At 32.2% G+C, this 140,799-nt stretch overlaps 18 protein-coding genes, 1 long non-coding RNA gene and 1 other non-coding gene across 36 annotated transcripts in view; 11 read left to right on the plus strand and 9 right to left on the minus strand.

Moving 5' to 3' along the window:
- The first annotated feature begins 10,249 nt into the window (after nt 1–10,249).
- On the plus strand, nt 10,250–16,098 carry LOC107898003 (WAT1-related protein At1g25270). 3 transcript variants are annotated; one of them, XM_041091005.1, is made up of 10 exons: nt 10,254–10,506; nt 10,601–10,668; nt 13,707–13,788; nt 14,222–14,352; nt 14,444–14,506; nt 14,583–14,699; nt 15,068–15,317; nt 15,410–15,568; nt 15,649–15,800; nt 15,903–16,098. In XM_041091005.1, exons 4-10 carry the CDS (start codon nt 14,246–14,248, stop codon nt 16,051–16,053), a joined length of 999 nt encoding a protein of 332 aa, XP_040946939.1. In that variant the 5' UTR covers nt 10,254–10,506; nt 10,601–10,668; nt 13,707–13,788; nt 14,222–14,245; the 3' UTR covers nt 16,054–16,098. The 3 variants fall into 3 exon arrangements, with proteins under 3 accessions (XP_016679053.2, XP_040946939.1, XP_040946940.1); XM_041091006.1 differs by having other exon boundaries at nt 10,255–10,506; nt 14,302–14,352; XM_016823564.2 differs by having other exon boundaries at nt 10,250–10,506; nt 13,707–14,352.
- A 2,725-nt stretch (nt 16,099–18,823) lies between these two features.
- Nucleotides 18,824–21,194, plus strand: LOC107898528 (uncharacterized). The gene is made up of 3 exons (XR_001684441.2): nt 18,824–19,199; nt 19,311–19,361; nt 21,071–21,194. It is a non-coding gene; the product is annotated as an uncharacterized lncRNA (long non-coding RNA).
- Nucleotides 21,195–21,232: 38 nt separating this feature from the next.
- On the minus strand, nt 21,233–24,470 carry LOC107898527 (ribonuclease P protein subunit p25-like protein). Its single transcript, XM_016824010.2, has 8 exons — nt 24,268–24,470; nt 24,021–24,157; nt 23,848–23,928; nt 23,596–23,684; nt 23,142–23,216; nt 22,946–23,010; nt 21,652–21,858; nt 21,233–21,571 (listed from the first exon to the last, which is right to left on the minus strand). The coding sequence occupies exons 2-8, from the start codon at nt 24,141–24,143 to the stop codon at nt 21,486–21,488; spliced, it is 726 nt and encodes a 241-aa protein (XP_016679499.2). The 5' UTR covers nt 24,144–24,157; nt 24,268–24,470; the 3' UTR covers nt 21,233–21,485.
- A 988-nt stretch (nt 24,471–25,458) lies between these two features.
- LOC107898525 (uncharacterized) lies at nt 25,459–28,135 on the minus strand. Its single transcript, XR_005911949.1, has 4 exons — nt 27,968–28,135; nt 27,761–27,831; nt 26,860–26,913; nt 25,459–26,756 (listed from the first exon to the last, which is right to left on the minus strand). It is a non-coding gene; the product is annotated as an uncharacterized protein (transcript).
- Nucleotides 28,136–31,700: 3,565 nt separating this feature from the next.
- LOC107898524 (basic blue protein) lies at nt 31,701–34,050 on the plus strand. The gene is made up of 2 exons (XM_016824003.2): nt 31,701–32,066; nt 33,643–34,050. The coding sequence occupies exons 1-2, from the start codon at nt 31,886–31,888 to the stop codon at nt 33,840–33,842; spliced, it is 381 nt and encodes a 126-aa protein (XP_016679492.1). The 5' UTR covers nt 31,701–31,885; the 3' UTR covers nt 33,843–34,050.
- A 2,419-nt stretch (nt 34,051–36,469) lies between these two features.
- On the minus strand, nt 36,470–38,355 carry LOC107898523 (probable plastid-lipid-associated protein 4, chloroplastic). Its single transcript, XM_016824001.2, is given in 7 exon segments — nt 36,470–36,662; nt 36,759–36,826; nt 37,012–37,086; nt 37,559–37,657; nt 37,754–37,867; nt 37,955–38,109; nt 38,112–38,355. Coding segments are annotated over 7 exon segments (762 nt in total). The 5' UTR covers nt 38,290–38,355; the 3' UTR covers nt 36,470–36,589.
- Nucleotides 38,356–39,718: 1,363 nt separating this feature from the next.
- Nucleotides 39,719–41,569, plus strand: LOC107898002 (E3 ubiquitin-protein ligase RZF1). The gene is made up of 2 exons (XM_016823563.2): nt 39,719–40,313; nt 40,406–41,569. The coding sequence occupies exons 1-2, from the start codon at nt 39,740–39,742 to the stop codon at nt 40,438–40,440; spliced, it is 609 nt and encodes a 202-aa protein (XP_016679052.2). The 5' UTR covers nt 39,719–39,739; the 3' UTR covers nt 40,441–41,569.
- Nucleotides 41,570–41,701: 132 nt separating this feature from the next.
- LOC107898522 (leucine-rich repeat extensin-like protein 3) lies at nt 41,702–45,405 on the minus strand. 2 transcript variants are annotated; one of them, XM_016824000.2, is made up of 6 exons: nt 44,663–45,168; nt 44,055–44,124; nt 43,757–43,866; nt 43,294–43,665; nt 42,435–43,098; nt 41,702–42,306 (listed from the first exon to the last, which is right to left on the minus strand). In XM_016824000.2, the coding sequence occupies exons 1-6, from the start codon at nt 44,687–44,689 to the stop codon at nt 42,227–42,229; spliced, it is 1,323 nt and encodes a 440-aa protein (XP_016679489.2). In that variant the 5' UTR covers nt 44,690–45,168; the 3' UTR covers nt 41,702–42,226. The 2 variants fall into 2 exon arrangements, with proteins under 2 accessions (XP_016679489.2, XP_016679488.2); XM_016823999.2 differs by lacking the exon at nt 44,055–44,124 and having other exon boundaries at nt 44,663–45,405.
- A 3,389-nt stretch (nt 45,406–48,794) lies between these two features.
- Nucleotides 48,795–51,076, minus strand: LOC107898521 (transmembrane emp24 domain-containing protein p24delta3). The gene is made up of 4 exons (XM_016823997.2): nt 50,628–51,076; nt 49,737–49,949; nt 49,199–49,275; nt 48,795–49,098 (listed from the first exon to the last, which is right to left on the minus strand). The coding sequence occupies exons 1-4, from the start codon at nt 50,853–50,855 to the stop codon at nt 48,954–48,956; spliced, it is 663 nt and encodes a 220-aa protein (XP_016679486.1). The 5' UTR covers nt 50,856–51,076; the 3' UTR covers nt 48,795–48,953.
- A 6,337-nt stretch (nt 51,077–57,413) lies between these two features.
- LOC107898519 (uncharacterized protein At1g10890) lies at nt 57,414–61,532 on the plus strand. Of its 9 annotated transcripts, none has more exons than XM_016823992.2 (8): nt 57,426–57,542; nt 57,699–57,745; nt 57,820–57,929; nt 58,023–58,226; nt 59,172–59,390; nt 60,515–60,734; nt 60,814–60,876; nt 60,976–61,532. In XM_016823992.2, the coding sequence occupies exons 4-8, from the start codon at nt 58,084–58,086 to the stop codon at nt 61,240–61,242; spliced, it is 912 nt and encodes a 303-aa protein (XP_016679481.1). In that variant the 5' UTR covers nt 57,426–57,542; nt 57,699–57,745; nt 57,820–57,929; nt 58,023–58,083; the 3' UTR covers nt 61,243–61,532. The 9 variants fall into 9 exon arrangements, with proteins under 9 accessions (XP_016679479.1, XP_016679484.1, XP_016679481.1 ...); XM_016823991.2 differs by having other exon boundaries at nt 57,841–57,929; XM_041091008.1 differs by lacking the exon at nt 60,814–60,876 and having other exon boundaries at nt 57,841–57,929.
- Nucleotides 61,533–61,604: 72 nt separating this feature from the next.
- Nucleotides 61,605–67,077, minus strand: LOC107898518 (phosphatidylinositol 4-phosphate 5-kinase 7). 2 transcript variants are annotated; one of them, XM_016823988.2, is made up of 10 exons: nt 66,608–67,077; nt 66,189–66,337; nt 65,027–66,103; nt 64,731–64,898; nt 64,444–64,609; nt 64,140–64,250; nt 63,496–63,683; nt 63,228–63,382; nt 62,161–62,329; nt 61,605–62,062 (listed from the first exon to the last, which is right to left on the minus strand). In XM_016823988.2, exons 2-10 carry the CDS (start codon nt 66,281–66,283, stop codon nt 61,780–61,782), a joined length of 2,412 nt encoding a protein of 803 aa, XP_016679477.1. In that variant the 5' UTR covers nt 66,284–66,337; nt 66,608–67,077; the 3' UTR covers nt 61,605–61,779. The 2 variants fall into 2 exon arrangements, with proteins under 2 accessions (XP_016679477.1, XP_016679478.1); XM_016823989.2 differs by having other exon boundaries at nt 62,161–62,317; nt 66,608–67,065.
- Nucleotides 67,078–70,588: 3,511 nt separating this feature from the next.
- LOC107898517 (RNA demethylase ALKBH9B) lies at nt 70,589–72,797 on the minus strand. 2 transcript variants are annotated; one of them, XM_041091009.1, is made up of 6 exons: nt 72,508–72,797; nt 71,943–72,317; nt 71,719–71,789; nt 71,329–71,639; nt 71,176–71,247; nt 70,589–71,106 (listed from the first exon to the last, which is right to left on the minus strand). In XM_041091009.1, exons 1-6 carry the CDS (start codon nt 72,677–72,679, stop codon nt 70,794–70,796), a joined length of 1,314 nt encoding a protein of 437 aa, XP_040946943.1. In that variant the 5' UTR covers nt 72,680–72,797; the 3' UTR covers nt 70,589–70,793. The 2 variants fall into 2 exon arrangements, with proteins under 2 accessions (XP_040946943.1, XP_016679476.1); XM_016823987.2 differs by having other exon boundaries at nt 71,719–71,804; nt 72,508–72,796.
- A 1,815-nt stretch (nt 72,798–74,612) lies between these two features.
- On the minus strand, nt 74,613–77,049 carry LOC107898001 (soluble inorganic pyrophosphatase 6, chloroplastic). Its single transcript, XM_041091454.1, has 5 exons — nt 77,040–77,049; nt 75,758–75,910; nt 75,461–75,642; nt 75,021–75,119; nt 74,613–74,936 (listed from the first exon to the last, which is right to left on the minus strand). Exons 1-5 carry the CDS (start codon nt 77,047–77,049, stop codon nt 74,844–74,846), a joined length of 537 nt encoding a protein of 178 aa, XP_040947388.1. The 3' UTR covers nt 74,613–74,843.
- Nucleotides 77,050–77,535: 486 nt separating this feature from the next.
- Nucleotides 77,536–79,722, plus strand: LOC107898515 (eugenol synthase 1). Its single transcript, XM_016823984.2, has 5 exons — nt 77,536–77,781; nt 77,850–77,984; nt 78,722–78,950; nt 79,044–79,247; nt 79,343–79,722. Exons 1-5 carry the CDS (start codon nt 77,590–77,592, stop codon nt 79,537–79,539), a joined length of 957 nt encoding a protein of 318 aa, XP_016679473.1. The 5' UTR covers nt 77,536–77,589; the 3' UTR covers nt 79,540–79,722.
- On the minus strand, nt 79,698–82,621 carry LOC107898516 (soluble inorganic pyrophosphatase 6, chloroplastic). Its single transcript, XM_016823986.2, has 6 exons — nt 82,185–82,621; nt 81,948–82,108; nt 80,840–80,940; nt 80,543–80,724; nt 80,106–80,204; nt 79,698–80,021 (listed from the first exon to the last, which is right to left on the minus strand). Exons 1-6 carry the CDS (start codon nt 82,434–82,436, stop codon nt 79,929–79,931), a joined length of 888 nt encoding a protein of 295 aa, XP_016679475.1. The 5' UTR covers nt 82,437–82,621; the 3' UTR covers nt 79,698–79,928.
- Nucleotides 82,622–84,634: 2,013 nt separating this feature from the next.
- On the plus strand, nt 84,635–85,414 carry LOC107898311 (transcription factor bHLH25). The gene is made up of 3 exons (XM_041091455.1): nt 84,635–84,852; nt 84,961–85,012; nt 85,340–85,414. The coding sequence occupies exons 1-3, from the start codon at nt 84,635–84,637 to the stop codon at nt 85,412–85,414; spliced, it is 345 nt and encodes a 114-aa protein (XP_040947389.1).
- Nucleotides 85,415–90,178: 4,764 nt separating this feature from the next.
- Nucleotides 90,179–90,937, plus strand: LOC121216144 (secreted RxLR effector protein 161-like). Its single transcript, XM_041091456.1, has one exon. The coding sequence runs from the start codon at nt 90,179–90,181 to the stop codon at nt 90,935–90,937; it is 759 nt and encodes a 252-aa protein (XP_040947390.1).
- An 18,191-nt stretch (nt 90,938–109,128) lies between these two features.
- On the plus strand, nt 109,129–111,245 carry LOC107898514 (transcription factor bHLH25). 2 transcript variants are annotated; one of them, XM_016823982.2, is made up of 5 exons: nt 109,129–109,159; nt 109,339–109,401; nt 109,476–109,895; nt 109,976–110,353; nt 110,929–111,245. In XM_016823982.2, exons 2-5 carry the CDS (start codon nt 109,366–109,368, stop codon nt 111,001–111,003), a joined length of 909 nt encoding a protein of 302 aa, XP_016679471.1. In that variant the 5' UTR covers nt 109,129–109,159; nt 109,339–109,365; the 3' UTR covers nt 111,004–111,245. The 2 variants fall into 2 exon arrangements, with proteins under 2 accessions (XP_016679471.1, XP_016679472.1); XM_016823983.2 differs by lacking the exon at nt 109,129–109,159 and having other exon boundaries at nt 109,193–109,401.
- Nucleotides 111,246–129,569: 18,324 nt separating this feature from the next.
- On the plus strand, nt 129,570–133,098 carry LOC107898513 (receptor-like protein kinase 7). 2 transcript variants are annotated; one of them, XM_016823981.2, is made up of 3 exons: nt 129,570–129,848; nt 129,967–132,543; nt 132,622–133,098. In XM_016823981.2, the coding sequence occupies exons 2-3, from the start codon at nt 129,993–129,995 to the stop codon at nt 132,960–132,962; spliced, it is 2,892 nt and encodes a 963-aa protein (XP_016679470.2). In that variant the 5' UTR covers nt 129,570–129,848; nt 129,967–129,992; the 3' UTR covers nt 132,963–133,098. The 2 variants fall into 2 exon arrangements, with proteins under 2 accessions (XP_016679470.2, XP_016679469.2); XM_016823980.2 differs by having other exon boundaries at nt 129,570–132,543.
- Nucleotides 133,099–135,592: 2,494 nt separating this feature from the next.
- Nucleotides 135,593–140,799, plus strand: part of LOC107898512 (squalene monooxygenase SE2-like) — a 15,222-nt gene continuing 10,015 nt past the window's right edge. Inside the window, exons 1-6 of one of the 2 annotated variants that reach the window (XM_041091010.1) lie at nt 135,593–135,941; nt 136,314–136,425; nt 136,513–136,548; nt 136,624–136,687; nt 136,840–137,008; nt 137,465–137,683. In XM_041091010.1, coding sequence (XP_040946944.1) covers nt 135,681–135,941; nt 136,314–136,425; nt 136,513–136,548; nt 136,624–136,687; nt 136,840–137,008; nt 137,465–137,683 — 861 coding nt within the window. In that variant the 5' untranslated portion in view covers nt 135,593–135,680. Of the gene's footprint in view, nt 135,942–136,313; nt 136,426–136,512; nt 136,688–136,839; nt 137,009–137,464; nt 137,684–140,799 lie in introns of both variants that reach the window. The other variant, XM_016823979.1, reaches the window with a different exon arrangement.

Below are 140,799 nucleotides of genomic sequence, written 5' to 3' on the forward strand. Positions count from 1 at the left end.
TTTTATAATAATTTGGTAAAAAACCCGTTGGTATTAGGTTATTATATGATAAAATAAACAAAAACAAATAAAAATATCATTTTTATTTCTTTGCTCATCTTCTTCCACCATTTTTCACCAAGAGAATAGCCATTGGAGAACTCAAATTTTCAGCAAACTTAAACCCTTGCATGCGAGTGAAATTTATGTTTGTTTTTGTTGATTTATATGTTTTTGGAACCTTTGAAGCTTAAGCTAGCTAAATAGGGGACTAATTTGCAAGATGATTGAAAGGCTACGGTTTTGGGCCATGAAAGCATGATAGTTGATTGTGAAGTTTAATGGAGGAAAATGAAACCTTGTTGGGTGTTGAACATTTCTTGTTAAGTGATTTTTGTTGTAAAATGCTATTAGGGGTTAATTTGTAAAGTATGAAGATTTTGAGCTATATGAGTGAAATTGGGGATTATATGGGCTTCTGTGAGCACCTAAATAATTTGGTTAGGCTTTGATGTGGATAAAATTCCATAAATTTCATTTTACGAGCCTAGGGACTAATTTGTAAATATGTAAAAGTTTAGGGGCAAAACTATAATTTTTCCAAAGTATGAATTGTGGACTGATTTGAATAATGTGACTAATAATTAGGCTAAATGTGATATTATAGATCAAAGAAAACGAGGTTCGGACCTAGAACGGAGGGAAAACGAGAATTAACGGTTATGTCCCTTTTTGCCCTTTTGGTGTCGAGGTAAGTTTTTATGTAAATAATGCATCGTTTTTACTTACGTTATTGTACAAGCCCAAATTAGCCTGGGCCCCCAAACTAAACCTAACCCAAACAGACCAAAAAAAAACCCAATTCAGAACAAGCCCAAATCAGAAAAAAAAAACAAACCCAATACCCAAAAACAAAAAGAACATGAAAAAAACCTAGCCCTAACCCTAGCTGCCGCACCCTATGTCTGCCACCGCACCTAGCTACTGCCGCCTGTCAACACCACCTGCTCCATTGCCCACTTGCCTGCAACAGAAGTGACAGCATATAAAATAGATTAAAATTTTGTAAAATGACTATATAAAGCATGATAAATCTGTAATGGAGATTTTTTTTTGGTTACGAAAAAATAGAAATAAAAAAATAGAGGTGATTTTTTATTTCGAATCTTTTTATTTTTCTATTTTATTTTCATTTTTTACTAAATATTAATAAAAAAGAAGGAAAGTATTACCGAAGACGCCCCGTGACCACGCCGCCGGAGGGCGGTCCTCCATTGTTGGGACCAGATCCAAGGAGGCCGAGGGTTTCCTCTTTTAAAAAAAAAATTAGAGGGTGTTTTTAGGGTTTTGGGCTTTGGATCGAGGTTTAACTCGGAAAAACAAAAAAAATGGCTTTTGATTTTTCTCCGGCGGCAGTCGCGGTGGTCCGGCGTTGGAGCAATGGCCAGAGCCTGTAGAGGGGAGGAAAAGTTGAGAGAGAGTTGGGAGTTTTTTTTTAAAGAAGGGATAAAATGATTTTTTTTTGTTTCAAAAAAGAAGTTATATAGGCCTCCAAAACGACGTCGTTTTGAAGTTGGCTTTAAGCACCCAAAATGACACCGTTTTGCCTTAAACCCGATCCGCCCGACCTGCTCCGCTTAAGATCCGCGTGTTTTTTCTGTCATGGGTTATTTTTGCCTTTGGCCCCTCCGTACTTTTGATTTGTTTCGATTTTGTCCTTTTGCTTATTTATTTATTTTATAAATTTGGCCCCATAATTTTTTCCAGTTTTCGATCTCGTCCCTGGCTCACTGATGCGCTGAAATAATGGACACATGTCCAGATTTTGGTTTTATTCCCATTTGGTCCTCGTTAGTTGTTGCGCCTTTCATTTTGGTCTTTTATTTGTTTACTTTATTATAATTTGTCCTTTAACTTTGATTTGAATCACGATTAAGTCCCTAAATCAATTTAACTTTTTTTTTATTTAATTTTTTTGTTCTCTTTGTTTTCTTTTTTATTTATTTATTTGGCTTGTTTTATTATTATTTTTTCGCTCTTATTATTGTTACTTATTTTTATTTATCTTTTTTATGTACTATCAAAACTTAGATTATTATTATGATTGTTATTATTGTCATTATTATAATCATTATTATTATGTTTTTATTTATTAATATTAATATTTATTATTACTATTATTATTATCTTTATTATTACTATTAGTATTATATTTAATCTTATCATGCATTTATATCCTTTTGTATAAGTTGAAAATAGTATATTACTACCAATATCATCATTGTCATTTATTCCATATTTATTTATGCAATGTTAGGTCTTAACTCAAATTTTCTACATTTCATCTCAAAACTGTTTTATATTTCACTTAATGCATAAAAAATTGTTTCGTTAAAATGAATGTTGCTCATATTTTGAGATTCGAGAAATCGTACCCTAACTTACGGGGTCTCGATTTCCTCAATAAATTTGAATAAATGAACGTTTTAAAGTAAAATTTTTAATAATCTCGAAAATTAAGAAAATATCGTGTTCTAACTTATGGAATATGATTATTTTATAAAATCGAGATGATCAAATGTCTTTTAAAAATAATAAAACTTTTGGTGTTTATTCTTCTTTTGAGGATATAAATATATTGTGTCCTAACTTACGGGATATAATTCTTTTTTCTCGATTAACATGAAATACGCCCATTTCTATTTTTTTTAAATTAAGCGATATTTTAACAAAGGATCGTATTTTCAATCTCTTCGAAGTTCTCAATTTCCGACACAAAGACATTAAGTAATCAACTAGGTACAAATTTTGGGCGCATCGAGGGTGCTAATCCTTCCTCTCCGTAACCGACTCCCGAACCCTTTTTCTGGATTTTGCAGACAAAAAATTATCGTTTTAGTAAATTTAAACTTTTATTAAAATGATTAAAATAAAAGTCGACCCCCTTTTAGCAAAAAAATAGTTTCGACAGTTATCATATTTTATTATGTTTGATGAAATGTGGCTAAATATTGAATGAAATTGACAAGTATCGAAAATAGAGAAATTTCCCGGTTGAACATTAGGATTAGAATAGGATACAAGTGACATGTCACTAGTGACTAAAGTGTGGTACTATGTGAAGGCCACTTTGAGAAGAGATAGTTTTGGTCACAATTGTGGTACTATGTGAAGGCCACTCTGTGAAGAAGGTAGCTTTGGCTACAAGGGTGGTACTATGTGCAGGCCACCGGGTATCTGTTATTATTCCGATGTGTTCAACTGGAAATGACTAAGTGTAAACGAATATGACTATGTGATGAATAAGTGTAGGTATTTGTGCGTAAACATATGAGCAATGTACTTGTTATATGATTGAACTTTGGTAAGATTGATACGGAGTAAGTGTTACAAGGAAAGTTACTATAAAGAAAACATGAAAGAGTGAAATTTAGAAATAAAGCAGTTTTGAACAGCAGCTGTTGTTCAAATACATTGACATTCCGATTTTAAAAAGAAAAAGGATTATATAATAATTAAACGAAAATACTCGTTTCATTTTTAATATTAGGTGAATTGTGTTGACACTATTTTTTTGATAAAAGGAGGTCGACTTGGATTTTAAAAATGAAAACGAATATCGGAGTCGCCACCAATCTTTTTTGATGAGGTGTGATCGGGTCACCTCATAAAACAGTTGTTTTTAATAAACGGTTCGAATTTATTAAAACAATACTTTTGGTCCACGAAATTCAGAAAACATGTTCTCGTGTCGATTATGTACGAGGAAGGATTAGCACCCTCGTAACACCCAAAATTGGTACCTAGTTGATTAATTATTGCCCTAGTGTTGAGAATTGAAAATTTTGAAGAGATTCAAAATACGATGCTTTGTTAAAATGCTAAAAAATTTTGAGGAAAAAGCATATTTTACTTTAATCGAGAAGGAGAATTATATCCCGTAAGTTAGGACACAATGTCTTTAAATTCCCGATTCGAGAATAAATGCCGAAAGATTTATTTATTTGAAAGATATTCGACTATCTCGAATTTAAAAAAATCATGTCCCGTAAGTTAAAACATGATCTTTTGTTAATTCCCGAGATCGAAAAAATATGCTTGAAAACATTGGTATATTTAGATTTATCGGGAGATCGAAACCCCGTAAGTTAGGGTGCAACTTTTCCGAATCTCAAGATACGAAATGCTATTTATTTGAAACAAATTTTGATATATAGAGTAAAAAATAAAACATGAGGTAGGGGTGAGAAAAACTCAATTCGATTCGAAAAAATCGAAAAAAAAATTCAAATTTCGAGTTAAACAAATCGAGTTATTCGAGTTATTCGAATCAACTCGAATTTTTTTTCAAATTTCGAGTTCGAATCGAGTTGAGTTTTCGAATTCGAATAATTCGAATATCAAACTATAATATTTTACATTTTTACCCTAAACTCCCAAACCTTTTTACTTTTCCTTCAAAACTTTTACTCCTTCCCACTTTTCCCCCAAAACTTTTACTCCCCTCCCCTCCCCTCTCAGCCCCCCAATCTACCCAAAATCCATTTCCCACCAAAATTTTACTCTCCCATTTACTTTTTCTCAAAATTTTACTCCAAAAAACCCTCAAAACCTTTTATTTTTCCCCACAATTTTTACTTCCTCCCACTTTTCCCCTAAAACTTTTATTCCCTTCCCATCCCACCTCCCACCTCCCATCTACCCCAAACCCTCCCCCCTCCAATTTTTTTTAATAATTTCCCTCCAAAATTTTACTCCCCCTATTTACTTTCCCTCAAACTTTTATTTCCCAAAACTTTTTATTTTCCCCCTAAACTTTTACTTCTCACCCTTTACTCTCAAATAAAAAATCAAAATTATCCAAAAAAAACACTAAGCATAAATAGTAATAATTTTATTTATATCTACTATATATATTATTAAATTAAATTTCACATTTTATATTATTTATATTATTGAATTGTTTAGTCATATTGAATATTTATATTAAAATTGAATTATTAATTATGCCATAAAATATTCGTGTTAAAATTTTATATTGGTATCAATTTCACATTTTATTTTTAAAATAACTTTTATTAAAAAATCATATTTTTACATTTAATATATTATTTAATTCCAAAATATATAGTGACAAGAGTCTAAAGATAATTGAAACAACTAAGCAAGCAAAGAAGCTAACCAGTATATAAAAAATTAATAAATAAATTATGAGATGATGTGTAACAACCCAAAATTCACGAGCATCGAAAAAGTTTAATATTAGGCCTCCGTCTTAGTAAATTGAGTTTGGAAATAATTATTAGAAATATCTACTAGACTAGTTGTGCGTTTAATTAAGTTTTGGATAGGTGAATTTAGCTTAATTATGAGTAATTAGCAAAAAGGATTAAATTGCAATGGAAGTGAGAGTTTAATTATAGATTAAAAGAAAATAGTAGGGACTAAATAGGCACTTATGCCAATTGCCAAAGTTGAGGCGGCATAAGTATAAAAATCTGAGATTTTTATGTGTTAAAAAAATATTATTTTATTATATTATATTATTAAAATATTACATATATTAAATAATAAACAAAACATAAAATAAAATAAAGTAAAAGAAAGAAACAGAGAAGGAAATAAAAAACAAAGCAAAAGAAAGGAAAGAAACAGAATAGAAGAGACGAAACAGAGAAGAAACAAGGGAGAAAGAAAGAAAGAAAATAAAAAGGAAAAACTAAAGGTTTAAGGTTCAAAGCTTTGATTGGTAAGTCAATCAAGCCGTTTTCTTTTAATTTTGATGTTTTAGAAGCTTTAGAGTAGAGTTTTGATGAAATTAAGTTGAGGTTTTGGAAGTTTATAGGTTTTTTAAGCATGGTTCATGTTGAATAAATTGTTGAATTAGGGATTTAATTAAGTGAATTTTAAGTTAGAATTGATAAAGGGATTAAATCGCAAAAGAAACTATAAGTTTTATGTTTTAGGGACTAAATTGGGGGAAATTCGAAATTAGGAAAATATGCTGAAATTTTAATAGGTACAATTGAGTTTGGATGAAACTTGAATAGAAATAGAGTGTGAATTGAATTAGGAAAGTAAGTAAACATAGTTAAGATTAAATTGGGAATAATGTAAAAATTGATTAGAAATTTAATTATTTATTTTAATTAGTGCTGTAATTAATAGTATAAATTATTATTATTTTCATAGCTAACAAAGAACCCGAGGCATTAGCATCAAAAGGAAAGGAGAAAGCTATCGAGGACTAAAACGGGAGATTTACAGTTTGTATTACTATAATTCAAGTTATTTATTATTAAATGTTAAATTCAAATTTATGAGTTTAGTAAATGAAATGTGAGGTAAGTATTAATATTAGTATTAGTATTATTATTATTATTAGTGGGAATTATATTGAATAGTTGATATGAATTAATATTTGAATTGTTTGTTGATTGAAAGTGGGAAGTGAATTTGAATCAAATTGTGAATGGTATTGAACTGAATAGAAATGTATTGAGTTGTGAAAGTGTGTGAATTTGTGGATTAATTATTGATTGAAAGGTAGAAAAATGATTGAATTGAAAATGTGAGAAATTGTGATTGAATTGAGGATTATATGTGATTTAAATACCCTATTAACTAGTCGGGCTGAGTCGGATATAGTTGGCATGCCATAGGATTGGAATAGTTTAGGGATACTTTGACCTCGAGTCGATGAGACACTGGGTGTCACTATATTTCTTCGGATAGATTCGATGAGGTACTAGGTACCAACTTTCTTCGGCTTTGCCGATGAGACACTCGGTGTCAACTATTACTTCGAACTATCCGATAAGGCACTGGGTGCCATACTGGTGTGTTTGGTTGGATCCGTGTATCCGCCAAAGTCCGAGTTTTGTTAATAGGGTAATTAATGAAATGATAAACCGAATGAGTTGATCGAAGAGCTACTGAAATGAAATGAAAAAGTTGAATTGTGAATTGGAATGTGAAATGAGATTGAGAAATGAACCTAAAGTTCATGATATGTTCAAATTCAAATTGTGGATATGTGATATTGATTGATGGATTGCTATTGTTGAGATATTGAATTTAAATTGTATATACGATTTATGCATTACATGTACATTATTGTTATAATTTGAATTATGGTAATACCACTGAGTATGAATTACTCAGCGTACGGTTGTTTCCGTGCGCAGGTCGATAGAAGTCAAAGGTCCCGGTTCAGCATCCAGATCAATCCCGACTTCAGCATAATTTTGGTGATGTATATTTTCTTTTGGTAATGTGGCATGTACATAGGTTGTGTATAAATGTTATTATGTTTTAATATGAATGGTTATTAAAATGGTTAAGTATGAAGGTGTTTGTTGTTATAAAAGTTTAGGTGATAAATTATGCATGGAAATCATGAAAGGGTAAAATTTTACAAAGAAACAGAATTCAGGCAGCACAGTGACGTGACTTTGAAAAATCACCTAGGATAGTATATAATGAGTTAGAAGGTGAATGATATATAGAATGAAAGCTTGTTGAGTTTATTTTTATGGAAAAATAACGGTCTAGAAAAAGGAAATTTATATTTTAAGATATGTGAATTTTAGTGAGACGGGGTCAAAACTGTTTTTGGAGTCCCCTGTTATGAGTTTAGAAGATCACTAAAAATTGTAAAAAAAATAGTTATGAATTGAAATTTACATGCTTAGATTCTTTAATGAGTCTATTTTCTGTAGGAACAAGTGGGAACACCATATAAAAATCCTATAATGAGAAAATTTATTTTTAGTAACAAGAGGTCAGAACAGTCGAATGGCGAAACAGGGGAAACTTTAACTAATAAACTGTACTAATTGGCTAAACCAAAAATTCTAAAGATTTTATGGCAAATAGATATGAGTCTAGTTTCAGGAAAAATTTACGGAGTTAAATTTCGAGTTCTGTATCTTGATTTATAATTAATTTAGTAACTGCTGCGCGATTGGACAGGTTTGCTTTAAATAGTGAAATTAATTTTCAAAGTAAATTTTTATGTTTCGAATTAGTAAGATAGGTTAAGTAATGCCTTGTGCTCGACTCCGGCAACGGTCTTGGGTATGGGGTGTTACAGTTGTTGGTATCAGAGCTATCAGGTTTAGCCGATTCTTGGCCTAAATCGAGCTCAGAATTGAGTCTAGATGTACATGCCACCGTCGAGTCAAACTGAGTCGGGATTTTTGGATGCTGACCTATTTGTTTGCTTTGTTTTATAGATTAAAGATGTCTGATGAAAGAATAAATATAACTGATGAAGAAATGTATCCTGGAGATAGAGAATTAGATGAAACAGAATCAGTTGCACCGAGTGTGAATCCGTTAGGCAACCATCCTTCTAATGTAGAACGGGAAAATGTCAGAGATAGAGATGAATCTCAATTACTGAGAATTATAGCTGATGCATTACAAAGAGTAGCGGGGACTACTCCTGCTACGACTTCAGTACCTACTGTTAGACGGGCCCCGATAAAAGAACTGAGGAAATATGGTGCTACTGAATTTATGGGTCTAAAAGGAGTTGATCCATCCACAACTGAAAATTGGATGGAGTCAACTAAAAGAATTTTGCAACACTTGGACTGTACCCCCCGTGAGTGTTTAATCTGTGATGTATCGTTGTTACAAGGGGAGGCTTATTTATGGTGGGAATCAATGGTTTGACATCTACCAGAGAATCAGATAACGCAGGATCTATTTCAAAAGGAATTTCAAAAGAAATATATCGGAGAGTTGTATATTTAAGACAAGAAACAAGAATTTTTAATGCTACAGCAGGGGGATATGTCAGTAATAGATTATGAGAGGGAATTCTCGAGACTCAGCAAATATGCCTCCGAGTTTATTCCGACAAAAGCTAATAGTTGCAAAAGATTTCTACGGGGTTTGCGAGATGAGATCAAGGTACAGTTAGTATCTCATCGGATTACTGAGTTAGTAGATTTGATTGAGCGGGCTAAAATGGTGGAACAAGTTCTGGGCCTCGATAAAAAAACTGAAGTTGTTAGACCAACCGGGAAACGTACAGGAACTACCAGTTCGAATCCTCAGCCGAAAAGACCAAAGGAATTCCAAAGTGGTTGGAGATCCAGTTTCAAGTCAGACAGAGGTGGTAGAAGTAGGGGAAAACAGACGGTGATATCTACTAGTAGATGGACCTCTCACCGTCTGTTTTCCCCTGCTTCTACCACCTCTGTCTGACCTGAAACTGGATCTCCAACCACTTTGGAATTCCTTTGGTCTTTTCGGCTGAGGATTCGAACTGGTAGTTCCTGTACGTTTCCCGGTTGGTCTAACAACTTCAGTCTTTTTATCGAGGCCCAGAACTTGTTCCACCATTTTAGCCCGCTCAATCAAATCTACTAACTCAGTAATCCGATGAGATAAATTTAAGTTAAACATACCCAAATAATCCACAAAGAAACGCTTGAAGCAGTACTTTTCTATTAATTTTTTTCAAGCTCTTCCTATAAAAAAAAAGAAAAAAAGAAAAAGACTCAGATAAAAAAAACTAATAAAAGAACAACTGAAACAAAAAAAGATTAAGCTTTAACCTTTCAAAAAGAAGAGCAAGCGGAACCATGACAGCGGTGGCAAACATGAATCTATAAACCACAATAATTCTTGAACTCATCCCATCATTAGAAGCTAACTTATACATGACATTAATACCAGCAAATATAATCTATACTAATACCATTAACAATGGTACCTTTATACACTGAAAAATATTTGCAAGACCCATTTTATGTATAAAAACTCAGTAATATGAAAACCAAACAAAGAAAAAAAACTCAGAAATAGTAGCTGCAAATGGTGTTTTAGTTTCTAATTCTTTCTATTTTTTTCCTGGGAATCAACAGTATCATAAGGGGATTAATGATAATATGTGGAGTATATATAGTGCTATGGGGCAGAGCCAAAGAGATGAAGCAACAAACACAGGTTGATGAAGAATCAAATGAAATAGTATAAGATGAACAAGAGCATGAAGGAACTGAAACTAATTTTTAATAGTAAAAAATGGATGAAATTTTTAATAGAAGGATCAATTTGTTGTTTGATTTAACGTATAGAGATTAATTTGCTTATTTTGTGTAGAATGGACAAAATGCAATCCAACTTCTAGTACAAAAGCTTTTACGATCTTAACTCAAAAATAGAACGTAACCAGTGGTATCACTAACTAAATTTCTATTAACTTGGTTTTTGGGATGTAACATTAAATAATTTACCCTAAATGATAATAAATATATGAGAATAAGTTAAGAGCTTCCATTTGTTTAGGGTGAAAATGTTTTCTAAAAAATACTTTCCTTATTTTCTGGTGTTTGTTTGTTGGAAAATGAATTACTATAGTAAAACATTCTCCAAAACACGGGTAAAATGAGTATTGAGTTTACGGTAAATGTCTTACCGATTTTATTTTTGTAAGACATTTTCCAAGTCTCACCAGGTTACTTTCTCCTTCTTCCTTCCGTTCTTCATCCCTTCTCCTTCTTCATCCAGGTAACTTTCCTCTGTCTACTTCTTCCTTTCTTCATCTTTTATAATCTCTTCCGTTTTTCCTTAGCTGTGTCCGTCTCATATCTTCTATTCTCAGGCAAATTACACACTGCTGTTTCGTTTCGTTTCGCTCAAATCTTCCTCTTCGCAGGGTCTTGGCTTAAGGTATGGCATCTTCTCTATCATTTTCGTTTCTTCTTGTTCTTGAAAAACTGCTTAAGATATTGAAAAACCGTTCTTGAAAAAATTAAATTAGTTACTATAAATTAATTATTTTGTAGAAAAATTTATTTAATTTTACTGTTAATATCAGCACCAATGAATAAAATTTTTAACTGAAATGATTAATTTATTATTTAATTTAATATATACAATTTAATTTATAATTTTTTTAAATAAAAAAGTATATGATATAAGTTACTCTATGATATTTTTCCCATTGGGAAAGAAAGAACTTTTTGGGGTATTAGAGAAAGAACCACCCGTGGCAGGTAGGGTCCACTTAAAAGTAAAGAAAGAAAAAAAATCCTGTTTTAAAGGTAGTTTAGTCACGAATTAGTAGGGAAGGGATATTTCTGTTAATAGTCACATCATTTGTTTGTATTTAACAAAAATGAACTTTAATTTTTAATCTAAGCTTTAAAAAATAAAAGGATATTAAAGATTTTCTTTATATATTTTAATTTTGTAAAATTTAGACATAAATCACACTGTGAAACTTTTTATCCCTCTAATTTTAAAAAGAAAAAGGATTATATAATAATTAAACGAAAATACTCATTTCATTTTTAATATTGGGTGAATTGATCTCTTTAAAAAAATAATTTAATTCCTAACCATTTAAAAAATGTGTAACTAAAATCAATTAATCACATTGTTTATTTTCCGTCAATTTTATCATATTTTTATTAGTTGTATTTAAAATATTTAGATAATAAAGAAAAAGAAATATAATAAAAAACTAATTAATTTAATAAAAAAGTAATAATAATAAGTAAATAAATAAAAGGAAAATAATAATGTTAATAATAGTTAATTAATTAATTCATTAAATAATAACATAGCAAAAATAACGAAAAGGACAAAATTGAACTTTAAAACAAATTTTTGGGGCAAATCAGAAATAAATAAAAGAAAAGGGACCAAGTTGAACGTGCAGATAACAAGAAGGGACTAAACGGAAAATAATCCCCATTGTATTTAAAACATTTACATATTTTATGGTTAAAATATTTAATATCTATGAGCAAATTGATTCTTCTTAAAAAAATTAGAACAACTTAATCTTTCAATTTTAAAAATAAACAACTAATTAAAGACAACTAATCATGGTTTTCCGTTAATTATATATAATTTTGATTAGTATAATAATAAATTTAGTGCTTATTGTTTATATATATTTTGTGTTGTTAGAGAGAATATGTAAATGTTACGAGCTAAATTTGTTAAATCAAGATCAAATTGATATAATATGTAAATGTTTGTGGGTTAAATTTGTTAAACAATACCAATTTGACATAATGTGTAAAATTTTAAGGACTAAATTTGTTATTATACCAATAGAATAGAGGGTAAACTACCTAGTTGGTCACTTAACTTTTAGGGGGCTTTTATTTTGGGCCCTTGCAAATTTGTCACTCAACTATAAGATGTTTTCATTTTAATTACCCAATCATTAAATTTCTAGCGGTAGTTAATTTTATAAACTAAATTATGTTCTCACTTTCATTTTGGTCAAAAAAAATATTTTTTTTAAGTATTGATTGTGGTAAAAAAAAACTAAGGATTAAGTAAAAAAAGGGTAGAAACTAAAATATTGTGTTAAAAAATTATCGAATTGTACTTGTTTATCACATTGCTGACAATTTTAAATTTCTTTTTTTTTTCAATATGGAAATTTTAAATTTTAAAACATAAAAATCAATGAAATAAATTGTAGAAAAAAATTTTATCGCTTGATAATGTTAATCAATTCGTTACTGTAATATTGAATTTAATTAAATGCAATTAATTAAATTAATTGTAATAATTTTTCTTTACTTTTAGTTTAGTATAAAAGAAGATCATATAATAAAAAAATTGGGTTGACAAGTGTCCTATAGGGGTATAGTAAAATATTAAAAAATAGACACATTTTAACTTTTCAAAGTTACCTGTAGAGTAAAAATACACTGCTAGTGTACCAAATACTAACCTCAAATTTAAACCTAAACTACATCCACCTCGATTTGACAATAAAAAGTCTATAATCTAAACTAGTTCAATTCAATCTAAATTTAAATTTACTCGAACTTGATATAATCTAATGTAATAATAAAAAGTCAAAAATTTAAACTCGTTTAGCTTAGGCAGAAACAACCCAAACTTTAAACAAGAATCCAAATCTAAATTCAAAAAATTATTTGAATTGGAACGATTAACAAATTTTAAAATCTCAATTGTCTAATCCATATTGTTCCAACTTAAAATCACAGAGTTGAGCTGCTATATTATATGGTAGTACGTAGTTATGTTGAGGGGGTTAATTTTTTTTAGATAAGTCTTCGAAGTGTTGTCCGTTGAATATCCGATCAACTATATGAATCAAACCTCCTCAAGCAACTTCTTAAGGCATGCTTGCTCTTTATAGAGCACGAGGGAAAAAACCCTTATCGGGAACCATACCTTTCATTGTTAAGGGTTCAATCAATTGCTCGATGAATAACACTTAAAAAACTTCTCCCGAAAGAATTCACCCTCAATAAATTATTATTTGAGCTTTTTAAAACTAATTTTATGTGTGTTTTTTTTATGAAATTTGTCCAGATTCCAAGGAGAATTTGAGTTATTTCGTAGAAAGATAAAAACCTATTTACAACATAATTTCTTGATATTTGCCACCCACTGTATTGTGTTGAATAAAAGCATATAGCTTCTATCCATTGTATTTATCTTAAGCATTGAAAAAATAAACAAGTTCAATCTTTGCTGATTTTTTCTTGTTAGTCCATACTTATTTAATTTAATGTATTTGTTTTTTATTCTGTTTAAAATTTATTTTTCTGTTATTTTTAGATATATTGTTTTCAAAATCTAACCTTCTTTTTATGTTTAAGTTTAATATATTTTAATATATTGTTTTCAAAACCGTCTTCCCTTCTCCAGAACAAAGAGAAAGGGGTAAGTTTCTTGGTTTTGACATTATTTTTTTGGGTATGTTGCAGGGAATTGGGGACCATTGTATGCAGCCAGCCATATTCAATCGATTTGGATTTCTGCTTGTTACTCAGATGAAAAGCTGGGAAGGTATCTCATGCCATATTTGCTTCACTATAACAGAGTACTTAAAATCTTATACATAAGGAAAATTTTACGTCTCCTAACGTTAGAATATTGCTATCTTTTTTTAAAATTTAATTTAATTAATGTAATTAATTACTATATATATATTTCTATAAATATTCTTGCAACTAAGGACAGTTTTACAAATGATACTACTTCATAGAATTTATTACATTAGAATATTACTATCTTTTTTTATTTTATTTTAATTAATTAATTTAATTTTTCTATTTAGTTTTCAGTTGAGTTCTCCCATTAAGCAGAGAAAGCAAGAAAAAAGATTTCTGGGTTTCTTTTCTTTGTTTGGTTTTCATATTACTGAGTTTTTATACATAAAATGGGTCTTGCAAATATTTTTCAGTGTATAAAGGCACCATTGTTAATGGTATTGGTACAGATTATATTTGCTGGTATTAATGTCATGTATAAGTTAGCTTCTAATGATGGGATGAGTTCAAGAATTATTGTGGTTTATAGATTCATGTTTGCCACCGCTGTCATGGTTCCGCTTGCTCTTCTTTTTGAAAGGTTAAAGCTTAATCTTTTTTTGTTTCAGTTGTTCTTTTATTAGTTTTTTTTTTATCTGAGTCTTTTTCTTTTTTTCTTTTTTTTTTTATAGGAAGAGCTTGAAAAAAATTAATAGAAAAGTACTGCTTCAAGCGTTTCTTCGTGGATTATTTGGGTATGTTTAACTTAAATTTATATATGTATATACAAAAATCTGTTTGTTTTAAGCTAATTGTAAATGTATTTTACAGAGGATCATTGGTTCAAAACTTGTACCTGCAAAGCTTGGTGCATACATCTGCAACATTTGTTGCAGCCATCGTCAACCTTGCTCCAGCCTTTACTTTTATTTTGGCCATTTGTTTCAAGTACGCTTCGTAAACCTCGGTTGATTTTGATTTTTTGTGTCCGTTGGATACTTCAATGGGTGTGATATTGGGTCCCTGGTGTTTATGTTGGATTTTATCTCTAGTTTCTGTTGAGAGTTCTAGTGGATTCAGTGACTCTGCTAAGAGCTCGAGGAGTTGACAGGCAGCAGGAGCACCCTCACCCACTAAGGGCGTTGGTGAGTGAAAATTTGTGGACTGCCGTTGCCTCCTCGAACTTCCAATAGAATCAGAAAACCTAGAGATAAAATAGAGATAAAATCAAATATAAACGTGGAACCCAATTCTAATTGTCTCTAATTTTCTGTCATTTTTTCAATGTATTGAAACAAAGTTAATAATGATAACAGGATGGAGAAACTAGCAATAAAAACAAGTGCCGGGAAAGCCAAAGTGTGTAGCACTTTAATAGGAATAGGTGGAGCGATGATATTTATATTTTATAAAGGTATAGACGTAAACATCTGGTCAACAGATGTAAATATTTTAAAGCATCATCATCAACAAGTACCTTCATATCATGGCACCGGTCAATTTATTATCGGTGCTTTTTTGGGTCTTTTGAGCTGCGTTTCTTTCTGTTTGTGGTTGATCATTCAGGTAAAACTTGAGTTCTTTTCCTTTTCCTATTCCATCAATTTCACTCACTTGCATGGTTTTTTTTTTCGTACTTAACTTTTGAACTTTGCTAGGCTAAAATGAGTGTGGGGTTCCCTTACTTGTATTCAAGCACTGCTTTGATGTGTTTGATGGGATCAATACAAGGAGCTTTGTATGCTGTTTGTACTGTGAGGGATTGGAATCAATGGAAGCTTGGATGGAACGTTAGGCTTCTAGCTGTTGCTTATGTGGTATGTTAATGGCTACATGTTGGGTTTTTCTTTTGGGGGGAATTGAACATTTTGACATTGTTTTTTTGGTTATGTTGTAGGGAACCATGGGATCTGCTCTGTTCGTGTTCTTGATATCATGGGCTGTTCGGTTGAAGGGACCATTGTATGCAGCTACATTCAATCCATTGGGGCTTGTGCTTGTTGCTGTTGTGGGATCTTTATTACTTGATGAAAAGCTGCATTTAGGAAGGTATATTTGTTTTACAACACTCACATCCAAACTCGAATAACTTAGCTGCAAATGGTGTTTTAGTTTCTAATTCTTTCTCTTTTTTTCCTGAGAAATCAACAGCATCATAGGGGGATTGATGATAATATGTGGGGTATATATGGTGCTATGGGGCAGAGCCAAAGAGATGAAGCAACAAACACAGGAGTCAAATGAAACAGTAGAAGATGAACAAGAGCATGGAACCGAAACTCCTGTAATAATTTTAGATTAAAATTTTGTTGATGAAGGAAATGAAATTATATGTTGTTTTTATTCAGTATTTGTGTTTAATAATTGAAATAGGCCCAATTTTCTCGGGCCAACATGCACATAAAAAGAACCAAAAAATTAATAATAGTCCAATACAAGTCCAGTTTTTATTACAAACCCAATTGCAATAAAACCCTAACCCAAATCGACCCAAACATTGTCAACCTAAACTACCCAGACCCAATACCTAAACCCAAATATCCCGAATTGCCCAAAACACCAAGTCAACAGAAACCTTAGGCGCGCTGCACCTAGGGTTGCCGTCGTCACCTTTGACCCTCCCACGCACGCTTTTCACATGCTTCTCCAGGCCAGCAAATAACAGAATAGAATTTGTATTTCATTTTATTTATTTGCCGTAATTCGGCTATATAAAGTCAATTGAAAATCTGTAAAAGGATTCACGCACACAGAGAATAAAAAACGGATAGCAAGTTTTCAAAGGTGATTTTACCAGCATTTTTTTCTTTCTTCTGTGATTTTACCAGTTTGGTGGCCTTAACCCGCGCGGTGACCCGACCCGAGGAAAGGATCCGCGCGTTTTGTCTCAATGGTTTATTATCAATATTGGTCCCCTCGCTTTTGTAACGTGTTTAAATTGATCCTTTTTTGTTTCTTAAATTTTGGGGCTGGGGATATTTTTCCTCTTTAGTCCCCATGTTATTCGCGCGTGCCTTTTTTTTCTTTCTATTTCGAATTAAATACAATTTAGTCCATACTTATTTAATTTAATGTACTTGTTTTTTACTCTGTTTAAAATTTATTTTCCTGTTATTTTTAGGTATATTGTTTTCAAAATCTAACATTCTTTTTATGTTTAAGTTTAATATATTTTTAAGTTTATTATTAATACTATTTTAAAATTATAATATATTATTATTCTAAATGCGTCATTAACATTATTTTAAAGTTATCATGTATTATTATTCTGATCATTTAAATTTATCATGTATTATCTTATGCATTCTTGTTGTAATTTCAATATAATTTATACATTTTTTAGCTTCACTTACATATTTCTCTGCTTTAATGATTAATACAATAATATGCTTACATAATATTTTTTTTATACATATATATATAATTTGTATTAAACTATTTTTATTGTACATATATATATATACATAATATATCATCGATTTCATATTATTATATATCTTTTACCTATTTCATGTATAATTTATTTCTTTCAAAACCCTACTCTACTATATACTTGGTTTATATCGACTTTTTATACATACTATTATACATATATTATTATATGAAAATTTTCAATCCATATGTAATATTTATTTAAATTAATATATATATATTATTTTACGTATTTTGGTTTACTTCTTATACAATATTCACTTTAAAATTCATTCAGATATTATTATTTCATATAGTATTCATCTTTGATTCTATTTTTAAACTATTTCAAGTCTTCACATTAATTACTTCTTTTTAAATTTTTATACATGTAATTTTGTATATACATTGATAATTTCAAATTTCTTTTCTCTCATGTAATTTCAAATTTTATAACATCATTTATTAATCTAATAATTGTTGAGGGAGAAAGTGTTGTGGAGGCTTGTGGAGGCTAAAGTGGCAGTTCACTTGATGGATCGAGAGCCGCAAGGTGAAAGAGGTGAAGCTAGTTAGGGAGAAAGGAAGGGTGAAAGTTTGAAGAAGAGGACAAGAGAAGGGAGAGAGTAGTGTTGCCTAAACTAGATCGGTTGGACTGGGACACCGGTTTGGTGAGAGGTGAAAAATTGATTAACTCGCAAATCAGTATAGATCAACTGAACCGAGATAAAAATTCGGTTGAATCATTTTTTAATTTTTTAATAATTTATTTCTTTTGAACTGGTCTAACAAGGTCGACCATTAATCCGATTTCAAAAACATTGGAAGAGAGAGATCTTCATTTTTAAAGAGTAGATGAAGATAAATGAGATGACCCACTAGGCCATCCGTCATTCGTTAGTCCTTTGTTAAGTCTGCAAGATGATACGATATTATCAAGTTATAGTGTATGTGATAAACAAGTGATAATGTCCTGTCGAATTGGCTAGATTATCAAGGATAGTTGACTTACATAGTTTGATCTTTCTTTTGCTATTACTCTCTTAGTTAAGCTTCAACTCAATCACTTGTGGCTTTTGGTCCATCGGGTGAAACCGCCTCCAATTTTTTCTACATTCTTTTTGTATAAACAATATTAGAACATAGATTTTTTTTGTGTCAAAATTAAAAAATTTCTCACAATAATCAACTAAATTAAAATGATTATAAAATTGTTGATACATATTTTCACTAAGGAAGAAAACTAAGGGGAGAAGATAATAGAAAGGAATGTCGATTCACTTATGATAGGTAGAGAGTCGAAGTCTAGGTGCTAAGGGAAAAGGAGAGAATGCCTAGGCTGATACTTAGGTTTTTCTTGGAAAAAAAGAGAGATCTTTATCCCTCTCTGAGGCTTATATTGAGGGGTCACTCCTTATATTGTAGTACTACGTAACCGCTAACATAAGGAATTCATATGACCGTGGCCAAGTGACAGAATCATTGTCTCTCACAATAAACATGTAGCAAGTGATCCCCCACAAGAGTGTGCAGCCAACTATCTCGAAGCCAGATCGAATAAAATGCACAATAGGTCATCGTAGACCGTCTTAAGTGAGGAGTCCGATTGTTGTTCCATGTTATGCCAGGTGTTCTTGCTAAAGTGGAGGGATAACAAAAACTGAAAAATTTGACCATCAAGTAAAAGTAGGCGGCTAGAGTCAAACGAATTGGCGAGACGGTGCATTAAAGTTTCAAAGGCCCACTTGTATGAGGGCGTGGCTGCTAAGAGAAAGCTCTTCATTTAAACATGGCAAATACGTAGATCAATGCAAGTTGATGGGTAATTTCAATCAAAGACCCTCTTTATAAACCTCTAATAGCAAAGCCCCCAAAAAAAAAATCATCCATCAAAAGGAAAAAAAAAAGGGATAAGGATGAAGAAGATGATGATAATTGCTGTTCTTATTTTCTGCGTTTTAAGTTCACAAATGGAAAACGTAGCACCACAGGTGGATTGCTACGACGCTTGTAGTACTGGTTGCGTTCAAAGTAACAGTAAGTTCAAAAAAAGAAGAACCTTTTTCAATTTCTTTTCTATTTTTTTGTGGTGGTTTGATCTTGGATGTTATCTTATGATTATGGTGTTTTTGTTTTCGGGTGATGCAGCGAGGCTTATGCAGCGATGTGATCGCAAGTGCCAGATTAGATGCAGTCCAGGTACGGTTTACCTTAGGTTAAAATGTGCAATAAGTCCCTGAACTCTTCAAAGATTGAAATATAGTCCCTGTACTTCCATTTCTACAATATTCAGACACTATTTAACAGTCTTGATAAAATTTAGGAAGAGGATAGGTATCTATGTTATATTTTAACCCTTTATCATATGATTATGTGTCGTGTCGGTCAATCTTACTTAGCTATAGCCTCATCTTCTTTCCTTTTTGGGTTGTTTTGGACATATCTAAGTTGCCCATTTTTTTTTGGGATGCCTTTTTTTGGGTTCGAGTCTTAGTTCACTCTATTTTAATTAGATTTTAATTAAAGAAAAAAGTAGAGGACTTCAACTCAAATTTATACTATATTTGAAATAATTTAAATTTAAAATAACTTAAGTAACACAAAATTACTTATTAAAATCTATAATGACACAAGAATTCGTATCTACGTAAAATTATGTAAGTTCGTTTAAGGGTTTAAGAAGCTCTCAAATTTTTTCAAAAAAAGTAAGTAAGCTTCTTTTTTTTTCTCAATTGAGCAATTGAACTTTTAAAATGCATCAAAAAAAGCTCTTAAACTTCTTAAGACAAGCAATTAAGCCTCTGCTTTTTTTCACTCATTTTGGTACTTGAACTTTCAAATTGCATCAGAAAGACCCTCAAAATTTTTTTAAAAAGCAATTAAGCCCTTACTCTTATTAAAATTTAGAGAAAAATTATAAAAATAATAAATAATAAATTTTAGAGAAATTATTAAATTTTAATAAAAATATAAAAATTAGAATTTTTTATAAAACCGTAAAAAAATAAAAAAAATTATTGTAAAATTTTATTAAAATCATAGAAAACTATAAAATGCATCAAAAAGTCCTTTTAACAATTTACTTTAACTGTTGATCGTTAAAGTTAACGACCTTTAGTTTTTTCAATTAAAGTATATAATGTGACATGTGGCGAAAAATGATTAAAAAATAAAAATCAATAAAATTAATAGAAAAATTATAAAATGCTTCTTTTGGTACGATAATTTTTATAAACTTTTTTTACGAAATTTATATTTCTTTATATTTTGTATAATTTTTTTATGACTTTACAAAATTTTATATTTTATATTTTCTATATATTTTATAATTTTTACAATTTTTATATTTTTTTCTAATTTTTAATATTAATTTTTTTATTAAAGTTTAGTAATATTTATAGCTTTTATTGATTTTAATTTTTTTATAATTTGTTTCTAATTTTTAATAAAAGCAGAGGTTTAATTACTTTTTTTTAAAGCTTGAGGGTCTTTTTGATGCATTTTGAAAATTCAAGTACCCAATTAAGTGTAAAAAAAAAGTAAGGGCTTAATTACTTTTTCTAAAAAAGTTTGAGGGCCTTTCTGATGCATTTTAAAAGTTCAAGTATCCAAATAAGTACTAAAGAAAAAGGTTTAATTGCTTTTTCTGGAAAAATTTTAAGGACTTTTTACATCCTTAAACCAAAAATTATAAAACATAATTGAATTATTTAAAAATTTTCATTTAACTTACTTTTATTTTAACTTTTGACAAACCCAAGCTACTATAATATAATATAAAAGAAAAGAAAGAAAAACCCAAAGATTTGAATTAAGGGCTTTTGCTTAGTTTTTGCTTAATATTGGAATTAAGTACATAGTTAATGCTTTTTAGGGCTAATTTTATGTTTTTTATGGCATTTGTGCAGATTCCAAGGTAGAGGGGAATTTGGGTTAGCTTATTGAAAGATAAAAATCTACTTACTACATAGTTTCTTGCTATATCCCACTCAAATGTATCGTGTTGAATAAAAACATATATATAGCTTCTTATCCATCGTCTTATCCTAAAAGCATTGAAGAGATACTAATAAGTTCAACAATTATGTTTCTTTATCTAGAATTTGTGTTCAATAATATTATATAAAAGATAAATTTATCCCTACCAACTTTCCTACAAAAATTGTGGCCTAGAATGGAAAACCAATATATTAAAGGTCCCTTACAACACAAATTCTCCAAGTGAAAAACAAAGCCTTAATTAATGTCGAAAAAGGACATGATTTTTTGTTTACTAAAGCCAAAGTTTTGCAGAAGAATCTAAGGATTAATGCTCTAGTTGTTTCAAGCACCTTTCTGGAATGGACCATCGGGTGCGAAACCCTGACCACGACCGCCTCCACGTCCCCTTCCTCGACCTCGTCCACGACCTGATGCAATAAGTGATTAGACAAAAATGGTGAATGCACTAAAACAGGGTACGAGAACACATTGAAAGCAAAGGGCTTACCACGACCCTGGGCAGGCAATGGTCCTGATGGACCATTACCATTGTAATATCCTGAGTCCCGTTGCATATTTCCACCACCATACCCTCTTCCACGCCCTCGGAAACCACGTCCCCTACCACGACCTCGACCTCGACCTCTTCCTCCATAGCCTCGCCCACCATCCCATCCTCCATTCCTGTGCTCCACCGTGCCACCATTGATATGGCCTGCGCAAGAAAGAATGTCTATGAATTCAGGAAAAACACAAGCACAGTTTAATAAACGGCAAGAATCTGGATAACAGACTCTTACAATCAATCGGATACAGAAAAGTCGCCTATAGGCTCTAAAACCTAGCAACTACTTCCAACCAACAGAAACAACTGGTAAAAGTACCATGGGATTCTCTGTACTAAGAGTCAGATTGCATTTTAGTCGCTCTACTCAAAAAATGAACTAACCCTCATACGTTAGATAAAAAAAACTAACCAGTTCTATTAAAAATTTCATCTATTTCTACATTTAAAAATTGATCTTTGTACGTCAGCATGAGACGTGTGATATGCTACATGCCATTATTTGGTTACTCCGTCAACCATGCCGGTTTTTAACCGTACAAATGGATAAAAGTTAATAACAGAAAAAGACTAATTTGCTCATTTTTTTTAGTAGAGGGTGCAACATGCAATCCAAATCCTAGTATAAAAGCCTCCATGGTACTTCTGTCAACCCTATTGCCTCTATTGTCCCATTAACCTTCCCCGAAAGTGTCCATTATACACTAATACCAAACTAAGCATACCCCATATTGGAAATGCAAGATGACAGGGCTAAAATCGATTTTAACTTCTCAACATCTTCAAGTACTATAAAAGCAGGAAAATCACTTTGCTCAAACACCTACGCTTCGTTCGGTTATTTAGTGTATTAACACAATAAAAAGCTTAATTATTCCACAAGTATTACAATAGTTTATCATAACATAAAGAAGCGTTTGTAAAAATTTAAAATTAGAAATTAGAAGGATAGTAAAAAAGACCTCTCCAAAATAGGTAAAATAATTTCCTTGCCTTGGCCGAAAATTGGTCATGTAAGTGGCTAAAAATGAACAAGCAAAAGCAGTTTATTGCTAACTCATGTACTAAAACCTATTGAAAATATAATATTCCTCCAAACAACTCATGTGACTTGACCATGTGCTTTAGCTTTGGATGTCTCTAATTTGCATGATATGGGTGTACAAATATCAATTCAGGCAAGAAGCAAAATAAACCAGAAATGCATAATGACATCAATTGTACATAATTCTCTCACCTCCTTCATTGTCCTCGAACTCAGCTGACGGCTTTACTTGATCAGCCGGGATCGGAGGCTGATATCTGAACATCAAATTAGCAAACCAACAAAGCAGCACATCGATATAATCATTAGTAAATATCAGGATTCAATTTACAAGACTATATTGAGCAATGTTTAACTTTTAAATACAAATAAGAGGAGGTCAGCTAACCCTATTGAAGACGAATCAAGCTCTTTCTTAGACAAAGTAATAGTGATTATCGAAACATGGCGTGTGGTTTCTAGGCTGCACAAGCAAAAACCAAAAATTAGTGGCAATGATGTTAGTTCTAGCAAGAAGATTAATACATTTACGCAATGTTACTCAAACGTAGGTGTGAGTATCAAATATAGGTATGTATCCAACATGGGTACCGTTAGATTTTTCAAAGTTGTTCCATATATTTGGAAGATCATTGAAGTTCATATCCCCATAATCAGGATGTAAGTATCAAACACGGGCACGGTTAGATTTTTTACAAGTTTTTCCACCAATTTGGAAGGTCTTTTAAGATCATGTCCCCATATCCATGTGCTGGGCACGAGTTCCAAAACGCGTACTTAAATGAAGAGTACGAGCAGCATAGTTCTTACTACTAGAAAGAATAAGAAATCTAGGTTCTTACGGAAGAAGGCCTTCTTCCAGCGGTTCCCATGTGTCAGTTATGTCTATCGATCCCGTCGATGTGTTTTGATGAAGACCAGCAATCCTCCTCTGGGATTATAAATATAAGACCAATCAAATACAGAAGTCTCTGTGTATATATATATATGCAACTAAAACTACATATTTCCACATACTAAGAATAATGTCAGTAACCCACACGAGATTTATAAACAAGAACCCAAAAAAGTTTGTTTTTCAAAAAATAAAACACCTTAATTAATTCAGCAATCATGACAGTCTTGTTGATAGCTCTACCAGTGGCTTTAAGCACAATCTCATTAGCACCTTTCTCCTACAAAATACAAAAGCTTTCAACAATCAATAACAATGCAAATACTCAACATATAAAAAAAACGTAGGGAAAAAGCAAAAAAAAAAAAAAACCTGAAGCAGAGTGATGGCGTAAGAAATATAATTCCTCATCCTCCCTTGAGCTGTAATCCTCAGTTCATTCTCGTTTATGGGTGTATCAGCTTTAGGCTTCTCTACCTTTTGGTACCGGTCCATTATTTTCAAAAAATCTTTAAAACAAAACAGAACCCAAGGTCGAAAATCATTCAGAGATTAAACTTATATTCGATAAAATGAAATTAAAAACAAAAAAGGGGTGACATCGAGATCTAGGGTTTACCTGTGTGACAAACAGTGGCTGCGAAGAGAGGGGAATGGGGTGTAAACAAAAAAGGGGGGCAAAAGGGCTAAAGAGGCTAATGTTCTTTTCTTTGTTTTGTTTTTTTGAAAACGGAGGAAGGTATTATTTGGGGAATTTAGGGTTTTAGGGGATTTGTGTGAAGTTCAAACCGCTCTATCCGTACGATTATCCAATAATAAATTGACACGTAGATTAGTTTGGCTCTATTTTCTATCTTTAAATGTTGCAATCTCAACGCCTTTAACCTTTTACTTTACCCTACTTGATAGATTTTTCACGGCACTAAATCTTTAATCTCGTCATTTTAATTTTGGACTTTATTAATAGTTGAATTTCCGTACAAATTAAATCAAAACTCTAAAATTTACGAAATCAAATCTTTTAAGATTACAAAATTTTTAAAATTACATATCTTCAAAAATTATTTCTCATACTTACCATGCGTTATAGATGGGCATTCAATCTCTAAGCAATGTGTCAATTCTGTTAAGTCATATGATCCCTCACGAACAAGATGAAACATTCAAATGTGTCATGGTTATATACTCTCTAGCGTAACCCATGACATTACTTGGTAATGAATTTTTTTATTGTTCTCTAATAATATTATATTTATAAAAAATAAATTTGAAAATTTTCTTGGAATCAATAAAAAATATTTTTATTATAAAATAAATGCATTATTTTTGAGTTTACAAGTTGATAAAATATCACCAAAAAAAAAAGCTTTCATTGTTATTTTTATTTATACTTTAGTTATGATTTAATTTTTTTTTATCATATTAACAGATTGGATTAATCGATTAAACTGAATTTTTATATTTTGAATCAAATTATGAAAAAAAAACCAACCCTAAGTTTACTAACCAATAGGACCAAGTTTAGCCCAAATCCAAAAATTTAAAATTAAATGAATAAAAGAATTATTGTATTTATAGTCTTTAAAATTTTCTTTTTCTGATTTTTCTCTATTTTAATCATTTTTAATAATGAACCGATTAAACTACTTAAATTGGGAACCATGCAAATAGAACAATCATTCAGGAGCACCCTCCAAGAATTTTAACCTCAAAATAGACTTAATTTCAGTCTTCAGATATTTCCCACATCAAATGCGTACATTAAATATGTACATGTATATAAGCACCGTGTAAATGTCCACAACCTAGAGAAAATAAAAATCATTCAACAATAATATTTATAAGCACAAGACTATACAGGGTCCATGATTAACAGAACTGAACTTAATTACAAGTTTACAGAGCACAAATATAGCGAACACAAAGAGATAGTGCGTACATTGAAATGTATATACATACAACAAAGTCAAAGCCAACCATATGATATTTTTTATATTTCCCCCTAAATTGAATGACATGTAAATGAGTGGAAACTCAAAGTGTATTATTTTTTAATGTGTTTTCTTTTTTACCTAAGCTTTTGCCTATCACTATCCAGTTATGTTACCTTCCTGTTTGTCTATTGCCTGAACGTCGGCCGAGGCGGCTAACCAAAGCAATATTGCCTCCATCATCATCATCATCATTGTCGTCGTCATCTTGATCAGATAAATTGATGGGTTCAGCATTCTCATCAGCTGCATGTGTAGGCTGCCTTGGTCGTATACTACCAAGGTCGTTCCCGGATGACCCGAATGCATGCAGCAGAAGAAAGAAATTCACGAAATTACTATCCAAACTTGCTTCGAAACCTCCATTCTGACCATCCTCTTCTTCATCTGTCTCGAAACCATGGTGATTTCCTTCTATTACATAATCACCATAAACCATTGACCCTGTCATTGTTGACCTTATGGTGCTGATCACATCATCCCGTTCCCGTTCCCGTACAAGCCTCCTCCATTTTTGTTCGAGAGTAGGGTCCACTTCTCGTGGTTGAGCACATGGATGATCCAATCTCATGTGTTTCCTTAGTTCTTTAAAAGTCCCGACGAAAGTGCAGTCATCCTGCATGCAGCTTCTCTTTTTAGAATTTAGATATTCCCTTGCAGGTTCCACTACTGTCCATCCTTTCACTTGACCCCTACAAAGTGGACATGCAAGTTCCGTTACTTCACACTTCTCGACGGGCCAGCCAGAACCTGGTGCCAAGACCGGAGTATCAATGGAACTAAACAAAGGTTCTTCCTCATTGGATGAGACTACTTTAGTGTAGAACTTTTTGTATTGATCGAGACAGTTCGAGTATCGGAAGCTAGTTCCACACATGTAAGGACGGCAACCATTGTCATGGGACGAGCAGAGAAGAAGCACGGCATTGTGAGGGCACTCCATACAAACAGAACAAGTCGCGTCTTCCCAATCATTCTTACCCAAAGCTTTGGAACATTTTTTGGGTAAAAATCCCCTGAAATGTTTTCATTATGTGAGGTAAATGAGTACGGGGTTGGCCGGACTTGCCGGAAAGCAATTCCACGTCGTCCTTTGCTACCTTTTGCCATTTGCAAACTACACCACAGAACAGTATTGCAAAAAATCAGAAACTCCTATAGTAAAAAAAAAACCCAAGTCCAACATATAAAGCTAAAAACCAATGATTTTAGAACCAGACCGACGGTAATACCAGTGAAGCACCAGTCCGATCAGTCCACAGTTAAAAAAAATTCTGAAAAATAGGGGAAAAGCAGAAGAAAAAAAAAGATATTTAAAAAACTTATAAACACATTAAAATAACAATAATGACATAAACATCAATTATACATTACAAATTCAATTAAAAGTTTAAAACATTAACTAAATTAACTAAATCAAATATACATTACAAATTCACAGTTTTAATAGTTCAGCAGGTTCCGATTTGCAGTTCAAGGTTCAGCCAGTCCAATCCCTTTCTTCGGACCGGAATATTGGCCGGTTGCCAATCCAACCAGCCGGTCCAGTTTAAACAACCATGGTAACAACAGAACAGTCGACATACATAAAAACAAATAAATAGTACCAAAATTTGGGCTTCATAAACCGTAAACATAATGAAAATTCACTCATCGACCATTATCCTTGATAAAATTCACATCCATTTACAAGTACAAATCACAAATAATACATATCCAATCAATTAAACCTACAATTAACTCAAAACAAAGCACAACAGTCTGAAAACTGAAGTATATCTGAATTTAAACAGGGGAATGTGTTATTTAAACTCTGGGAGAGAACCCAGGCTTGGCATTGGCATTTGTGCATGGTGAGACTCGAATCTGAGTCATCAAGATCCCAGAACCAGTTGAGGCATCACTGGCAATTCACAAGTGAATTAGATTATCTACCAGAGTCAACACACAACACCAAACTCAAAACTCATGTTTGATTATCCATTTCACAAGTGAATTAGATCACCTTTAAGATTAAACATCGCAAAAGAGCAATATCTAATCAATGGGCAACCAAAATATAACGCGAAAACTCAAAATTCCAAAAGAACGAACTTCAAAAAATAAAAATAAAAAACTCACCTGCCTTGAGAAAAAAAAGAAGTTGAAATCTAGATCGATGTAATGGGTCTTTTGGAGATACCAAGTCTTATCTGATAACAAAAAAAAATAGAGACCATAGAATTAAAAGAATAAAAAACAATGTTCTTAAAATAGATTCAAGCCATAGTTATACAGTAAATTAAGTAATTAAATAATGAGAGGAGAACATGAAGCTACGATTTTTACCCGCATGGGAATTTTTTAGGCTTTATCCCATCTAAGATCTAGGATTAAAATTGGGGATTAGAGAATGAAGGGAAATTAGGGTTGTGTTTGGGCACGAAATTGGATGAATTGAGGGACCAAATTGAAGAGAAAAAGTTAGCGTAGAAATGAGTCGACGAATCAGATTGATAGGTGTTTTCTTAGGGGAACTGGAGTGATCGAGAAATGAGAATCTCACGCGCTGTTAGGATGGTGTGAAATTCACGCTCTCAATTTAAAATAATACGTGGGTTGTTGATATGGGAAAATTATTTCCTACTTGACGGGTTCTAATTGGATACGGTTGCTTAGCAAGAGTTTTATAAGCGAAGTTAGTGAATTTGGATGGGTAGTGTGTTTACTTGCGGTTAGTGTAAAAACAGCGGTGGCGGTAAGATTAAATATTATAACGATACTGTAGCGTGAGACAAAAAGTAAACTAAACGCACCGCACCGCACCCAATTGCCCATCCAAACCCACCCTTAATAAGTCATTTTGAGTCTCACTTTTAGAGTTTGGGTCTAATTAGAACTGATCATGGTCTTAAGTTGGTTTGATGTAAAATTTTAAATTTATTTTCTCGAACCCGAGTTTGAATTAAAAAAATAGGTTTAAAATTTTGTCCAAGATTGATATATATTAAAAATACTAAACCTGAGTTTGACCAGATCTGTCTGTATTAATTTTTTTTAGATTATTATTATTTTTATATAAAAATAAATTTAAAAAATATAATACATTAAAAACGTTGAAACGAATATTTTTCAACAGAATGAAACTATATTAAAAAAAGTCTTTATACTTTAATAATATTAAGATAGTTAATATTTAACAAATAAATGCCTCTAAAATAGTAGTAAAATTAACAATAATATAAAAGTTATAGAATATTCGAACAATAATAACAATATAATAATATAATAGCAAAATTGTAGCAAAACAACAACAAGATGGCTGATTCGATCTGGGCATGGAAAAAAAATCTTCCCAAGGTTGGATCTGTTTAGAAAACAGACTTTATTTTTTAGGCCTATATTTTTACCCAAATTCTTCCACTTTCTGGATAAACTTTTGGATTTGAACAGGTGATCGACCCATAATCAGGTCTAGTTTTGGTTAGGTTTTCTTTGAGGTTGTCTTTCATGCTTTAGTTTCTCTTTACTTTATGTTTCTCTTTCAAGTGTGATGGTCTTATCACCTCACCTTTTCGAAGAAGTAAATCAATTCTCACTAAAATTGTCTAGCTTCCGATCAGTTAACCTTCCTCCACCATAAAGCATTTCAAGCTTGTGGAGCATTTGTAGGACGTTAAACGCGGCAGGAAGGCTATTGTGGTTGGGGTGGCCTTCATCTTTCTCAATCACTTGGGATTTTGATGGGGTTCATCTTCTTCCTACTCGACATTTGGTGGTTGATCTAGGATTGTATTGAGTTCCATGTATCTTAGCTGTTGTCCTTTGTTGTAAGCCATTTATGACCTTTGTTGCTAAAATCATCGGTGGTTTTTATTTCAGTGTCATCTATGATCATTTTGGTTTGGTCGTTTGTGGCCTCATTATTTTAGGTTATCTGTAATTTAATCTCTTTGAATTGTTTGGTAGTCATGTAACTCCTACTCCGTCAATGAATAGTTTGCAATGAAAAAAATAATAATCCTACCGATTGAGTCTTAATTTTGTCAGTGCAGGAGGTCATGAATTTGAGTGCGTTGGAGTGCATTATCATCTTATTTAAGAGTTGAAAAAAAACAATGCCTAATTTTTAAGTATTGTATCAAAAAAATCATATTATTTTCACAATAAAGGGTTTGAAATAGATTGGGTCTTGAAGGGTACATAAATGAAAACCCAATAAAAGCTTGGGCTATGAGAAAAAACCAATGACCATAGAAACCCAAACTCCTAGTTGGGATTAGCTATCACATTGTTGGTGCATTTTAGGTCAAATTTTTGATTTGGTCCCTCAACTACGCTAGTTAGAATTTAGTCTTAATAGTTAGTCCAAATTATATCTAAAGTGTTGACGTGGAAGGTTTTCAGGAAAAAAAAACCCATTATTGACCAAATTTTTTTACTGAATTAAATTGTTAAATTGCAATTTCTGTAAATTGTTGAATTAATAGATATTAATAATTCGTATTATATAATTATTATTTTTCAAAGTATATTCTAATATTGTGATGATTTAGATGTAGTGGCTTATCTTTGACAAAAAGAGTCATTTGTAGTGTTGTGATGATTTAGATGTAGTGGCTTATCTTTGACTAAAAGAGTCATTTGTAGTGACAAGAGGTCTTTCTCCCAACTTTGAAAATACTAACAAAAAGGTCCATTTTTCAACAATGAAATTAATTTTTTATTTATAATTCTGACAATGGGTTGTTATTTATTTATTAAATTTATATGTTTCGGTGATTCATGCAAAAAATCATGCTTAGAACATGGAGTCATCAACATTTGATGTTGGGGTGTGGTGGGTTGTTAGCTCACCCTCCTCTAATTTAGTATGCTTTTTATTAATTGGGTTAATCAAATAATACATCCTCAAATTATGATTTAACTTTTGAAATTTACCTTCAAATTTCAAAACGTTTTAATTGAATTCTCAAAGTATCAGTATCATATCATTCAAGTCCTTTAGTGAGCTTAACTGCCAACTTGGGCATTAAATGTTTAGCTTACATCTAACATGGAACATATTTAAAACATATGAATCAAATAGGATGACATTAAGGGTAAGTAGGGGCACTCCCCACCTAATGGTGAAACTAAGGGTGTAATCGAACCAAACGAAGCTCAAATATTGGCACACTCGAGATCGAGCTCGACTTGAAATTTGGAACTCAATACTCGGCTTGAGCTTGATCGAATATCTATTTTTATGCTCGAGCTCCACTCGTGATATAATTGAGTACTCTAGCTTGATTAAGCTTGTTTATCAATTTTGGTACTCGCACTCAATTAAGCCTGTACGTATCAAGCTCGAGCTTGACTTGATAATTAAGCTTGGGTTAATAATATATACTAAGGGTAATAATGTAATTTAATAATATATTTAAAATATATATTAAAAATGAAAAGCTTGATAAGGCTCGAGAGCCGTTTGAGTCGAGTATTACTAAACTCGAATTTGGCTCAACCAATAGCTCAGATCAATATTATAGAATAAAGTTCGATTTTTTTTTCTCAAGTTAGACTTTAGTAGTTTGCAAACACCAGTGTCTCATTTACACCCCTAAGAGAAAATTGTATTTAGGTATCTTCAAAAATTGCAAAACTATAGATTAATACAAATGATAAATTTGCACGAAATTTTATAACTCAATATTGGCCTCTCATAAATAATTTTCTAACTTCGTTCCTAAAATAGCCCTTAAATTTTAACAACAGTAACTTTTTCAATAGATCAGGTTCAAGCTGCCCATATAGTAGGTGTAGACATTTTAAATTTGATCAACGTGTTTTACGTATACTTTATATCAGATCTTAACTGATGTTTAACACTCAAGTTGACATTACGGTGATAGAAGGACTTGATTATAGTTTGGGATCAATTAGATTATGTTGAAGTTTAAGATTAATTTAGAATACAAATTATAGTTGGGGGACCTCCAATGACATTAACCCTTAATAACAACATTCATGAATTGAATCACAAACCAACCGGCCAAACCCATACAAGGTTATTTAATATGGCACTGACAAGAACGCAGCTCTCCATTTATTTGGGGTTGAAATTTTCAAAGAAGAAAAATGGTGTAGCTCCTTAAATTTCAAGGTCCACCACTAAAAAAAGAACTCATTATAAAGGCAGCTCCTCCCAATAGTTATCTCAGTCCTCATCACTCAATATCCTTTGAAACTTAAGCTTTGATTTCCCAAGTTTTTTTTTTTTAAGAAATGGCTCAGGCAAGAGGCGGTGCAATGGCGGTGGCAGCGGCGACGGTGGTGCTCTGCTTGTTGCTGAGCCACTTTGAGTTGGCTCAAGCAGCAACATATACTGTTGGTGGAACCGGTGGTTGGGCCTTTAACGTGGCTGGTTGGACCAAAAATAAGCGTTTTAAGGCTGGTGATACACTTGGTAAGCATATTATTTGGATTTTTTTACGAGGGTTATTTACACCAAATGTTTCCAAATTTTAAAATAGTTTAATTTAATCCTTGAATTATTAGTATTACACCAATCAAGTTCTTCTTTTAGCCAAATCATAATCTTGAATATTCAATATTAAGTCAGATATAGCATGGAACATATTTAAAACAAGTTTATCAAAGTTTAAACATATGTAGTTATCATCAAGGGTGAAATTATAATTTTTTTTCTAGGGGTCAAGATTAAATTATATATTTTTATAGGTTGTAAAATACAATTTTACCATTATATTGAATTATATCTTTATGGTTTTTAAAAGTACTAAATCAAAATTTTATTATTTTAAGAGGATCAAACATAATTTTACCATTATTAACTTAAAATTTTATAAATTTTAGAAAATCTAAATAAAAAAATTTTCTTATTTTAGGAGGGTTATAGTATGAATGAGTTAAAATTAACAAATTTAAAAGAAAAAAAATAACATCCTTGTTAATTTTAATGACATTATTTTTTATAGCATTGGTGTCATATAATAAGTATACGTGTTTAAAATTTGATCAAGTTATATATATACCTTACAATCTCATCTTACAACCTCGTGACTCAATGTCCTTAATTAAGAAGGATCATTTTGTGAGCTAAAGAGCTCACGACCCCCATACCATCGGGACTGAACCACTGGTATAGACAAAGTATTTGTCATTTACATGTTACATATATTCGTTGTCCTAACATGACAATTCATACCTACGACAATAAGGCATTAGTAGGTTAATAAATATCACAAAATTTGAAACCAATACATGAACAACACATGACACATTGGGAAATTATCAAATGTAACCCCTTAGATGGCCATGAACATAAGGATAGAAGGACAATACACACATTCTCTTTCCTATAAGTGGTCATGGGTTAGGCCGAGCCTAAGCATAATATTAACACACTTTATAACTGTCCAAGTCTACCCATATCTATAAATAGCTAACTTAGGCTCATTTTACGCCTATTCATATCTTTACTCAAATCCTCCCAAATTTCGAGCAAGCCTTCAAACTCGGGTGGATAGCTCGACCCATTAACAAGTCTACTCTCTCCTCTAATAGTCTCAGCTCTCTCTCTCATCTCTCCTTTCCTTTCCAATTATTTCTAGCAATCCATGTTCTAACTATCCTAATCTCCTTTTAACTTTCAACCCTATAGATGGATCGTCACAAACTACTACAATCTTCTTGTATCAAAAGATCCGCATGTTTTTAAATATGTTTAACTATTTGATCCAAATTAACATTTTACCACATGAGTTGATTATTACATTAAAGAAAAATCTAGTTGATATAATACAAGAATGAAGACAAAAGGGGTAGGCATTCGCCTTGTCCCCCAATTGTAGAGTTGTCATTTAGTCTTTTAAATTTTGTGGAATTACACGTTAGTATAATGATAAAATTACATATTGATTTCCATAATAATTTATGATTCATCTCTGATCCCTTAAAATAATTTTTTACTTTCGTCCCTTACATGATACTAATATTTTGAAGATTCAATTTCATTGCAGTATTCAAATACAACCCATCAATCCACAATGTGGTAGCTGTAAACAGGGCCGGTTACAGTTCATGCACAACCCCAAAAGGTGCTAAAGTTTACCAGTCCGGCAAGGATCAAATCAAGCTTGTCAAAGGCCAAAATTATTTCATCTGCAACTATTCTGGACATTGTCAAGCTGGCATGAAAATAGCAGTCACTGCTGCTTAGCCTATGATAAGCAAAGCATAGCTTGCTTTTATCAGCTTTCTTAAGTATAATTAGTGTTGGATTTGGTGTCAACAAAGTCTTTTAAGTGTAGTGCTAGAGTTTAGTTTTATATATATGATCGATAATATGATGGTTTTTGAGTAATGTTTTGTGGCAATGGTTTACATGTACTCTCTTTTTGTAATAAAATAAACTTTTGTGTTGGATACGTACTTATATCGGAGAGGTAGATGGTGACTTTAGCCTCAAAAACAATAAAATTATCTTGTAGTTCTTTTAAAATTTATATAAAAAAAAGTTAATATAATAGTTTCACTTTGGTTCCCAAAAATTTATAATTCATTGTTGGTCCCTTAAAACAATTTTCTAACTTCGATCCTGCTTTTATCTATTGTTCATTATAAATCCTGATAGTATATATAATAAATGTACATACATTTGTGCAGGGGTAAGACAAGGGGGCAAGTAGTGACTTTAGCCTCCTCAAAAATGGTAAATAATTTATTTAATCTCGACCTTAAATGGTAAAATTGATTTTTAGTCCCTCTAAATATTTTAAATTACTAGTTATTATAATAGTAAAATTGTACTTTGGCTCCTCTAAGATGGTAAATGTTCAGTTTAGTCCTATAAAAAATTCTTAAATTATATGTTAATACAATGATAAAATTATACTTTAACCCTTTAAAAATTATATAATTCAATATTGGACCCCAAAAAGTAAATTATTGGCTTTGCCTCTGTCCATCCTCTTTAAAATTTATGAAACAACAATTTAGTATAATAGTAAAATTACATTTTGACCTCCAAAAACTTATGATTCATCTTTAGCCCATAAAGTAAATTTCTGATTTTGTCGGTCTTAGTTGATAAATAAATTGTAATTTGACAAATTTTTTAAATATTAATCTCATTATAGGTTCTTATCATATCTGTTGTTTTTTATACAATGTCTAGAACTACCCATAGTCCCTCCCCAACCCTTACCTATAGAAGGATAATGTGCTTCAGTGCACTCAAATCCATAACCTCCTGCACTGGCAACAATACCGATACTAATCGAGTTAAAACTCAATCGACATAAATTGACAAATAAATTAGAAAGATATCAAACCATTATATTTAATTTAATTGAAACTCGTCAACGTCTATAAATAACTCATTCTCTCGTATTAAAGAAGGTAAATCACCAGTACCGATAAATTGAAACGTCAAATATATTTCTATTTGTGCTAAGAAAAATCCAAATAACGAGGGTATTTATGTATGTATTTAAAATCTCAATTAAGATTTGTTAATATTACAAAAATTAAGAAGGGTTTTAAAATCTCAATTGGTATTTTTTATAAAATAAAAAATATTATGAAATTAATTTATATGGTCGTAATTTTTTTATAAAGGGAGGCCATAATTTTTTTAGGTACATGATCGCTCTAATTAATAATCATTAGGCTTAGCTTCACCAATTATGTCTTCCTGAATAATCATTGGTAAAGTTCTTAGAGCGTGAACTAGCTTAGTTACGTCAAAAGATTTTTGGAATGCTCAGCTCGCCAAAAAATCCACACACATATTAGCTTCATGATAAATATGAACAATACTACAATCCCAATTGCATTGAAGCCCGAATCACTAAGGAGAGAGAATCATGTTTTTGCAAGGGGGTCAAAATCTTATTAACAACAACAAGTAAGTCTGACTCGATAATAAAATTTCTTATGCCATGTTCCCAAACTAGACGAAAACCATTATATATAACATAAAACTCGGCTTTGGTGATGTGCTTATATCTAATTTCCCAGTAAAAAGGTAGGCCATAATTCATATAACGTGAACCACATTTTCTAAAAAATAGGAAGGGTGTAAATTTTTTTAACATTTATATTAGTAATATAAATTATTTATTATTTTAATACCACATTTTAGATGTGCTCATGAACAGGTTGGATTTGGGTTGTGTTCATATAAGGTATCTAGATCAATTTCTAAACCCAGGTTCTGCCCAAAAAATGAGCTTATTTTTTTTTTTAAGTTTGACTTAATTTAAGAAAGGTAAACTTAAGTCCGACCTACACATATTTGACTTTTTTAGATTAATTTTTATTTAAAAATAATTTTTTAAAAATAAAATACACTAAATGCACTAAAAAAACACTAAAATAAAAATTTTCTAGCACATTAAAAGTACATTAAAAAGTTTTTATATTAAAAAAACACTACCATAAATATAATAAATATTTTATTATATTAAATATAATTTTTAAAATTTTATATATTGGGTTAGGTTATTTAGTTGGGTAAGTTTTTTTTTTTAAGTTTTGGGTAATGGGATTAATTGTTATAATTAATAATATTTTTTACAATATAATATATATTTAGGGCAAGCCAGGTCGAGCTTGAGCCAAAAAAATATTTCCCAAAGCCTGACCCTATAGAAAATGGGCATTAAATTTTACTCAAGCTCATTTCTCGAGTACTATATTTTGTCCAAATCCTCTCATTTTTCGAACGAGCCTGAGCGGGTGGCCTGACACATGAGCAAATCTACCACATATATTGTTTGAATATATCATTTATCAATTACTTTATTTCAGTTATTTACTTAAATTATTTGTATAACCGTTAAATTGAAAAAAATATGTATTAATTTAATATATTTTAAATATAAAACATAATAAATCTGTGCATCGCATGGGAATAAAACTAATATATACACACGTGTATACGTACGTACATATGTATAACAGCTAGAGAGGGACTCGATAGGATGGATCAACCATTTTCAAAATGAACAAGTTCTCTCTGTTACCTCTTGATATTCTGCAGAAATATGAACAAACATGATTGCATGCAGCAATTAGGCGATGGTTTCGAGTTAATTTCAGGCATAGAGTTTTTTTTTTCTAAAGTACTGACCGTAACTCTTCATCCAAGTATGTAATCTCCAACTGACCACGGCCGCTTCCAGGTGACTTAATCGGTATCTGCAAATCACCGGAAATCGACGGACAATGTGTTGCCGCAATGAGATTACAAGTGAGACTCGAGGGTAAGTGTCAAATACAGGAATGCTTAGCAAAATATAGCACTAGTCACTAGGCATAAATTTTGAAATAATGTTAAATGAAACTATCAACGTTTATATAAACATTAAAGGTAGAATCCATACCAGACCAGCGATTCTGAAATAGTCGAATTTAACAGCTATCCTTCTTGCATTTATAGGAACTAAATTAGCAGTGGCCTGCAAAAAAGAAAAAAATATTGACCCTAACTAATTTTGAAATTACTTCAACATGTAATACACAATAAAATGACTCGAAATAATTTAAAATTGAAATAACTTGAGAAATCCATTTACTAGAGCTTGAAAGGGTCTAAATGATATAATTTGCATTCAAAATGATTGAAAAATTTGATAATTTAAATTGATCTGATTTAAAATTAACTCCGCACTTCCAATACTTCAATTTTTTTTTTCTTTTCAAGTTTTTAGGATCATAAGTAAGTAAAAGGCAATGCGATCATGAGCTACATGTAACATGCCATTTGTATTAGTTTAATTATTCCATCAATCAATAAATGAAAATTTTAATAAAAATAATCAATTTACTATTTAATCTATGTTTATAGTGAGGATTTTTGAGTAAAGCAGTAAAATAGGATCTCCATAGATGACCAATTGAATACAAAATAATGACAGAAACTGTACTTACTTGATTAAAGAAAGGCCAAGTTTCCATATTTTGAGCTCTGAGAGTATCCACATTGATTGCCTGGTATATTTTTCCATTGGGTCTCAATAACTTTGGCCTCTGATGTCAAAAGAAAGGTCATGAATGGGATTATTTTGAAGAAAATTGGGTAATTTATGGAGAAAAATGATAATTTATGGATAAAAAAGATAAGACCTTTGTTTGCAAAAGTGACTGAGATGTTGTGTATAAAAGTTCCCATTTTCCATTCAACAAGTTGGTTTTGAGTGGCTCTTTTATCTCATTTAAAGCTTCGAGTTCAAGTGCTATCTGATTTAAAAAAATCAGGAAACCCCCCATTAATGGAAAAAAGCAAGAGAATTATTTAATTTGCATGAAAAAACAGAACAAAAGAACCTGATCCACACGTTGTTGATCCTCAGGGGCGGCTTCAGCTCCACGATCAAGAGGTGCTATAGCATCAAAAAGCTCATCTTTTAGGGTTTTAATGTCTTTGCTTTTGGTGAAAAGCCCAGAAAAGATTGAAGCTTCAGTCCTCCATTTGAGGGAAACAGCAGTTTGTGATGAAAAAAGTTGATTTTCACATTGGGTTTGGATGATGAAAGAAGTGGTTTTGATGATAAGGTGAAAAAGGAAGGAGAAAAAGAAATGATGGGCTCATTTGAAAGTTGCAGATGAGGTTTTAGCAGAGCAGTAATGGCAGAAGAAGAAGACGAAGAAGTGAGAGCCATTCCTGAATTAAGCTGTTTTTGTGAAAGTTACTAATTAAGGGAAGTGTGGATAATGTTGAAAATTAGGTGGTTGACAATCCTAATTCAAGGAGGACTCAAAAGGAGGAAGGGTAAATTTCTCCCAACATTACTAAATTATTTGTAAATTTACATTTTGATTATTCAACTTTAAAATTTTATAAATTAGTTAATCAACTATTCGAAAAATTTTATTTAAGTCACTGAGTTATTAATATTTTCTTTTTGTAAAAAAAATTTGACTAGCAAGTTCCAAGCAATTATTCAATGATTGACACAGTAGATCAATACCTATTGACGAGTAGAAAAATATATGTTAGATCAAGTAGATCTAACAGTCAGTGTCAAAGATCAAAAAAGAAAATTGTTTGGATTTTGATTTACAAATTCGTGACAGTTAAACTAAGCTGAACTATAGAAGAAAAGGGGAATAAGAACTTTAATTGGTACTAGTAGTGTAAACAGAAAAAGTCATATAACAACGATTTTAATAGTTCAATAACTTAAATAAATTTTTTTGAATAATTTAATAATGAAGTTGAGTGAACTGGAAGTAAACTTATAAATAGTTTACATAATGAGCCCCACTTGTACTCAAAGATTGGCCTATAAGGGCCACTCTCCAAGGAGCTTGATTTCTCTACCAAGGAAAATGCCATTAGAATTGGCTTCCTTTTATGCATGGCTCGATGCCACCGGGCACACTTGTTTGAAGCTCTTGGGATAAGTCGTAGGCAAACAGGCAACATCACTTGTTGGCTTAATCACAATGGGCAAAGTTAAATCCATTGTACAATTAATGGAACTGCCACAGCTACCTGTTTGACATGAGCTACTGCCATTTTTACTGAAATCACAACCGGTCCGACCCCATATTCGGTCACTCCACCCTTTCAGGCCATCTTAGAACACGGTTTGGACTGATTCTAATGTAAAACCTTCACCATGGCAGTTCCCTCCTACTGTGATTATTCCTGGCCATATTATCTCTTTACACTGATTCACAAGGACCATGTAATATACATCAACACACACACACACATGTTTACAAGGTGGATACAGAAACAAACTAGAATTGTGAGCCAATGCCATCCTACACCAATATGTTGGCCAATGGCACTTGGAGACAGCCATGGAAGACTGATGTGACTTTGCTTTTAAATGTGGTTAACTTGGTAGATAAAGAAACCTGGGATTCAACAAAGGCTACCGAAATTTAATATCAATTTCTTAAATTATCCTTTGCTTTTCCTAGAAGATAGACACAATCAGGGGAAATTACAAACAGAAAATCCAGGAAAAATGGTTCCTGTTTAAGGAGAAAAAGGTATCACTTGCTGTATATCCAGAAGGTATCCTTTTTCTCGCTTTTTTGTTTATATATAAGGTGCTTTTGAAAATAGAATCAATCCCCATTTGTATTACATAAAACATGTCTCTAAGCCTTGAATCCTATACAAATATTGATTTTGGTCGAAGAATTCGATGGGAATCGGGTCCCGAAAATGGACCTTGGATCACTCTCAGTTTCGTTGAACCACCAGACCAGCAACCGAGTAATGCAGGCATTGAAGGGGCTCCCCCTGCAACTGCTTCAGCCATTGGAGCATTGCCAATGGTGAAAATCAGTGAAAGCCATGTTACCAACACCATGCATTGCCCCATTTGCAAGGATGAGTTCGAGATCGGTGGAGAAGCGAGAGAGTTACCGTGCAAGCATTTGTATCACTCGGATTGTATCGTGCCATGGTTGAACATCCACAACACGTGCCCCGTTTGTCGGTACGAGATCGACAATGAGTCTGGTAACGCTCCTGGTGACTACGAAATGAATGAGATTGATCGTGGGGATGTCGGTCATGGTGTTGAAGATTTGGCAAATGGCTTAACTTGGTTGCGGACTCGGTTGCTCTCTTCGAGGCCTCTTCGTGTGTTCTCTCATTGGACTCGCGGATATCTTGACTCTCTCGATAGTATTATCAATGGAAATAATTTCTCTCAAAGGGGTAGGATCTTCTACCACAGCTACATACATACATACATACATACATACATATAAAGATTGTGTAACACAGTAGCTATGTTATCTCCCTTGCAGCTAGCTCCTGGTGGCGCTCTTGGCTCATCCTATAGGTTATCTATATATACCAGCGGCCAGGTATGTATGTATATGTGTATGTAAATATGTATATATATGTATATGTTTTTAGTATACTAAATTTCACATTACAAAATTGAAAATAAGTGTTAAAAATTTAGTTTCTTTTCTTAGAGAAATTGTTAAACTATTATTGCAATCACATGCATGGTTAGGAGAGTAGACACTATCAAGAACCTATGTTATTAATATTCGGATCGAGTATTAGATATGAATATATGTTTGTTATAAATATATATTTTCTGTATTATGTTAGAATATGTGTTATTAAACACAAATTTTAAGGAGATTGAAGAATTTTATAACATGTGATAAACCAGTTGAAACTAGAATAGTCAATTAGACAAGTAGTGTAGGTACGGGTTGAATCAATTCATGTTTAAAAATTTTAAGTTATTTCGAGTTTGTGTACTGTTTTTGTTAAATATCTAAATTTTATTAAACAAAAAATGTTACATTATAGTTTAAAGGACTAAAAAGAATAAATCCAAGAAAGTACAAACAGTCACAAACCCTAACACAACCCAAGGAGAACCCAAAGCTCACAAAGAACCCTAGTTCATAGGAGCAAACCAACAAAACTTAATGAGTCGTCATCACCATCGACCGTATGCACACCTTTGGCCTGGGAGATCATTCCACAGCAAACAAAGCATCTAAACCACCATGAACAAACTGAAGGAAAGACGAGATTTAGGGTCAAACCATCTAACTTGGCTTCAACCACAGAATCAACAGATTTGGGGCGTTGACTCCATGCCATTCCATTCCGACCAACGACTCAAAGGGTAGCGAGGAAACCTCGAGAAAAGACTGAAGCAAAAGCAAGACCACCAAAACTTGATGCAAAATGAGTCGCCCAGACTAAGAAAAACATCAGCCGTATCTCGGGTTCAAGTTTCTTTGTTTAGTTAAAACATAAATCTGACTGCCATCTAGTGCACAACAATCATCATTTATTACCGTATATAATATATATGTATATATATAACATAATTTTCTTCTTTGTAATTGCTTTGGATGATATCATATCCCAATCCTTTGGTGCACCAAACACACCTAAAATGAACATGACACATCAGCTAAAACCCAAGATACCAACACTTCCTTGAACAACATGATAGCTTGTACAATACAAACCTTAAACCCATGTCCTGTTTCCCCTTTAAAAGTTTTTTTTTTTTTTTTTGCATCTACAAAATACTTTTGAACCATCAAACATGAAAATCATATGTATAAATGACTTAGTAAATCTATACTGTTTTTTATTTATTTATTTATCATTCCTTGAGTATATTATAAAACAATAGTTTTTACAGTTCACAACATGACATAATAACTTTTGTTCCAAAAATAGAACCAGCATTTTTCTTTACACTTTGAATTAAATACAAAGAGATGGTTCCTTGCTCAAACCTGGCATGTTTTTTTTTTTATGACTGCTTCTTTTTAAGTAGTCACACACACCATCTCTTTAGGGTTATTTAACCCTTTGGGAAGAAAAAACATCTTATGTTTTTATGTCGTAAGATGTCCGGCCTGTGAAATTTCCGGCTTTGCCCCCTGGGGAAGTTGATCTTCCATCTCATTCGCGCAATGAACGTTGCTTGCCTGAAGGAGATGGAAAATGTTTGGAACTTTTTTGCAGGGGCTTCTACCGTGTTTTTGCCTTATCAAAGTCCGGATACGAGTATCACCTATAATGGTCTTTTTGATGTCTCGGGATGTTGGATGGCGTGACATGAAACGAATTCAATTCAATCATAAATGGAGATGAAAGGTCAAGAATCCTAAGAATGCCAATAACCAGAGTTGCTTGGGGAGAACACTTGTTGCTATAGCTGCAAATGCTCACAACAATTACATAAAAACAATCAAAGCAATTAGCTATAAATTTAAAAAAACATGATGAATATTCGAAACAAATGCTTATTCAGAATTGTAAAATTCACTTAGCATATGTTCTTACATGATGGAGATTGCGCAGGTGGTGCAGAAACTGGACCTTTCATACCGTTCATACCCTGGTCTGGACGAGAGCCGTAAGACACTGAAGGTAAAGGTGGTAGATTTGGGGACAACTTTGATCGAGGACTCATTACAGGTTGGTGGTTAGAAGTTTGGCTAGGGTGAGGTCTTGGTAAATAACAAGGAGGAGGGGGGTGGGTTGCTGCACTAGACGGTGCAGGAGAAACCAAAGGAGGAAAAGTAGGGTAGGAACCACTCCCCGGATCTGGTGAACGCAAAGGACTATGACTGGAAGGAGCAGGAGATTTGCAGTTGGGACAAGGCAGAAGATGATGTTCCTCGGGTGATGGTGCTGGAGAGTGAGCCGGTGAAGATATAGGACTGGGGGCTATCAACAGCCCTGGAGATGGAGCTGGTGAAGGAGTGGGAGGAGGAGTAGGAAGTGTACCATTCAGATAAGACGATAAGCTAATGCTTTTAACTCTACCGAAAACCGAATTATTAAGACCAAGATTCTTCGCAGGAGAGCCGGTGATGGTTTGAGCCAACTGCTTTAATCTCTGAGGCAAAAGGCTACTGAAACCATTCGACATAATAGAAGCTTGAACTATGACCGGAGAGGACATCGTGGATCCATTTATGTTTGTTATTTGCACAAACAAATTCTGCAATTAACAAATAAAAACTATTAAAAACAAGTAATATCGAAAAAATGGGACTCAAATAGATTCTCTTCTCTTCCCTGAAACCCTGATTTCGGTTCCACCATATCTTAAGGCTACCATAGATCAACCTGGAAACGAACCAATAGTGAAAGTGAATAAGTGAACATTGCTCGAAAGTTGGAATTGATGTCATACCTCATAAGACCTCAAATGCAATCCATATTGTAGCTGATCCATTAACTCCATGAATTTGTCATCTATTTCAGATATCGAATTATACAAAGTAAAATTGAATAGAATCTGGGTTTTTTGAAAGATCGAAGCGGATTGTAAGGGGGTTATTGTGATCCCCCCAGGAAACTTTAAAATCTCAAACTTAGAAGGCTGTCCAAAAACGGAGGTTGTCAAAGTCAGATTGGAGTGTTGGAGGAACAGCTCGATTAAAGACTCTCTCAGCACGCTTAGGGATATTTGGTTTATCAGTCTATTTACGGGATCGGGAAGAACACCAAACACTACATACGTCGAGTTAGGCACACTGGACTGGTGCATGGATAAGATAGCCACCTGTTGAAAATGAGTAGCTTTTAGATCGACTTCTCACATAATACGACGGTAAATTATATGTAAAACAATGGCAGAAGTTTGTCCTAAAAACCTTAGTATCCGGAACACCTATTTCTTCATATATATCATACTCCAACTTTTGAATGTGCTGAACAAGCTCGGACACTGGTTTCTCGAGCGTAAAGTATGCATGAACCGGAGCTGCAAAAAGATTAAATGATGATATAAGCAACAAACAAGGAAAACTTATTGAAATACAACCAATGGAAAAGGTCTTATTTCGATATGCATATAGACCAAAGCCGAAAAGATCGAGTTTAATAGCACATTTTGAGAAAGTAAACATATCAAGGAAGACCATAGAGTTTGATAGTGAATCGGATACTTACAAAGTGGTACATGATGTTGCAAAATATCACCATTTTTCTTTGTGATCAACAACTTGCTTATCAATTTAAGCTATGGAAAAACAATAAAAAAAACATAGCCCTTGTCTCATAAATTTGGCATTGAAATTTCAAACAAACCATTAATGGTTTGCTCCCTATTGCTAAAATGAGAAAATGATCTAAATATAGCAAAATATTTACTTCTAATGATACTTTTTTAATTGGAACCATAAATTTAAACATTAAATAAAATTGCAATAAAATAGAAATATATAGTTCCTATTTGGGAATAAAAGATGAACTTGCCTTAATAAAAGAAAGTGAAATAAATGCATGTCCATACTTACTCAAAAGAAATCATTAGAAATCTATGAAGAACACCAAAATTCCAGATTTCAAAGTACAGATCTTGAAATACCCATTGGCTTTCAACACTTGAGGATCCAAATTAAACAACAAAAATGCAGTGAAAATTTAAAAATAAAAAATACCCATTTGGTGGAAACAACAAAAAAAGAAAACCTAATCAAACAAAGAAATTGGTACCAAACTTTAAAAAAAATAAAAATAAAAATAAAATTGAACTTCAATAAGGTAAAATGGCTTACCACTGAGCTTAATAGCTTGTTTAGCATCAAACCCAGATTTTATAGAACGAAAAGGGAAGATCCAAAAGATCCCAGGCAATAACACTGATAAACTGAGGAACAAAATGAAAACACATCTGAAATTGAACTCATTTGTAAAGCTTGAAAAAACCATCCAAAATCTCCCATAAAAGAAGAATCCTTGATGATACCCTTCATTGTTCCTTGATTCAATACTTTGTTGTTCCCTTTGTTGTAGATTTGGGTCTTCATTTTTCCCCATTGAAAGAGCATCTGGAACCAAAACAAAAAAAAAACAAAAGAATGGGTCCTTTTCTTCTATCTTTCACTCTCTAGAAAACTCACTTTTAACACCATTGCCACCAAGAACAGAACCCTTATTAACAATGGGTGTGTGGATTGTAACACAAGTGTTAATGGTAGGCATATGCCATCCCTCTCGCTCTCTCTCTCTCTCTCAATTAACTACTGAAATTTGACAACACCCTTTCTCTTTCTTTCTCTAAACACTCACTTTTTGCTCTACTTATTTAATTATATATATACATAGGTGTTATTTGAAATTGATTTTTGAACAGTTTCAAGCAAATGGGATTAATGGGATGTTTAGATTTAATCTAATTGTTTTTTAATTAGTGAATTTGACAGTGTTTTGCACTCTTTTTCAAGTCCATTTTAAATGACTTTATGGGCTACCGAACGTTGAGGAGAAGCAAAGGGTAAAGGAAAAGAAAAGGCAAAGTGAGTGACTTAGGCCATTTTGAGATAATGTAAATTATTGGGGAAAAAAAATTATCTTTTTCTAAAGAGTTCACAAATACAATTAGAAACGAAGGGTAAAAATACGATAAAGAGTCAGTTGTATTTTACCTCTATTAGTATTACTTTAAAAAATAGATAAATTTAATCTTTATATGTTAAATCGAAGAGTAAATTGATATTCTATTAAAATTTTAACTATTTTTACTATTAAAAAATTAGTTCATGTACATTAGCATGAGATACACGTGGTACACTATAGGTTACTGTTTGATTATTTTGTTAACCACGCTAGTTTTTAATAGATCAAATAGATGAACTTTTTAATAGAAAAAGATCGATTTACTCTTTGATTAAGCACAGTTAGAATCAAACTAGACCAATTAGATCACAATTCAATCGAGATATAGAACAAATAAGTTGAGTTTGTCTTTAAGTAAACTATTCGAAATCAATTGAACCGACGCTTTAATCGATTTAACTATTCAAAACATCTCTTCAACTCATAAATAGGAGGATAATGTGTTTCAGTGCACTCGAACTCACGTCTTTCTGTATTAACAACAATATCCATGCTAATCGAGCTAATTTTTAATCGGTATTTTCTAATAGTATTTATCTATTAGGGGATAGTTTTTAATAATAAATGTTATATTTATCTAATTTGATGAAGTTTTACTATAATCATATATAATTTTTTTTGTATTTTACTATTAAATTAGTTTCTTGAAACAAAACTCAATAAATTTTTTAATAATAATAGAAATTAATAAAAAAACTATATTAAATGCAATATTTAAATTAAATTAAGTGATGAAATTTATGAGGAATCTATTAAAAGCTAAAGATAAGGTTCTTTTTTTTTTCTTTTAAATATTTTATTTTGATATACTTTTTATATAAAATTATTTTGATATACTTATAGTTTATCTCATCTCATCCAAAATTCCTTAAATTATTAATATAAAATTAAATTTAAAAAATTTAGAGAAATAGGTCTTTTTTTAGGGAGTGTGAAAGTGTTTCCAATTAAGAGTGTTTTCTGAATAGTAAGTAGAAAAGCACGCGCAGTTGAACTTTCCTGCTGACATGTCAAGAAAAGTGTGTCCAACTAAACTTGATTTCTTTGTAATTATTAGAATTCGCATTCACTGACGCGATTTCACGCTCTTTCTCTAAAAGTAACATATTTCTTTAAATTTTAAAAAAAAATTTGATCTATTTTACTGATTAATATTTTTTTCAATATATTTGACTAATTTAGCCTAACTTCAAAATGAAAATACATATTTTATACCAATAAAATTGAAACTTAAAAAATAAAAACTATTTTTTATGTAATTTGGGATTCACTCAAGGGGTAGGTAAGGGAAAGAAAAGTTTGACCAGTATGGGCCATACACGTGGACCAATAATAAGTGAAAGATCTGCTTTTTTAACATCAAATTTTAATGTCTACTTTAATAACCAATTGAATTTAAAATATTAAAAAATGATTACATTGAAAAAAAAAAAAAGAACACAAGAGAAAAGGACATTACAGTTTGGTCTGACTTTATTTTAGACGAGACAAAGAGCCGGTTTTGTTTGATAGACCTACATTTGACCCTTTGTTCCACAAGACACAAATTGCTTATCCATTTAAGATATAAATTTTCATATATTTATATATAAAAAAATAAATAGTAAAATTTCTAAATCGTTTGTGGAGTTAAAAATTTTCATAGTAGTGAAAAGAGAAAGGATAAACTATCTAGTTAGTCAACCAACTTTTAAGGCGTTTTTATTTTAGTTACTCAACCATTAAATCTCTAACGACAGTTAACTGTATACGCCGCATCATGTTCTCACTTTCATTTTGGTCACCTAAAAAATTATTATTTTTAAAGTATTGATTGGGGTAAGAAAAATAACAATTAAAGTGAAAAACGATAGAAACGAAAATAATGTATCAAAAAAATTATCAAATTGTATTTGTTTATCACATTGTCGAAAATTTTATTTTTTTTTCAATATTGAAAATTTAAATTTCAAAACATAAAAAAACTTAAATCAATTGTTGAAATTTTTTTTATCTCTTGATAATATTAATCGATTTATTACTGTAATATTGAAATTAATTAGATTAATCTCCTTCTAAATTTTAAAATTTTATTTTATTTTTCTTAATATTTTTAATGAAATCAACTCGATGACTCATATTTAATAATTATATGTAAAACTTAAATTTCTTTTTATTATATAATCTCAAGTCTTTCATACTAAGCTAAAAGTAAAGAAAAATCATTGCAATTAATTAAATTAATTGTTTGTTCTTCGTTTGAGTAAAGGAGTAATGAAAAACTTCTGGATTTTGTTTGTTATGAAATATAAAATTAATTAATTGTAAGGATTTTTCTTTGCTATTAGCATAGTATGAAAGACTCGAGATCATATAATCAAAAGAAATTTGAGTTTTACGTATTATTAAACATAATTTATTTGAGTTGATTTTAATTTGGAAACATAAAATTAAATTTTAAGATTTAAAAGGAGACTAAATTAATTTAATTAATTTTAATATCATAGTAATAAATTGGTTGACACTATCAAAGGATAAAAGAGATTTTCAATAAGTTATTTAATTGATTTTGATAAATTTAAAATGCCAATATTGAAAAAAAAAACTTTCAACAATTGGTAAACAAATACAATTTGACAATTTTTAAAGCATTATTTTAGTTACTATCATTTTTCTCACTTTAATTCTTAATATTTTTTACACCGATCAATATTATAAAAAAATGATATTTTTTGAGTGACTAAATTTAAAACGTGAACATGGTGTGATATGTACATGTTAACTACGGTTAGAAATTTGATAAGCATCTTAAAAGTTGAGTGACGAAACTACAAATATTTCATTTTAGATTAATGCACTCTAAAAGTTGGGTGATCAACCTTTCCGTGTTTTGGAATTTTAAATTTTTTTTTTTAAATTGCTTTCATTGTCAATATAATTTTATAAAAATTTTAAAATAAAAAGAAAAAAAAACAAGTTGCCATCTTTTGCTTAAGGTCATCATCATCGCATAAACCAAAACTAGAAAAAAACTGTTAAGTTTAGTGACTAACATGGACAAAACAAATAATCAAAGTTTAAACTCGAGCATGAGAATTGAACTCATTTGTTAATTACGTAGACAAACTAGTCCATCAAATTTGAGCAATTCAATCTTTATTTCGAATCGAAACGAGCTCAAACTTGCAACAACTAAAACTCGAATTAAAACCCTAGTTCTAAGCCAACCATTAAAGGTATTTATAGTAAAATTATAAACTAACCATTAAAGGCATTTTTAGTAGTACTTATAAACTCGGATCCAGCATTAACTTAAGTGTCAAGAAACTAAAACAATTCTCTTAGTATGGTAAATGTTAACAATACCCTCTGAATGGGGTATCAAAACTTTCCTCTGTAAAACATACATGAAAAAGAAAAAGAAAACAAGTTTCCGAATTTTCTTGTCTACCAATCAGCGAGTTTAGGACTTTAGATAAGCTTCTTCTTTTGGAAGTAACGCTTCAAGTACCAAATTTGTGAACCTGACACCACAATGCAAATACCCAAAGACATGATACTGAACCACGCGACTCTAGCGTTTGTGTTTTCACTCGTTGTCCTCATTTCTGCTTCTCTGTGGTCCGATAAGGATGGGATAAACAGAGGATGTTAGCTTACCTTAAAGAAAAGCCTAAAGTTTGAACAAGCCCTAAAAAGAAATTATTAATGATTACCTGTCCCTCAGATAGAGTAAATTCTCGTGAATGGCCTCCACCGCTCCTTCAAGTTTCCTCAGCTCCAGCTCAACACCCTATATGTAAATAAGCAAAATGAAACACACAAAAGACGAAGCGTATAGAAACCAATTCGTTTATCTTTTTCACAAACCATATTATGTTAAGTGGAAACCATAAAAACTTATCAAATGAATTCCAAGGTCATTCAAAAAGTTTGGATAAAAAATATAAAGTTCCAAGCTTTTGACACCCATATGATCATTTACTCAGCCTACCTCACAAACTTTGCAAAGTAAAAGGATATTGATTCTTTTTGAGCAAAAGCAGATTGTTACACCTACGGGTTTATGAAAACTGGAAGTTCAGCAACAAAAGAAATCATCTTTATACCAGCAGCAGCAATAAAAATCCTTAAGCAGGCCAATCTCAAAAATCATTTGACATCAACATTTACTCTGCACTAGGAATAGGAGTAGTAACATCCATGGTTTTCTCTCTAAATCCAAACATGATTGATGGAGGAAAAAGGAAATACCTCAATTTTTTCTTTTCTGGCCACTGACTCCCAGTCTTTAGCTGCAATACCAGTTTTCCATTCAATGTTGACACTAACTTCTCCGGCCCCACGAGTATGGCTGTCTGTCCAGAAACATGCTAAGTAATTGCCAGCCTCCTGAGTAGTGAATGCGAATTGACCGTGTGTCACATTCTCCTTGTGATGAAGATTGTTCCCATAAGGGGATGTCACCTATAGAATACAAATCAAGTGTTAGAAGCTTGCGACAAGTAAATTATGCTTCAATATAGGTCACCATTGGGGCTTTAGAGTTTCCTTTTCAGAGTCGCAAAACATATTAAAAAGATAAAACAACGAGACAACGGTAATCTAATGTCAGTTCAAAAACATGGTACAATATATCCTATGGGGTAAATCTGGGGATAAAGAGCAAATTTGAGAAAATTTAGGGATAATTTCAATGTTGGGTTCCTTACATTTACAATTTCATCCTTAGATTTCCATTCTTCTAAAACCCTATGGTGATTCTACAAATATTAACTTAAGAGGGTTCAAGTCAACAGTTCTATCTAAATTCCATTGGATTTCATAAAGTCCTAATTCTTCAGTTTATACCTAAAAATATTACAGCTAAACGGTCGATAGTTTCCCCTAAAATAAAACACTTTCTGAATCTACATCGAAAACAGGCTATTTCGAGTTCAACAATAACAAATCTAACCATTGTACCTTATTTCATTTAAATTTTCAAATAACATCAAAGTTCAAAATTTTTCATTAATTTTCTCCATTTATTCATCAAAATAAAGAAATAAATAAAGCGAGTCAAAACCCTAACAATCTTGTCCTAACAGATCGAAATTAGAAATTAGGAAAAAAAAAAGCAGAAGGGCAAAAACGGAAACGAACCTTGGCCGAAATGGTAGGGACGTGACCGTGATCGTCGGAAACAACGACGTAGTCAGACAAAACAACGACGTTGCTCTGGATTTCCTCCGAAACACACTTAGTGCCAGTCGGAGGAACGTTCAACCATATGGCGTCACCGACCGGAGCATTACTCAAAGCTAACATCAATACCACTAATAGCACCGCCTGGAACATCACCAACCGCCGCAATTCAGCATTTCCCGACATCGCTGTTTAAAATTTTGGCCGTGAGAAGACCGTAGAAAGGGTGTTTGACGAAGGAATAATTTGGATCTGTGTACCCGAGAGCACGAACTACGAGACAACGAGGCTAAGCTTCAGTTTTTTTTTTTTTTGCTTTAAAGGATAATTAAAGAAAAATCTTTGACTTATGAGAGTTAATTAAATAGCTATGCAATTGTGGGCGGCTCAGCTCACAGGCCCGGTTCGTTTGGGTGGTTTAGTTAAGACCAGATATAAGTTTTGGGCCAATGAAAAAGTATGCCCATCCTTAGGGTTATGAAAAGAATGATGTCGTATATTTGTATTTTTTGAATTATCTAAATTTAAATCTATAAATTTGTTTTAAATTTTGAATTCATTTATTATTCGTAAATTATTAGAATGTTGTTATCTAAATCCAAATTCGAATTAAATACTATTATCTGTTATCGAAACAATATAGATTAATTCAATACATTTTCGTAAATGTATAATATTTTTATTTGTCAAGTTTCAAAATTATACTAGGCCAAAATTTGAATTAGAACTATCCGAACTTAATCTATTAAAATTTTAACCATTTTGGTTGTTTACATTCGATTAAGTTGCTATGATATTAATTGTATAAAAAAATTACTGAAATATGTAAAATAAATAAATTTTTATATAAAGTGGGTAAATCACTTGTATATAAGAGAGAAGCATACCACACCAAGGAATTAAAAGGATTATGTGGAGTATACCTCGCATTTTTTGTTAAAACAAAGTTGACATCCCGACGAGGAAGAGGTGTCGTCTCGACGATGTGACCATTGACGTCCCGATGAGAAGAGATTCCTCGTCCTGATGAGAAGAGATGCCTCGTCCGGATGACCCAATGAAGGGCGTCCTGACGAGGCAGCAACCACGTCACAACGAGGCGATATGTTATACAATTTTCTCAGTTTTCTTCTTCCTGTGAAATTCTGATTATTTATCTTAGGCGAACTCTGACTAGTGTAGGTTATTTTAATATTATTTGACCTACGAATTTAGCCTAAAATAGATTCTTTTTCACCCTAGAAATATAACTTATTACACATTTAGATATTAGCTTTTACAAGTTTTTAGGGTAAAATACTTGTGTTCAATCTTTTCAATTTTTTTGTTATTTTACTTATTCGTTGATTAATCAGGTTTATCCCGAACAGATTATCCTACTATGTTGTAGTGGTTTTTGATGAGAAGTGTTGGAAAACACAAGTTTGGAAAACGTAGCAAAAAATAAATTTAGAGGAAATAAAGTTTTAAATTTGTTTTCCAAAACAAGATCTTGAATGTGATATCTAAAATAATAAACGCTTAATTAGAATTTTACCTTTTCGATTCATTTAGGATGAGCGCTTCAACCGAATAGTCTTCTTCGTTATCCTCAAGCTCACATCTGGCAAATGTGGGCTCGCTTCAAATTAGAACTTTTCTTCGTTATCCTCAAGCTCACATCTGGCAAATGTGGGCTCGCTTCAAATTAGAATTTTTTTTAAAAAAATTACTAGTGGGTAATTTCGTAATTTCTCTAAATTTTTAGGTCAAATTATAAATAAAAAATATCTCTATAAATTATCTGAAATAATCTTTTTAGAGAATTTTCTCTCTACAACTTTCTCTTGAATTCAAGTATATATAAAATAATGACCCATTGCTCTCTTTATATAGAGAAAGTTTACAGAGTTCAATTATAATTAAACTTAATCACTTTAATATTAAATTAATATAATATTTATAGATAAACATAAAATTAAATTTAATATTAAACTATTAAAATAATATTATTTTTGAAATTGTTAATTTGAAATAAAATTCCCTGGTAGAGTTCCAGTAGGAGTGTAATTCTTACACTACTCAACCACCGAAGGCCAACTATCGTCGGCCATCGAGACGCTGCCGTTGCAGCTGCCGACACCATGGCTCCTGTGATGCAGGTGCGACTCCTTTATGCACTCCGAGTCAGTTCGGTTGCTACCAATTTGGTCCGAGTCAGTGATGACCTGACCGGTCAGGTATAGCCACTGGTTAGATTGTCAGCCTGGTATATGAAACCGGGTCCAATTTGATCAGTTTTTAGATCTTGGTCTTAGTTTTGGGCTCCCGGACCCAATTTACGACCCCATGTCCAATTTTCAAGTTCAATTACCCATTTAATCAATTGTCTGACTTCAAAATTAATTTTCAAAAATATCGTATTAATTTTAATTAATTTAAATTTACTTGATCAAAATTAATTTATCAAAAAATCACTTAGATTTTCTAAATTAATTTTTCAAGAAATTTTTTTAAACAAATTCTCTAGTTGAACTATTCTCACGACAACCTAATTTAATTCCACATCGAAGAAATTGACTCAATTAAATTATTTCTAAAATCGTAGAATTTTCTTCTGATTCAAATGCAGTCTGATCGAGCTTTTGTTGAGCTAGCAGAGGGATCAATCAGACATGTACAGTTAGACTCTAGTAATTGCAATTATATCCATAAGCATCGTTTCGGTAATTCATAATTACTTAATCATGGAGTCAGTCCACAATAAGTGTCATGATTGAAAACTCCTTATTGTATACTCTTTACGAAAACAATTTATCCAACTGTTTTGTCCAATGACCTCGTCATGTGTGTGTTACCCTCATATGATATCATTGATTTCTTTGAGTTAAATCCGTTCACTCAATACAATCTTATTTTATCCTATTGTCACCATTGTGTCTTCTTAATGATTAATATGATTAATGCCAACAAATGACTGTGATAAATTACTCGTTCGAGAATGAGCAACCCATGACCACGTTCCACATAATGTCAATGAGAATATATCATTAACTCTTTGATTGAGCTATGAATTCCACTGTTGCTAGTAAAGTCATGCCATACACAAGTCATGTACCCAACATACCGACTACGGGCTCGATCATCTTTAGAGCATAAGCCTCCACTTATATTAAAGCACATGAGTTGCATACGCATGGTCAATGACTATTTCAGGATTTAGGTAAATCACACCATGAATGTCACAAGTGAATTAATTGACAAACAAATTTAGAATTAATTCATCTTGGTTTCAATCCAACGTATCATTCTACCAATGAATACATTTATGCTTTTACCTGTGGAGTCAACTGCTCCGATAGCCAAGACCAGCCATCTCCCCAATTGAAATTGTAGACGACATAATAATCCTTCTCAGTATTTGAATCAAATGTTCACTTCAATTCTTTTACGGGATTACAGACTTATTTAGATTATCTACAGAAGTAAGTTGTCTTCCTCGCAATGTAAATGTCCTTACAATGTCACTTATCTTCAGTTTGAACTTAGACAATCAATGAGCTAATATTTGCTTGTCACAAATTTGCTATGCATGCAAAAAATAAAGGACATAAATACAAAAGACATAATAGTGAAATGTGAAATTAGCTTTATTTATTTATTCATCGTTCAAATAAATAGAAAACAGTTACATGTTTACTACAATATGGGCACATTTCCCAACAAGGAGGGTTCGGGCCGTCACAATGGTGTTACGGTGGAGTTCTCAATTTCGGGATGTGGAGTTGTTCATGCGATTCGGGGTGTTTTGCTTAGCAATAACACTACTTCCTTAGTTGTCGATTTTTTTTACTATTGGTTGCAACTTCATTTCTTTTATTTTGAGCTGTTGTTATAGTTTTTTTTTCATATTCTTTTAATATTTATGTTCGAGATTCGTAGTTACCATTTTTCAATAATATCATTTCTAAAATTCGAATTTATATTTCTTTTTAGGAATACACTATATTTTATCACCACACTTATCATTTGATGATATGTTGTTTTACTTTGCTTCATTTTAATGAAGGCATCTTTTTCATTTGATGATATAATTGGTTTACCTCATGAAGAATTTACATTGAAAAAAGTTGGATGCTTTGACAATATCAAATCATGGCTTTACTTTTCATCGATTCCAATCCTTCATCGAGATAAAGTGGAAAAAAAAAACAATTTGGTTATTTTTCTTTTAAATTTTTTAGCTAAATGGATTTATACAAAAGATTAATTAAATGAAGAAAGAAAAATAAAGAACAAGTTTTTATTATAATTTTCGACTTTTTGCTTAGATAATAGTTATATATTCTTTTATATAACATTGGGTAGAAAATAGGAGTAACACAGTTTGAATTTGTGCTATACGGATGGTGAAATTATTTTATGGACCATTTCCACCACATCATTCATAGTCATTTTTAAATTATTTAATGACATTTCAGTAATTTTTTACATGTTATTGACACATAATTTTGATAATTTTTTCACCATGAACCCTAAACTCTAAATCTCAAACTTCAAATCCTGAGCTTCAAATCTTGAACCATGAATATCGAACTCCAAACTCCAAACCCTAAATCCCAAACACAAACTCGAACCCTAAACCCATTTAGGATTCAAAATTCGAGTTTGGTTTTGGGATTCAAAATTCAAGGTTTAAGATAAAAAATTACCAAAATTATATGACAATGACATGGAAAAATTATTGAAAATGTCATTAAATAATTAGAAAATAGACCATGGATGATGTGGTGAGAAGGGTTTATGGAATAATTTATCAAACAAATGTATGATAAAACAAGTTAAGACAATAAGTGTATATTCTTTTTATTATTCTTAAATTTAGAATTTAATCTTTTTCGCTTTAATTTATAATAATTTATTTTTTTATATTTTTTATTATGTTATAATAGCTTTAAATTAATAATATCATTAGTTATTGTAGTTAAAATGATCGTATCAATTTAGCATCAAATTATAACAAATTGAAATAGAGATGCTAAATTCCAATTTCCAACATAGTAGAGGACTAAAACCATAATTAAACCTACTTTATATGATTCTCCACCCAGCAAGCTTTCTTTTATCACTAGAATTATTCGCTATCTAGAGCCGTGTAACATTGATCCATCGATAATTGAAGACCCAACGAAGCTCTTTTCAAAGGCAATGGCAGCCATGGAAGAAAAAGAAGCCGAAAAAGCCATGCAAGAAGGCGAGGATTATCTTCACTCAGTTATGGAAACTGCAATGGATGAATTCAGGAAGTTCGAGGATGAAATGGAACGCATGTTAATGGCTGAAAATAGTCTGCAAAAGAAAGCTAAAAGAATGGGGAATTCGATGGAAAAAGCTGCAAATTGTCCCTCCAAAAAATCTGCCATGAAAGGACCTTCATTTAGAAGCAAAGCTCATCCTTGATGAAAATGGAAAATGAAAATTTCCCTTTTTCGTATTTACGTGTGTGATTAAAAGGGGCTGTTTATGGGTTTTTCTTTCATTGCATGTGATTGTTGCTTTGCATAGAGAACTCTGTAAAAACCATGTTCTCCCGGGAATAAGAAACCTTTTACCGCTCAATTTAGCTGTTAATGTTTAATTTTTTTTTCAAATTCGCGATTATTTCTTTTTGTTTTAATTAAATTTAATTATTAATCTTTTAAAGGAAGTGAAATCATTTTTCTAACGAGAATATTGACTAAAATATTAATTTTCTAATATTATTGGTATGACAACTTACGTGATAATTCCTGTATATTTCATGTTGACATATCATTATTTGTTTTATATGTCACAATAACTACTAATATAAAACATTAGTGTGTATGATCCCGTTACCGAACAACTTCCATTTTCGCTGGAAACCTAGCTTATAAGAAATGTTATAATTATATTAATGTTAAATTATTACAATTTAAAATAGTCACTTAACTATTTGATTTTTTTTTATTTTGGTCAATGGGAAAATGACGTGGCTACATTTAAAATTTCCATAATAGTAAATTTAACCCTCAACATTTATTCATCGTGTTAATTTAGTTTTGATTCTAAAAAGTTTAACTCTCAACGTCTAGACATTGTGGTTTTTTTTTTCAGTTTTGCTTTTTTTTTGTGACTCTTTCATCTATAAAGCTAAAAAACAATTCTGTAAACTAAATTTAATCGGAAATATACTAAAAATGGAAACACTTGAATATCCAAGATAATGAATTTTATTTTTTTCTCATTATTTTAAAATTAACCCTCGATGTCACAAATAAAAGTAAAATTATAAAATGTGTAAAATGTTAAGGGTTAAATTTTTTTAAAATTCAAGACTAAATTGACATAATGTATAAATGTAAAGTGTTAAAATTATGTCAATTTTAAAAGCTGTCAAGTTATCTTTTCATTAGTAATTATTAATTTAATGATGGATGAAAAAAAAAATTCAAATAGTTGAATGATCATTTTGTTACTTTTTATAGTTGGTTGGCAAAAAAGAAATTTACTAATAGTTGAATGACTATTACTGTAGTTTACCCAAAAATTAAATAATAAAGGGTAAATACCCAATTATAAGTTTTTTATTTTATTTTCTATATTAAAAAATTTAAAACTTAAAAAAAATTCAGTCAATATTTTTCAATGTCTATTTACCACCTTTGCGTTTCTCCAATGAGATCTTTCCACGTCAACATTTGGACAGTGTCCTAATAATATTTCACTTTTCTGATAAATAATATTTATAATTATAAATATTATGCTGTTTCCAATAATTATTATTAAACCCTAAAATAATATTGAAGGCAAATGCAGAAACTTTCCGATCAGATCAGAAGTTAAGATATTTCATAAAATTCATCCAAAGTACCGGTACTGAATTTTTATTCGCTTAGTTTGCCTCATCTAATTTTTAATTGGCGTACACGATTTTTGTTTAATTTCTCCAATTAGGGTTTGGTTCTAATTTTGCTATATATATGTTTTACTTTTTTAATTAATTTAAAATTTTTAATTATTTAATGTCAGTTTCATGTGAAGGATGATGTCTGAAGAATTTCGATATTGGTTCGCAGGTTGGCCTGCTCTAGGGTTTATTCTATTATCTTAAAATCATCTGTTTTACTTTTCGTTTTGTTTGTTTAACTAGAAAATCCGGGAAATTTTTTAGAGAAACAAGAAGGGAATGTCGAAAGACGAAATCTTATCTATTAAGCTGATAATTTTATTTTTTCCGCTCAGCAATATTGGAATTTTCAGGTCAAATTGATTACAGATGAATCCAAGTTTATTCTTTTTAGTTTCTTTAAATGATTATCGTATTGACTTAGCGATAAATATTTCAATTTGCAGGAGAAACGTTTGAATATTGAAACAGATATTGCTTAAGGTTGAGGTTGTTAACTGATAGCAGATGCCTCGAGATATGTCAAGATTGCGATCTCGCTCACCCTCTTATAGGCGTCGACAATCGCGGTCTCCTGTAAGGCATAGGTACGGGAGGAGAAGCCGAAGGGATAGAAGCCTATCGCCATATTCATCTTATTCTAATAGCAGGTGATCCCGTTTATATTCATGCTGTTTATGTTAATTTGTTAATGTACGAGATACTGTAAGGAATTTTGTAAGAAAGGTTGGAACACTGGAATTATTCTTGCGGATTGGAATTACAAATTCTTCAAGTTTATGTGTAAGCAGCCTGTACTTATTTGTATATCTTTTGGTGCTCTTTCGGATTTACTGAAAGGCTATGTAGCTTGCTTTCCGTTTACAATTATGATCATATTTTTTAGAATCAGATCCTAGACAAGAATATGGTAATGAGTGGCAATTAGATTTCTGAATGCGCTAAATTTGAAGGTGCTGCTGCGGTTGAGGATGTGGTGTTGGCTTTTTGTAGAACAGGGCTTTCAGTTTCATTTACATTGCAGTTAAACATGTTTTGTTATGCGTGTGGTGCTTTTCTGTACAGATGGCTTCACTGTCTGACTTCCTTGAGTACATTATTATATATTTATGTTTAATAATCACCCTTCTGATAAAGAAGTGTTGCTGAATTATTCCAGTAAAGTTTGATGGTGTATTATTAAATATCTTCCATGAAATTATCAATGTCTCGGTGAGCATTTGATGTGTGAGGAACTTTCCTTTTGCTTGGGAAAATGGAAATATCAAATGTGCTAAATACAAATAGATTTGGAGCAAAGTATAGAGAATTCTATGACAGTGATAGGAAGCATGCTCTTCGTTAGAACATTAAAGACAAAGTTCTTCCCATCACTTGAGATGGGTGCTGTGGGTTCCTTTCGTTGCTCGAATGTAACATTTTCTTCTTCATGTCATAAATGACGGAGCTCAATGCTTATCTTAACAATGTATGAGGTAACTGTATATGCTTTTATATTTATCATGCTAGATGGTGAGCTTTATTCATTCTTAGTTTGTGTAGCTAGTATGCCCAAATGTTATTGCTGTTGCTCAATAATTTGTGTTGCTGTACAGAAGAAAGAGTCGTTCCATTAGTCCACGGCACTACAAAAGCCGTTCTCCCTCTGCAAGACGTCATAAAAGTCGTTCTCCAATTCCAAAGCGTTATAAGAGGCAAAGAAGTACGAGTTCTTCATTGTCTCCTACTCATAAATCACCTAGCCCAAATCTTGGGTCAATAGACTGCAAAAATGCTTGTGAGGAACTGAAAAAAGAAGAGGAAGAGAGGAAAAGGTATATCGTATGCTGTCATATTTATTCAGCCTATTTTATTTTTTTTCCACTGTTCTTGTAGATCTTCTTGAATTATATCCATTCTGGTTTTTTATTTTTGCTACATTTTCCAAATTTATTGATTTTATTGATATTTGGGTCCATCAACTATTTGGTGGAAGTTGATATATTATTGTATAGTTTTTGTGATAACAATATGATATTTGGTTTACTAGGATGATATAACCACAAATCATATGGGAGACATGATACAGTGATAGCAAGCTTAATGTAGTTTGTTAGGTCTTGCCAAAATCTGAACTCTTTTCCAGGCCTTAATTTCAATCTTGGCAAAGAGCATTCAGTTGCATGTACACAAACCCCTTCGCCTTACCTACCGAATTGTGATACATTTTACCAAAACCTTGGTTTATGGGCTACTTTGTACAACTCATGGAAGTTTGCTTCCACAGAATATACAAAGAAAAACCACAGAGAGAGAATTGTCTATGTGCTTGCCATTGTAGAACACCGAGAGAAATGTTTGTGCTGTCCGAGCATCTTAATTCTGTTGGTTTTGTAATTTACAGTGAAAGTCATTCTGACTAAATGTTTTAAGTTGAATATTGTTTGCCATCCATAAAAACAGGATGATATCTGTAAAAAGATACAAGCTCTTCTTGTCAAAACTGTATTTTGATGCGATGTTTGAAGTATTACAATGATTAGTTATAAAATTGCGCAAGTTACTTGATATTCTTCTCCACAGGATTTTCTGAAGGAAGATACCGCTATAATTCAACTTTGTTATATTTGATAATCTGATTGGATGCACCTTTATCTACTGTTCACCAGTTTTGTAACTCTTTTGTTTGGATCAGGTTCGATTAGAGGTATGCCTTAAAAGCATAGCATATTTTTAGTGCCTTGTCGTCGTGAAGGTTAGTTTGCCCGTTTATTATAGTTACATAGTGCATCAAGAAAGATGGTGAGAGAAACAAAGAGAAAAGAGAGAACATGACATGTCAGCTGCTTTTTTTGTACTGTTGTTTGGTTTTGGAAAGATATCTGTAATGAAAGGTTGCAGCATATTTCCCTGAATGCGTGCCGTCATTTTCCTGCTTGACATTTCTTTTGTTTTCCAGGCGTCAACAGGAAGCAGAGTTTAAACTCATAGAAGAAGAGACTGCTAAGAGAGTGGAAGAAGCAATTCTAAAAAAGGTTGAAGAGAGATTGAATTCTGACGAAATCAAGCAGGAAATTCAGAAGCGATTAGAGGAGGGACGGAGAAGACTTAATGATGAAGTTGCAATTCAACTTGAAAAAGAAAAGGAAGCTGCCCTTCTCGAGGCTAGGCAAAAAGAGGTAATATCTAAGACACAAGCGTTTGTTTCAATTTTTCTTGTGAATGCATATCTGATCACCGAATCCTCAATTGTCCCAGACACATGTATTTTTGTACAGGGGGAGAGAAAGAATACATTATTTTCCTCATATAATATTCAATGTACGATGACAGTGTTTATTAATTTTATCTCACTAGCTTCTAGCTGTGACTATTTTCATGCTATTTTATGATCAACCTCAACTGATTTTATTAAAACAGGAGCAAGCTCGAAAAGAGAAAGAGGAGTTGGAAAAGATGCTCGAAGAGAACCGGAAGAGGGTGGAAGAAGCTCAAAGAAGGGAAGCACTGGAACAGCAGCGAAGGGAGGAGGAACGGTATCGAGAACTAGAGGAGCTTCAAAGACAAAAGGAAGAGGCAATGAAAAGGAAGAAGCAACAGGAGGAGGAAGAACGTTTAAACCAGATGAAATTACTGGGAAAGAACAAACTGCGACCGAAGTTGTCTTTCGCGCTCGGTTCAAAATGATAGAATCCGAAAAGTTTTTACTCTATGTTGTAATATTTGTGTTGTCTGTCCAGTTTTGAAGTTGAATTCTATTACGGCTTGCTTGGGGTTCAGACTCAAAAGCTGGGGATAGAGTTGCTAAGAGTGAAGCTCTTGACTGGGTAAGTTGGGGCTAGTTTAGTATTGGTGCCCAAGAAAAAGTTTTAGGTTGAAATATATTTTGATTGTTAGAATGTGGGATGAAAAAAATACTTAGTAATGCTGTGAAAAAAAATGTTTATGAGAATAATAAAGTTATCATTATTCCAAAATCATTTTGAGTTTTTGACATGGGTTGTTAAATCACACACATTCAAACACATATATATAAGTACATACAGAGGGAGAAGAATGTAAAACTCATTTACTAAGAACTATACCATGGGAGTATACAACAACAGGCGCAGACAGTGATAATTTTATACAAGTGTAAAAAGAATTGTGTCAAAAAGACAAAAAAAAAAGTAGAAAAGGAATGAAAAAGCAATGGAAAGGAGATGAAATATTTACAATTTGTGTTCATGGTTGTTCAGGGAAAACTTTTTGTTTCAAGAAATTGGTGAAACGATTAGCATACAGCTCGGGTTCCACGACAGATATTGTCGTGGGGCCAAATTTCACTGATTTGTATGCATGCTCTGCCTTTTTCTTTGCATTGTATTCCTGTAAAATATCAATAATTCCCATATAGAGAATCACATCATATACCTCAAAGAGTTCGACTTCGGCTGAATCGGACTCATCTTGGGGAAGCTTGTGATTAGCCCGTGCCGGCATGTTTACTCCTAATTGCACCCGTAACCTGAGTAAAATGCAGTCGGCCGACTGAATAAAATGACTCTTGCTAATAACTGAAAAAAAAGCAATCTCCATATTCAGAATGATAACGAAAGCAGCTACCTTCCAGTACCAGGCACCAAAATATCAACTTCCTGGTTGCCCAAAGAGAAAGCTCGTAATGCTCTTCCTCTAATGTGAGGACCTGGGTCGGTGTTAACAGAGCTGGGTTCATGGGCAAGTAGCACGAAGCCTTTTGATGGAAACAACACTTCACCATCTGCGGTCAGACATAGTGAAAGCATAACATAAGGTGCATACTATTCGATAAATTGATAATATGAAAACAAAGGAACCCAAGATTGGGAAGTAGAGACGGAAAAGAAATATAAAAGTTATTCCTAGAGTTCAAAAGGGGATCACATGTCTACTATCTCGGGCTTTCCAGTCGCAGTTGTATATCACATGCACTGGCATATTCTTATGCTCGGTTTGGTGATGACTCATGCAAAGAACTAAAGAGTTTGATTCATTAGTTTTTATTATTATTTCATTATGGTTTAGGCAAAATGAATCTAAGTCGTTAAAAATGAGACATTACCGATTTAATGTTAGATTATATAAGAACTAAGAAGTACTGAGATTATCCCCTATATTACCAAAGTTTGGCAGTGTTGGAAATATCAAATTACCGACTCAAGGGAAAGCTGTTGAACTAAACACGATATGTGAGATTACCCGATCCAAACGCCCCCTATAGTATCTTATTTTCTAAGTTGGTTGACTATCAGAACCACATAAATATAACCAAAAGCATCCAAGAGAGCAGAACTCTAGTATCATGTAAATTTTCTTCCATAGTGCACCTCAGCTTACTTCAAGTGCTTGAGGGCCAAATCTAGGAAAAGGGTCAGCACAACTACTGTCTCATTACATTTTTCTGGTATGACCAAGGTATCCTCCATGTCTGTTTTTCGGTCTATGAAGACTAATCCTTTCGGGGTTCATCCCCCCCTCCCCCCAAAACAGAGAGTGCAATGTGCCTTACCAATGCATTTAACACTTGCTAGTAACTCCCAAGTTATTTTAATATTACAGTATAACTACTTCCTTCCCACCTTTTGCACACCATCACATAAACCAAGCCATATAAATAACATAAAATGATCAAATGAGAAAGAGGAACCTACCTTGGCCAGCAGGTGAGCTTTGCATATTAGGCGAAATGTTAGGAGGTTCTACAAGGCCGTCAAGTGGCTCAGGAGCTCTAAAATGTAAACCTAAAAGAAGGCTATAATCAATTATCTGTTGAGATTTCAAGAATGCACAATCGTCGGCAATTTGGCTGCAATACAAGCAAAAAGAACATTTATGGTTAAATATAACCCACCAATTATGAGAAAATCATAGTATCACTGCAGAAGATGATGTTATATAAGATGAAAATAAGAAGCTTACTCAAAAAGGAACTCCCGCAATGATTTGTCCATGTGAAATTCATATGACAAATCAAGATCTTTCAAAGTAGTGTTTTCATGAATTTTATCTTTATCTGTAATTCTTCCATGAGTTGATCCCTTTAGATCATAACGACGATGAATTCGTAGCTCCGTGCAAAACATATTCCCCATAACCACAAAGCGCACCTAGAAGCATAACACTTATCATAAGCCAGGCACATTGCTATATATAAGCTAAGACGGTAAAAGTATCATGGAGGCCCCCGTACTAGGAGTCGGATTGCATTTTGCCTTCTCGACTCAAAAAAAATGGGTAAACTAGTCCCTGTATATTAAATCAAAGAGCAAATTGGTTCTTTTTGTTAAATATTTCATTCATTTGTACTGTTAAAAACTGATGTGATCAACGGAGTAGCTAAACAATGACAAGCGACGTGCCACATGTACCTCATGCTGACGTGCAAGGACTAATTTTTAATAGTATAAATGGATAAAAATTTTAACATACCGGTTTGCTCTTTGATCTAATGTACAATGACTAATTTGACTATTTTTTGAGTAGAGGGGTAAAACGCAATCTGACTCCTCGTATAAGGGCCTCTGGTAAATTTACCAAGCAAACACAGATGGATGAACAGATACCTTCCTTTTCCCCGGTAAAGTTATCCGGTGAAGCCCAAAAAACTTTGTTATGAGAGTATTTTCATGTTCTTTGACATGATTGTGATATTTAGGCAGCATCTTGAGTAAAACCTATAAAGAAGAAAATTACATACATAACATAGAGGACATCCGTCATGGTGTAACGTTATCTTCGCCAAGTCATCGGTTTGTTTGTGCAGTGAAAGAAAATGGCAGATCCTACTTTTAAATTACATGCTCGATATATATATATATATATATAACTTAGCAGATACAATGCATGAAAAGCTATACAGATTCAAACCTTGAGTTCGGATTTTTTCAATGTCTTAATCACAAATTTATCATCATGAGATAGATAGAAAAGACTGCCACTTTTCCCTGGAGAAGAAATCTCGGTCAGGCCATCATCGCCACAAATGGACATCATGTACTCAGCTGCATCTAGCTTGAACAACTCTCTCAAATGCCTGTAAACATAATGCAACAATATATACAAGGAATAATATCATAAACATGCTTGATATATATATATATGTCCACCAATAAAAATCAATCATCAAAGGTGTGGTGGCAATATTATTTTAGTACCTGAAAACCATGGGACAGTAATCCTTCCAGTAGAAATCAATTGATTTGTGTGGAGGGGTAAATTGTGAACCCTTTTTAGGGAAAAACATAGTAATTCTAGCTCGATCACCAAAATCAGCTGCTCGAACCTCACGCTTAGGCACTGGTGTTATCTTACCGACAGTATACCTGAGAACTTCAAATCAAGCATTTTATAACATGCAATAAAAGCTAAAGGTAATATATATTATGTATATAACAAAAATAACTCTCACAAAAGATCAAGTAAAGGACATGGAGTATGCCAATCGGTTTACCTTATACCGAGTTGCAAATTAAGCATCAAATGATAACTGTTATGGCCTTTGAAAATGCCAACACATGAGCTCTTTTGTGTTTCTTTGGCATGAAATTTAGTTTTCTTTTCAGCTTTCTTTGATAATTTGTTGTAATCTCGTATTCTCTCTTTAATCATAACTCCTTGCATGTACTCCCTCTCGTAAATTACAGCCGTATTTTCTTGCAGTTCACTTTGGCCGGCATCGGAATCAAATGAGAATGTGCCTGAGGAATTATGGTGAACGAATTCTCTTCCGGAATCAGAAAGTCCAGAACTTTCAGCAGTCTTGCTTGACATTCGACCCGAACCTTTTAAAACTCCACTTACTAATATCTTTTCGGACAGGCTACGTTTAATACTCGGTTTCTTGACTATATGTTCTTCTAAATGTAGTGATGAACATTGTGGTAACGCGGTTTTATGGTCATTATCGTATCCCAGAGAGGTACAACACTTCTTTAAAGAGGGACGTTTACTTCCGGCAGGATAGAATAATCCTTTTCCGTCCTTAAGGCCCCTCGTCCATGCTCCGAAATAATATCCCCCATCTGCGTACTGATAAATTCCATTTCCATGACGGAAACCATTAAACCAACAGCCATTATAGTGATCACCATTTATCCATTCCATAACACCTCTACCGTGCATTTTTCCACGTTTCCAATTCCCGGTATATTTGTTTCCATTATTCCAAAAATATATACCTTTCCCTTCATGTTCCCCTTCTTTCCATTCTCCTTCATAAATATCCGAATTGGAATACTTCTTTTTTCCATATCCATGCCGTATATTCATCCTCCAATGCCCTTCGTAAATGGAACCATCGGAAGCTGTAAATGCACCAAAACCATGAAGGTAACCCCCCGAGATATCACCATTGTATTTTGCTCCCGACGGCCAAATTAACAATCCTTTGCCTGACATTTTCCCTGCTTCCCAATCACCATCATATACCGTTCCATCGGACCATGTATACTTTCCCTTACCGTGGGGAAGAATTTCCTTAAAATCACCAACATACAAATCTCCATTCGGGAAAGCCTTCTCATTAAGCCTACAAGAACAAAACAATTTACTTTTAACCCTAACGAAACACAATCTGAGCACACAAGATCTAGTGCCGAAGAGTATATAAATACCTTTCAACACTCTCCACATTGATGCATGATGAAGGACCGAGTTGTTCATTGTTTGCTTTAGACTCCTCATCAAACAGAGTCTTTAAACGAGTCATTCAAACGCTCGGATAACGAATTATCTACGCAGCCCTCACTTTTAACTTTTGAATCTGAAAAGGCAGTTCATTCACCCCCAAGTTAAAGTTAAACCACCCATTTTTGATCACCGGCTATCGAAATTGTAAACTTTAAATCAAAACACTTACACTCTACTTTTTATTACTATGAATAATCAATAACTCTTCTATTTCAAATAAAATCTATGATCATTGCCTCTTCTTTAACTATTTCTCTATCCCCATAACCTAAGAAATTCATAACTAAATCTCAAATATTGATATTACAAAACTGAAATTTAATTAAATCAAAGAAAAAAAAACCTGGAGTAGATGAAAAACCCAGATCCTTCTCCACCTCAACTGGACAGATTGATAACAACTCAAGAAATAAACGAATGAAAATAAGAACAACCGTAGAATTTATACACCATATAAATTAAAAGGGGCAAAAAGAAATAAATGAATTTAAATGATTATTATCAAAAAAATTCAAGCAGCCGACACTATGCCCTACGAATCTCTTCTTCTAGAATTGACACTTTATCTCTCTCGCTCTCGCTCTCGCTCTCAACTCCAAACTATTATTTTTTATAAATATTTTCCTAAATTTATGGACCATGGGTATCTCTTTTTTCTTCATTTATAATTAATATATATATATATGTTTATGAATTTACAGTTTGGGAAATCAACAAAGTTTGAAACTTTGAAAAGACAAAACAGAAAAACTTCGTTTTCACTAAAAATGGTTTCTTTCTTTCTTTCTTCTGCTGCTATATTTTTGCGTTTGTGAACTGATAAACAAAGCAACCTCAAAAAAAAAAAAGACAAAAAGGGGAACAAATTTAGCCACGTGTCTTACAGGAATAACTTGTTCGTAACATTTTGATTTGACGGCAGAGGATCAAGTGGGTCCCATGTGAAACGTGGCGATTATTTATTGGTGAAGGAAGTGAAAACAAAAAGGGTGTACCTGAGTTGTAGATGATTATTTTGGGACAGCCTTTAAAGTGGGTGCCACGATTACGGAAGGTATATAAACTTATGGGTTAATTCCATTATAAGTCCCTAAAATATGGTTTAGAGTTTAAATCAGTTTCTTCACTGCGAAATGTTTTAATCGAGTCTTCAAATTATCATTGTTTTATTAATTAGATCTTTTCATCAATTTCCCAATTATCTTGATCCATAAATAACAACCGATATATGTTGTGGACCATATTTAAAACATGTGTGCACTTACAACATGACGTAGTGTTTTCTGAATTGGTTAAGGTATCGATCCAGAGAGAAGCAAAAAATTAGTAGACCCGTGAATCAATACAGGCCAATTGAACTGAGATAAAACCATTGTAGGTGTATTTTATAATTATTTAATAATTTTTATTTAAAGTTTAAAGACTAATTTAAAATATCAGATATAGTTTAGGGACATTTAATGGCATTAACCCTAAAGATATAAAGCCTTAAACTGTGGGGAAAGGAGAGGTTGGTATTGTCTGCTTTGCGCAGTGAACAGCTTATATTACGTGTATGATTCCCTTTGTTTTATCACATGGGCCAGATTGAAAACTTTATCTTATTTTTTAAATAATTCCAATTTCCAAAGCCAAGATTTGAACTCTCTTTTTTTAATTTAATTTAATATTTAATAATGTTCATATTGCAGTTTTATTTTTATAAAAATGTGATAAATTAACATTTAAGCCCTAAATTTGTTAACTTTTCTCATGTTGGTCCACATTAGATTTGAAACTTGGCAGCTTTTTTCCAATTTGATCGTCGAACTTAAATTTTGTTAAGGTATGATTATAAGTCAGATTGTGCCAAACCATCACCTAAATTTAATAAAATTATAATTTCCTTATAAATTTTAATATATATTTTTTAATTTTTAGATTTTATATATTTTTTAAAATTTCAAGTTGTGTCATGTGAACGAAATCCAAATTTAAATATTAAATTGGGAAAAATTGACAAACATGGACTGCAAAAAGTTTAAAGATAAAGTTAAAAAATTTATCGGATAAATGTTGCATTACCCCTTTATAATAATTCAAGGCGCAATTTATTTTTAAAAATATATATTTATATCATTTTTAATTTAATATTTAATGATTTTATATATTTTTTATTTGTTAAATTTTAATATTTAATTATCTTAACATTATATTATAGTATTATGTATTATTATGAATTTAATTTTTATGTGTTATAAATTACATAATATATAAAAAATAAATAATATAAAATATTATAAATTTAAAAGCAGGTCGAGCCGGACCAGTTTTGGCCCAAGTTCAATCAATATTTTAAACGAGTCTAATTTTTTACCCAAACCCACTTTTCGGATTTAATATTTTTATCCAAATCCTCCCAAAATTTAGACGGACTTTCGGGCTTGGGTAATAACCTTACTCATGAACAAGTCTAGAAAAGACTTAATTGATATGATATTTTTACTTTAAATACTTGAATTATAGACTATCAATTATCAAGCAATTAACCTATTAATTTTACTCAAAATTTCTCTCTATATATTTATAATCTATAATTTATATAAAAACACGAGTTTAGAAAAAAATTTAAACCAACGAGAATGCCCTTTATTTTCTACCATATTACTAAATTGACATTTGAAAATATGTATAATTTAATTTAAAATTATTAGTTCTAAATTTATTTAAAAATAAGTTGAGATAATTTTATTGACTCTAAAATAGAATTATAACTTGAATAAAAGTTCAAGCATACTCATTACCAATAAATCAAAATAACTAACAATTAAGGCTAAATATTATTTTAAAAAATTCTGAATTATTTTTATTTTTATAAATAAATTTTTTATTTTCATATTTATTAACGTAATAAAATATAGTTATAACTTGAATAGAAGTTTAATTATATAAATAGAAATTGATTTTTTCTTTTAATTGTGACTTAATTAGTGTTAGAATTATAGATTAATTAAAGTTTATGTTTAGTAGCATCTAAGAAAAATCATCGGTAAAAAGAATGAAAATTGTTAGCTTTAATAAGTTAAAAGTATCTCAAAAAGAAATCTTCGAACGACAATGACACTAAAGAACACCGGTGAGATATGTAAAATCATTTTAATTGATGATGACATAATATAATATTATGTTAATTTTCAAATATTATTATGAGTTGTTTATTCCGTGCGAAACAAGTATTATGTTATATTTTGCATTTTTACAAACTAAATAATAAAATGGGAAGTTTATAATGGGATGTAATATACCATTTAAATATTTATGTATTGAGGAACATTTTTCCTACTGTTCTCTCAAATGGTTATAAAAAAAAAATGAAGTTACTTTATTCTCCAATTACTCTTTTAAATAAATAAATATCACTTTTTTTTATACAAAATAAATACCACTTTTTAATGGGTATTTTAAGTACATTAAATTTTTATCAATTTATCATGTATATATTTTTTAATACATATATTCTAAATTTGTTTAAACCTTTATCATGAAAGTTCTGTCATCGAAGAATATTTCAGTCACTTTCTTATTATACGAATGCATATATATTTGATATTATTTATATCCGTTTTTACAATTTATATTCGGGGTTTGTAGCTATCTTTCTTAATAATATCACTTTCAAGGGTTAAACTCGCGTTCTCTTTTTAAGAGTGCAATATATTTTATTAATGCCCGGCACGTTTTCATCTACATTCTTAATATATATTAGTTCTATGGTATAGACATTTTGTGAGTAAAAAAAATCACATGTGAATAATATATTTATAAAAATTGTAGTGTAAAATTAAATGAGGTATTGATTACAATGATTAAATTAAAAGTGTAAAATTCATATGACATAAGTTCAAATCCTATTATAGTATTATTTTACTAAAAACATGTAAAGACAAAAATAATCTCATATTAATATTTATAATTTTGTAAAAAAAATATTTTAATAATTTTTTAATCAAATTGGTGTCTGATTTACTCGTGACATCAACTCAGTCAGTAGATTAAATAGTGTGTACATATATGACAGAGATTCACTTGTACCAATGTAAAATTAAAATAAATTTACACACTTTCATACTTTTTAAATATTAATATTTGAATAATTCAACCGTCATATTTCATTTTTTATTTATATAAATTATGTATATTATGTATATTTCATTTTTTTAATTTATACTTTTACATATTTTAATCAATATCTTTTTATATGGTTTATATAAATAACTTCTAATTATTCAATATATATTAATATAAATAATCTTTTTAATCTCGCCTTTAAATCGAGATTAGTAGAGATATCGAATCAACTAAAAAACTTACATAAGCTTTACTTTTACAATGATGTACCTCCCTATATATGTAGTAACCAAAATTTAATAGCCTTTAAGGCTAAAACAAATGCAGGAAACTAGAAACTGTAACTTATAATGTCTTGAATGTATGAATGAGAAGTCTACAAAATCCAATTGTTACATTATCTATCCCAAAGAAAGAGCTTGTCATCGCCTCGATGCGCCTTTGCTTGCTTTACCGAGGGGAGGAAAATCGTCGTTTCCACATAGAAATGAATCATTCTTCGTTGTTTTAGTAGCTTCTTGATCGGATTTATCCTTGATTGCTTGATCATTTCGATGTTGGTTTTGTTGAACGATTGCCTTAACAAAAGAAGAATTTATAACCGGCTTTTGATGATGGCCTTGCGGAGCTGAAGAAGGAGAGACGATGAATGGTTTAATTCTTGATAATTCCGGATCAGGCAAAAAGTTGTATGGAAGTTTGCTTTCGTCCATTCTCCGGAATGTAATGGATATCCTGTATGATGAAATTGTTGAGCATACGGATATTCAAGATGATTAATCGGAAAAGATAAAGATCGGATACCTTTTCCCTGGAACAGCTGGGACACAATGCTTAGCAATGTCGGCTCCGTTGCCGTTTAGAATAAGCACAGATCTGCATACCCGAGCATTAGGTTAGAGCTGAGACAGCAATAATCAAATCGGTTCACATTCAGCAAAGGATATAAGAACATACCCTACAGGCAAAGGTATCGATACAGGTCCTGAAAACTCTCCCGGACTCACAATCTTCAAACTCGAACCGAAGAGAATATTGCATTGAGTCAAAAACGACACGGTGCAAAATGGCCTTAGAAAGTCATGGTGATCAATATGCGGAGGAATACAATCCCCTTCATTGTAAATGTTCACGATACAACTATTCGGAACACACATCGTAGGCAAAACATGCCATCTGACCATCCTTTTGATCATTTGCTTAAACAATGGGGGTAAAGGATCAACTTCTTCTCCTCTAAGGATCCCTGGCGGGTTCCCGATTTTATCCTGTCATATGAAATTCAGGACCAAAATGTGCAAAACCGAGGAAAATAAAGAACTAAAGAGTCGAAAGCTAGTAAATTACCACTGCATAGTTATAACAACAACCAAATTGTATCGTAACACGACCTTTACCGCGCATCCATTTCCTCGGTTCTGAATATGTACGTTCTACAAATATTCAAAATGAATTAATAGGAAAAGCAATACTACCATTCATGCTAATACTTGAGATAATCGGTTAATTCATAGCAAGCTATTTCGACCTAAAGTTCAATGAATCATATGAGTTCTAAAGCTTATTTATACCTCTAAGTTGCCCTTTTTGGCCCATACGTTGAAGATTATATACGCATTCTATGATCTTTTTCTGTTCTTCGGCATTGAAGACCTTCGTATGAAGCTCGAGTCCTTTAAGAACATTCATCGATTTACCGTTGATCTTCTCCATGTGAACGAAATCCTTTTTTCTTACAACTTGGGAGAATCTAATATGTTCCTTTTGTTCTTCAGACAATCCATTGTCTGAGGATGTACTTCCACTTCCACCAAGTCCATCATTAAGCAATATATCGGAATTCGCCGCCGGTGGCGGCGGCAGCGGTGTACGAGCTAGTTGTTTTCCGGTGACCGGATTTGATATTAGGGTAATATCTGAGGTCACAGTTGATTCGCTACCTCTTTCTGGAATTGAAACAACAATCAGATCATTACAAAATTCATATGTCAGAATCAATTGGGTTAAATTTTTTCCCTAGTAACATACATGCAATCAAAGTAAAATATAAAATTTTCCAAGAAAAAGTAAAAAAAAATTCCCAGAAAACTGGTTTTGAAAAAAAAAATATAAACAGTGAGATTCAAAGCAACTTACTGTTCAAGAGCTGATGAATTCGTTCCTCTAAAAGAGCCTCGCAGTGTTGACAAAAACCCTGAGATAAAACTTCAAGAAGCTCGTCGCGGTTCAGTGTCTTCAGTAACCCGATGGTGCCAGTTCGGCCGGCGGAGTCGGAGTCGGTCAATTTTCCGGAGATATCTCCGGCCATCGGTGCCGCCACTTTAAAAAACAAAGAAAGACCGAAGAAAGAACAATGAAATAAGAAAGATTTACGGACAGTACGTACAGAAGAGAAGTTAGATTTTAGTTCGAAATAGGGGAAGTAAATTCGCGTGTTTCTCGGATTTATCTAAGTGATTTAAGCAGTTAAAAGTGATACACGCATTATTGACGTTAAGGGTTTTTACTTTTTATCTTTTACGCAGTAAAAAAGTCAAATTGTACTTTTGGTCCCCGTATTTATGTCAATTTGTACTATTGATCATATAATATACATGGAATCTATGTACTTCAATTTGATGCAAAAGTTGAACTCGCTTCCTGACGTGTTCATGAGTTGGGTTAGATTGGATTAGGGTTGAATTTAAGCATGATATTAACATATTTTATATTTGTCCAAGCCGGACCCGAAATATGAGATTCAAATTTTATCCAAAATCATCTGTATTTACAAAATACTAACCCAAACCCATTTTTGGTCCGCTCATATTATTTTTTAAAAATATTTATATTATGTTAGTTTAATATTTAACAATTTTATACAATTTTTATTTATTTAATTTTTTATATAGTTATCTTAACATTATTTTAATGTTTATATTAGAGTAGTATTATATATTTAGTGTATGTTTATTTTTTAAATGTGTTCTAAATTACATAATATACAAAAATAATATAATATAATATATTATGAACTTAAAAATGGGTTGGGTTGGGCTGGGCCTTAAATGTTCAAGCCCGAGCCCCATCCATATTTTAAATTGACCTTTTTTTTTTGCCGAAGCTCATTTTTCATGCCTTATATTTTTACCCAAACCCTCCCGAATTTTGGGTGAGCCTTCGGACTTAGGCGGCTAACCAGACCGATGAATAGATCTACTTGCTTTTGACCTAATGGCTAGGAACCATAAAAAACAAAAATTAGGAAAAAAAATCAATGTTTTTTTAAACAGGATTAGTGGTTCAATTGGTTTGATTAAAAATTATTTAAAAAATTGATTCAATTCAATTCTTAATCTAATCAATTCCAAGCAACTCTCTAAACTAGTACCCCAACTTGTTTCCAGTTCAACTGACCTAACCAGCCGATCCAATCTAGTTCAAACGACATTGCAAAAGAGTTAGTGATTAAATGGTTGAACTAGTTTTATATTATTTTAATTTTGATAATTTATAATTATTGATTTCGTTATTGTTGGACGTCGGTCGAACCAATTAAACTAAAAATTGGTGAGTTGACGGGTTCAACCATTTTTTAATTATTAAAACTTTAGTTTTGCTTTAATTAAAATCATTAATATCATTGATAACTTCTTTGATTGGGTGATGTAAAGTGAAAAAAGAAAATGTCCAATGATTTTGGACGATTAAGTTTTAGAGTTTCAAAGTAAGGGTGAACGAAATATTTGTGTTTGCAATTTACTTAAAGTTTAATATTGGATTGTAGAATTATGATTCAATTTGGGGACAGTTAAAGGACTCTCATAGGATGGTTGAACTTGAAGTAGTAGTTACTGTGTGAGTTTGCCTGTAAGATAAGTTGTAAGCTGAGGGAATCTTATAAAGAGTTCCCTCAAAAGGTTTATTTGTATCGCTCGGGGACTTGACTGTCCGAACAATCATAGCTAGATGTAACATATAGATATATAATTTTGTGTATATAGAGGTTCCTTCCGTCGGAATTTGGGGTCGAAGAAGACCGGCTGAGTTTCTGCCACCGTTTGAAGCTTGTTTAGAGAAGAAGCGAAAGATTAGAAGGGCAGTGGAAGCAAGTGGGATACCTTACACGTATGCATCAGCAAACTGTTTTGGTGCTTACTTTTTGAATTACTTACTTCGTCACCTCCTTACCTGCTAAAACATGTATGTATGCATGCGTGCGCGTGTGTATATTTATTTCCAATGTCTACTAAGAATATATCTGCAGAGGAAAGTCATTCCCATGTACGCCTTTTCTTATTAATCCACACCAGAGCAACCATATGAACATGAAATACTATCCAAGTTCAAGGAGTTCACTAATTTACTCAAAAAATAAGCAGAAACAAGTGCATTGGTATCGATTCGTACTATTATCAGGACCCGAAAGGGGGGAAAACTCGGATGATTATTTGAAATCGAAAGCATTGCTGCTCTAATGCTTCTGGTAGCATTCATACAAGCGAAAGCTCTCCGGCGGGAATTGATCTTTTGACTAGTTTAGCCCAAGACTCGTTGGTCTCTGTAATAACCTTAAGAGCATAATCCTGTTTACAGATAGAACTTAGAGTGATCATATGCAGCCTGAAGAAGGATGAAGCAAAGGGTAAAAATATAAGATCGATACTTACCTTGTTTGCCGCCTTGTTGCCGAGGCCAAATTTGTTGGCTGGTTTCCCATCAGGGATCTTGTAGTCCCGAAACCAATCCCTGACAGCAGTGAGAGTCCCCTGAAAATATCACCAGGTTGATGCTCAATTATTAAATTTCACAACAAGAGACACCAACTTCTTCAAATACATGCAGTCATTGTAAAACATGGTAGCAATATCAAGATTCTAACTTATCGGTTCCCGGCTTCACTATTTTTGCTAACTAAAACTATAACACAACCATGAAAACATAGAGAGAAATACCAGGAACTGCTTCTCAACATTGTCAACATCACTTACAAGAGAAGCCCTTCATAAGAGTACATGGCAGTTCCTGACTTCACTATTCTTGATGTTCATATGATCAACTACAAACTAAAACCATAATACAAAAGCCGTGAAAGAATAGAGAGAAATACCGGGAAGTGTTTCTCGACGTCGTCAATGTCATTTACAAGAGAAGCCCTTGGATCATCTAATGAAATGGCAACTATTTTCCAGTCAAGTTCCCCTTCATCAATCATAGCTAAAGCAGCCAGGGGCTTAACCTTCAAAATGTCACCGATTTTCCTCCGGGATTCACCGATCTCAACGACATCAACTACGAATTTAAGGAAACAAAAAACATCAATCTTTTTAAACTTACTTCTCACAGTAACAAGAACAACAATCTTGTGAGAAAAGTACCAAATATTGAAACAAGTATCGGAAATTACCAGGGTCGTTATCACCAAATGCTCCTTCAACTTCAGAGCTTGCCAAAGATGGGCCTTCCCATGTTTGTGGAAGCAATCCATAATTCCAATTTATATTATAGCTGAGGGACAATGGATTGAAACATTCAGAAATGTAACCTCTTTTAACACACACTAGATAGTCATGCCATATTAATGGTTCTAGCTAATCTCATATCTATTTGCATATTCTAAAAGTTTTAATGAATTCGGATATCCAACCAGGTTCTTTACTTAAAATGGGATTCTACAAAGAAACAATGATAAACAGATTCACATTTCAAACAATGATAAAAAATAGCAAATTGAAATGATTGTGTAAATGTTGTTGAAAATATCAGTGCATAAATGAAAATTTGGAGGAAAGAGATTTTTCATGGACTGAGCACACTTGCATAAATGATATATAAAAAGTAGCAAATTGACAAGATGGTGTAAATGTGGTTTTCTTTTTCTGAATTTGATCTAAATAAATTAAATAATTACAAAAATAATTCAGAAGTCACATTATTTATGAGAATGATCTAAAATTTACAGTGTTCGTCAGTGCTGTCAAATATATCGGTGGTACCATCCCTTATCATTAGTCAATCATTGATTTTTTTAAAAAAAATAATTTTTTTAGGTGTCATCACTGTAGCCGGCGACAGCCGTATGTATTTTTCAAAATACTCATATTTTTTGGATTTTCTTTTATTTGTGTTTTGGTTCTTATGGTGTTCTTTTTTCTTCTCTTTCCTTATATTTAAGATTAGCTTGCTTTTTTTTTTGAATAATAAGATATATATTTTTAAAAGTGGTCACTGATGTCGGCTGACACATCGGTAGCACAAAAAACATTTTTTTTAAAACTTGACAACAGTGCCGCCTAATACAGCGGCGAGACGAAATTTTAAAAAAAAAGTCAGTGTTGTCTACAATAGCGGCGACACTAAAATAAAACATTATATTTTTTCCACCGTGAATATTAATGAGAAATACATATATTTTAAAAAATACATATGAGTGCTATAGGAGGCACCCAAGAAAAAGATTTTTTGAAAAAGACAATGGTTGATTGATGATAGAAGGGACACTATAGATTTCTGATGATCCTCATACATGTTTGTAGCATAAAATTTTCTGGGAAATATCAATACAGACAATAAACAAGTTTGAAAGTTTGGAGGAAAGAGACGTTTCATGGACCGAGCTTTTTAACACGTTTCTTTAATATTTTAATTTGCAGTAATTCTTCAAATAATTGAAGCTGAAAATGACTTACATTGTGCCATTGCTTTCATTCTTTATTTAATTCACCTTTATTTAATTCAATTTTTTAAATATTCGCTTTATTAATTTTTTTAATATAAATATTGTTTAATAATTTTTTATAATTATTTAAGATAACTATCATTTTATTCTGTATTTTTTATTATATTTTAACACATAAATATATTTATTTATATTTCATTAAATGCTATAAATATAATTTTAATTATTTATTATACATATACATGTTCTCTAATCTCATCATAGTCGTTATATTTGTACTCAAGTACATATTGTATTATTTATTTTAAACTCACAACTATAATAATTAATTTCTATTTTTAATGTCATCGAAATTAATCTCACGATCAAATGTATCTTTCAAAAAATTAATTTAATGATTTGATATTTTACATCACATTTTATATTACACAAAATTTCTCATTTGATATAAAAAATCTTTTTTTTTTTTAAAATCCATATTTTTTAGCAACATGTGTGGATAAGACAATATAAATATGGGCATGGCAAGAAGGTGTGGATCATAAGAAAAGAAATTGAATATGGATAGGGAAGCTAAAAATAAAATCCTCATATTTGGAGGAACCGGCAACTTAGGCACATACATGGTGAAGGCAAGCATCAAGTTAGGGCATCCAACTTTTGTTTTTGCTCGCCCTCTCACCCCACAATCCACTATCAACAAGATCAACTTGCATAAAGAGTTTCAGTCTTCTGGTGTTACCATCATCCAGGTATGTATGTATGTATGCGTGCAAGCATATTTGATAATCGTAAATGTTTGATGTATGTACGAAAATAGGGGGAGTTGAAGGAACATGAAAAGATTGTGGCGATACTTCGTCAAGTAGATATTGTGATCTCAGTGTTACCATTCCCTCAAGTACCTGATCAGATTCATATTATTGAAGCCATTAAGGTTGCAAGTAACATAAAGGTATGTGAACAAAAAAATTGTCATCTTGATATATTATTTCAATGGAGAAATGGTTGTAATTGGTTTTATGTATAGTGTCGATATGATGATGGGTAGATGGATGGTCCAATCTGTTTAGAATAGGACGGAGAGTTGACAAATAAGATGGTTGAAGTAGCAAGAACGAAGAGGAGAGGATGTGGTTCGAGGTAAGCTAGAAAGAGGAGAGATGTAGATGACTTGAGTTTATTCTTAAGCTCTGGGCAAGTGGCTTGGTGCCATAGTCTTAGGTAGAGTGGTGCTATGATGTGGTCAGAGTCATAGAGACGAACTTTAATGGTGGCCTAGGGAGCCTTAGCCCTCAAAATATTTTTATTAGGTCCCAAATTTTTGAAAATTCTCATTATACCTTTAATTTTTTTTGAAAATTTTAATTAAACTCTTTTAAGAAACCCCAAATTAGACCCCCAAATTTTTTTTAAGAATCTCATTGAACTCTTAAAATTTTTGAAAATTTAACTAGGACCCTTGAAAACCTAGTCACAAGTTCAGCTACTGCTGAAACATCTAAGGTGGGATGTGATGGTTGAACTTGATGTAGTAGTTACTGAGTGAGTTTGCCTGTAAGATAAGTTATAAGCTGAGGGAATCTTATAAAGAGTTCCCTCAAAAGGTCTATTTGTATCGCTCGGGGACTTGGACTGTCCGAACAATTATAGCTAGATGTAACATATAGATATATAATTTTGTGTATATAGAGGTTCCTTCCGTCGGAATTTGGGGTCGAAGAAGACCGGCTGAGTTTTCTGCCACCGTTTGAAGCTTGTTTAGTGAAGAAGCGAAAGATTAGAAGGGCAGTGGAAGCAAGTGGGATACCTTACACGTATGTATCAGCAAATTGTTTTGGTGCTTACTTTTTGAATTACTTGCTTCGTCCACACGAACAACATGAAGATGTTACTATCTATGGATCTGGTGAAGCCAAGGGTACGTAAAATGAAAGCAATTTATATTTATTTATTTTTATTTTAAATAATTTTTAAAATAATTTATTAATTTAAAATAATAAATTGTTTTCAGCTCCGTTTACTTATGAAGAAGATATAGCAAACTACACCATCAGAGTAGCAAATGATCCAAGAACATGCAATAAAATAGTGATTTATAAGATGCAGAAGAATATTTTGTCCCAGATTGAATTAATTTCGTTGTGGGAGAAGAAAACAGGTAAATATTTCAAGAAGGTTCATGTACCAGAGGAAGAACTTGTGAAACTGACAGAGAGTAAGTTTTTAAAATGCTCTTTCATTTTGCTTCCCGAATTCGAATCCCGAACCTGTTGGATGAATAATAATTGGGAGCTTTTTGATAAAATGCAGCCTTACCATTTCCGGATAATGTACGAGCATCGGTTCTTCACGGTCTATTTGTAAAAGGTGATCTTGTGAAATATGAGCTTGGGGAGAATGACCTTGAAGCTTCTAGTTTATATCCAGATTATAAGTATACCACCGTCGATCAACTTCTCGATGTTTTCCTGGTTGATCCACCTAAGCCTGCTCTCGCTACATTTTGAATCAGGTCTCCTGGTTGATCCACCTGAGCCTGCTCTTGCTACATTTTGAATCAGACTTGATTTTTATCATTTTCATCACCTCCTTACCTGCTAAAACATGTATGTATGCATGCGTGCGCGTGTGTATATTTATTTCCAATGTCTACTAAGAATATATCTGCAGAGGAAAGTCATTCCCATGTACGCCTTTTCTTATTAATCCACACCAGAGCAACCATATGAACATGAAATACTATCCAAGTTCAAGGAGTTCACTAATTTACTCAAATAATAAGCAGAAACAAGTGCATTGGTATCAATTCGTACTATTATCAGGACCCGAAAGGGGGAAAAACTCGGATGATTATTTGAAATCGAAAGCATTGCTGCTCTAATGCTTCTGGTAGCATTCATAAAAGCGAAAGCTCTCTGGCGGGAATTGATCTTTTGACTAGTTTAGCCCAAGACTCGTTGGTCTCTGTAATAACCTTAAGAGCATAATCCTGTTTACAGATAGAACTTAGAGTGATCATATGCAGCCTGAAGAAGGATGAAGCAAAGGGTAAAAATATAAGATCGATACTTACCTTGTTTGCTGCCTTGTTGCCGAGGCCAAATTTGTTGGCTGGTTTCCCATCAGGGATCTTGTAGTCCCTAAACCAATCCCTGACAGCAGTGAGAGTCCCCTGAAAATATCACCAGGTTGATGCTCAATTATTAAATTTCACAACAAGAGACACCAACTTCTTCAAATACATGCAGTCATTGTAAAACATGGTAGCAATATCAAGATTCTAACTTATCGGTTCCCGACTTCACTATTTTTGCTAACTAAAACTATAACACAACCATGAAAACATAGAGAGAAATACCGGGAACTGCTTCTCAACATTGTTAACATCACTTACAAGAGAAGCCCTTCATAAGAGTACATGGCAGTTCCTGACTTCACTATTCTTGATGTTCATATGATCAACTACAAACTAAAACCATAATAGAAAACCGTGAAAGAATAGAGAAATACCGGGAAGTGTTTCTCGACGTCGTCAATGTCATTTACAAGAGAAGCCCTTGGATCATCTAATGAAATGGCAACTATTTTCCAGTCAAGTTCCCCTTCATCAATCATAGCTAAAGCAGCCAGGGGCTTAACCTTCAAAATGTCACCGATTTTCCTCCGGGATTCACCGATCTCAACGACATCAACTACGAATTTAAGGAAACAAAAAACATCAATCTTTTTAAACCTACTTCTCACAGTAACAAGAACAACAATCTTGTGAGAAAAGTACCAAATATTGAAACAAGTATCGAAATTTACCAGGGTCGTTATCACCAAATGCTCCTTCAACTTCAGAGTTTGCCAAAGATGGGTCTTCCCATGTTTGTGGAAGCAATCCATAATTCCAATTTATATTATAGCTGAGGGACAATGGATTGAAACATTCAGAAATATAACCTCTTTTAACACACACTAAATAGTCATGCCATATTAATGGTTCTAGCTAATCTGTTTATTGTGGATTCGAATATGGAAGATTTGGATAATTTATGTATTTAGACCTTATATTTACTATCCACAGTGGATTTGAATATCCATTTATATGTAAAACATCCGAATCTCATATCTATTTGCATATTTTAAAATTTTTAATGAATTCGGATATCCAACCAGGTTCTTTACTTAAGATGGGATTCTACAAAGAAACAATGATAAACAGATTCACATTTCAAATAAAATAATCTTATTCAAGTTCCGATATTTAAAAAAATTATAGATATTCAATCAGCTATCATCCTTAGCCTAATCTTACTTCAGCTAAAATCAAAGCTACTCAACAACTCTGCCAATTTAGCAGACAAATTTTCTGGCTATTATATTTATACCTGGGTAAAAGTACCATGGGGGCACTTGTACTAGAAGTCGGATTGTATTTTGTCTCCTTTACTCAAAATATGGGCAAATTAGACTTTGAACATTCTAGCTACTGCATGCTAGAATGAGGTACGAATGACACGCCACATGTAACTATCTGGTTATTCTATTAACCAACCCAAATTTTAATGGTAGAAATGGATGAAATTTTTAACAGAAAGGACAAGTTTGCCCTTTGACCTAACGTATAAGGACTAATTTGCTATTTTTTGAGTAAAGAGGGCAAAATGCAATCTGAGTCCTAATCAACCTACTTCATACTACTTTTACCGTATACTTGAAACATAACTAAGTTATTTTCAGTCACTTACAATTTCTACAATATGACATTGCAAAATGCTAAGAACAAAAAAATAATAATGGTGAAATGTAAAATCTAATTGCAAAATTGTTAGAAAAAATTAAATATCCAAGTACAAACCCATGCTGGAAATAACCCAAGAATTGAGATTTAGCAAAAATCTAAACATAATCAAAACCAGAAAATTCTTACGGGTAATATCGAAGCTTGCCCTTTTTTGTATCCTGTTTAATGGGAGTGTAAAGTTCATCAGTAGCAACCTCCATTTTAGCACTTGATTCTTTGGGTATCTCAACAATGAAGCTAAAAACACCATCTCCCAAGTGCAATGGAACATCGTGCCAAGGAGAAATCTAAGGCCACATCCCATCAAATCTCAAATTACAATCTTCATTTAAAAAACACAAAAGAAGAAAAAAGTGAAAATACCTTTTTGCCCGAAGTATCCTCGAAGAAGACTCTATAGTCGAGAGTTTCGGGTTGGCCTTCTTGTTTGATTTGAACCTGAGGGTTATAAATGGCATTGCAAGAAAACAATCTTTTCGATGATCGTCTGACGTTGTTGAATCTAAGTCCGTTGCTGCAGCGTTGTAAAGCGAACGGTGTTTTGATAAGCAAGCAGGAAGACGCGGCGGCGGTGGAGTTGCCGGCGATGGCTATCACTCTGGCTGCTGCTGCCATGGTTGATTTTTGTGTGGTGGACTCAAAGATCAGTGAAGGGGTGTTTTTTTGGGCAAGTAAGTGGTTTGCATTGATTGGCTTACGTTTAAATGCTCTCTCGTATAGTCGTTTTCCCTTTTCTGATTTTTTTTATTATATACTTTTATTATGCGCTTCATCTCGTCCACATTAGTAACAATATGATACAAGTGCGGTGTATTTAGTTTATTTTTTTTATTTATGTTACAATATTGTCAACATATGACATAGGCTACATTGATTTAACTTGGCCTTGTTATTTTGTTTTTGATCAAAAATACCGCAAGGGGAGAATGTTAGTGCGCGTTGCACGCTCTAGTTCATTTACAACTTGTACTGTTGATTCATAGTGGATTATTATCCGAGAAAGGCTCTCCATAATGGTAAAAGTTTTGAAATTGTGTAACTAACTATTGTGTCCAACTCTATTTTTACTTTTTTTACTTATTACTCAAGTTGTAATTTAACATACAACTGGCAAACACCTGAATACTAACTTACTATATAAGAGTTATTGATTATTTTTTATTTACTTAAAAAATAAATTTTTTAAAATATTATTATTATTTTTCAATTTTACCAAATAATACTCGAAAATTATAAAACAAAATTTATTTTATCAAAATAAAATCCAAAAACCCAAAACTTAAAATTAATATAAAAAACTAAAAACCAAATTAAATCAAACTTAAAATCTCTTTTAACTCTAACTTCTCTTCAAACTTGATAACTAATGTTCGAAAGGGCATGAAACGATATTTTTTTTGAATAATCTCATTATAGGTTCTGATTATATATGTTCTTTTTGACACAATACCTAGAACTATCTATAACCCCTCCCAACTCATAAATAAGAGGATAATACGTTTCAACATACTCAAACCCACGTCCCCTACATTGACAAACATGCCCATACCAATCGAATTAAAACTCAATCGACAACGATATTTAAAATAAAATTGAAAGAATTTAAGTTTAATTATTTTTAATAATATATATTAATTGATGGTCTATAAGTTATAAATTAATAATATTAATGCAACAAATATAAAATTACAAAAAGAATTTTGGGTTAAAATTGTAGTATCGTTATTTGGGTGGCTCATAACTGGACACATCTTCGATCACATGAATCTATATCTATATTATTATTTAAGCATATTATTATTATTATCTTATTATTATTATTATCTACGTTAATGCATTTAAAGGAATTACTAAAATAATTTTATATTTTAAAATAAATTATGTTATTACGAAAGTAATTTTATATTTTTTTTATTTTCAAAAAAAAAAATTGAGATTTGAACTAATATCACCAATATTTATTAAATCATTTTTTTACCACTTGATATTTTTATACATTTTAATTTTATTACACAAATTATTTCACTTATATTATTTGTATATATATTGAAAATGTCGTTGATTGAGTTGGTGCCACAATTTAAACTATTTTTTTATTTTAATTTCATACATATTAAATATGCTATTATTATTACTTTCTAACCAGATGTTCCATTAATTGTATGATATTTTTAAACACACATCTATATTTTAAATACGTGATTTCCACATGCATACATGTGTGATAAAACTTTTAATTATATATAAAGTATTTGATTGAGGGCCCCTTTGGAAGGACGTTTATCTCTAGTGCAGTACGTTTAGCTTTTTTTTTGGCTCACGCTACAGTATCTAATTTCATCATCACCACTGTAATTTTTATACTATCCGCAGGTAAACGTACTATCTATCTAGAGGGGCCTTGAGTTGATGTCACCTTCAACCGAGTCCCAACTCAGTTGTGGAATTATCATAAACACATTCATTTAACAAAGAAATAAATATTATTTTAATGATATTTATGCCTTTTTGCATTTTGATATATCTAAAGCAATACATACCTTTAAAAAAAATCATGAGATTTGAACTCATTCATTTAACAAATAAATAGTTTAAGGAAATTTATATCTTTTTATATTTTGATATATCTAAAAAATCCGTACTCATAATGAGAATCATGAGATTTAAACTTAATTAATCCATTATAGTTTTGACAATTACAATTCTATCTTTTCAACTAAATTTGAGGACGTCAAATAAAAATATCCCTATATTGCATATAATTAATTTATATGCCAAATAGTTGAGATTTTGTATTGCAATGGGATTGGCAGATGGATAGGGCAACAGTGCTTGGAGATGCTGTGAAGTACATCAAGCAACTGCAAGAGAAAGTGAAGACACCTGAAGAGCAGGCCAGGCAGAAACCAATGGAATATGTGGCTTGTGTGAAGAAACACCAACTCTTGATTGACAGTAAAGGTGATTTTTCAAGCTGGGATGAACATTTCAGTGCCCCATTTGATGAGCCATTACCAGAAATTGAAGCAAGGTGTTGTGACCAAAGTGTTCTCATAAGCATTCACTGTGAGAAAAAGAAAGGGTTTCTCGAGAAAATCATTTCTGGAATATAGAAATGTCACCTAACAGTCATCAACAGCAATGCAATGACATTTGGGAGTTGTGCTCTTCATATAACCATTGTTGCTCAGGTACTTTGATCCGTTAGCAATCGTGTTAAATGTCAGCTAAAATTTGACATGAAGCGTATTTAAAATACTCAGATAAAATTATAAGCACGTATATGTATCTATTACATAGTCAGCTTATATTTGACGTGGTAGGTTCCATGTATTTATAATTTAATTCATATGCTTTAAATATACTCAATTAGAAAGTTTGAAAGTTTGGAGACATTTAAAGCAATTAATCCTAATAACTGGTTGAACTAAAAAAAACCCTAAAAACTGCAAAAAGCTCTTCAAATGGAAGTCATTAATGTAATTTTTCTTCAATAGTATCCATTTTTTCTTTTGCAGATGGACATGGAATTCTGCATGACAATAAAGGAGCTTGTGAAGAAACTACGTTTAGCTTTTATATTTCTAGTGTGACAAATCTCCCTTCAAATATCATATATTACAATACCTACTGCAGCTGGAGGCTTTAAAAGTTAGGAAATGTATGTATGTATGTATGTATGTATGTATGTATGAATGTATGCCCTACAGTTTCTCTTTGGGTTTTATCTTTGGAAGCTTGAAAATTTGAACTCAACCTGTATAAGTTGGTCAAAGAAGGGTGGGTGGACAAATTGGCCTTCCGTTGCAATTAATAAATGGGGTAAGCAATCACTTATAACAAAACAAAATTAAAATAGTATATTCAGACTTAACGCATGCATGTTCAACAGCTGCTTTAGTTGCAGGTTCAGTTGCAATTATTTTTACATTTAGTTCTACTAGTTCTTTCTATACACTGATTAGGTATAGTTTATCGACAACAAAATTGGAAGATTCCATAATTGATTTTGTGAACTTGTTAAACACTATAAGCTTTACCATTGATGGAGTATCGAAGAAAAATCTCATTGTCATTGCGTGCATCAAGTTATCTTTAATAGGTTCTGTTTTTGAGAATATAGCATGTGCTTCCAAAAACATAGAAGTAATTCATAGTTAGCTTTCTTCCTCTCCACATCTCATATGGGATCATCTTTATCTTGGGCATTGACAATATCCTATTCATCATACGACAATCTGCATTCACAGTCTCCGCCCAAAAATCTGTGAGAAGTTCCTTTGGCATTTAGCATGATCCTATCCATATCCTCGACCATGCAATTCTTTCTCTCAATAATGGCGTTTTGTTGTGGAGTCTTTGAGGTTGAAAACTCATGTTGGATGCTTGTGTTGTCACAAAAGTTAGAGAATTCTTTAGTCCCAAATTCCTTTCCATGATCACTCTTGATTCTAATCATCTTCCCAACTAGTTGACCTTCTTGTTCGTGAGCTTCTTATACAGGTTCTTAAAGGCTTTAAACGTATCTGATTTTTCATTCAAAAATTTCACCCAAGTAAACCTTATGTTATACTATAAATTGATAATGTGACAGTAGGAATAATCGCAAAACAATAACAAAGAAAATAAGAATACGCAGATTTTACGTGAAAAACTCTTATTAGAAAAAAATCACGGGTAGAGGGAGGAGAAAATTCACCATGTCGAATTCGAATGATACAAGAGGAGAGACGATTATGCCTATTTATAGATTTAAAAACCTTGTTCTAATCTGTTAAATAAACTTAAATAAAAGTTAAGAGTTATGTAAGTGAAAGGTCAAGAGTTGAAAGGTTAAGAGTTATGTTGTTTTTAATGGGTTTAAATTAGTAGTTTTTTTGTTTAGGAAAATGAAAGGTCAAGAGTCATTGGTTTATGGTTATTATTAGATTTTAATATTTTCAGTTTTTTGTTGTTTTAAAGGGTAGACTATAGCCTATAAATAGTTTGTAAGCTTTTGATTTTATAAGAGAGAACAATTTTTATATTGAGAACATTTTCTACAATTTGGTATCTGAGCTATGGAGAGTCTGACTAGTAATGTGCCATTGCCTCGACTAACAAAGGTGAACTATGAGAATTGGAGCATCCAAATGAAAGCTCTTCTCGGGTCTCAAGATGGTTGGGAGGTGGTCCAAGAAGGTTTCGTAGAACTAGCAACTACTGCGGGATATACGGCGGCTCAAAACAAGGCGTTGAAAGAAATGCGGTCGAAAGATAAGGCGGCATTGTACATGTTATTTCGAGCCGTTGATGAGTCGGGCTTTGAGAAGATTGCAAGTGCGACAACTTCAAAAGAAGCGTGGGACATTTTAGCAAAGGTGTACAAAGGAGCCGACCGAGTTAAACAAGTCAGCCTTCAAACTCTTCGTGGCGAGCTGGAAGGCATGAAGATGAAGGAATCGGAAGGTGTCTCCGACTATATCACGCGTGTTCAAACCGTGGTGAACTAACTCAACCGAAATGGAGAAGCGTTAACCGATGCACGAGTTGTGGAGAAGATTTTGAGATCATTAACTGACAGTTTCGAGAATGTCGTATGTGCCATAGAAGAGTCAAAAGATCTAGCAACGCTCACAGTCGATGAACTCACCGGTTCTCTCGAGGCACATGAACAACGTAAGAAGAAGAAGAAAGAGGAGACACTCGAGCAAGCACTTCAAACCAAGGCAACAATCAAAGACGAAAATGTTCTCTATTCTCAAAGCCTTCGAGGTAGAGGTCGTGGTCGTGAAGATCGAGGAAATGGTCGTGGTGGAAAAGGCCGTGGTCAAGAAGGGAGTTATGAGGTGAAGGGGCATTCAAACCAACAAAATTGGCGTGGAAGAAGACGTGGTCGTGGAAGAGGCGGATGGTCGAATTATTCCAATGTCGAGTGCTACAAGTGTGGCAAATATGGTCACTATGCAAAGGATTGTAACTCTGATAAGTGTTACAATTGTGGTAAGGCGGGACATTTCGCGAAAGAATGTCGCATCTCAAAAAAGGTGGAAGAGATAACCAACCTAACCACGGAAAATGAGGAGGCAAAAGAAAGTTTTCTCTTGATGGCACACAACGAAGTCAACACCAACAACAACATGGTGTGGTACCATGACACAGGTGCAAGCAACCATATGTGTGGACTCAAGCACCTATTCAAAGAGATGCAAAATGTTGAAACGGGACATGTGTCATTTGGAGATGCGTCGAAGGTTGAGGTAAAAGGCCAAGGTACCATTTGTTATTTACAAAATGATAGGTTAGTTGGGTCAATCCATGATGTGTATTACGTACCAGACCTCAAGAGCAACATTTTGAGTATGGGGCAACTCATGGAAAAAGGTTATTCGGTACTTATGAAAGATCGGGTGTTACACTTGAAAGATAAGGAAGGGTGTTTGGTCGCTCGAGTTGAAATGGAGAGAAATCGCATGTTTAGGTTGAATCTGAGAAGTGTTCGAGGAAAATGTTTGCGAGTTGATGTTGAAGACAAGGCGTCGCTGTGGCATCTCCGTTTTGGCCATCTACATTATGGTGGTCTAAACGAGTTAGCGAAGAAGAATTTGGTGCATGGGCTACCAGACATGGACTATGAGGGAAAATTTTGTGAAGAATGTGTGCTCGGTAAGCATGCGAGAACTTCGTTTCAAAAGAAGGAAGAATATCAGGCTAAGCAACTTCTCGAATTGATTCATACCGACATATGTGGACCAATCACCCCCGAATCTTTTAGCGATAAAAGGTATTTCATTTCTTTTATCGATGATTTCTCACGAAAAACTTGGGTTTATTTTCTTAAAGAAAAATCCGAGGCATTTGAGGTGTTCAAGAAGTTCAAAGTAATGGTTGAAAAAGCAACTGGTAGACACATCAAATCTGTACGATCTTATAGAGGTGGTGAGTATACTTCGACGGCTTTCATGAAGTATTGTGAGGAGCAAGGCATAAGACGATTCCTAACCGCACCGTACTCTCCCCAACAAAATGGTGTGGCCGAGAGGAAGAATCAGACTATTCTCGACATGGTTCGATAAATGCTCAAGAGCAAGAAGATGCTGAAGGAATTTTGGGCGAAAGCCGTGCAATGTGCCATCTATGTGTAAAATCGATGTCCACATGCGAAGTTGGATGATCAAACACCACAAGAGGCTTGGAGCGGACAAAAACCATCAGTTTCTCATCTTAAAGTATTCGGTAGTGAGGCCTATGCACATGTGCCGGATCAGCGAAGAACGAAGCTCGAAGACAAAAGTAAAATGCTTATTTTTATTGGGTATGATGAGAAAACAAAATGATACAAGCTATTCGACCCGATAAGTAAAAAGGTTGTGGTAAGTCGTGATGTACGATTCAATGAAGCAAGTGAGTGGGATTGGAATAACTCAACGGAGGTTATCATCAAAGATGGAGGATCATCAATCGCTACACCAACAATCATACTGACAAATCCTGAAACTACTGATGATGAAGATGAACCGCAACAACCAAAAATGCGAAGTTTGCAAGATTTGTATGATTCAACAAATGAGGTACATATTGTATGTCTTTTGGCAGATTCTGAGATTATAAGTTTTGAAGAGGCGGTGCGAGACAAGAAGTGGCAAACTGCTATGGATGAGGAGATTAAAGCAATTGACCGCAACAACACATGGGAGTTAACGGAATTGTCGAAAGGAAGTCAGCCCATTGGTGTGAAGTGGGTGTTCAAAAGAAAGATGAATGCTCAAGGCGAGTTAGAACGGTACAAGGCGCGACTTGTTGGAAAGGGATATAAGCAAAAGGAGGGGATCGATTATAATGAGGTATTTGCTCCCGTTGTAAGAATGGAGACAATCCGGTTGCTCATTGCACAAACGGCACAATTTAAATGGCCAATATTTCAAATGGATGTCAAGTCGGCATTCTTGAATGGTGTGCTCGAAGAAGAAGTCTACATCGAACAACCACCCAGGTATATAAAAAATAGAGAGGAGAAGAAGGTGCTGAAATTAAAGAAGGCACTTTACGGGTTGAACTAAGCACCGCGGGCATGGGATACTCGTATCGATACATACTTCAAGGAGAATGGGTTCAAACAATCTCCTTATGAACACGCCCTCTACGTAAAGAAGAATGGAGGTAATATGTTATTTGTTGCTCTTTATGTCGATGACCTCATTTTTATGGGGAACAATGGTGAGGTGATACTGGATTTTAAGAGCAAAATGACACAAGAATTCGAGATGACAGATTTGGGTTTAATGAAATTTTTCCTTGGTTTGGAGGTTCAACAAGAAAGGACAGGTATTTTTGTGTCATAGGAGGCATATGCAAAGGAAATTTTGAAGAAGTACAAGATGGCACATTGCAACCCGGTATCAACACCAACGGAACCAGGTGTAAAACTCTCGAAATTTGATGGAGGAGAACGAGTCGACGCAAGCAAATACCGAAGTTTGGTGGGAAGCCTTCGCTATCTCACTTGCACAAGGCCTGACATTTTGCTAAGTGTTGGCTTTGTAAGTCGGTTCATGGAAGAGCCGGTTTATTCACATTGGAAGGCGTTGAAGCGAATCCTACGGTACATTCAAGGAACGGTGTCACTCGGCTTATTTTATTCAAATATGGAAGATTACAAGTTGATTGGGTATTCCGACAGTGATTGGTGCGGAGACTTAGATGATCGGAAAAGTACATCAGGATATGTGTTCTTTATGGGTAACACATCATTTGCTTGGCTTTCAAAGAAGCAACTAATTGTGACACTATCGACATGTGAAGCTGAATATGTGGCAGCATCTTGGTGTGTGTGTCATGCTATATGGCTCAGAAATTTGTTGGGCGAGTTGGAGCAACAACAACTTGGTGCAACTGAGATACTAGTTGATAATAAATCAGCGATTGAGTTGGCAAAGAACCCAGTGAATCATGAAAGAAGCAAACACATTGACATTCATTTTCATTTCATCCGAGATCATGTAAAGGAAGGAAGTGTGAAATTAGTGCACGTGGCAAGTCGAGACCAAGTCGTGGATATCTTTACAAAACCGCTACCGATGGTATTCTTCGACAACTACAAGAAATTAATCGGCATGAAGGATGGCAGAAGCATTTAAGTTTACAGGGGAGTTTTGTTAAATAAACTTAAATAAAAGTTAAGAGTTATGTAAGTGAAAGGTCAAGAGTTGAAAGGTTAAGAGTTATGTTGTTTTTAATGGGTTTAAATTAGTAGTTTTTTTGTTTAGGAAAATGAAAGGTCAAGAGTCATTGGTTTATGGTTATTATTAGATTTTAATATTTTCAGTTTTTTGTTGTTTTAAAGGGTAGACTATAGCCTATAAATAGTTTGTAAGCTTTTGATTTTATAAGAGAGAACAATTTTTATATTGAGAACATTTTCTACATAATCAAAGTCAAATAGAAGTTTACTTCTATAGAAAGAGTTTCTACGTAAAATCCTATGTGTTCTATTTTCTTCTCTTTCTTCGTGATTCATTGTCATTATCGACGTTATTTTTTTTCATAGTTAAAAAGATAATTTAAATAGCTTATTTTACATATAAACCTAAAAATTTTAAGAATAGTAAATGTATAGATATTTAGCATGGAAATAACACAAACTCATGTATGGATGGTATTAACTGCCTAAACAAGAATTCTTGAATAGCGAACAACCAGAGTTATTACTCACTACATCAAAAAATTTCCATTAATGAAAAATGTAAATCCATTGAAAAATAAAAAATACGCATGTCGGATGAAATCGTTGTTGCTATTTGCTCTAATAATGAATCATTGGTTTAACTAAATAACTAAATAAAATAGATAGACTGTAACACCCCTTACCCGTATCCAACACCGGAATAGGGGTACGAGGCATTACCAAAACACATACACTTGTAAACGTATTTAACCGAGTTATAAAATTTCATCAAAATTAAAACTTTCAAAATAATTAACATGTTTCTATAACTTTTCACAATATATCCTCAAAATATTATAATCATAATAATTAGGGCCTGCGAGACCCGATACATACTCATGCAATTTAATGCTTCATTTCCATTTCATTCAATTCACAATTTCTCATGCTCATAATTTAAATCATATCACTAGCAATTTCCATTTAATTCACGTACAATTCAATGACATCAAATTCAAAACTAATACGTATTTACCATTTAACTCAATGTTTATTGATTATACCATTCAATAACACATTTATGAAATTCTCAATTTAGCAATGAAAATATCACTTTAGTTTGAATAACAACATCGTCCTGATATAAATACACTACCACTTATCCATTTACTTTAATTCTTTTGGGCCCATTTGTCACTTACCATCCTTAATCAAATTAGGGAACGGTCACGGAAAATTGAGTACTTCACTTTCACTTTGCCATAGTATAACTATGGTCTTACGTATGATCACTTATCACTTGTCCCTGATCAGATAAGTGTAGCCACTTATCACTTTGTTTCTTGATCAGATAAGTGTAGCCACTTATCACTTTGTCTCTTGATCAGATAAGTGTAGCTAAAGCTATCACTTATCACTTTGTCTCTTGATCAGATAAGTATAGCCGAAGCTATCACTTATCACTTTTCACTTGTCACTTGATCAGATAAGTGTAGCCGAAGCTATCACTTATCACTTTGTCACTTGATCAGATAAGTATAGCCGAAGCTATTACTTATCACTTTCCACTTGTCACTTGATCAGATAAGTGTAGCTAAAGCTACCACTTATCACTTTGTCACTTGATCAGAAGTACTCAAATCCGGCGTTCCGCTCAATTTGATCATTTATTCATATATCAGGCTTACCAACATGTGTTAATTCATAAACCATTCATGGTATTATTTCATGCCAAATCATATACTGAATATACCATACACACATACTATGAAACTTTATTTTCACACATGAGCTTAAACCATGACCAATAATGCACAAAAATAAGCATCATTCATATTTCATCGTTTATGAGTTATAATCAAACATATGACCATTTATACACGAATCATTCATATATTTCCCAATTTTCCTCCTCCTCCTCTCCATTCCACATCCTTAATGTGTATAACACACTTAAACAACATTAACCATAATTTCAACACTCACTAACATGTATATTCAAAGCTGTTTATCCGAGTCAGAGTCACTAAATTATTTTTATCCGGAGCTACAGAGCTCCAAATTAAGATCCGTTAATTTTCCCTGAAACTAGACTCACATATCTTCATACCATAAAATTTTCATAATTTTTGGTTCAGCCATATAGTACAGTTTATTCTTTAAAATTTCCCCTGTTTCGCTGTCTGACAGTTCCGACCACTCTTCACTAAAAATTAATTATCTCATTGTACAGAATTCGGATGATGTTTTAGCTTGTTTCTTCTAAAAATAGACTCATTAAGGATTCTAACCATATAAACTATAACTCATAATCATTTCTCTACAATTTTTAATGATTTTCCAAAGTCAGAACAGGGGAACCCGAATTCATTCTGACCTTGTCTCACAAAATCTATTATATCTCATGATTTACAATTCCATTACTCACGTCATTTCTTTTATAAGAAACTAGGCTCAATAAGCTTTAGTTTCATATTTTATTCATCCTCTAATTAAATCTCTACAATTTTTGGTGATTTTTCAAAGTTACACTACTGCTGCTGTCCAAAACTGCTTTAGTGCAAAATGTTGATTTCCATTTTGCCCCAAATTTCACAGTTTATACAATTCGGTCCTTTCTCAATTAACCCCTCAATTAATCTAATTTTCTCAATTAGTACTTTACTAGACATTATAAGTTGTTACACAACTATTGAAATTCAGAATTTCCACATATAACTCTATCTTCAAACTCTTTTACTATTAGGTCCCAAACATTCACTTTCTATTCAATTCTTTCAATAAAATCAGCATATGAACAATTTAAAGCTCTAATTTCATGCTAAATCATCATATACTTCCAGCACATATTCATATCAACTTTCAAATTCTTTCATAAAATCAAAAACTAATGGATTTAACAAGTGGGCCTAGTTGTAAGAGTCACAAAAATACAAAAATTTCAAGAAATAGTCAAGAATTGAACTTACTTGTAATAAAAATATGAAGAACCAGCTTGAAGAAGCCCTTCCATGGTGTTTTAGCTGATGAGAATTCAGAAAAATGAAGAGAAATCTAGATAATTCCACTTGGGTCCTAACTTTATTAAGCAAATTTTGCAATTTTCCAATTTTGCCCTTAATTCTCCTTACTTTCTTGCTGATTTCATGCCTCTGCCGTCCAGCCCAAATAGACCTTGGGTCTATTTGCCTTTTAAGCCCTCTTCCTTTTATCATTTAAGCTATTTAATCATTTCCCAAAATTTTGCATTTGTTACAATTTAGTCCTTTTTGTTCAATTAATTATCGGAACTTTAAAATTTCTTAACGAAACTTTAATACTAACTTTTTAACACTCCATAAATATTTATAAAAATATTTATGGCTCAGTTTAAAATCCCCGAGGTCTTGATACCTCATTTCGATTCTAATTATTTTAATATTTATTTCTAGTGCACTATTCACTATTTCAAAAATTTTCCTAACTTCATATTTAACTTATACTTACTAAATTAATAATATTTTCTACCCATTTGTCGAATTTAGTGATCTCGAATCACCGTTCTGACACCTCTGAAAATTCAAGCCATTACATTTTTTTTCGTCGGATTTGTGGTCCCGAAACCACTGTTCCGACTAAGCCTAAAATCGGGCTATTACATAGACCTTTCTCTTCGTCTCAGGTCGATGGATCTTCTCAGTTGGAGGATCCCCTATATGGATAATACATGGATAATACACATTCTAGTTGACCGAGCCTAATTCTATTCTAATTGTTTTGTTCTGTAGCAAAGATATCCACGGAGCGGTTCGCCCTATTCAGATATTCACGATCGAGAAGTACTGGATTCTTTTTCCGATAGGTCCTGAAAGGAGAAGGAAAGCTGGAATGCCACCAGGCTTCTATTATTGAATTCACCCGACCCAATAGTGCCATTTTTGTGATTTAGAATTTGAAAAAAAAACATCTCCATTTTTATCCATTTATTTTGACATTAATTCTTGTGGGGACTTTTTGTTTTGGATAGAAACAACGGTGTGATTATCCCACCACGAGATAACGTTTTTATTTTATTTCTTTATTTATTCAAATCTTTTATTTTTTTCGTTGTTGCATACTAATTATTTTATTTGTACATAAAATTTGAGTATTTAGTAATTGTTTTGGATCATAATTAAATTAAATTAAAAGTTGATTTAAGTAGAATTTAATACTCTTTTCTCTCTACATAAGACTCGAACATAAAATCATTTTAAATTGACAGAATATTTTATTACTAAATCTAGTTTGACGAAATAACAGTCTGACTCAAAACAAACAAACAAACAAATAATATAAAATGCTTGTAGTTGTGTTTTGTTCCCAAATCTTGTTATCACTTTCCTTCCTTTTCATAAAAAAAAAACTCTCTTCTTTCTATATAAAGTTTCTGGCTTTTTCCATTACTTTTATAATATCGTTTTCTAAATTTGAATTTACATTTTCTTTTATATTTTCCTTTGAAATTACAATATACTTTATCACTATATCAAACATTTGTTAGTCTTAACTTACTAATTACGATACATGGAGATGTCTAACTTAAATAATGGCTAGAAATTCAAGACTTAACAAAGGTGCAATAATATTGTTTTTATAAATTTCTAGAGAAGAGTCTATTGTCACGGGCTAGAACTTTAGTCTTGCAGTCTATGCGATCTTAGGTGCCTAAGTCAGTTTAACTCTTGCAAAGTGAGATTCTCATTGAATTCCTCCAAAGCACCAAAATTATGATGGAAGCAAACACAAAAGAGCAAAATAACCACACAAAAATAATGCCTGAGAGGTGTTTGAGTAAATGCTCTCAATTTAGTATTTTCTACTAAAGAATGGAATACAATGGACGATTTACAACTGAGGGGAAGACTCTTTATTTATAGTTGAGCTCTCCCAAAATCGATGATATAGATCGAATTACATCGACGGACGAGATTGAAGCATATCTATGATTAAGGGATTTACATAATCACCTAGATTACAAAATCAAATCTTATCAAATTACATATCTTCAAAGATTACTTTCGCTATTTATTGAGGTAGCCCTAATTTCCCATAATTGCCTCGTTGGGACACCAAGGTTTCCAGTAGATAAACTTCATCACTTGTTCTTTGAATCAGGCCAGCTCTCGTGGGTCAAATGAGCCCCATTTAATATGTAGTCCTCCATGAGACAACTTTTGTGTAATGGTCACGAACTTTGAACTGCGGCCTGTGACACTATCACGATCTTGGTAACTATATATTGTATTAATGCCGTGCATAAACTTAATTCAAACTCGACCCATTTGATGAATACACACCTAAACATGATAATTCTATTTGTCTCACTTTATTATTGTAATACCCCAAAAATTTCTACAGTAAAAAAAAAGAAAAAAAAGTTGTAACGACCTAAATTTAAGGTTATCGAAACAGTTGTTTCGTAACCACAAATCTGATTTAAAGAGAAATTTATTTAATATTTTTGCATGAATATTGATATGATAGGAAAATCGTATGAAAATATTGATAGAAAAATTTTGCCGATTTAATGGTTAATTAGAAAAAGAAATTATTGAAGAAATTGGGTAAAAACAAGGTATTGAGACCTCGATCTCATAAAATCGAGTCGGAAATATTTTTATAAATATTTATGAAATGTTAGTAATGTTGTATTAAAATTTCGTTAGAAAATTTTAATGTTTGAGTAGTCAATTAAATGAAAATGACTTAATTGGAAAATGTGCAAAAGTGGCTGGGATGATTAAATAGCTTAAGTTTCTAACGAGGAAGGATTTAAAAGGCAATTAGACCCAGAATTTGTTTGGGTTGGACGAGAAGGACATGAAATCAGCAAGAAAATGGATGATTTAAGGGCAAAATAGGAATATTGCATAATTAACTAAATAAAATTAGGACTAATGTGGAAATATCTAGATTTCTTGATATTTCTCTTCATTCTCATCAGCCAAAATGCCATAGGAGGGGTTCTTTAAGCTGGTATTTCATAATTTTTGCACCAAGTGAGTTACTCCTTGCCTTTTTCTTGTAATTTTTGTGTTTTTAAAACTTTTACAACTAGGTTCTACTATTAAATTCATTAGTTTTTGATTTCATGGATGAAATTGAAAGTCACCATGGTTGAGTGTTGTAATTTTATGATGAAATAGCTTGAAATTGAAGTTTTAATTTGTTTATGAGATGATTTTATTAGAAATTGATTTTTAGGACATAATTGTGAAAAAGTTGGAATTAAAGTCTAATGCTGAAATTTTGATTCCCAAAGGTTATTAAGTAGTTTAAAGTGATAGAATAAAGTGTTAATTGAGAAAAATCAGCTCAATTGAGAGGTTAATTGAGCAGGGACGAAATTATCATTTATTAAAAGCTTAGGGGAAAAATGGTAATAAACATCTTGCGCTAAAACAGTTTTGGACAGTAGCAGTAGACTAAATTTGAAAAATCACCATAAATTTTTTAAATTGAATTAGAGGATGAAAAAAAATATGGAATTAAATATTATTGAATCTAGTTTCTCATAGAAGAAACGGTGTAAGTAATGGAATTGTAAATCATGAGATATAATGAATTTTGTGAGACAAGGTCAGAATGAATTTGGGTTCCCCTATTTTGACTTTGGAAAATCATCAAAAATTGGAGAAAAATAATTAGGGGTTAAAATTTATATGTTTAAATTATTAATGAGCCTGTTTTCAATAGAAACAAACACAAACGTCATACAAATTTCGTACTAAGAGATAATTAATTTTTAGTAAGCAAAGGTCAAAGCTGTCAAACAGTAGAATATGGACAAATTTGAAGATTTTACTATACTTATTGGCTAAACTATAAATTCTGAAAATTTTATGGTAGAAAGATATTTGAGTCTAGTTTCAAAAACATCAAGCAGTTCTTAATTTAGAATTCTATAGCTCAAGATATAAATAATTTATTGACTATGACTCAAGTGGATAGCTTTGATATAAACATAAATAAATAGTAGAATTATAGATAATATTACATATAAGCATGTTATATACATTAAGGATGTGGAATGGAGAGGAGGAGGAGGAAAATATATGGAATATGTGAGTTATATACTCATGAAATGACTACGGAATGGATACTACAATTGTATAATGAAATATGAAATAAATTGTGAAAAGCTATTTATATAGCAAGTATGAGAATTGAGATATTTGTGAAACAAATGAAATATGATATGGTTGTTGTAATAATTAAATATTAATATAAGTTTATATTTCAATTGTAAATTTGTATTACTATAAATTAAACTACTATTTATTAAATGTTATCTTTAAATTTATGTGTATGGTAAGTAGAAATTTAAGGTAAGTATCAATATTGGAATGAATGAAATTGAGATGAAGTATGATTATGTATGAATATTTAATAGTATATTGTTGGAAAGTGGAAAATTGTATCGAACTGATTTGTACATTGAAAGTGAAATTAAAATTGAGAAAGTGATTTGAATACCCTATTAACTAATTGGGCTTAGTCGGATATAGTTGGCATGCCATATGATTGGAAGAGTAGTGGAATTTATTAGCTTTGCCGATTAGGCACTATATGTGTCGTATTAGGCACCACGTGTGTTGTTTCAGGCACTTTATGTGTCATATACTGCTTCTGATATATTGATCAGGTATTGAGTCCCGTTTTAGGCACAATGTGCCGTACTGGTGTGTTTGGTTGGAATCCTTGTATCCATCAAGGTCCGGGTTTGTTAATAGGGTGAATAACCGAAATGTGAGAATTGAATAAATTTGATTGATCGTACGACTGAAAGTATAAGAAAGAAATTGTTAGTCAAATTGTGAGATTTGAAAGCATGAACCTAAAGTTCATGAATTGATCAAATTCAAATTATTAATATATGATATTGTTAATGAATTATTATTGGAAATATATTATTGAATTTAATACTCAGTTTGAATTTAACGCGAGATTGAATACAATCGTTTTGTGGCAAAGGATGAATTGATGGATAAGACCATAACTGGGTTATGGCACTACAAATGTAAGACCATGGTAGGGCCATGGCAATGCATGTGTAAGATGATAGTTGAACTATGGCACAAAAAGAACGATGTACTCATATCCGTAAGTCGTTCTTAAATTCAGTAAGAAATGGTAAGAGACTTATGTGATTGAAATGAAAGATTTATAGATTATTATTGATATTGATATGAAGGAAGTGTGTTTATTAATTATATTGTATTTGACAAGGAAATTATGTATGTTGAGACGAGTCAAGTGTCACATGTCGAGAAAATAAGTTTATCAAAGTTGAATTTATATGTAATATGTGCAAGTACGCTAACCAGTGCTGTTGCTTGATGCTTAGGCAAGTAACAAGCCATTGGCTAAATGGAAATATGATTATTTATATAATGCATTGAATTGGCAAGTATTTAAGTGAAAATACGCCAGTGCTCATGAAAAAGTGGTAAGGTTTAAATTATGAAATTTCTTATGAAATGACTTAACATGTGATCAATTAGAAAAAAGGCTTTGGTTAAATGCACTAGCTTGTGACCGTGGTTGAATGATATGTTTAAAACTTGTGTGTCATGCATATGGAATAAACGTGGAAAGTAAAAAAATGTAAATGAAAATAAAGAAATTATGAAGAGTTAAAGTTATATAAAATCCTACGTACTAAACTTGGGATAGTATATATAAGTGATACTGTGGATTTATTCAGCTTGTGAATTATTAAATATAGCTTCGAGAGTATTGTGGTATCAATATTGGGTTATCATTGATATGTATAGATTTCATATTTGAAATAAACTAATATGATTAAAGACTACACAAGCTTACTAAGCATTCATTGCTTACGTATTTGTTTTTATTTACCCTAAAGATTATCGGAAGCTCAAACGGGTTGGGAGCTTGTCAGAGTTTTATCACACTATCCATTGGTTCTATCGGTAATTTTAGATGATTTGATTCCGGTTATAATGGCATGTATAAGTTAATTTGGCCAACGTTGACTCATTAATGCTTTTGATTTTGATTGGTTTCAAATATGAATGCTAGATGAAATGAAATGTTTAATAATTAATTTGTAAACTCCGGTAATACTCCGTAACTCTGTTCCGGTGACAGATTCGAGTTAGGGGTGTTACAATTATTATCTCAAAACGAAATTAAATTATTGCGAAAGGAATCCTTGGGACAACTATTTACTAACCATTAAATATGTGATCCCACTCTTCAATGTATGGTCAAAAAAATGTAAAAGAAACGTAAATGAATGCAAGGTGAAGCAACTTATCTATCAATGTTTCTATCAACTCTACAAAAACTAATTCGTCATGGACTTTTGCATTTAATTTTTTATGAATAATTCATTTTATTTTTCTTTTTCCAGTTTTGGTTTACCAATCGCATATTAGTGGACAGGATTGAGTAATGTAGTTTTTATTTGTCACCATTCAACCTCTAAAATCGTGTATCATAATTTGGAATTATTTTCTTTACAAGTCACTTAAGCCAAAATAGGTTGGCAGAGCGAAGGTAAACCAAGCTGGCAGAGGTCACTATGTGTGCACTTTTACATGATTCACCTCCAATGAATAGCAAAATTGTAAAAACCAATATTATAAATAATGTACCGAACTTTTAAGTAGTGGTGTCGTGGTGTAGTTGGTTATCACGTCTGTCTAACACAAGTCCTGGCGACGCCAGTAAATTTTTTTTCATCGTCTCCTTTATCCTTTACATGTGATTCCACGGTCTAACACGGATGGAAAAATGGGGCCATAGGTAAAAAAAAGAAATAAATCGGCAACAACAACAGATGCCCACCAATGGTGTTAGTGTTTCGCATCATGTGATCGGTTCCTTATCAGAGAACAAAAACGAGCGGGTGGTATGTGTGAAGAATATGACTCCTGAAGTTATCCTTCTTTATGCAACCAGGCTAAGAAACGCATTGGGAAGAAACGTTGTGAAATTGAAGACGGGCCATGTAACTAAACACCCTAGTGTGCAAGGTACATGGACAACTAATCGATGTGAAATTTTGAGACACAGTAGTACCAAGTTCTTCACAATTTTGTCTGTATGTTTCTTTATTGTTCTATGTAGCCATGATGGCAACTTTGCTGCAACATTCACTCTTTGGAGGTGAATGAAACTATTGTGTAATGAACAAAGGCTAATGATGTCGTAATAGATGATTGAACCCAAATATTTAATAATTTTAGAGCATCTGTACCTCTTCCAAACATCATAGCATTCAACCTTCTCAGGTTTTGAACTTCTAATAATTTGTCTAATGAAACAATATATGAACAAGAGAGGAAACTCTAGGCAAGCTAAAAATTTCCTCTTCAACTAACTCTTTAGGACTACTATTACATCTATCACTAAATTCAGGATCAAATTCAAGCCTATGGTAGGTTAAAGATAACGTCTCAAGAATAACTGCCTGTTGCAATAGATGCTTAATAACATATGGATTATGACATATAAACTAATAAAATCATGTGACTTTTTGTTAATATATGAATATTATGTTTGGATGTCAAATATAATTCTCAAGTTATTTATTACTTCTAATATTTTGTTTTTTATTGTAAAATAATTAAATTATTTGTTTCACTAATGATATTTTGGCACATTAAATATGTATTGCAGTTTAAAAATAATAAAGTAGATTATATATATTTTTATAGTATTATATATTATGATTTTAGTAAATTCATATAATAATAATTTTATTAAGAATTTTATTAAATTATATAAAATTATATTTAATAATAATTATGTTAAAATATGGTTAAATTGTTTATTGTTTTTATTAAATCATTTTTAATAATAATCTTATTAAAATTTAATAACAATAACAATAATCATCTACCTAAAAAAAATTCTGCTAAGAATATTCTAGTCATTTTAGTTTTTTTTCCTTATGCTATTACAACATTCCATTCAAACAAACACAAGAATACTATTACAGTTTTATTCCATTCCATTCAACCAAACAATTGAATTACTGATTACAGCTTTATTCAATTACAACTCTATTCAATTACAGCTCTATTTCATTACAGTGAACCAAACGTACCCTTAATGTCACCTCAGTTTTCTCCCAATCCTCTCGCCCACTTATCAATAAGATTATAAATATTTTTACATCTATTTAACACACGTTGTATCAATAGTTCAAATTTTGAAATACATGAAACTCCTGTAATCTAACCACTTTTTTTTTGCATAAATAGTTCCAATTTTTAATGTCAATTGGGTTGGTTTTTACTTGCTATCCTTGTCCATGTGTCATAGGTTGCGGATCAAAGTCCGTGAGCAATACGCACGAAACGTCCCATAAAGGTCAATAGATGAAATGTGATTCATTTGATTCACTTGAACTAGCCTGATTAGTGGAATATAAGCAAAAACTCATCTAATTGAAGTTTTGGTGGCCAGTGAAACACTCCAGTAGAACAAGAGTTATCAGGGTAATTAATGTAAATTCTAAGAGATAAAAATATATAGAGTTTAAATCCCTTACGACTCTTATATTATAGATAGACACTAATCTAGCTGTTGACGTAAATCGATCTATACTGTTGGATCTGGAGGAGCTTAAATATAAATAGAGGTATCCCCTTTTATTTGTAATCACTTCATTCTTTCCAAATTAAAGAAATATTAAGAGCATTTACTCAAACACTTGGTGTGCACTCTCTTTTTGTGGCTTTCTTTGTTGTAGCTTCTTCATTTTTAAAGTTTGCTTCCACTTTGCTTTGGTGCCTTAGAGAATTTCTGCAAGAATTCTCACTTTACGAGAGCTAGACTAATTTAGGTACATTTGAAGTGAAGAAATCATCTAATGTCACACAGATTGCAAGACGATATGTCTTGGCTCTTGACATTTGTGAAAGATTGGTTTTTAGGGGTTTGTGAAGAAGTTGAATAAAGGAGATAAAAAGGTTTGATTTTGAGGGATTTTGGGGATTCCAAATGTGTTATCAGTTCCCATTGGTTCATTTGAGTATAATAATTCTCTCAGTTATAGTTCAAACTATTTGATGTTAATTTGTTGGTGAATTTGTGTTACTATAGAAGCCTTGTTATGCAAGTTAGTCTTGATTATAAGTATATCAAATAAGTTATATAACTAAAGTTAATAATCGGAACTGAGATATAAATCTTCCATGGGTAAGAGTAATAAGGAGGCTTTTGTAATAGGAGCCGAATTGCATTTTGCCCCCTATACTCAAAAAAATAGGCAAATTAGTTCTTGTACATTAGATTAAAGAGCAAATTGGTCTTTTTGTTAAAAACCTTATTCAATTTTACTATTAAAAATTGATCCTTGTATGTCAGAATGAGGTACAAGTGATACTCCACGTGTAACGTCTAGTTATTCTGTCAGCCACGCTAGTTTTAAAAAGTAGAAATAGATGAATTAATAGAAAGGATCTAGTTTGCTTTTGACTTAATGTACAAAGACTAGTTTTCTCATTTTTGAGTAAATAGGGCAAAATGCAATCTTGCTCCTAGTACATAGGCTCCATGGAACTTTTACCATGTTCCATGTTATCTTCAAATGTGAGGGTCAATGGACACAACTAAAAATACTTTGTAAGATGGTGTAGAATATATCAAAAATCAACTTTGATAACATGTTTTGATATTAGTGTAATAACACAAGGAAAAAACTTATTTAATACATGTGTTAAAATAGTTAGGTATAAAAATTCGAGTTGACTCGAATAACTTGATTTGTTTAACTCAAAATTTGAATTTTTTTCGAGTTGAATCGAGTTTTGCTTTGTAACATGGCCAAATATGGAGATGTCATATGGTAGTGTTTTTCGGAAAAGTGTGCTGTTGTCACAAACCTCTTACCTATATAACCTCGCGACAGTATCTTATGTTAATTCATAAAGTTATTCTCTTTCAAAATGTTATTAATTTTCAAAACGTTACTTATTGCGGAAGCTTTTTAAAACAGTTGCGTATTTGAGTGAATTTTGTTAAAACGTTTGGTTCTTTTTGAAAACTCGATTATCCCTACTACTAGCAGTTACAAATCAAAACAATAAAAATCCCAAATTAAAAATATAAATCCAAAGAGGCCATTGTTACAGTAAAATACCCCCAAAATAAATTTAAAATTATAATTAAGTACTAAGTCGAATTAAATAGGTCGTGTGGCTACCGTTGAGTCCTCCGTCGCACCGATCCGCCTATGTCTGGGCATTACCTGTACAGTCAAATCAGAAGGGTGAGTTTACAAAAACTCAGTGTGTAATCTCCCTATAAACAAGCAGACAGAAAACAATCATAGTCTGGGCTTAAGCCCATTTCAGTAACAACTTCAGTTTCAGTTAGGGTCTTAGCCCATTACAATATAGTAGCAGTCATGCGTTTGGGCCTTGGCCCATTACAGTATCCATATTTAGTACAGTAATAGATATGCAATAACAAATCCTACCCAGCCAGCCTTTACACTCCAACTCCGTCCAACCCTACACTCCATGTGGGAATATAATCAACCCACCCATCCTAACACTCCAAAAAGTACTGAATGCGGCACTAGATAGTGGTTTGCAGCTGAACTGCCAGTAAATTAGGCTCGAGATCATTCAGTGCACTTCTTCCGAATAATATAAACCCCCACCGCACCCCAATGCAATGCAATATACATATATGACATGCTAAAACATAAAATCATGACATACAGTATCAAATCAGTGGGACATCATCATGCTTATTAACATGCATAATCGTAACAGTCATACAGTCATTTCAGTCAATTAGCGGTCTAGGTAAGCTTACCGACCCTACAATAGGTTCACAGTTGTCTTGGGCGACCTGTGCAACCTTAACATCAAAACTACCATATTGGACAATCGTCACAATCGGTTAGGAATTGAGATGCTGTTGAAGCCCTATTAATTACATTCACTACATGTAGAGAGGATTGAATCTAAAATTTGTTACAATTAATCTAATTTGAATTACAAAGTTAGTGTAAAGCTTGTTGCGTTTATATTTTTGTTGAATTAAATAATGTTTTTACGTAAATAATACAAAGTTTATTATTTAATTTGCAAAAAACCCCTAAAATTAATAACTAAAATGGCGAAAAAGTCATTACATAAACGGGTGTTATGCAAATTGGATAATAGTGCTAAGAACATCAAGTAGACCCTATTGCCGTTTGCATCCGGCATGAGTACACCCCTATAAAGTGCATAATATAAGCTCGAACGACATGTATCACCTCCCATTCAGTGGCAGTACTTGGCAAATGCTCGAAACTGGCCTTTAGCCATGAACACTTCAAACCAGTAAATTTTCCCTCACTTGGTGAGCGTCCAAGTAAGTCATAGCAAAAGGTAGCCGACCTAGAGATCGAACTTAATCTGGTGACCACATTCCCGTCGATGGGGAGCCCGAGCTTCAGTGCAACATCCTTCAGAGTGATGGTGCACTTCCTACACAACAAATGAAATGTGTGGGTCTCCAGACGCCATCGCTCGACTAAAGCAAAAATCAAGTCGTATCGCAGATCAAAGGTTTGGATCAATGCTACTGATCAAAACTCGGCTAACTCTAAGTATGACATTAGGCGTTCCTCTGGAAGAAACCCTACACTATTAACACGGCCCCTCAATGCGCGGTACGGGCCCTGACATTATTAAATTAGCAAAATAGTTAATACAATATAATTTAATTCCACAAATAACATGAATATCAAATAAAAATTCCTTTACCATTTCATTAATAGTACTTGATAAGTGATTATTATTATTAATCAAAGAATCCATTTGTTGCAAATCTGCGATTAGAAAAATAAATTCATTTAATTTGTTGCAAAAAATACAATAAATAATTTCGAATTTTAGAAACAAAAAAACAAAGTAAATATCTGACAATTTCCCATAACTTACCTACAATAAAAAAATTTATGTTAGTTTACAATAATAATATAATTAAAATAAATATAAACTATCTAAATATAAAAAACATACGAATTAAAAAAAATAGAAATAGAAACATACCTAATTAGTTTTTTTCAAACAACCTATAAAATTATATAACAACAAATTTAATCAATATTTCAATAAATCAATAAAAATTGTGAAATAAATAAAAATAAAATAAAATTACATTATATAAAAATTACATAAAAAAATCACAAAACACTAAACTGAACACTAACAATTTATATAACCTAATCATAAATTACTAGCAAAATAACTATAAAATTAATTTTTAAAAAAATTTCATTACTAAAAAGTCACGAAACACTAAACTAACCACTAACAATTTATATTACTAACAAAATAACTATAAAATTATTTTTTTAAAAAATTACATTACTAAAAAATCACAAAACCCTAAACTAAACACTTACAATTTATAACCTAATCCCATAAATTACTAACAAAATAAATAACTATAACATTTTTTTTAAAGAAATTACATTACTAAAAAAATAACAAAACACAAAACGCTAACAATTTATAACCTAATCATAAACTACTAACAAATTAACTATAAAATTATTTTTAAAAAAAATTATATTACTAAAAACTCACAAAACACAACAATTTATAATAAATTACTAACAAACTAATTTTACATTAATAAAAAATCACCAAATTATAAACTAAACACAACAATTTATAACATAATCCTAAATTACAAGCAAATTAATTTTAAAATAATTATAAAAAAACAAAAAAATTACATTCATAAAAAATATTAAACCAAAACCATAAACACTAAACATAACAATTTATAAATAATAAAAAAATAAAAAAATTCACAACATCTTAATTAAACTCTTTAAATTAAAAACAAAATTATTTACTAAAATAATACATTACCTTTTTTTTCTTTTTTTCTTCTCCTTTCTCTCTTTTCTTCCCTACACACCGGTGGTTCATCTTGGGGGACCACGCTTATAAGGTCCTCCATTTCAATTTTTTTCCCTTTTGAAGGGACTAAGCACTGCCTTGGCAATGTGTTGTGCGCAGGGGGCAGGAGAAGGCTGAGACATTGGGTGAACGACGTGCAGGGGTGAGGGGACTGGTCACTCCAGTGCTGCCTTCCTGGCAGGCGTGACTAGTGCCGCCTATCTGATAGGCGCGACTAGTGCCGCCAGTCCAGGTAGCATCACACGGCTGGTATTTTTAACCCGTATTTTGACCCGACCGTTGGTTGTATTTTAACCTAGTATATATATAATTTTTTAAAAAAAATAAAACAATAATATTTTTTTAAAGTAAAAAAATATTATAAAAAAATGTGGTGGCGCCTATGAGAAAGACTCCACCAAAAAAAAAACATACTTGTTTGGTAAATAATCTTGCTGATAGCCTATTTCTATTTTTTTTATATTATTTGGGTAAATTAACCACGTATTAATCTTCAAAGCTTCATTGTGAATAGAAGTGAAATATTTCGCCCAGCAATACGAAACTTTGATGACTTCCTTCGGATTCATAGCTTTTCCTTGAAAGATGTACAAGTTTTGATGACTTCCTTCGGATTCATAGCTTTTCCTTGAAAGATGTACAAGTTGCGATTTTTCCAAATGTGCCACAGAATTATCCCAAAGAAATAGGTCCAATCTGAATCACTCAAGTTATTGGCCTTACAGACCTGCAAATTCGAAATCAGCCAATTTGAAATATTACCAGCAAAGAAGCGCGTAATATGATTGGGAGGAATGACTTGATGCCAAATTTCCTTCGCATAGGAGCAATTCCTAAGGATATGTAAAATATCCTCAATAACATGACCACAAAGATGGCAAGACTCATCCAACATAATACCCTTCTGAACCCTTTCAGAATTTGTTAAAAGTCGTTGTTTAAGGAGTAACCAAATGAACTGCCTAACTTGCTGAGGCCCTGATATTTTTTAAAATTTAATCAAGTTTATTTATATTTATAAATATTTAATTCAAGATAAATTATATGCTTATATTGTTTTGAATAAAAAGATAAATTAAATTATTAGTCACTAAATTATGGATAAGTTACAATTTGGTCATTAAACTATTCGCAAGTTTTCATTTAAGTCACTGAACTATTCAAAAGTTTTTTTTTTAATTTCGACCAACGAGCTTTAAACGATGATTCGATGATCGGTAGGTTAGATTAGTACCCATCGACGAGTAGAACATACCTTAGATCCAAGTCGATCTAATAGTCAGTGTTAGAGATTAGAGAAAAAAGCTGTTTGAATTTTGGTTCTCGGTTTTGTAACGTCCAAAGTTGTTTCATGAAAAAAAATTGAACTTTAAAAGAAAAGGGGAAAGAGAGCTTTAGATTGGTGTATGCAGTGTGAACAGAGAAAGCCATATAGCATCAATTTTAAGCTTTTAACAACTTGGGTGACTTAAATGAAAACTTTTGAATAGTTCAGTGACCAAATTGTAACTTTTTTAGTTAAATGATCAAAACGATAATTTACCTATAGTTTAATGACTAATGGTGTAGTTTACCCTTAATAAAATATGTTATGTTAGTTTTTCTATTGAATTTTCATTAGACCAGGTTGAGTGGAATTGGCTTGAGCCTTAATTATCAAATTTCAAGATTATTTTATGAACTTAATATTTTTGCTCAAATCCTTATAAATATTGACTAGACTTTCGAGTTTGGACAAGCTAGGTGAATTGCTTGCCACAAGCATTTTTTGGTCAAAATAAGTTGTTAGTCTTTGTACTTTGATAAAATTTGAGATTTAGTTCTTATACTTAAAAAGTTGAAAATTAAATCCTCTTATTTTTTTTATTTAAAAATCTCAATCCAATCATTAGCATTGTTAGTATTTCCCATCAAAATTTGTTAACTTGACATGTTCATTATGCTATATTCTAATATGACATGGAATATAATTGATGGAAAATAAATCTATTAAGTTGACAAAATTTGACGTAAAGTACGAACGAGATAATGATTGGACTATATTTAAATTGAAAAAAAGTAGGAGGGTTGAATTTTTTTTTTAGCTTTTTAAGTATAGAGGTTAAATTTCAAAATCTATAGAATTACAGGGACTAACTACCAAATTTAACCCTTTTTTGGATGTTAAGGTGGTTTACCCACGACGATTGACTTGGACTATATAAACATGGTAAAGCCCTAAAAGTTTGTTGACATTAGAAAAGCTTTAACAATCATTTAAGGTGAGAAAAAATCAGTCAACACCAATACTTTTGTGGATCTGTTCATGGGAATTCTTTTCCTTATCTGGTTTCATTTTGCTTTTTAATCCTTGAACTAGTTTAATTTGTTTAATCAGTCTACATTTTTGTGTTGAATTGTCATATGCATTGATATCTTTCAATGTCCTTTTCCATCTCAGAATATACAAGAACAATATCTTTCTTGAATGGAGATTCCACCAATTGGAGAGTTGCCTGAAATGGTAAGACAAATCATTTTTTCCTTAGTATGGAATTTCTTTATGCCATTAAATTAAAAATCTCAAAATCCACACAGGGTTTATTGGAGAATCCTAACATATTCAATCCATGGTGTATTGATGAACTCAGCGTCCTCCCAGTTCCAGTTCCAGTATCAGCTTCTTTTGGAGACAATTCGCAGCACTATGAAGCTTCATCTTCTAGACCTGCTACCATTGATAAACCTCAAAAACAGCTTAAAATCACCAATTGCTGCAAGTCAGGCAAAACCCATATTTCAACTGATATTCAATCTTCTTTTTCACCACACACTCTCCCTTTTTCCAGTTCCAATTATAACCCTTTTGGTAACCAAAATTTTTTGGTTAAAGGTTACCATGACACTAACAATAGAATTTCTCAATCAAAAGATCATATCATGGCTGAAAGGAAACGAAGAGAAAAGCTCAGTGAGAAGTTCATAGCTTTATCTGCTTTAGTTCCTGGCTTAAAGAAGGTATATATATATATGTATGTATGTATGTATAGTGTAAGTGCAGTTTAGTTATATAGATCAACGAGATTTTATGTTGGCAGATGGATAAGGCAACAGTGCTTGGAGATGCTATAAAGTATATGAAACAATTGCAAGAGAAAGTGAAGACACTTGAAGAGCAGGCCAGGCAGAAATCAATTGAATCTGTGGTTTTTGTGAAGAAATACCAGCTCTTGGGTGACATTAATGCTCAATTTTCAAGCTGGGATGAAATTTCCAGTGCCCCATTTGATGAGCCATTACCAGAAACCGAAGCAAGGTTTTGTGACCAAAGTGTTCTCATAAGTATTCACTGTGAGAAAAGGAAAGGGTTTCCTGAGAAAATCATTTCTGCAATCGAGAAATTTAACCTAACAGTCATCAACAGCAATGTAATGACATTTGGGAGTTGTGCTCTTCATATCACCATTGTTGCTCAGGTACTTTGATTTCAGTATAAATATATATATAGGAAACCATTAATGTAACCTTTTGGTAAAAATACATCTCCAATCCCTCTCAATTTCAATATTCAGCAAATTGGTCATTCTCAAAAAATCGGACCAATTTAATCCCTTTCAATTCTAAAAGTGAGCAACTAAGGACAATTAATCACGGTGTTAATGTCATTTCTCAATTGTAAATAATTTTGAATAGTATAATAACAAATTTAATCCTCGAAATTTATATATTTTGTCAATTTGATTTTGATTCTAAAAAGTTCAACAAATTTAGCCTCATCATTTATACATTTACACAAATGTTGCAGGTTAAATTTCTTAAATCATGACCAAATTGACAAGATGTGTAAATTTTGAGGAATAAATTTGTTATTATACCAATTAAAATTATGTAAAATTGATGGAAAACATTAATGTTGTGATTAATTGTCCTTATTTGCTCACTTTTGATATTGAAGGGATTAAATTACTTTGAGTTTTTTAGAGGGATCAATTTACTCAATATCAATATTTAAAGGGACTGAAAAGGTCTTTTTACCTATTTTTTTTTGCAGATGGATATGGAATTCTGCATGACAATAAAGGAGCTTGTGAAGAACCTACATTCAGCTTTTATATTTCTAGTGTGACAAACTTCTCTTTGGAAGAGAGGAATTACATATGTTGTTATGAATGCTATTGAGTGGATGTTCAATCTTTCACTTTTTATCTTTCTTTAACTTTTCACATTTCATCTCCATGTAACATTTTTCCTATTTATGTATTAGAAAATGAGGAGTCTAATCTCCTTATATATACATAGGAGTATACTACTTGTAATGATGATGAAAATGAAGAGAAATGCAATAGAAATCCTCCTTATTTTCATCTATTATTCTTGTGTTCTTTGCATTATTATTATTATTATTATTATTGTTGTTGTTGTTGTTGTTGTTGTTGTTGTTGTTGTTGTTATTGTTGTTGTTGTTGTTGTTGTAATACCCAATTTGCCCGGACAATGTTATAAATAAAAATAAAAACAAGAAATTATTAAGAGCCCATCAGTCCATAGTTACAAGCCCAAAATCATACAGACCAAACCTAAACCCGATTCTAAGCCCAGCAAACCAACTCAGCCCAAATGGCCCAACACTAGAATACACTGCAGCAAACCCTAGCAACATTCAGCCTCTAGCGCCGCAGCCACCAGGGCCTTCCCTCGCACGTGCGCCACCGCCACGTGCACGCCGCTGTACACCACCAGTTGGCCTCCATACCTGCGAACACGAACAAAAAACGTAGCAGAGAAAAGAAAAGAAAAACAAATTGTATTTTTCCATTTGATTCTTTTTTTTATTTCGAATGGGGGCTATAAAACAAAAAGCGAAACCCTTTGTATGAGAACCACAAATATTGTATAAAAAATCTTTGAAAGAAAAGCAATAAAAAAAATAGTTTCTAAAGGTGATCTGAATTTTTTTTTCGATTTATTCTTTCTTTTCTGTTTTCTTCAAGATTAGTTTGTTATACTTCTTGTCTATAAAAGAGAAAATAAAGAGAAAAGAAAGGGACTTACCTAGTGGTCTGTGGACTCCTCGTCGGCTCAAATCGCCGTCTGTGGCGGAGCTATGGTGGAGGAGTAGCAGACCAGCGGTAGGGGGATGGGTTTCAAAACCCTAGCAGAGGAGCAACAATTTTTCTTTTTTTTTTTCTTTTTTAAAAAAAGTATAAGTTGCAAATGTCTTTTTTAAGAAATTTTAGTTTAAATAATGACATAATACGGCACCATTTAGCGACCATGCCCGATGACCTGATCCAACCGCGGCTAGATCCGCGCGTTTTGGTATGGGAGGGATAATTGCGTGCTCAGTCCTTCTTACTTTGCGCTGTGTTCCAATTCGATCCTTTAAGTTTCTTTAATTTTGGCAGCATAAATTGTTGCGGATTTCATCTAGGTCCATATGCAACGCTGCGTTTTGAGAGGGGTTGGAATATTCCCCTTTCAGTCCCCCATGTTATTCGCGCTTTGTAATTTGGATTTTTCCTTTTGTTTATTTCAGATTTCTCCCCTAAATTACCGCTTTAATGCCAATTTAGTCCTCTATTTTGTTATTATTGCCATAAAATTATTTAGTTCATTATTATTACTTTTGTTATTATTGGTATTACTATTACAATAGTTCATATATTTACTTTTTTATATACGTAAATTACTTTATTAAATACTGTTATTTTAATTCTTTTCCTTATCTAATATATTAGTATATATTTTATGTTAATCTAATATTATCTATATATTTTTAATAATTTTATTTTTATGATGCATTTTTAAATTTTTATGTATATATACTTTCGTGCTTTAAAAGTCAATAATATTTTTATATAATGCTATTTTATATATAAAATTTGTATTAAGTTATTTTCGATTATTATACATATATATACCTAATATATCATTGATTTCACATTTATGTATTTTTTTTACTTGTTTCTTATATAACTTATATCTTTTAAAATACTCCATTATATACTTCATTTATCTCAACCTTTTTATACGTACTATTATATATAATATTCCATGAAGTTTTTCAACCCCTATGCATTACTTATGTAAATTAACATATGTATATTATTATGTACCTTAATTTTCATAACATTTGCTTCAAAATTCATCTAAACATTATTATTTATGTAGTATATAATAAAAAATTGGCTAATAATTCATTTAATTACTGAAGTTATTATGTTGTAAGATAATTGCTCTCACGTGTATTGTATTGCTTGCTCGTATTTATTGATTCTTTGTCGTTCATTAGCGTGCACTTTAATTTACGAATCACCATTCTTCGTTGTATGTGATTATTTCATTATTTTTATTTGTTCAAAAGATTATGTTTAATATCATTTAAGTATCAAAACCAATTTATTCAAAAACTTTCAAGATAACGTAATATCCGGTATTTGGGATCTTCGAGAGAATTGAGCTCTAACGTATTGGGTTCCAATTTTCCTTGTTGAATCAAAACAATTGAGAATATTTTTTAATCAAAACGCATAAATAAAAAGCTCATTTTCGGGAATTCGATACGTCGTGTCCTAACGTATTGGATATGACATGTCATTTTCTCGAGATGAAGATTTTTTTAAAAAATAAGGGCAATATTCAATGTTTAGAATTTTGAGAAATTATGCCCTAACGTATTGGGCTTCGATTTTTCATCTGATTTAAAGCAATTGAATATCCTTTTTAAACTTCACCGCACGAGTTTTGAAAATCAAAAGACAAACTTATTCTCGAGGAATAAAAATGTCGTGTCCTAATGTATTGGGTGTGACATTTTATTACTCTGAGACAAGAAGGTCTTTAGCATCTGTTTCGATTTATCCAAGCATCTTTTATAAAATTAACATCAATAAAAATGGAGGATCGTATTTTTAAATTCTTCACGGATTCTCGATATTCGGCATTAAGACCTTCATTAATCAATTCGGTACCAATTTTGGGCGTTACGAAGGTGTTAACCCTTCCTCGTGCGTAATCGACTCCTAAACCTGTTTTCTCAAATTTCGCAGACCAAAATCGTTTTTAAGGTGAGCTGATCACACCTCAATAAAGGATCGGTAGCGACTCCAATTTTCGTTTTTTTTAAAGTCGACTACCAAATTTTTGTTTTCAAAAAAGGTGGTTTCGACAATTATTATTATTATTATTTCATAATACGTTATCAACACGAGTGCTTAAATTAATCCAAGAGCTTTGCAATTTTCGTTAGTTTGGATCAAGGTATGTAATACATTTTATCATGATGTCCATTATGATAAAATTACTCGTAGTTCCACTAACCCTATAATTTGTTAAAACTTCTAACATAGCCAAATTACTTATAATTTATTTTGTGACTAAATTGTTGTAATTATCTAAGTACTCTTTTGTTATGTTATGCTTGAAAGTTTTGTTAAGGGATTACTTATGTTTGCTTAAAATTTTGTTAATGGACTACTTACATTTATATTAAATTTACATTGTAGTTGTATCATTAATGTCGAACCTTACAAAACTTGAATTTTTGGCTCTTGATATCACTAGAAAGAACTATTTATCCTAGATGTTAGATGCTGAAATATACTTAGATGCAAAAGGCCTTGGTGAAATTATTAATGAAGAAAATGAAACATCTAGTCAAGATAATGCCAAAGCTATAATATTTCTTTGCCATCACCTCCATGAGGGACTAAATACCGAATATTTGACTGGTAAAGATCCACTTGTCCTTTGGAATAGTCTAAAAGAAAGATATGACCACCAGGAAACCATAATACTTCCTAAAGCTCGCTATGATTGGTTGCATTTGAAATTACAAGATTTTAAATCTGTGTGTGAATATAACTTAGTTATGTTTAGAATCACATCCCAATTGAAATTATGTTGAGAGAACATAATTGACAAGGATCTGTTAGAAAAACATACTCCACATTTCATGCAAATAATGTTGTCCTATAGACACAATATCGTGAAAAAGTTTTTAAGAAATATTCTGAGTTAATATCTTGTCTTCTTGTGGCTGAGCAAAATAATGAACTGTTAACGAAAAATCATGAGTCACATTTAACTGACTCTACTCCATTCCCTGAAGTGAATGTGACATCATACAGTGGAAAGGAAAAAGGCCACACTAGCGATCGTGGTTAAGGACATGGCCATATTATGGTCGAGGACGTGGACGTGGTGGTCATTTCAGGAATACCCACTAGAAGTGGGATCATAATGATAGAAAGAATGGTAAATATACAATTGGGAAAGTGAAATGTTTGTGTTATCGTTGTGGCGGTAAAAACTATTGGTCCCATACCTATTGTACACCAAAGCATCTTGTGGAACTATATCAACAATCATTAAAGGATAAAGGGGAGAAAATAGAGACAAATTTTGTTTGTGAGAATGACGAAGATGATTATGACATTTTTGATACAACTCACTTGGAAGCTGTTGATTTCTTCACCACCCCTAAAGGGAATAATTGATCTTTTAATTTTATTATTATAGTCTTAAAGAATAAATTTTATACTAGTTTTTTATGTTATTAACAACACGATTATTATATTATGTTTTAAATTATTTACGAAAAATTTTATATATTTAAAAATTTATGTGATATTTATTTATTTATTTTCTTTGAAGAATATGAATACTTCTAAAATTCAATTAGCGATAAATGGTTAAGACTTATGCTAGCAGACGGTGCAACTACTCATACTATACTTAAGAATAAGAAATATTTTTCTCATTTGACAATGCAGAAAAGCTAGTGTGAGTACTATATCAGGTAGTACCAAAATCATAGAAGGCCCTGGAAGAGCAAATATATTGTTGCCTAAAGGAACTAAGTTTCAAATTAATGATGTGTTATACTGTAATGGCCTAAATTCAAGGTTATCGAAACAGTGGTTTCGTAACCACAAATTCGATTTTAAGAGAAATTTATTTTAATATTTTTGCATGAATATTGATATGATAGGAAAATCGTATGAAAATATCGATAGAAAAATTTTACCGATTTAGTGGTTAGTTAGAAAAAGAAATTATTGAAGAAATTGGGTAAAAACAAGGTATCGAGACCTCAATCTTGTAAAACCGAGTCGGAAATATTTTTATAAATATTTATGAAATGTTAGTAATATGGTATTAAAATTTCGTTAGAAAATTTTAATGTTTGGGTAGTCAATTAAGTGAAAAGAACTAAATTGAAAAAGGTGTAAAAGTTACTAGAAGGATTAAATAGCTCAATTGTTAAATGAGGAGGGACATAAATTGTAAATAAGCACAAAAGGAGATATTTTTGGCGGCATAAGCTGAGAAAAATTAGGAGAATTAGTGAAATGAGAGTAAAATGAGAAAATAACAAATTTTACTAACATAAAAATGGGACCAAATTGGAATATTTAGAATTCTCTTTATTTTTCTGCATTCTCATCAGCCAAAAATGTCCTAAGGGTTTATTCAAGCTGGTTTTTCATAATTTTTGCACCAAGTGAGTTAATCCTTGCCATTTTCTTGTTATTTTTGTGTTTTAAGACTTTTACAACTAGTTCCTATTACTAAATTCATTAGTTTTTGATTTTATGAATGAAATTGAAAGTTGCTATGAATATGTGCTGGAAGTTTATGAAGAAATAGCATGAAATTGAAGCTTTAATTTGTTTATGAGATGATTTTATTAGGTAATTTCAATAGAAATTGATTTGTAGGACTTAATTGTGAAAAAGTTTGGAATTAAATTCTAGTGCTAAAATTCTGATTTCCAAAGGTTATAAAACAGTTTAAAGTGATATAATAAAGTGTTAATTGAGAAAACTCAGCTCAATTGAGAGGTTAATTGAGCAGGGATGAAATTATCATTTATTGAAAGCCTAGGGGAAAAATGGTAATTAACATCATGCACTAAAACAGTTTTGGACAGCAGCAGTAGGTTAATTTTGAAAAATCACCAAAAATTGTAGAAATTGAATTAGAGGATGAATAAAGTATGAAATTAAATCTTATTGAGTCTAGTTTCTTATAAAAGAAACAGTGTAAGTAATAGAATTTTAAATCATGAGATATAATAAATATTGTGAGACAAGGTCAGAATGATTTTGGGTTCCCCTATTATGAATTTGGAAAATAATTAAAAATTGTAAAAAAAATATTATGAGTTATAATTTATATTTTTAGAATCCTTAATGAGTCTATTTTAAGAAGAAACAAATGGAAACATCATCCAAATTCTGTACAATGAGATAATTAATTTTTAGTGAAGAGGGGTTGGAACTGTCAAATAGTGAAACAGGGGAAACTTTAAAGAATAAACTGTACTTATTGGCTAAACCAAAAATTCTGAAAATTTAATGGTAAGAAGATATGTGAGTCTAGTTTTGGGGAAAATTAGCGGATATTAATTTGGAGGTTTTTACCTCAAGATATAAATAATTTAGTGACTATGACTCAGTGAGACAACTTTGAATGCACTATAAATAATAATGGAATTATTGAGAATGTTACATATGAACATGAAATGTATTAGATTAATGATTAAATTTATTTATTTAGATCCAGAAAATTCAAATACGAAGCTAGATCGAGGAAAAGAAAATGTTTGGGATTAGTAGATTTTTGTTTACGAACAAGTATCGAGGTAAGTTCGTGTAACTTGAATTATATTCTTAAATGCTTGAAATGTTTGTTATTGATGTGAATATGATTTGAATGTTCATTGTATGAAAATTGATGAAACATTGATATATTTGATAAAAAGGGGAAGAAATCCCGGTTGAATGGAAGGAAAATTATATGGATCTCTGAAAAGGAATTGACGGTAAAAAGGATCTAGCCTGGACGGGTGGTCCTATCCTGATATAGCCCTCCCGAAGAATATGTGAAAAATGGATTTAGCCCGGACGGGTAATCCGAATTAGGGTCTGAATTTAGCCTGGACTGGTAATTCAGATCCAAGCTCATTAGAGTAATTGTCATTGCAGGGGATTTAGCCTGGACTGGTAATCCCGACAATACTCTATGAGTTTATATTACAGGGGATTTAGCTTGGACTGGTAATCCCGTTGTAAGGATGAGGTTTGCGGGAGTGTGCTCTTTGAAATGGAAATGTGCGCACATGAATATGAATTGATGAACCTGGATTTGTACACTTAGGCGTACCCCTGAAAATCCATAGAAATTCCGAGAAGTTCAACGGGATAAATATGAAAAAATAACAAGGAAATGGAAATCATGGAATTGATGAGCTCATCAATCATGGTATAAATTATTGATACGTGGAAATTGTTGGACTAATTTGAATGTTGAGTTTGTGCATGATAGGGGAATAATGTATGGAATGGGTATATGAATGTTTATTGCATTGTATTGAAAATATTAGGTAAGTATAATTCTTGTTACATGAACTTACTAAGCACAAAGTGCTTACCCTGTTTCCTTTTCCCCTATTTTGTAGTGTTAAGAGCTCGGAGGTCAGATTTGGTCGGAGACGCATCACACTATCAACCTCAAGATCTCGGTATATAAAGAAACTTTATTTTGGAAATCAATGACATGTATAAGCTAGTAAAGTAAATGTTAATGTGAAATGAATGTATGGTTAGCCATTGGTATGGCTAACAAATTTTGGTTTTTGTATGTGATGAGGTTATCTTATGAATACGTTAAATCTTTCTTGAAAATATGTTGAAATTGATTGGTTGTGTTGGATTGGTCTCGGTTTAAAATTGCAGGGAAGATTAGATACTTGTAAAAGGGGTTATATTGAATTTAAAAAAAAAACTTTGGGATTTTGTGAAAAATTTATTCGGTAAAATTTGGTAATGCCTCATACCCTATTTCGACGACGAATATGGGCAGGGGGTATTACATATACTCTCCTAAGTCTCAAAGAAATTTATTGAGTTTTAAAAATATTCGCCATAATGGATATCATATTGAGACAATAAATGAAGGGAATGATGAATATCTTCACATTACAAGTATGATTGAAGGAAATAAACATATTTTGGAGAAATTGTCTGCACTCTCCTCTGGTTTGTACTATACGAGAATTAGTACAATTGAAGCACATGCTATAATAAACTAGAAGTTTACTAATGACTTTATTATTTGGCATTACCGGTTAGGCCATCCTGGTTCAATTATGATGCGAAGAATTATTGACAATTCATGTGGACACTCATTGAAGAGCCCACAAATTCTTCAAGCTAATATTTTTTCATGTGATGCTTGCTCTCAAGGCAAATTAATCATTCGATCATTACCAGCCAAGATAAATTATGAATCTATCACTTTTCTAGAATGGATACAAGGAGATATATGTGGACCAATGCACCCTCGTGTAAACCATCTGGACATTTTATAGTTTTACTCGATGCTTCTACTAGATGGTCACGTGTATCCTTGTTATCAACTCGCAACCTGACATTTGTGAGGTTACTTACTCAGCTGATCAAATTACAAGCACATTTTCCAGATTTATCTATCAAGACAATTCGTCTTGACAATGCTGGTGAATTCACTTCCCAAGCTTTCAATGATATTTGTATGTCTATTGGAATAAGTGTTGAATATCCTGTAGCACATTTTCATACACAAAATGGTCTTGCTGAATCATTAATCAAACGTCTTCAATTGATTGCAAGACCGTTACTTATCAAGTCAAAACTTCCAATTTCTGCTTAGGGGCATGTCATACAACATGCAACATCACTAATTCGAGTTAGGCCAACAAGTTATCATAAGTTTTCCTCGTTACACATGATTTTTGGTCAGGAACCTAAAAGTAGACAACGCATACTCTATTAGATAAGTTCTTTGTTCTTGAATCCTGTCCTACATCAAATAATTCTTGATTATGCCGATATCAGGCTACGTTTTTATTTTATTTTTCCTAATCTTTTATTTTTCTTGGTACATATGCTCTATTTATAACCTCTCATTTTCATTGAAAATGAAAAAAAAATGCTTTATATAATTACTTATTTGTCAAATTCAAATTTGACATTATGTACCCCAAAATAAAAAAAGTTATATCAAATATTAGTGGTTGTGTTTTGTTCCAAATCTCACTATTATGTTCCACTTTTTCCCTCATGCTTTCAAAACCTCTCTTCTCTATACACACAAAACCTAATTATTAATTACAAAACAACATTGAAAGTTTCTTTTGATGTATAATTTTATATAATTAAATGATGGCATATTATTTAAATTTTTTAAAAATAAATTTATTTAACTTCATTTATGATAACGTGTTATCATTTATTCACTAGCTATTCATGAAATTGTACACTATTGATACATCAAATATACATAAAACATAACCCGATTATGAACACATGTTAAGCATTCAATCATGGATATATCTACTGTTAGAAGTTGTGTGACCCAAATTTCTATTAAAAATAAAATACAAGTGGCCAGATAGGAGGATCTATGAGGCCGCAACCTATTGTAGATCCCCAATAAGCAAACTACTGGACTGGGGTCACAACCAAGGGTGGCGGTACGGTATAGGCTCCACAAGTAAAATCCATATGGAAGTTTACTTCCTCTATTTGATGTTGATTAGAATAAGATGCTTTAACCTTACTGCATTACTTTTATTTGACTTTGATTAGAATAAGGTTTTTAAACCTATAAATAGACGTAATTGTCTCTCCTCTTGTACCATTTGAATTTGACATAGTAAATTTTCTTCTCCTCTACCCGTAGTTTTTTCCCGAAAGGGTTTTCACATAAAATTCTGTGTGTTCTTTTCTCTCTTCCTTTACGATTCATTATCATTATTGACGTTCTATTTTCACATCTCCATTAATTACAAAAAAAGGTGAAGAATCATATAAATTAGTTAAGGGTGTTCATTCTGTATGCATGTTATAGGATTGAATCATATAAATTATTTGTTAGTAATATGTGTGGAAATGAATTATTTCTATTAGTAGTATATGAGTTGTAAAAAAAATATTATTTTAAATATCTAACTTAAAATTAATTTTAAAAAAATTTACAGGTTTCAAGTTTCAAAATAAAAAGCATGGGATGGTTAAGCTTTTTTTAAATAAAAAGCATGGGATGGTTAAGCTTTTTTTTACTTTATAGGTTTATTTTTTTTAGTTAATTGAATAATTTATAGTTATTTCATGTAATTTTATTTTTCAAATTTCGAAACATAATTAGATATTGAGGCAAGTTTTTGAAGTAGTTGTCTACGTGCCAATGAAAGTGGCCACTACGGTCATCACAACGACATAAAGCTTACTTGTGTTTAAAGTTGTCAATTTTTGAAACAAAATCTTTGGGCTATGATTGAAAAGTGGCCACTACGGTCATCACAACGACATAAAGCTTACTTGTGCTTAAAGTTGTCAATTTTTGAAACAAAATCTTTGGGCTATGATTGATGCTGATATTATGGAAGTTTTCTAGTCCATTTATGAAGATCAATCCATTTGAAGAAATATATATTAAGGATTGAATTTGATTGGATTGGATCGGATCAAATCAGATTATACATATCAATTCTCTTGTATAAAGGATGATGGAATGTAACAAACTTTAAAGACTTTTCTCCAACAGTCTAATTCACTTTTTTCTTTATTATTATATTGTATTAATGTTATTTTAGTTGCTTAGAAGGAGGGATTGGATTGTAATTGATCTCTAGTATGTTAGTAAGTCTCGAACTTCTATATATTTGAAAAACTTGTATAGGTTTTGTAATTGTGCATTGAGAGCACTTATTTGTTCATAATGGAACAAATTTTGTGACTGCATTTGAGAAAATAAACAAGTTCGTTTACTGCCTAAGTTCTCAGAGAGAGAACTTTGAGATGAGTGATCTAAGTCTTTAGATACAAAAGTGAGCTTGCTATACTGAGGTGTGATAGCACTTAAATCCTTTGTTGTATTGGGATTAAATATCGTGGATTTACTCAATGAGTTAGGTTCTGTAGACGCAGGGAAATTAAATTGCATAAAAAAAACCTTTGTCTCTTGTTTTTATTGTGTTTTATACAATGTCATTTGAAGTGCCCACTTCTACTCAATACTCTATTCTCTAAGCAATTAGCAATTGTCTATTTCAACAATAAAGAACCAAACACCTTTGCTTAGGACCTGTTAGGGACAATATTAGCATAGCAACTACCATTTACAACCACTAGTATGAAACAATCTTCATACAAGACATAATGAGGTTCACCCAAGAAATGCCATTCAACTCGATCTATGCCTTGCGAACAAAGAAAAGCTAAGCATCAGTGATTCTAATAGTCCAATGACTTAAAAAAAACTTTTAAATAGTTTAGTGACCATTTTGTAACTTTTTGAAGTTGAACGACCAAAATGTGAACTTACTAATATTTTAGTGACCTTTGGTGCACTTTACCCTAATAATTATCAACAAGTGATGGTTGCGCTAGCAAGGCAAGCTGCATTTTAGGAGAGAACTCATTCAAACTCTGGAGGCAATATTGTTGGGAGTGAAAATTACGATCCTCAAAAAGATTAATCTTCATAAACCTTAAAACAGACATAAAAGATACCTTGCTAATACTTCGTATGAAAAGATTTTGTTGAGGCAACTTTGAAAAGTGCTTAAAGCAATGCCACGAGTAGTGCCCATTAGCTCTGGCACTACTCAGCTTCATAATGTACCATATATAGAATTGAAAATTTTTATATTTAATGACATTCTGGATGAATGCGTCCCCTTCTACAATATCCAAACCTGTTATAGGAACATATCTTGAAGATTGGTTTGGATTAGATCAAGCAAATTGACTTCCCTAGTTTGAGGTGATTGGATTAGATCAGGTAACTTGGTAACATACTCCAAAGACTTGAAGACTTATTATGGTCATATTAAAGATATTATCCTTTTTTATTATCTTGCTATTTTGGTGAGAATATTGATTGTACTTGATCTTCATCTTAAAAAGCCTTAAACTCTTATATATTGAAAGACTTGTGTATGTAAATTGGTATGGATAATTTTAGAACTTATTTTGTTATTTAGAATTTGTTTTTTAAAGTGCATTTTGTAAGTAATTAAGTGAGCCACTTGGTTTTTATCCTAAGTTTTCAGGGGGAAATTTAGAAGAGAGTGATCTAGATATTAACTGTAAAAGTGAGGTTGCTAATATGATGAGTGTTAGTGCTTGTAATAACTTGTTGTATGAGGTGTTAAGATAGTGGATTGATAAATGCCAAAAGTAACATGTTTTAGCCTAATTCTTAATGCATTTTTGGATGATTATTTGATTTCAAATGGTGAATTTTATACTTCTAATCCTTTAAATTCATGTTTCTATACTTAGGAGAGCATTTGGGAGCAAAATGAGAGAAAATCAGGAAATCAAAGCAAGTTTTAGGAGCCACATAGGTTGGGTCATTCCACACGGGTAGGACACACGACCATGTGAGACACATAGGCTGTCACACGACCATGTACCAGATCTTGTGGAAATCGCGAATCACACTCCAAATTTGCGTGAAAGCGCGGTTTTAGACTTTTCGAGCATTTTAAGACTTATGTATGACAAAAATAAGAATATATGAGGGAGCCGTAAGAGAATACTAAAGAAAAAAACTCGAAAAATACCATTGAAGCTGACTTTGAAGCAGATTTCCATCAAGATTAAAGATCACCTTTTGATTTCTTTGAAGTTTATTATGAGTTTTTTTTGTTTCTTGTGGTTATACTACCTTTGGGATGTTTTTATTTGCTATCATGAACTAATTTTCTAAATACTTAGGGAGATGAATCGTAAGATGAATTCTGTTGTTTGATTTCTATTTTTACGCAATAAATAATTGAATCTTGTTCTCAATCATGTGTGCTTAATTCTTGGTTTAATATTTCTAGACTATTAATCCATGTTTGATGTGCTTAAATCAGAGAAGAAATAGACCCTGTTTAAGAGTATATCTAGCGTAATTGAGTGGAGTTGCATGCAATCCTAGAAATAGGACAACATAAATCTATCGGATTAGAGTCAAATCTAATAGGAGAATCCATAGATCGAGTTAGTGTGATAATAGGGGTTTTAATTAGAAAGAAATTTCAATTAATCAACCTAGAGTCAATTGCTCTTAGTCTTGAGGAGAGATATTAACATAATTTAGGAATTTCTACGGATCAAGATACTAAGTTAAGAAATTGTGTAATTTAGATTGATAATGATAGATGAAGTTTAGGTGGATTCTTTCATGGGTATTGCCTCGCTTCTTGGTTGTTAATCATTTATTTTCTTGATTTGTTGTTTGTCATGTTCTTTAGTTAATTAATTTAATTAATTTTAATTTTAACCAATCACTCTAATTTGTCGATTAAATAATGGAAAGACGGTAATATCTAGTACTTTTAGTCATCGTGAGAATAATATCTTTACTCACTGTAGCTATACTATTAATTGATAAGTGCACTTACTTTTGTCAAATTTTTAGTTAATTTTGTGGACATCATGAATGATCTCTTTAGATAAGATCTTACCGACGCAAGGAAACCGGTCAACATTCTTTATTTTTGTTCTTTGTTCTTCACCCATGCTTGAAACAACTAGCATTGTTCGTAACACTGCTTGTGGCGGTGCTCAATTTCTGTTTGCAATTATTGATTTTAGAATTGTTTTTTTCAAAGTTGTTCCCTTAAATTTTATGATAATATATGTGTGATCGGGCAATAATGCATTAAAGCGACCAAATGAATGGTCAAAAACGAAAAGAGAAGGACCTAACGTGAATGCAAGAGGAGGCAACTTATCCATCAATGCTTCTGTTGAACCTTACAAAATACAAAATACGAATTCCTCCATTGAATTTTGCGTCAGAAATTTATGATTATGAATTGTGCCAATAGACTAAGGAATATGAATATAATATTAATGCAATTTTTATTCAAATTTAATTATGAAAAGAAATGTCTTTTCATTCAAAAAGTAATTGAAAATATGTAATGCATTAATTTGAATTTATTTTGAATGAATTATACTTAAAGATTATTAAATTATTAATAAATTTATGTTTTGATTGTCTAATTTTAGAAAATTTTAAAATAGTCCTTGAGCTATTCAAAAGTTTATTTAAGTTGTTGAACTGTTAAAATTATTATTGTATAACATTTTCTATTTGTACCGCTTATACCAATAAAAAGTTTTCTTACCCATTCTCCTCTATAGCTTAGTTTTCTTTTTATGGAATAACTTTGAGCATCATGAATCTATAAACTAAAATCTAAACAATTTTTTTCTTCGGTCTCCGACATTGACTGTTAGATCAACTTAGATCTAAAGTATATTATTGTACTCATTGATAGGTAATAATTTATCGTACGGATCATCGAATTGTACTCTGAAACTCGCTAGCCTCACTTAAAAATGGTTTAACAATCTAATGACTTCAAAATTTTGAATAGTTTAAAAACTTAAATAAATTTTTTTTACATTTTATTAATTATTTTAAAATTTTTTAAAATTAAATGGATAAACGTAAATTTTTTAACCCCAGTGTTATCACATCAGCCTGACGCAAAAAGGTCTCTGGTTTAAGGTCGCTTGACGGTGACGGAAATGGGGACCGACCATACAGTAGGAAGGAAATAAAAGCTGACAGATTGGTTCTTTAACGCACGTCACCTGCCCCAAGATCGTCCTCCACCACTAGTCTGATCTGTTATTTTGGTACATATCTTTGTGTAAATTATTGGTTTAAATTTGTGTTAAGTCCCTATATACTTATTTTTTTAAGATTTGAAACTTAGTTTTTATATTTTTATTTTAAGAAATTGACATATGATAAATTTAGTCCTCAATGTTTATCTTTTGTTAAATTGGTTTTTATTATTATTTTAACCTAATTCGACTATTAACCTTTCAAAAAGAGTTTAATCACTTTTTTAAATGAAAATGTTGACTAAATTAAGCCCTATGCTTTTCAAAAACATCAATTAAGCCCCTATACTTTTTTTTTACATTCAATTCAACCTTCAAACATTAAAATTCCAATCAATTAAGCCCTTTATAGCTATTACAGGAGCAATAACAATAATATAAAAATATTAAAAAAATAAACAATATTATAAAAATATTGAAAAGTGCAAACAATAATAAAAAATATAGAAAATTTAAAAATATATATTACTACAAAATATTCAAAAATATAATGTAAAATTACAAAAATATAGAAAAGATTATATAAAATTGTAAATAAAATATAAATACAAAAAATCTACAATTTTATATACAACATCAATTGTTACTTGCCTTCTCGACGTATTTATATCTCAAAACATAAAGGGGATGAAAACATTTTTAAATTTATAATTTTATATTTTGATGATCCACTTCAACGCACTTTCTCTTGCACGGACAACAATATCGATACTAATCAAGAATTAATTTTTACTTTCATCTTTAAAAGGGATAGATTTGTTCCCATTTATTGATGCAATATTGGTTTTCGGCGAAAATTTTCTCTTATGCATATATTTAATGTCAAGGTGTTGGTAGGTCCCAGCTCCCTTAAAATGAATTTTTTCATTTAGGTCCTTTATAATTTATAAATTTTAAATTAATAATGATAAAATTGTACTTTGTCCCCCAAGATAATAAAAATTTGATTTAATCTTTTAAAAATTATAAAGATATAGACTATTAAACTGATGAAATTGTAATTTTACTATCGTAAAAATATACGATTTAATTCTGGCCCCAAAAAAATTTTCTTACTTCGCCGCTGATCATACGAATTGACAAATGACACTTACATGTATATAATAATAGTTAAAATTTTAACATATGAATAATATAATAAACGTGTTAAGAAACTTTGACTATAACAAAATTTTATTCATTTCAATAATGGAAGATCGGAATGTGAAATTGGGTTGGTGGAGCCGAAGTGGGTAGCTTGCCGGACTCATAGAACTCTAGGTTTATGAATAGTTGGATTTATGTTTATTAGGATTTGTTTATCAATAAACGATTATAACTTAAAAATGTGAGATTTATTTATTAAATATACTGAACACGAATAAAGTATGTTTATTTGATTTATGTTCAGAAACAAACATATTTATATATTTTTTGAAATTATAATTTTATCAGTTACTATATATAATTTTATAAAATTTAAAGGTTGAATTCATCTGCTATATGTATCATACCATATATGATATGATTCACATACTATTTGTAGGAGAAAATTATTGCCACACGCCACTAGCATGTACTCCTACTGTTGGATTCCACAAAATGAGTTTGAGATGAACCCCCTTCATCAATGGAACCAACATCAAAGTTTAAGGGTGTAAGACATTTAAGCTAGCTAATATATAGAGGTCCCCGACAGCAATTTATCAGTTTACTCTCTGTAATTCAATGGTAAAATTGATTATATCTGTAAAACATACAAACATTTCTGCAATTTGAGAAATTTTGAGAAATTTCACTGTGACAAAAGGAATTGGTTTCCCGAGAAAATCATTTCTACAATTTGAGAAATTTTAAAGTAGAAAACAGGACAAAGTACAAAGTAGCAAGATGCATGAAACATTTGACTTGTTCACAAACGTGCAACAACGAATGAAAAACTATTATTCATTACCATAAATAAAGTAATACATGATTTTTATAGACAATTTTTTCTACCAAACACAACTACTGCCACTAATCAACCTAATAAGTTGTGAAACATTACTTGTATACTAAAACAAGCCAACTAAACAAGTCAGTCAGCTTCCTAAGCACATCAAGCTTGTTCATTTTCAACCAAACATAATTACAATGTAACTAAACAAGAAACTTGCTATTGCAGCAAGCATACGAGTTGTGAGCTCTTCAACAAAATCATCACAGCAATATGGTTGGCCATTTTTTAACACTCTTCCTTAGCACTTTGATAGACTTGCTCTTACTCCATCAACTCCTCCTTCAAGTTATCCCAAGCTTGTTTGGGAGTCTCACAGGGGTAAGCCGTTGCTGCCTTAACAACCATCCCTCAAAGATAATAGGCTTTAACAACTTCTATCTTTCTTAACATGCAACAGAAGCAAAATAAATGGCCCTCAAAGACTTAGGCAAATGATACCAATTGTTAGCGTTTTATCAGCTGCAAAAGTAGAAAACATGACAAAGAATAAAGTATCAAGATGCATGAAACATTTTACTTGCTCACAAACGTGCAACAAGGTATGAAAAACTAATTTTCATTATCATAAACAAAACAATACGTGACTTTTATAGACAATTTTTCTACCAAACACAACTAATATCACTAATCAACCTCGTAAGTTGTGAAACATTACTTGTATACTAAAACAAATCAATTAAACAAGTCATTCAGCTACTTAAACACATCAAGCTGTTATCAAGGTTGTTCATTTTGAACCAAACATAATTACGATGTAACTAAACAAGGAACTTGCTATTGCAGCAAACATACAAGCTGCAACATGCATACAAGTTGCAAGCTCTTCAACAAACTCATCACAGTATGGTTGGCCACTTTTCAACAAATTTCACCTAACAGTCATCAACAACATTAATTGTAATGGCATTTGGGAGTTGTGCTCTTCATATCACCATTGTTGCTCAGGTACTTTGATTTCAGTATTAACTGCAAAAAGCCCTTCAACGGGAAGTCATTAATTTACATTTTTCTTTAATCTCATTTTCTTTCAGATGGATATGGAATTCTGCATGACAGTGAAGGAGCCCGTGAAGAAACTACGTTCAGCTTTTGTATTTCTAGCGTGACAAATTTCCCTGTTAGGAACTTTATATATAATTTCTATTATATGTCTTTTAATTGGATGGCAATAATTTAATGAGATAAAGTTAGTACTCGATATCATTTATATCATTTCGCACGTCTTTCCTTGGATTCGGATAATAGTCTTGTTAACTAAAAATCCCTGGTCCTATCAGTTTGTTTTTATGCTTTCTACAAGAAAAGCTTACTTGGTGAGAGAGTTTAGTGTACATGAACAAGAGTGAGGCTGCGATAATTTAAGATGGATTTAGCTTAAATCATAACTTTTATCATGAGTACATAGTGAATTCCTCACTGGGTAATACCATGATTGATTTCATAGTTATTATTCATAGCTGTTTGGATTGGTTTAACAGGGAATGTTGTGTTGAAGACCATATTTTCCTTGTTTGAAATTTGTAAATGTCTTCAATAAAAACTATCAAAAGCGAAGATTGTTGGTGCCAGTTACATTATCTAGATGCAACTTCAATTGAAACTTAGTTTGCATATAAAGGACTTTTTTGAACTTTTTAAAAGCACATTTCAAAGATTTTTAGTGGAAGACTAGTTCAATAAGATCTCTACTACTTTATTCCATATTGAAGATTTAATCGAAATTAATTTTGAGGAGATAAAGTTTCACATTAATTGTATTTTTAACAAGAAAATTTATGTCTATTTAAGAGGGCCTATTTATTGTTTTATGGACGAAATTGAGAACACTTGTTTATTGTGATGAACTTTATGTAAATTATTGTAAATGAAATATTATTTTTGTAATTAAGCTTTTAAGTACAAAGGTTTATTAATTAGTGATCAAGACCACAGGTAGGAACTAGGAAACATCCAAGAACTTGCCTTGCATACTTTTATTTTTCTACGGTCAGATTATTAATTGTTTAAACATTAGGCACATTTGTCGCATTTCGATTCGGTGACAGCTGATATAGACCAGTGAACCATTAAGGAACTGATGCATGGAGAAAATTTTAATGGCAGGGTGGAAATATGTTCGTTTTTCCACCGACTTTCTTCGACATGGCGGCCGTGCATAATGCAGACCTCAGTCAAACGCGGCGGCAATTGTTTTTCCAGTTTCCTACACTTCATGTCTTACCCATTTCCATACATGACATCACATTCTCATGACTTTAAGCCTTAAGCTGATAATTATAGTCTTTTGATTCGCCAATTATAGCAACTGTATTTGCTGACCCTTTTAATCTTCTTTGACTGTAAATACTGCAGACAAAAAAATATGATGATTTTTATGATATTATCTTTACTTCCTTAGATTAAACCCAGTTTTCTCCACCTGCAGGCTCAATTTAGCCTTCATTTGCTACCATGTCTATCCAACAATGGCTTCTTCCCATGTTTCTTGTTTTTGTTTCAATCATCGAAATGTCCTGTGCCGAGTCCGATGAGTTGCAGATATTGTTAAAGTTGAAGTCTGCTCTACAAAATTCAAATACTGATGTTTTCAGTTCATGGATACAAGGAAGATCTGCATGTAATTTCAATGGAGTTGTTTGTAATTCGAATGGATTCGTAAAGGAAATCAATCTTCCCCATCAACAATTGATTGGTTATATTCCATTTGGGTCCATTTGTGAGCTAAAATCATTGGTGAAGATTGATTTTGGGGACAATTCATTGTATGGTAAGGTAACTGATGAAGACATGAAGAACTGTACAGGGTTGCAGTACCTGGATTTGGGGTTGAATTCATTTTCTGGACAAGTCCCTGATCTGTCTCCTTTAAATGAATTGAAGTTCTTGAGTTTGAACAGTAGTGGATTTTCAGGTCATTTTCCATGGAAATCACTGGAAAATCTCAAGGAATTGACTTTCTTAAGCCTTGGTGATAACCCATTTGCATCAAGTCCATTTCCACAGGTAGTCCTATACCTTGAGAAATTGTATTGGTTGTATCTCACTAATTGTAGTATCACTGGACAGATTCCTGAGGGAATTCACAACCTTACTCGGCTACGAAATCTCGAACTCGCTGATAATACATTGTCCGGTCCGATCCCTGCAGGGATTATCCAACTTGACAAACTTTGGCAACTTCAGCTTTACAACAACTCATTGTCAGGAAACTTGCCTGTTGGATTCGGTAATCTCACGAGTCTAGTGAACTTTGATGCGTCAATGAATATGCTTCGAGGCAAATTATCGGAGCTGCGGTCCTTGAACAACCTTGCTTCTTTGCAGCTCTTTGAAAATCATTTTTCAGGTAAGATACCTGAGGAGTTTGGTGAGTTCAAGTACCTTGTAGGGTTATCACTTTATAGGAACAACCTTAGTGGTCGAATTCCCCCCAAAATCGGATCGTGGTCGGATTTCATTTTCATAGATGTCTCGGAGAATTTCTTGACGGGTCCTATACCACCAGATATGTGCAAAAATGGCAAAATGGTTAAACTTCTTCTGCTGCAGAACAACTTAACTGGCACTATCCCTAAAAGTTATGCAAACTGTAAGTCCTTGGCTCGATTTCGAGTAAATAACAATTTGTTATCTGGTATTGTCCCTGCTGGTATTTGGAGCTTGCCAAATCTTGCCTTAATTGATCTTACCATGAATCAATTTGAAGGTCCTGTGACAGGGGATATTGGTAATGCCAAGTCACTTGCACAACTATTGCTGTCAAATAATCGATTTTCAGGTGAATTGCCTGCTTCAATCTCTAAAGCTTCTTCATTAGTCTCTATTCATGTTAGTTTGAATCAATTTTCTGGACAAATTCCGGGAACCATCGGAAAATTGAAAAGCTTAGGCAGCCTTTATTTGGATGGTAACATGTTTTCGGGTACGATACCGGACTCATTAGGCTCATGTGTTTCTTTGCATGATGTAAACCTTGCTGGTAACTCACTCTATGGGGAAATCCCTGATAGCGTTGGATCTTTACAGAGCCTGAACTCATTGAATTTATCCAAAAACACACTCTCTGGTGAAATCCCGACTTCTTTGTCATCTTTGAGATTAAGTCTTTTAGACTTGTCCGATAACCGGTTGGTCGGTCCAATACCCAAATCTTTATCAGTTGAGGTTTTTAAAGATGGCTTTGAGGGGAATCTAGGCCTATGCAGCTCAAATCTCAAGGACTTTCAGCCATGTTCATCAGATTCCGGTACATTGAGTCATCTTCGAACGTTTTTATCATGTTTCATAGCCGGAATACTAGTGCTGGTTTTATCAATAGGATGTTACATGTTTGTCAAGGTAAGGAAGACTAATCTTAATCATCCATTGAAGCAGGGTTCATGGGAAATGAAATCATTTCACATGCTAAGTTTCACTGAAAAGGATATCACCAACGGCATCAAATCAGAGAATTTGATAGGTAAAGGTGGATCTGGAAATGTCTATAAGGTCGAATTGAATGGCGGTAAAAAACTAGCTGTTAAGCACATTTGGACCTCAGATTCTAGCAACGGTAAAAGCTACCGGAGCAGCGCTACTATGCTAACAAAAAGCAAATTCCGATCACAAGAATATGATGCTGAGGTGACCGCGTTGAGTGCCATCAGGCATGTGAATGTGGTGAAGCTTTTCTGTAGTATCACAAGTGAGGATTGCAGTCTACTGGTTTACGAGTACTTACCGAATGGAAGCTTGTGGGACAAGCTACACTCATGTCCAAAGATCGATATGAGTTGGGAACTGAGATATGCCATTGCATTAGGGGCCGCTAGAGGGTTAAAGTATTTGCACCATGGATATGACAGACCCGTTATACACCGTGACGTGAAATCAAGCAATATTTTGTTAGATGAAGAGTGGAAACCGAGGATTGCCGATTTCGGACTTGCAAAGATTGTGCAGAATGGTAGTGGAGGGGATTGGACTCATTTTATAGCTGGAACTCATGGATACATTGCTCCTGGTATGTTCTTTCTTTATTTGTTTATGTTGGACTCATTAAAATGCACAAATTTCACTACCATTTACGTTTTGATTGCAGAGTATGCATACACGTGCAATATAAACGAGAAGTGCGATGTTTACAGCTTTGGGGTTGTATTGATGGAATTGGTCACCGGAAAAAGGCCATTAGAGCCCGAATTCGGAGAGAACAAGGACATAGTACACTGGATCTACACTAAACTTGAGAACAATGAAATTTTGGATGAGGTGGTGGACATGAACATCGCCAATGCATTGAAGGAAGATGTCATCAAGGTGTTACGCATTGCGGTCCATTGCACGGCAAAGATTCCGGTGCTCAGACCAAGCATGAGAATGGTAGTTCAAATGCTTGAAGAGGCTGATCCTAGTAAACTCACTGATATTATTGTTCATTGAAAAGGTTATGTTATGATCCAAAAGTTTATTGTATCAAAAAGTCAGTTTTGTTGAAGGGTTTCTTTGTACATGAGGAATTCAAAACTCCCCATAAAAGTTTGAAAAAGAGATTTCAAATGGTGTAAGTTGAAATTGAGATTGGTTGCATATGTTTGCTGGAAGAAAACAGAGGATGAAGATGAACAAATACTAACAAGGAAAATACAATAATCCAAGATCCCAAAATGCTTAATTTTTCTCAAGATTTCTGATAATCCATATATTCACATCATCTTAACTAAAGATCATGCAGATAAACCTAATATTACATAATTAACAATTTTAAGCTCTTTTCCACAAATATAAATAATTTCTTGATGCGGAATTGAAATCAAGCATTAGATCATGGATAAAAATACCACTATAAAATGATTTTTCCTCCTTAATCTTTTTCCTCTTGTTACGCAATCGATAATGATGGAGGCTATAAAACTTTTTATTAATCTTCCATTTTGTTTGTGTTTGTAACCCTAATAGGTGGAGGGAGAATAAATTTATAGCGATAAACGTTTAATTACGCACCTCAAGTAACTAAATGAATTGCAGTGGTTTAATTTTTATTAAAGTAAATAACTTGATCACTTTAAATTAAACCACTTGATTTTAAACTTATTTGAGTCCATAAATATAAACTAAAATTTTGCAATAATGACATAAAATTAGCGGCGAAGCCAGAAATCTTTTCAAGGGGCGAATAGTAAAAATGCAATTTCACCATTTTAATAGCTTATATCTTTATAATTTTTAAATAATTAAATCAATTTTTTATCATTTTAGGGGGGGCCAAAGTGTAATTTTACCTTTACTAATTTAAAACTTTAAAATATTTTAAGGGCTTAAATGAAAATTTTTCTATTTTAAGAGAGCCAGGAAGCCTCCTAGCTACGCCCCTGCATAAAACAATTGAATCAACCATTATAAACAAATTTGAATTTTAAAAAAAAATATCATTATGTACCCATGTTTATAACTTATCGTTGTAATTCTTAATTTGCAAACTTTCTCATAAGAGAAGGGATTATATGAAACTGTGATTTCACGTCATTCTTATCCCTTTTCTCATAGGAGCATAACAAATCAGATTTTTCCTTTTGATTTTTAGCATTTTTAGTTGGATTTGAATGTTTTCAGGAAAAAAAAAGCTGAAAATCAGGAGGAAATATCTGATTTGTCATGCTCCTTTAAAGGGATAGGAATAACGTGGAATCACAATTTTATACAATCCTTTCTCTTCTCATAAATTTTGTAAAATGTGCCGAATGTAGAACATATGGTACACATATAGTTTAGTCCATCCAATTTTCAAAATACTAATCATAGCTAAGATAGTTTTGTGTTGATAAAGTATCAATGCTATCACGACATAACCTCAGACAACATATCCCCAAATGTCAAAGTTTAAAAAATTTCATTTAGGATTCCCATCAACGAGTTTTACACTAACCTCAAACTCTTATGGACGTCGAGTTCAGCGTAAAGTCAATTAAATGATGGGAACCAGATTCCCTCTTACCTCGAAACCTCAAACGTCCTAATGTAGTTATGGTACTTTTGTTACCATCTGGATTATTTGGAAGCACCTATATACTAAAGTCTTTCTAGGCATCACTATAAGTTGCATAGTCAGCCGCTTAATATTACACAAATCTCACTGAACTTCAACCAGCTGTCTATTGATGCATATTTGCAGGGATCCTAGCTCCAAATGGATAAACATATATACTAAGAGATCACACATTTAAGTACATTGGAAGCTCCAACGGTTGATTTTAGATATAGGTCAGCTAAGCCAAACTGTCCAAATTTTCTTGTATTGCTACTCTCACAAACTTTTCATATTGCTGACCTTAGTTTCTACGTGTATTTACGTTCAATGTTTGTTGCTTTCTTTCGAGATATGTACCAAAAGAAATTGACTTTCTTTCTTTTGAGGTATAATTTGTCTTTTTCAATTGTTTATATAAAATTTCTTATCTAATACTGATTCTAATATTAAATTTCAAAATATTTTAATTGAGATTTTAAAATATCATTTCTAGTTTGAATTTGTCATAGAATATAATTGAAATATGTAAATCAAAATTTAAATATTTTTGTACGTATTACATGAATACAATAATTTGTAGCTAGCTATAACATATTTGCTCTTTTTAATATAATGCCTAAAATTAGGCATAGCTCTTCCTTAACCCTTAAATAGGAGCATAATGCACTTTAGCGCACTCAAACCCATTTTCTCCTGTACTAGTAATAATATCAATACCAATCGAGCTAAAACTCAATTGGCTAATACATGTAAATTTAATTTAATCCAATTGCTTTAAACATCCATGACATTACATTGCATTTACCATTTTATATCTTAGAAAACAATTAAATTGATGAAATGAAATCCATTTGAGTACCACTTCAATTAATCATTTTCGATATAAAAAGGTAGGAGCCTCGACTGTACATGTGATGCAATTGGCATATGATCCAAAGTGATAAGCCATTTGTCATTCAATTTCAATGCATGGCAGCTAACGTAGCATGTGGGACAAAATTATAAATTATTGCTTCTTTACATCAAACTTAACGGAAATAAAGACGTGAAGTACATAAACAATAGCTTCACTCATCATTCACCGCTCGCCTTTCTTCTATAAATGCTGTTCTTCTTGATTATTCATTCCATACATGGTTCCTAAATCAATGGTTGAGCAGTATATAGTTGGAGATGCAGTTGTTATAGCCCCTCTTTTGGGGTTTGTTTTCTTGTACTACAATTCTTTAGTGAGATTTTGGGGACTAAGCAAGCTTAAAAGAAGAGCTTCTATGGAGTTTCCAAAGGAAAACCGTATAAACAAAAATGGAAGTGGTGAGGATGTTGGGACTACGGATATTATCATAGTCGGAGCTGGTGTTGCCGGTGCTGCTCTTGCCTATTCTCTTGGAAAGGTCCCTATATATATATATATATACTTTGATTTTAGATTGGATCAGTCCCGTTCATATTAACTCGGGTTTTAAAATTTTAAGTCATTTCAAATTTTAATCAAATAAAGATCCGATTCAAGTCATTTTAAATTCAAGTTGTTTTGAGTAAGACGAATCCAAAAATTTTTCTAAGTAAATTAAAAATGTTTGAGCCAAAATGAAAATTTATCATTGCAATACCAATTTTTTGGGGGCAATCTAGTTCCACGATTGGTTTTGGGTTTCGTGTCAGTGTTGGATTAAGATCAATTTGGGTTTATGACTTTGATCTCAAATTCGGGTCAGAATTAATAAATCCACTCTTGACCATTCTTCTCTGCTTGCATGTTATAGGATGGACGTCAGGTGCGTGTAATTGAGAGGGACTTAAATCCACCTGATAGAATCGCTGGTGAAAGTCTAATGCCAGGGGGCTACCTCAAGTTAATTGAGCTAGGGCTTGAGGGTAACAAACAACTTAAACAACAAATGCGATATGATGTTATGATGTTATTTATATAGTTTTTTTCTAAATTGAATATTACCATTGCAGATTGTGTAGATGAGATTGATGCTCAACGAAATCAAGGTTATATTCTATACAAAGATGGAAAGAATGCCCCCATTTCTTATCCTCTAGAAAAATTTCACTCACATGTTGTAGGAAAAAGCTTTCATAATAATCGATTCGTTCAAAAGTTGCGGAAGAAAGCTGCATCTCTTCACAAGTACTTTATCTCTTTTGTCTCAATTTTTCTTCGATTTCAACATATAATGTCGAAATATTAATTTTAATAGATTAAATGACTTGGTACATCTTTCAAACCATTTCTTTTCGACAAGCCCCAAATTCATGTTATGGTGATGTATGATAATGTAGTGTAAGTCTAGAACAAGGGACAGTAACATCTTTGCTTGAAGAAAATGGGACTATTAAAGGAGGTCACTACAAAGATAAGAGTAGTCAAATGCTGACAGCTTATGCTTCTCTCACCGTCGTCTGCGATGGTTGTTTCTCGAATTTGAGACGCTCTCTCTGCAATCCAAAGGTGAGAAAATGCTTACGAATTCTTGTTAAATTTGCTTAATTCCGGTTTTAGTCGCTTAAATTTCGGATTTAATATGTTTACTTATTTTCGTATAATTTGATTCTTCTACTTTTATAATATTATTTTTTATCCAAATTGACAACATTAAAGTGATGATGTAAAATTTCTTTTTATTGTTTTCGATCACACAATCAACCATGTTAAGCTAATAATAAATTTATATGTCAACCAAATTCTCAAAGCTGATTTTGAAAGAATTTTCACGTAATCACATCAATAACATTAGTAATATTATCAATTTGGACCTACTAATAATATTATAAAGAGATGAAATTATGCTAAGTTAAGGATGGCTTAAATTCGAATTTTCAGCATAGAAGATTGATTAAAGCCAATAATTAGATCTATTAAATTTTTTTGAGAAAATATACATAAAGGTCTTGATTATTTCTGTAGGTTGATGTCCCCTCTTATTTTGTTGGTTTTATCTTGACGAACTGTAAGCTTTCGGATCAAAATCATGGAGCAATCATATTAGCAGATCCTTCACCTATCGTATTTTATCCCATTAGTAGCACTGAAATTCGTTGCATGGTGGATGTTCCCAGTCAAAATCTACCCTCTCTTTCCAATGGTGAAATGTCCCATTACTTGAAAACTTTGGTGGCTCCCAAGGTACTTGGATTTTTCTTTTATTCTATTCATTAGTGTAATTTGATTGATTTTGCATACTAACTGTTGCAGGCCCATTTGCCCGGGCCCAAGAAAGAAATAAAAGGCCCAGCACCCTGGCCCAACAACCAAGCCCACATCAGACTAGGGTTTCAGAAACTGAAACCCTAGTATCCCACTTGCCGCTGCTCTCTGTCAGCCGCACGTCCCATCGCCATCTCTCCTCCACCTGCTCCCATCACCTCCTTGAACACCTGCAAACATGACGGAAGCAGCAACAGAAACAGAAACGCAGCAAACAGTAACAAAACAACAATAGGACTTTGTATAATCGGCTATAAAGAGCCATTCATTTTCAATGTAAAGGGGGGGTTCGGAGCCCTTTTGAAAAGAAAAAAACAAAGAGATAAAAAAGGTGACCCTTTTGGTGTCCAAATCTCTTCTCTTTTTATTTTTATTGTTTATTTTTTATCTTCTACACTAAATAACAAACGAAAAACCAAAAGAACCTTACCTGCGCCGCACCGGAGGGGAGAAGACGAGCGGTTTCCCCTCGATCTTCGGGTCTCCGGCTCCTTTTTCGGGGATTTGGCCCTAGATCCGTACCCTAGGGACGCTAGGCTTCAAAAAGGGACCGAAAAGGTCCGATTTTGGACCTCCGGCCGCCACACGCGGTGGCTCTACGGCGGAGACTCGCCGGAAGCCTTGGCCGAGCCATCTCCGGAATCGGAGCCTGAGAAAAATGAAAAAGAGAGAGTTTTCTCTCTGTTTTTTCAACAAAATGATGAAGCAGTTTTATTTTTAGCCTTTTTTTATATTTATATTAAACACAAAACGGCGCCGTTTTAGCAAAGGGGGATCCGCGCGTCGACCCGACCCGACCCGAAGGATCCGCGTGTTTTAGTTTTTTGGGCAATTTATGCGCGCAGTCCCTCTGATTCGCGGCGTGTTTCAATTTGGTCCTATTTTGTTGTTTTATTTTATTTTGATTTAGCCCTAACATTTTACTTTTGTTTTATTTTAGTCCATTGAGGTGCTGCGTTTTGGGATTTTGGGTTTATTTTCTGTTTCGGTCCTTCCTTTTTTTACGCGCATCGCAATTGGATCCCTTTCGTTTTCCTTTATTTCGAATTGGCCCTATATGTTTTATTTCATTTCGATTTAAGGCCCTTTTTTAGCATATTTTATTATTTAGTCAATTTTTGTTAACTTTATTATTATTATTATTATTATTATTATTATCATCTTTACTATTATTAGTATTGGTATTATTGTTGTTACTTTTATATCTCTATTCATATATACTTATGTATTTTTAAATATATATATATGTCTTATTATTATCATATAAGTGCTTGTATATATACATGTACATATTTTACATATAATTTGTTTAATATATATACGTATACTCATATTTCTTTTTTATATATATCTATATACATATACATATTTTTATTTTTATAAGTATATATATTTATATGTATGTATTTATATGTTTTTGTATATCTTAATTTGCATAGACATATACATACATATTTTCAATATATTTTAAACATATATATATAAATTAACGTATTTATTTGTATACGTAGGTATATTTTCATTATTTTTAAACTTTAATTTGTACATACATATTTTCATGCGCCTACTTTATATATGCATTTCATTATTTTCATATTCCATAATTTTATACACCTATATATATGTGTACATATTTTTATCTATATGCATATTTTTTTATATTTTAAAGTATACTTTACATATATATTGTAATTTATGAATACACACATATTTTATTTTTTTGTTTATACATATAAATATATATATATCCCTTTAAATTTTAATTGTATTCACTATTTATTTATTTCATTTTCATTATTATTTTGAACGAATGTTTAATTTATTTGTTTATATATATTGTTATTTTATATGATTGTAGGTTTGACTTTTATTTATTTTATATTGTTGCTATCGCTCGTATCATTTTTACACTTTTGTATTCATTATGATTTTGTCATGTATAACAATGTAATTTGCTTTCACATTTTTACTACGACTTCATGTTTTTATTTCACTCGATAATAAAATTTGTTTAAAAAACGATATTTTGTGTTTAGATTCGAGAGGATCGTACCCTAACTTACTGGGTTTCGATTTCCACAATAAATCTAAATACACTAATCTTTTCAAACTCAAATTTTGAAACGATCTCGGGAATTAAGAAAAGATCGTGTCCTAACTTACTGGGCATGATCCCTTTCCTAAACCCGAGATAATAAAATATCTTTTAAATAAGTAAAATTCTGGCATTCATTCACGTATTGGGAATTTGAGACATTGCATTCTAACTTACTGGATATGATTCTCTTTCTCGAATAATGTGAAATATGCCCATTTTCCTAAAAATTTTCAACGTTTTAATACAAGGATCGTATTTTTTAAATTCTTCTAAGTTTTCAATTTTCGACATTAAGACATTAAGTAATCAACTAAGGTACCAATTTTGGGCGTATCGAGGGTGCTAATCCTTCCTCGTGCGTAACCGACTCCCGAACCCGTTTTCTGAATTTCGCGGACCAAACTTGTTGTTTTAATAAAATCGAACCGTTTATTAAAAACAACCGCTTTTCGAGGTGATCCAATCACACCTTATAAAAAAGATTGGTGGCGACTCCTGTTTCATTTTCTTCAAAACCCAAGTCGACCCCGTTTTTATCCAAAAAAAATGGTGTCAACAGCTTGGCGACTCCACTGGGGACAAACACAAGAGTCAAGCCATGAGTTGATTACTTTTTGTCTTTTTGTCAAAAATCAAAAACCTAGTTTAAATATACGATCCTTTCATTGTATTTTTATTTATCTTTATTATGATCTTCGTCATTGTGATTCATAATTGCTGTGTTTAAGTTCAGATTTATTTTTGCACATTGCATTGCATGACCGTTGGTCACACCCTTTTTAAGTGGGAGTGAGAAGCTACGCCTTCGTGAGGTTTTCACCTCCGCATGGGATAGTGAATCGCTTTCGGGATACATCCGTACCTATGTCTTCGTGAGATTTTCATCTCCGCATGGCCATAGGGAAATGTATTCCCCTGAACTGAACTCAGTCCGTAT

Source organism: Gossypium hirsutum, chromosome D04, assembly GCF_007990345.1.
Source record: "Gossypium hirsutum isolate 1008001.06 chromosome D04, Gossypium_hirsutum_v2.1, whole genome shotgun sequence".
Taxonomy (NCBI): Eukaryota; Viridiplantae; Streptophyta; class Magnoliopsida; order Malvales; family Malvaceae; genus Gossypium; species Gossypium hirsutum.

Excerpts from the sequence above, each read along its gene's own strand:
- LOC107898513 (XM_016823980.2), top strand. The coding sequence starts at position 129,993 with ATGTCTATCCAACAATGGCTTCTTCCCATGTTTCTTGTTTTTGTTTCA. Across the intron at positions 132,544-132,621 it reads TCATGGATACATTGCTCCTG|AGTATGCATACACGTGCAAT; the intron begins GTATGTTCTTTC and ends TTTTGATTGCAG.
- LOC107898521 (XM_016823997.2), bottom strand. The coding sequence starts at position 50,855 with ATGTCGGGAAATGCTGAATTGCGGCGGTTGGTGATGTTCCAGGCGGTG. Across the intron at positions 49,950-50,627 it reads TCCCTACCATTTCGGCCAAG|GTGACATCCCCTTATGGGAA; the intron begins GTTCGTTTCCGT and ends TGTATTCTATAG. Across the intron at positions 49,276-49,736 it reads CCAGAAAAGAAAAAATTGAG|GGTGTTGAGCTGGAGCTGAG; the intron begins GTATTTCCTTTT and ends ATTTACATATAG.
- LOC107898515 (XM_016823984.2), top strand. The coding sequence starts at position 77,590 with ATGGATAGGGAAGCTAAAAATAAAATCCTCATATTTGGAGGAACCGGC. Across the intron at positions 77,985-78,721 it reads AGGTTGCAAGTAACATAAAG|AGGTTCCTTCCGTCGGAATT; the intron begins GTATGTGAACAA and ends TTGTGTATATAG. Across the intron at positions 78,951-79,043 it reads TGGATCTGGTGAAGCCAAGG|CTCCGTTTACTTATGAAGAA; the intron begins GTACGTAAAATG and ends AATTGTTTTCAG.
- LOC107898002 (XM_016823563.2), top strand. The coding sequence starts at position 39,740 with ATGTCTCTAAGCCTTGAATCCTATACAAATATTGATTTTGGTCGAAGA. Across the intron at positions 40,314-40,405 it reads AAATAATTTCTCTCAAAGGG|CTAGCTCCTGGTGGCGCTCT; the intron begins GTAGGATCTTCT and ends TCTCCCTTGCAG.
- LOC107898524 (XM_016824003.2), top strand. The coding sequence starts at position 31,886 with ATGGCTCAGGCAAGAGGCGGTGCAATGGCGGTGGCAGCGGCGACGGTG. Across the intron at positions 32,067-33,642 it reads TAAGGCTGGTGATACACTTG|TATTCAAATACAACCCATCA; the intron begins GTAAGCATATTA and ends ATTTCATTGCAG.
- LOC107898527 (XM_016824010.2), bottom strand. The coding sequence starts at position 24,143 with ATGGACCGGTACCAAAAGGTAGAGAAGCCTAAAGCTGATACACCCATA. Across the intron at positions 23,217-23,595 it reads CTGGAAGAAGGCCTTCTTCC|CCTAGAAACCACACGCCATG; the intron begins GTAAGAACCTAG and ends TTGCTTGTGCAG. Across the intron at positions 21,859-22,945 it reads GTTCGAGGACAATGAAGGAG|GCCATATCAATGGTGGCACG; the intron begins GTGAGAGAATTA and ends TTTCTTGCGCAG.
- LOC107898519 (XM_016823990.2), top strand. The coding sequence starts at position 58,084 with ATGCCTCGAGATATGTCAAGATTGCGATCTCGCTCACCCTCTTATAGG. Across the intron at positions 58,227-59,171 it reads TCATCTTATTCTAATAGCAG|AAGAAAGAGTCGTTCCATTA; the intron begins GTGATCCCGTTT and ends GTTGCTGTACAG. Across the intron at positions 59,391-60,514 it reads GAAGAGGAAGAGAGGAAAAG|GCGTCAACAGGAAGCAGAGT; the intron begins GTATATCGTATG and ends TTTGTTTTCCAG.
- LOC107898522 (XM_016823999.2), bottom strand. The coding sequence starts at position 44,924 with ATGGGGAAAAATGAAGACCCAAATCTACAACAAAGGGAACAACAAAGT. Across the intron at positions 43,666-43,756 it reads TAGGTGTTCCGGATACTAAG|GTGGCTATCTTATCCATGCA; the intron begins GTTTTTAGGACA and ends CATTTTCAACAG. Across the intron at positions 42,307-42,434 it reads ACCTGCGCAATCTCCATCAT|CTATAGCAACAAGTGTTCTC; the intron begins GTAAGAACATAT and ends GAGCATTTGCAG.
- LOC107898514 (XM_016823982.2), top strand. The coding sequence starts at position 109,366 with ATGGAGATTCCACCAATTGGAGAGTTGCCTGAAATG. Across the intron at positions 109,402-109,475 it reads TTGGAGAGTTGCCTGAAATG|GGTTTATTGGAGAATCCTAA; the intron begins GTAAGACAAATC and ends AAATCCACACAG. Across the intron at positions 110,354-110,928 it reads ATATCACCATTGTTGCTCAG|ATGGATATGGAATTCTGCAT; the intron begins GTACTTTGATTT and ends TTTTTTTTGCAG.
- LOC107898003 (XM_016823564.2), top strand. The coding sequence starts at position 14,162 with ATGGGTCTTGCAAATATTTTTCAGTGTATAAAGGCACCATTGTTAATG. Across the intron at positions 14,353-14,443 it reads CTTGCTCTTCTTTTTGAAAG|GAAGAGCTTGAAAAAAATTA; the intron begins GTTAAAGCTTAA and ends TTTTTTTTATAG. Across the intron at positions 15,801-15,902 it reads GAAAAGCTGCATTTAGGAAG|CATCATAGGGGGATTGATGA; the intron begins GTATATTTGTTT and ends AGAAATCAACAG.
- LOC107898516 (XM_016823986.2), bottom strand. The coding sequence starts at position 82,436 with ATGGCAGCAGCAGCCAGAGTGATAGCCATCGCCGGCAACTCCACCGCC. Across the intron at positions 80,941-81,947 it reads GGCAAGCTTCGATATTACCC|CTATAATATAAATTGGAATT; the intron begins GTAAGAATTTTC and ends ATTGTCCCTCAG. Across the intron at positions 80,022-80,105 it reads GCAACAAGGCAGCAAACAAG|GATTATGCTCTTAAGGTTAT; the intron begins GTAAGTATCGAT and ends ATCTGTAAACAG.
- LOC107898517 (XM_016823987.2), bottom strand. The coding sequence starts at position 72,679 with ATGGCCGGAGATATCTCCGGAAAATTGACCGACTCCGACTCCGCCGGC. Across the intron at positions 71,805-71,942 it reads CCAAAAAGGGCAACTTAGAG|AACGTACATATTCAGAACCG; the intron begins GTATAAATAAGC and ends GAATATTTGTAG. Across the intron at positions 71,107-71,175 it reads CCAGCTGTTCCAGGGAAAAG|GATATCCATTACATTCCGGA; the intron begins GTATCCGATCTT and ends TTCATCATACAG.
- LOC107898001 (XM_041091454.1), bottom strand. Across the intron at positions 75,643-75,757 it reads ATTTGGTGATAACGACCCTG|TTGATGTCGTTGAGATCGGT; the intron begins GTAATTTCCGAT and ends TTAAATTCGTAG. Across the intron at positions 75,120-75,460 it reads ACGTCGAGAAACACTTCCCG|GGGACTCTCACTGCTGTCAG; the intron begins GTATTTCTCTCT and ends TGATATTTTCAG.
- LOC121216144 (XM_041091456.1), top strand. The coding sequence starts at position 90,179 with ATGGCACATTGCAACCCGGTATCAACACCAACGGAACCAGGTGTAAAA.
- LOC107898518 (XM_016823988.2), bottom strand. The coding sequence starts at position 66,283 with ATGACTCGTTTAAAGACTCTGTTTGATGAGGAGTCTAAAGCAAACAAT. Across the intron at positions 63,684-64,139 it reads CTTTACCGGGGAAAAGGAAG|GTGCGCTTTGTGGTTATGGG; the intron begins GTATCTGTTCAT and ends TTATGCTTCTAG. Across the intron at positions 62,330-63,227 it reads AAGCTCACCTGCTGGCCAAG|GTCTGACCGCAGATGGTGAA; the intron begins GTAGGTTCCTCT and ends TGCTTTCACTAT.
- LOC107898311 (XM_041091455.1), top strand. The coding sequence starts at position 84,635 with ATGGATAGGGCAACAGTGCTTGGAGATGCTGTGAAGTACATCAAGCAA. Across the intron at positions 84,853-84,960 it reads TTACCAGAAATTGAAGCAAG|CAATGCAATGACATTTGGGA; the intron begins GTGTTGTGACCA and ends AGTCATCAACAG. Across the intron at positions 85,013-85,339 it reads ATATAACCATTGTTGCTCAG|ATGGACATGGAATTCTGCAT; the intron begins GTACTTTGATCC and ends TTTCTTTTGCAG.